This window comes from Canis lupus, chromosome 13 (genome assembly GCF_003254725.2).
Source record: "Canis lupus dingo isolate Sandy chromosome 13, ASM325472v2, whole genome shotgun sequence".
NCBI classification, from domain to species: Eukaryota; Metazoa; Chordata; class Mammalia; order Carnivora; family Canidae; genus Canis; species Canis lupus.
Window position 1 is genome coordinate 4,922,083 of NC_064255.1, and position 144,179 is coordinate 5,066,261.

The 144,179-nt window shown below is 39.9% G+C and overlaps 3 protein-coding genes and 1 pseudogene across 5 annotated transcripts; 2 read left to right on the top strand and 2 right to left on the bottom strand.

The window, feature by feature from the left end:
- Positions 1-24,314: 24,314 nt before the first annotated feature.
- On the top strand, positions 24,315-35,014 carry CTHRC1 (collagen triple helix repeat containing 1). The gene is made up of 4 exons (XM_025450915.3): positions 24,315-24,502; positions 28,976-29,197; positions 31,157-31,373; positions 34,474-35,014. Exons 1-4 carry the CDS (start codon positions 24,341-24,343, stop codon positions 34,614-34,616), a joined length of 744 nt encoding a protein of 247 aa, XP_025306700.2. The 5' UTR covers positions 24,315-24,340; the 3' UTR covers positions 34,617-35,014.
- A 7,316-nt stretch (positions 35,015-42,330) lies between these two features.
- SLC25A32 (solute carrier family 25 member 32) lies at positions 42,331-58,503 on the bottom strand. 2 transcript variants are annotated; one of them, XM_025450251.3, is made up of 7 exons: positions 58,156-58,503; positions 51,881-52,031; positions 49,647-49,732; positions 48,341-48,501; positions 47,874-47,987; positions 47,231-47,376; positions 42,331-46,098 (listed from the first exon to the last, which is right to left on the bottom strand). In XM_025450251.3, exons 1-7 carry the CDS (start codon positions 58,310-58,312, stop codon positions 45,963-45,965), a joined length of 951 nt encoding a protein of 316 aa, XP_025306036.1. In that variant the 5' UTR covers positions 58,313-58,503; the 3' UTR covers positions 42,331-45,962. The 2 variants fall into 2 exon arrangements, with proteins under 2 accessions (XP_025306036.1, XP_025306037.1); XM_025450252.3 differs by lacking the exon at positions 58,156-58,503 and adding an exon at positions 57,910-58,131.
- Positions 58,504-58,605: 102 nt separating this feature from the next.
- DCAF13 (DDB1 and CUL4 associated factor 13) lies at positions 58,606-84,118 on the top strand. Of its 2 annotated transcripts, none has more exons than XM_025450248.3 (11): positions 58,606-58,908; positions 62,283-62,482; positions 63,065-63,172; positions 65,583-65,672; positions 67,151-67,306; positions 71,441-71,518; positions 73,572-73,654; positions 75,347-75,511; positions 81,230-81,365; positions 82,524-82,687; positions 83,483-84,118. In XM_025450248.3, exons 1-11 carry the CDS (start codon positions 58,839-58,841, stop codon positions 83,568-83,570), a joined length of 1,338 nt encoding a protein of 445 aa, XP_025306033.1. In that variant the 5' UTR covers positions 58,606-58,838; the 3' UTR covers positions 83,571-84,118. The 2 variants fall into 2 exon arrangements, with proteins under 2 accessions (XP_025306033.1, XP_025306034.1); XM_025450249.3 differs by lacking the exon at positions 58,606-58,908 and adding an exon at positions 61,161-61,254.
- Positions 84,119-94,778: 10,660 nt separating this feature from the next.
- On the bottom strand, positions 94,779-95,374 carry LOC112662010 (MICOS complex subunit MIC26-like; annotated as a pseudogene).
- Positions 95,375-144,179: the final 48,805 nt, after the last annotated feature.

The following is a 144,179-nucleotide window of genomic DNA, read 5'->3' on the forward strand; positions in this document are numbered from 1 at the left end:
TACAAATATTTCCTACTTATTGGGTTCACATATACTGGGTTTTGACATCCTGAAGTGCAAAGAGTCTGTTAAAGTCAACATTTAGTACCTGGGTTTATAAATCTATGTATGATTACATTTAGAAAATGGTGAGAGAAGAGGCACAAAATCAACAAGGATTAAGAAAAGTTTTTCCTAAACCCCCCAAAAATAAAATACCTTAGTATTCTCTCCATCTCACTTTCCAAGATGCCAATGAAAGTAAAACTGACAAGTTTGTGGGTTTATTTTCTTGGGGCCCTGTTACAGGATCTAATTAGAAAATGTATTAAGTCTGAATATATAGATTTTAGACTTTATCTGGAAAAATTCACCAGTAAAAAGTCATAAACTCCCCTAGTGGTTTTTGTCCTTCTGACAGCGGGTCCAGGAGCCCCCATGAAAACTTTCATAAAACAGAAACCTTCAGAGCCGGTAAACAAAGTTAACCACTGGCAAAACCCTTGCTGGCTCCTCCAGGCCGTCTCTCAGCGCAGGCTCTAAGCAAAGGAGAATGGCATGCTGTGTTTCGAGAGCTGACCTTGTTGGCAGGCTGTGGGCAAATAAGTACAGTCAAACAACAGGAGGACTGTGTTTCCTCGACTGACAGTCATCACTGCCTCTTTGTCACCAGTCCTCAGACTCCGAGCAGGGCTTTCCAGGCCTGCTGTGCAGACACTGAGAATTTCAACTGCTTTCTTGATGAAGCAAAGACCAGGAGAGAGGGGCGTCCGACACGTCCAAAATCGGGGGAGGGAGCCTCGAGGACTTCAGAGGCAGGGCACGGTCTGGCTACCCTGGACACCCTGAAGAGATCTGAACAGTATAAACACCTGTTCTCTCCACTCTCCAAGGGTGCAGAGCAATGGGGGAGAATGAATCTATGAGGAGGAGAATGAACCCAGGTGTGAAAGAGGCAAGAACACATAAGAATTAGCAGTTAAGAGGAAGAACTCTAAATGCACGGACATGGGGCACCTGGGTGGCTCAGTGGTTTAGCGCCGGCCTTCAGCCCAGGGCGTGACCCTGGGGACCCGGGATCGAGTTCTGCATTGGGCTCCCTGCGTGGAGCCTGCTTCTCCCTCAGCCTGTGTCTCAGCCTCTCTCTGTGTGTCTCTATGAATAAATAAATAAAATCTTATAAACAAATGCGCGGATGTGGAAGCCTTCCAAGGTGTTGTTATGCACCAAAAAGCGAATTGCAAAACTATACTTACTAATACTGTGTATATAAAAAAAACCTCACCCCGTAGAACAGCACACCATGTTTTCTATCGTTACATATCGATGTGTCTCAATGCATAATGATACCATGCATGTAAGTCATCTTTCACCACAGAATACCCCATATACATTACAAATATGCATGTGTAAGTGCATGAGAAGGCTCCAGAAAATGTGGTAACATGCATGATGTCTGGGGAAGGGATCAGCATTGTAGACAATAATCAAAGCAGACTTGAACCTGGTCTGTAGTGTTTAAATTTTTATAAAGAGAACCTATTAATATGTGGTGTAAATATAATTGGTCTTTCTAAGAAAATTTACTGAGCACGAGTCAAGCTAATGGTGACTCAGGGGGTCCAGCCCATCTGCCTGCAGGGGTCTGAGCCTGCAGGTGGTCGAGGCCCCCTCCCTGCTGTGAGCCCGCCCCCCAGAGCTGGGAGGGGCCGCCTACCCCACTGAGCCCTGGGGAAGGCCACCAGTTCTTCTAGTTCCAGCTTCCTCTGGTTCCTCCCTGCTGTGCTTCTCGCGGTCCCCCAAACCACTTTTTCTTCGGTTGGCAATCCCACAAGTGTTTTGAGAACCTCTGTGCCTCCTTCTGTCTCTTGCATCTCTTCCCCAGACTCTACTCCTCTCCCCACAAATAAAGCTGAGACCTGCTTGCTTGATCCCAGCCCTGGGAGACACAGGAGGCCGGAGGACCAGCCCCCCAGGATGTGATACTGGGCGGGGGACACGAGGGAAGGCCGAAGACAGCAGAAAACCCACGATGGCAAATTCTCCACCACCCCCCCCACCGCCACGCCAGCCCTCGGCTCCCCCAGCACCCACAGACCACCACCGCCACGAGTGCCCCCAGCAGGGGTGACTCAGCACTGCAGTCTCCATACTCACCAACCTCAAAAGTAAATGCAAGTTCTGAGGTCTGAAGCTCCGGAGAATCGAAGGCTACGGCGTGGGTGGCTTTGGGCAGAAGGCGGGCCCCTGTCCTTCCCTGGCGACTCACACACGTCCCTGGGCGCGATGCAGCTGGCCCATAGCCACCGTGAGGCGCCGAGGTGTCCGCGGGACCACCATGGCCCTCAGCAGCTCCCAACTGGCTGGTAGTCCAGACTCGGGCAGAACTGTGAGGGGATTAGTGTCTTGTCTGTACCTGCCTGCTGCCTGAAAGATTAGCTCCTGCTTTTAGAGAATGCCCTAGTCCTTTCCCTCCAGAGCAAGTGAGTCAACTTTTCCTCTTAATGTGTTTGCCAGAGCAAAAATAAGGTTCCTACCCACTTGATACCTAAGCCAGAGATCCATGATCTTTAATCTAGAGGATAAAATACTGTCTACATCAACCCAAGATAAGGCCCAGCCTTGTCCTGGGAGACTACCCCATCTCTCGGAGCAGTCCCAAGAGGAAAGGAACCACAGTGGGGGCTGGAATTCCTGAGATCTAAACTGTGAATATTTCAAGGTTTTAGAGAAGCAGAATCTCCACAAGGGCATTGTTTAGGGACAAAGGAGTTGTAACTGGCTAAGCCGGGGGACTAGGTGGGGAAAGGGCCAGAAGTAGCCAGCTCACCCCTGGTTGCCCTTGGATCGTTGAAAAGACCTAGAGATATCTACGTGTTCCCAGTAATAACAACAACTGATATCTGTCAGGTTCTGTCCCGGCTGCTAAGTGGGGAACAAGGGACAAGCCCCCTGCATTCGCAGAGTTTATATTCCAGGGGATGTCAGTGAGCAAGTAAGTAAATATACAAACAAGATAAATTCAGATAGGGATTAGCATTATACCAGAATATTATTCAATGATATTAATTGAAGCATCATTTAAAACTGAAACTTCAGTGGGCACCTGGGTGGCGCCATCGGTTAAGTATCTGGCTCTTGGTTTCGGCTCAGGTCATGGTCTCAGGGTGGTGAGATCGAGCCCCAAGAGGAAAGCTTTGCACTCAGCAGAAAGCCTGCTTGAGATTCTTGCTCTCCTCTCCCTGTGCCCTTCCCCCTTCTCTCTCTCTCTCTCTCTCTCTCAAATAAATGAATGAAACCTAAAAAAATAAAAAATAAAACTGAAACTTCTATCTATAAATATGCAACTGGTTATATAACATTCCATTCATTAGAAATGCTGTGAAAATGTTATGAAGGAAGAGGAGGAACTATAAATGTTCATAGTGAAAGATGTCCAGGAAGCATCATTAGTGAAAAAAGCAAGTTATGATAAGAAGTATTCCAATGTGCATGTTTTTTTCAACGCCATCAAGCAGTTGACTCCATTCTGACACTATCTACCTGGAGATCCCACTGTAGGGGTTCAGTCCTAGAAGATTGTCCCCCACTTCAGATGCCAATTGCAAGTCCAGGTTGTCATCAGGGTTTCTGACCCATCACTATAGTTGCTGGTTCTCACAACTATCTCTATGGATTCAATTCATTTGCTAGAGTGCTCACAGAAGTCCGAGAAACACATCCTTATACTAGTTTATGATAAAGGATAGTATAAGGGATACAGGTGAACAGCCAGATGAAGAATGTACGTAGGGCAAGGTTTGGGGAAATAGGCATAAAGCTTCCATGGTCTCTGAGCAACCACTCAGCACCTCTACCAGTTCACCAACCTGGAAGCTCTCCAAATCCCATCTTTTTTGGGTTTTTATGGAGGCTTCATTACAATGATTGATTAAATCATTGGCCATTGGTGACAGATTCAACCTCCAGCCTCTCTCCTCTCCTTGGAGGTCACAGCATAGAACTGAAAAGGCCAGCCCTCTAATCACATGGCTGGTTCCCCAGCAACCAGTATCCATCCTTAGGTATTTTCCAAAAATCATCTCATGAACATAAACTCGGGTGTGGTTGAAAGGGGTTTGTTATGAATATCAAGACATATTTAATACTCTTATCACTTCAGAAATTCCAAGGGTTTTAGAAGCTCTGTGCCAGAAATGGGGACAAAGACCAAATATATATTTCTTATTATGTCATAATACCACATATGTATGCAATAATCCTATTTAACTTATATTCAAATACTGTCTTATGAAAAAAATAAAAATAAACAAATACTGTCTTATGTATCTGTTTATTTTTTTTTAAGATTTTATTTATTTATTCATGAGAGACACAGAGAGAGAGGCAGAGGGAGAAGCAGGCTCCATGCGGGGAGCCCGACGTGGGACTCGATCCCAGGACCCCAGGATCATGCCCTGGGCTGAAGGCGGCGCTAAACCGCTGAGCCACCCGGGCTGCCCATGTATATGTTTAATGACTAGAAACATGCACTAAGCTATGGACAATAGTTCTTTTAAAGGAGTGAGATCATGGTGAGGGTTAATAGCAAGGAAACCTTTCAGGTTTATATACTTCTATATTGTTTGATTTCAAAATGAGCATATGCTACCACCTGCCTCCAAAACTGGGTGCCATGAGCATGCTCAAAGTGGTAAGAAAGAACAACCTGTTTTGCAAACTTCTATTATTTATATCATACTTCAGCTAAATAAAGGCATATTGCAGTTCAAGATGTACATCAATATGAAGATAAGCAGCTTTATGAATTTTGTTATTACCAATATTATCTTAGAATTTTCTAAATTATTGCTCACCAGATAAATATTTCCTATTATCTCAATTCTGTAAAAGACATAATATGCTTGTTCTTACATGCATAAAAATATCTACATGACATGTAAAATTTCATTCATTCCATAAGTGATATTAATGCGTAAAATACATAGTTGGTTTTACCTCCTCCGTGTAACTTGTTTTGGACCTTAGCTTTGATGAAGGATACGTGTCTCTGGATAAGATCTTGGAAATATTTAACACGTTTAGTCCCATACTGACTTCTAAGTTAAATATTTCAAGATGGCTTTGGTCAGCCAAGCCTGACTGCTGGTATGCAGACATGAGCAAATCACTAAGAAAAACAATTAAAACCCTTACTTTGGATATGCAGCTTGGAAACCAGCATATCTGTAGAACATATTAACAATGACTCATAACCACATGAGTTAAATATACTGAGAAATTAAATGTTTAGCTCATAGTTCTGGATGAGCTGAGGTCTAGGATTACCATAACTCTAACAGAAAATTGAAATTGAATTAGATATACTGGACTTGACTCCTAACTTCAAAGCCAAAAGTTTGCTAATAATGCCTGTTGGGCTTAGAGAGGTGGGGGCGGGGGGGACCTCCCTCTCCTTCTGCCTTCTGTTTTCCAGGACTCTGTCAGGCGGGAGGGGAAAAATATCTTTGTAGTTGCCCATGGGATAACTTGAATTCTTGCTTCTGATGCAAAGTTCAAGAAAAACAGGAGTCTGGTGACAAGTTAAAAGGGGAGGGGAATCTGCACTTTCTTGCCTTCTGAGGTAATCCCCAGGAATCTCAGGGTAATCCCACTGGAGTTTGGGTCCCCTCCACCTGTGGAAACAGCAGGGAGTGCTCACTGGCACACTGTCATCTTCGCTCAGCACATTCCTGGCCTGGGGGTCATCCCTCTGCGGGGGAACACCTCAGAGCGCCAGGCCCTCTCGGCCAAACCCTGCTGTCTAGAAAGGAGCTGATTTATTTGCTCACGCTAAACTGTAAATGCTGATGGGGCATAATCTTCCCAGATAAATGGGTAAACAAATTTTGTTCAGTGATAAAAAGAAACAAACTAGTGATACTTGTAATAACTAATGGATCCAAAAGCAAGCTCAGCAAAGGAAGCCAGACACAAATAAGTACCTAAAGAGCGCATAGTCTTGAAGTGGGTGATGAGGCTAGGTTTACTCAGGGGTCAGAAGGCTGTATAGACACGTCTAGCATTTCTCCATAGAAGATGTGGGTGTTTGTCAGCTGCTCAACTTCATCCAAAGCTCTAAGGAAAAAGAACCAACCAACCATCTTTAACATCCTGTTCTACAGGGGCACCTGGGTGGCTCAGTGGTTGAGCCTCTACTTTTGGCTCAGGGTGTGATCCCTGGGTCCTGGGAATGAGTCCCGCATCAGGCTCCCCACAGGGATTCTGCTTCTCCTTCTACCTGTGTCTCTGTCTCTCTGTTTTTCTCTCATGAATAAATAAATAAAATCATTTAAAAAAGCCATCCTGTTCTACATCTCTATGTCCTCAACCAGAAGCTGATGGTGACCAACTTGACATTCATTTCCCCATCCTTTTTCATTACAGAACCCCAATTTACTCAAGTAGCAATTCTCTCCTACATGGAATTTCTTCTTAATTTGCTATTATGGTTCTCTCCTCCTGATTAAGAAGTATTTTAGGATTGGGTACCTGACCCCCTTCTGACTATTGGGATGTGAGAGGGCAGGGGGGCTACAGGGAACGATTCTCTTCCTCTTAACAAGGAGATATCACAAGAGCTGGTCCTCTTCTTTACTAGACATTGCTGCAACCAGCAAGGGACACCTGGACCAATTGTCTCCCCAGGGGAGATGATTACATAGGGATAAAGCCCAAATCCTAAGACTAGCAGAACATAAACATTGAAGACATCTGAATCCTTGATGATGTGGTTGAGTCACTGAATTCACCAACTCTGGAGCAGCCCTCCCTCTGGATTTCATGTTAAATGAGAAAATAAATTTCCTTATTTAAACCACACCGAGTTGAATTTTCTGTTACTTGCTGCTGAAAGCATCTTAACTGTACAATAGTCAACTCCTTGGGGGTGATACATAGCCACCAGTACAGAGTGTGTGTCACATAGAAGACACCCAGTAAATGGTTGTTGAAATAATATTGAAATGTGTATCTCAGACCCTTCAATGACCTCGAGTTGCATTATTCCATCCAAACGAGCCTAAATTTGAGCTTCTTTTTTTTTTTTAAAGATTTTTATTTATTTATTCATGAGAGACACACAGAGAGAGGCAGAGACACAGGCAGAGGAAGAAGCAGGCTCCTCTCAGGGAGCCCGATAAGAGACTCGATCTGAGGACCTGGGGATCACGACCTGAGCCAAAGACAGATGTTCAACTGCTGAGCCACTCAGGTGCCCCAAATTTGGGCTTCTTTATACTGCAAGATGAATAGCAAAGTAAGAGAACATTGTAGGATGCATGTGGAGAGAGTACATCTGGGAATCACTACTGGTCAAGAGTTAGCAGGGAATACAGCAGTAACCATCTGGCTGGAAAAATGTGATTTATGCCTACAGGGACTTCAACCTTCAGTACAAAATCCTTGAAAATTCTGCTATAAATATAGGGGAATGATGGCAGCACAGGGTAATAAGTGATAAGCTGAAAGCTTTTCCCAACCTGAGGTCTGATAAAGACAAATGGAATAGATACTGAGCCTCTAGAACAAAAGGCTTAAAGTTATGCCCTGAGTTCCTGTACTCTTTTGTACTTGAGAAATGTCACCTGCAGATCTGCTGTGCATATTGCCACAGCCAAAATGCTTTTCACAATGGGGATAATAGCAATTCTAGGGAGACTTTGTTCAAACAATGAAACAGAGCCATGACTTTATGGGGACCTTCATCAACACTGGACTATTCCACCCAAACATACTCATCTTTTTTTTTTTTTCATACTCATCTTTTTAAAGACTTTATTTTTAGAGCAGTTTTAAGTTCATAGCAAAACTGAATGGAAGGTACAGAGCTTTTCCATATACCTCATATCCTACACATGCACAGCGCCCCCTCCCAGTATTGCTGTCACTCACTAGAGTGGTACAAGTGTTACAGTTGATGAACTACATTGACATATCATTGTCACCCAAAGTCTATATTTCATATTATGGTTTATTCTTGGTGTTGTACATTCTATGGATTGACAAATGTATAATGACATGTATCCACCATTAGTTTCATACAGAATAGTTTTGCGGCCCTGAAAACTGTGTTTTGCCCATTCACCGCCCCCCCCATCCACTGCCCGTGGCAACCAGTGATCTTCTTACTGTCTCCATAGTTTTGCCTTTTCCAGAATGTCATATAGCTAGAATCATACTATAATATGTGGCCTTTATGATTGGCTTCTTTCACTTAGTAATATGCCTTTAATTTTCATCTGTGTCTTTCCATGGCTTGAGCTCATTTCTTTTTAACACTGAATAATATCCCATTATCTTGACGAACCACAACTTATCTATCCATCCACCTACTAAAGGGTGTTACTTGGTTACTTCCAAGTTTTGTCAATTTTGAATAAAGATGCTATAAACAGGTTTTTTGTGGACATAAATTTTCAACTCATGTAAATACCAAAGAGTATATACTACCTGGATCATATGATAAAAGTATGTTTAGTTTTTTTAAGAAATGGCCAACTATCTTCCAAAGTATCTGTACCATTGGCCCTCCCACCAACAATGAATGAGAGTCCCTGTTGCTCTACATCCTCATCAGCATTTGGTGGTGTCAGTATTCTGGATTTTGGCCATTCTAATCAGTGTGCTGTGGCATTTCAGTGTTGTTTTAATTTGTAATTCTCTAATACATATGATCTGGAGCACCTTTTCATATGCTTATTTGCTATCTGTATATCTTCAGGTCTTTGGCTTATTTTTTTTTTTAAAGATTTTATTTATTTATTCGTGAGACACAGAGAGAGGCAGAGACATAGGCAGAGGGAGAAGCAGGCTCCATGCAGGGAACTTGATGTGGGACTCGATCCCCAGACTCCAGGATCACGCCCTCACCCGAAGGCAGACACTTAACCACTGAACCACCCAGGCGTCCCTTTGGCCCATTTTTTAATCTAGTTGTTTTCTAATTGTTGAGCCAAATTTTAACTTCATTTTTGTGGCAGATTTAAAAGAGATTGGTACCTTTCCCAACCGGATTCTATCCATCTGTTCTCTGAAGCTCATAGGAAGGCAAGCCTGGAATTTCAGTTCAATGCAATGTGCATTATTTAACATCATTATGTTATGTGCCCACACATTGTTTTAAGTATTATGGAAGATACAAAGAAATGTCAAATACAGTCCCTGCCATCTTGGCACTCTTTGGAGAAACCAAAAATATGGCAATGAAAACAAATGAATTGCTAAATGGGTAGTCTCCTCTCCAAATACCTCTGGAGAAACTCTTTTATCTAATTAAAATCCAAATTTTGTAAATACATGTATTTAAAAGTTATTTTATGAAAGGTGGCAATCAATTGGGCAGGTATTTTACTGAGAACCATTAATCCATAAGCTTATAAACTCCATATATATTTTACTTTTACTGGCGCACTAAAGTACAGCAGGCAGAATAGAAGAGGGAATGGAATAATCATCTTATACTTCTTTTAAATAAATCAATTGGTGAAATAAATCAAATGAAGAAATTTATCACAAGCATTCTGACTTTTTTCTTTAGCGTGGAAATAAAGACCACACCAGTAGAAATAAAGCCGGTGTGGAAACAACCAATCAGTGTGCTGAAGTGCAGTAACAATCATCATAACAGAGATATGGGAGCAATCATTAATAGCAAGTTGGGAACAGATGCCTTATAATTCAGTTTCTGCCAATGGACCGATCCTTCAGGAACCTGAAGACTCTAACGACTCTAGGAAAGAAGAGAAGCATTATGAGAGAGCCTACATTTCATATGAGACATTATCAAGAGATAACACAAGGCCTATGGCAAAATGACTGACCAGAAAACCTGGCTTCTTGAGAGCTCCCAGACTTACACAAGGCTCCTCAGTAAATGGGGCCCTATGGATGATCACACCAGGAAGGGGGAAAAAAAAAAGGCACATTCCATGAGATTAGATGCCTGGGGAGGTAGGAAGCAAACATTACAGGCAAGACTCTGAGTGAGCCAGTAATCTGTGTAAACTCCTTGGTCTGTATAAAACACTCATGAAAATGGATCCTCTCAGGGACATTCTGCTGTAACCACACTGTGATGGGGCTACTTCCCTAAAAAATAGAGCTGGGTTCTGACGTAGGAAAGACATTAGGGTTCAAAGTTGAGGGCCAAGAAAGAATTCTTGAGACGTCTTTGGTGCAAAAAGGAGGTTTATTAAAACACGGGGACAGGACCCATGGTCAGAAAAAGCAGCACTGGGGGCATGAGGAGTGGCCCATTATGTACTTTCAAGTTGGGAAGGGGTTAGGGAGAGCCTAAACCTCTCAGGTATTTTGGAAACAAGGTTTCCAGGACCCTAAGGGGGCTAGCCATTGTTGGGGAAAGGTCATTTTTTACTGTTTAGTACAAAAAGTCTTGAGACTCTTTAGAGGTGTATCAGTGGGTCGTATGTGTGCTCAAAGGATGATTGCCAACATGTATCTTGGGGGGCGGGTAGAGATAAAGGAAATTTCTAAAGGAATTTTTATATGTTAGAGTAGACTTCCAGGATTCCTGGGGGTCGGACTAAGGTTGCCTTTTGCCCTTAGCAAAATACTAACATCGAGGCAGCTAAGTCCCTAGAGGAATGTCATTGACTATTTCAAGGACTTGTCAATGGGCTGTAGGTAGTAAGGGAATATAATAATTTCTCTTCTGCCTTTGTTTCCCACAGGTTCTCTGATTAGCCTTGTGTACTAGAAAAACTACTGGTGCAATAAGAGAGTGGTTAAAATCTATAAATGGAAATTTTTGACATGTCCTTTGAACTTAGAGGCTTACTTTCCCCAGTGCTTTGTCCTAAGCCTGTTTCCTGGAGGTCTCCCATTTCCATTTCCAGAAAGTACCCAGAGCTGAAATAACTGACGGTAGGGTGCATAAACAAACTAAGGGCTTTCTTGTGGGGGGCAAGGGTGGGGAAATGTTAGTAAGATTATCAGTATGAGGAAGACTATTCTGGCAGATGCTCTCAGCTGTCTACCCAAGAGTTAGTCACTACGCCTGCCACTCGCCCTTCTTTGCTAATAGAACCCAAATGTTGTTCACCGTCCTCCAAGCAGCCACGTCTTTCAGGGAAGGCATAGCCTAGTCCTAGCCTCGTGAGGCAAATGTCTCTTGCCAAGTGATTTGTTTTAGGCAACAGGCATCTGCAACAATCCTGGCCAATGAGGCAGGAGGGAAACATGCCAGAAGGACTCTGGAAAGAATTTTCTCACTCTTGAAAAGGGACACACCATAGGGTCATTTCATGTCTCTGCCTCTGGAAGAATGCTAATATATACTTATCTTTTTATTCATTTAGTGGTTATTTATTGCCCAGCATGTGTCCTGAAATGCAAAGTCTACCTGTACTTGAACAGGAAAGGGATGGCTTTAAAATTATAGGTGAGTCTCAATAAATAAATAAATAAATAAATAAATAAATAAATAAATAAATAAATAAAATAAGTTGATAGGCAAGTTTCAAAGGTATATCCCTTTCTTTCTTTTTTCCAAATATTTTATTTACTTATTCATGAGAGACCCACAGACAGAGAGGCAGAGACACAGGCAGAGAGAGAAGCAGGCTCCACGCAGGGAGCCCAATGTGGGACTTGATCCCTGGTCTCCAGGATCACGCCCTGGGCCGAAGGTGGCGCTAAACCACTGAGCCATCCAGGTGTCCCTCAAAGGCATATTCCAATAAAGTCCTGCATTTAAAAAATAGAGTGTAAATGTAAGGGGATTAGCAAACCAGAAGAACTAAGGGCTAGTTTTCCAGCTAAGCAGTTCTGACGGCCTAGCTTCACGGAGAGGCCAGGGAGAAGGAAACGCTTGCTATGGGCAAAGGTTAAAGGCAAGGAGATAGAAAGGAGAAGAACAGTACCAGGATTCCAAGAAAATTAACAAACTCCAAAGCCCAAGAGACCCCCAAAGAGTCATAAGAGGATATAGTGCCAAAGTCCTGGGCTGAAGAGTAGAACCCACAGCCCAGAATCTGGAAGCCCAATGCATGCTCGAACAGGATGAAACTTCTAATCTTATACTAAGGGTGTTTGCTCTCTGCCATGATTTTAATTTCCCCATTGCACAGGCACATGTGCGTTCATCCGTGTGCATGTAGTCAGAGGAGGATTGAATCCAACCCAGCTGGCTGGACTCTGATTATAGCACAGACCATGGTTCTGCTCATTGCAGGGCCTCACTTGGATTTCCTCCTATTTCTCTAGCTGCTTCTTTGGGGCTCTTTCCTTCTGCCCATCCCATAAATCATGTGTTCTCAAAGTGTGGTCCTGGGACTCTTGGGGGTGCTTGAGACACTTTCAGTGAAAACGTGACATTGAAACTATTTTCATAATAATAAGATGTTATTTTTCACTCTCATTCTGTCTGTCATGTGGGCACAGAGGATTTTTCCAAAGACCACGTGATGTGTGATATGGCCAGAAATTGAATACAGAAGTAAATATGAGCATCTAGGTGCAAAAAAGATTTACAAAAAATGAAAAATAATGCCCTTCTCCTTGTTAATTTTTTGTTTCAGAAAATATAGCTATTTTTCATTAAAATGTTATTTATTCTAACATATAAGGAGGCTTATTATAGCTCTTTTAAAATGAATTTGTAAAAACATTTTTTTGGATTTCCCTTTCAATTTTTTTAAATATTTATTTATTTATTCATGAGAGACACAGAGAGACAGGCAGAGACATAGGCAGGGGGAGAAGCAGGCTCCTTGTGGGGAGCTTGATATGAGACTTGATCCCAGGACCCCAGGATCACGCCCTGAACCAAAGGCAGACTCTTAACCACTGAGCCACTCAGGTGCCCCTCCATTTCAATTTTTAATGCATGCCACCTGGACCAGCAGCCACTGCTGAGCTTGTTAGAAATTCAGATACTCAGGCCCCTCCCCAGACTCAGAAGGTGTGGAGGTAGGTTCAGCAACTAGGGTTTGACAAGCTCTAGGTGATGTTCATGATCACTGAAGCTTGAGAGCCACTGCCCTAATACATCTACCCGCCACCATCCCTCCAAAGTTCGTAGAAAGCATGTGCTTGAACCTTCAGAATGCAAGGGTTGAGAGGTGGTGGCTTCACTTCTAGATTATGGACCTGTGTTAGTCTGTGAGGGCTACCATAACAAGGTATCCGGGCTGGGGGGCTTAAACAACACACATTTATTTTCTCACAGTCCTGAAGGATAAAAGTCTGAGATGGAGGTGTCAGCAGGTTTGGTTTCTTCTGAGCTCTCTCTCCTTGGCTCGAAAATGGCCTTCTCTCTGTGGGTGCACATGGTCTTTCTTCTGAGTGACCTGAAAATGGTTTCTTTGGCTGCACTTACATTGCACTTGGCGGCATCCCAATCTGTGAATTGTCACCCAAGCTAGAGATCCTGGCAAGGAAGGAGATCACTGTGGTCTTCTCACTCTCTCAAACCACTCCCCAGAACTGATCAATCACTAAATTCTCTGATTGCATCTTCTAGATTTCTCTCATTGTCATTATCGCCTCCTCACCAACCCAGCTATCTCTCACCTACACCAGTGGGCATCAGCTTTTTTCTTCTGAGAAAAATACACTCATGCATAGTCACAGCGGATCTGCTCAGGATGCTCCTATGGCTATGGGCATGCAGTATAGACAAAACGGGCTTCAGATCTGGATGATTTCATGGACCCTCACAGAGCTGGTTCTCAGCTTGATCAGGACACAGTACCGTAGGTGACAGCTACTGGCCTGACTGATCTTCCTGATACCACCCGGCTCCTTCAGGTCCAGCCCCTACATGCTGCCCAGAGTCTGCCTAACAACCTGACCAGGCCAGTCCTGATTACAAACCATCTGAGGCTTCTTACCAGCTACAGAACAAAGCCCAATCACCTTTGCAAAGGACTACAGAGCTCACCATGCTCTAAGCCCTGCTGGCCTCCCTGGCTCATCCCTGGACATTCCCTGCCTTAAACCATAAGCTCTGGCAACCCCAAGTCTGTAGTTTCCTGAATTGGGGGCTATTCCTTACCTCTGTGCCAGTCCTCATCCTGCCACCCTGACCAAAAGCTCTTTCTTTCATTACCCTCCATGCCTTACTCTCAAATAGCCAGATATCAATCACCTCCCCCAGGAAGCCTTAGATGGCAGTGCCTTTTCCTCTTCCCTCGCTCTATCTCAAGCAACCTGTACTCGGGCCTACTATGGTGTTCACCATCTTGTTCTGCATTCGTATGTTTAGAAATCTGTTTTTAGAAATCTGTCTTTCTCATCAGACTCAGAGCTCTTTTTTTCTTATTTTTATTCCCAGTGTCTAGCACAGGATCCTAATTCATAGTAGGTGCTCCATAAATGTTACATAAGTGAATGAATGACTTCCAGGAATTATGGAGCTAACTCAAGCAGCAGAGTTGACCCAAAGTGAAGGAGGGAGTTGCCACAGTTGCAGGGCAAGGCAGGGTCTGGGTGGACTCTCTTTGAAATTAAAAGTCCAGAGATAAAGTTGAGAGGAAAATGCTGTGCCTGAGCCTTGCTTTATAAAGCTTGGGGTCTGTCTCCCCCGCCCCCCCACCTCCAGCAGTGTCACTCTTACTGGCTGTGCCTCAAGACGGGGAGTAAGTATCCAATTTCCGTCACCAAGACACTGCCTATTAAAATCAGCTCAGGGAGTTAGACATTGCCAATTCATATCCTATTTCTGGATGTAGTAATCATTGTCTTCTAGAATCAGCCAACGGCCGTGCAAACTCCCCTCAAGTAGAAGGCTTGGGGAGGTTCCACCGCCCATTCCAGCAGCACCCCTGCCCCTACCCGCTTGCTGCTGGGGCGACTGGTCTGTTATTACAGAGCAAACATTCTCCTCAGTGATCGCCTCCACCCTGCCCTTCCTGGGATGCCACAGATAACCTCCCAGAAGTTTATATCGTCCTCCGGAGCACAGTAGACCAAGGCTCCTCTCTCCCCTTTGTGACAGCCCTTGTTTCCTCCTCGCCACCCTGCTCCAACTTCCCAACTGTTCCTTCTCTGAGATGACTTCTGAGCTCCCTCCCAAGCAGGCTCACTCTGCCAGGAAACATCCCTGTGCTGTATTTGTCCACATTTCTCTTAAAACCTGGGGGCCTGTGTGGCTCAGTCATTTAAGCATATGACTCTTGATTTTGGCTCAGGTCACGATCTCAGGATCCTGAGATGGAGCCCCTGAGTCAGGCTCTGTGCTCAGCAGAGAGTCTGCTTGAGATTCTCTCTCTCTCTCTCTGCCTCTCCCCCCATCACCTGTATGTTCTCTTTCTTTCTTTTTTTTTTAAATTTTAAAAATTTTTTTATTTATTTATGATAGTCACACACACACACACAGAGAGAGAGAGAGAGAGGCAGAGACACAGGCAGAGGGAGAAGCAGGCTCCATGCACCGGGAGCCTGACGCGGGATTCGATCCCGGGTCTCCAGGATCGCGCCCCGGGCCAAAGGCAGGCGCCAAATCGCTGCGCCACCCAGGGATCCTGTATGTTCTCTTTCTCTCTCTCTCTCTAATGAATAAATGTTTAAAACAAACAAACATGCTGCCTGGTACAGAGCACCACACTCCAGCAGGGTTCTTAAACCTTGCAGGACAGTTTATGTCTGTCAGTGCTTTTATTTCTTAACGTGGCTACGATATCACTAAGATTATCTTGGTTTTTTTCGTGGTAAATACGAAGCAATATAATTATCGTCAAAGAAGAAATGCAGGACTTTGCCTTTGTCCACGTGCATGAATATGGGCAGGAAGGTGTGTGACTAGAGATAGCTCCAGAATGTACTATTGCAATGGTACCTTGACATGTCATCAGACAGTTATGAGTTACCAAGAAGCAGAAGTCCTGGGGGCATTGTAAGCAGATGCTGAGGATGTGGCCTGGCTTTTAGAAGATTTCTACCTAAATAAAAGGGGGCATGAATGCAAATTTCCTCTCATGCCCAAGGGAGTAATCACCTTAAAAATTAGTAAGTACTGGGGATGTAATGTACAGCATGATGACTATAGTTAATAATAATGTATTGCATATTCGAAACCTTCTAAGAGAGTAGACCTAAAAAGTTGTGATTATAGGAGAAGAATTTGTAACTATGTGTGATGATGGATGCTAACTAGCTTCATTGTGGTGATGATTTTGCAATATATACAAGCATGGGATCATTTTGTTGCACATCTCACACTGATTTAATGTTATTTGTTAATATAACCTCAGTAACAAAAAATGAGGGCCCATGGCAAGGACTCCAGTTAGCTGATGAGATTTCACAACAAAACCATGAGGGAATCAAGTTCTAGGTTATCTCTTATCACCCCTGGTGTGGGAGTCGCATCCAACTACATTGTGCCACATTTAACTGGTGAATTTAAGATCCGGAAAGAAAATTTGCATATGGTTGGTGGTCAGTGGATGTTTATATCTGTCTAATGGATAAGGGAGAATTTTTATGGTCACTCATTCAATTTCAGGTGACTTTCTTCTGTATAATAATTCTTTGGTTTCCATTTAGCAAGTGGCTAATGCAATTTTCCTTATTGTCCCCCCACCCCCGAGGCCTATCCACCCTGATCTTTTCCTCAGAAACTGAAGCCAAGCAGATCTTTCCCATCTGGCATTGGTGCAAGAAGCTTGACTATCTCTTTCAGCTTTGGGTCATCTATAAATAGCAAAGCATACTTTCTACAGAATCCATAAATAAATGAGGAGGTCAACAGTCCATAAAGATAGGAATCATTTAATTAGCCAGAGTTAGAAGGAAAAGGGGTGACAGGACATTTCTGTTAATGTTGATAAATTTGTAAGACTGATAAGTCTGATAACAATGCCAAAGTATCTGATAATATTGTTAAAGGGCTATTTTCAAATCATGGTAAGGAACATGAGATGGGAATTTGCCTAAACCAATTTTAACTTAAAATTAGTTTTAATTTTCTACATATGGTGGTTAGCAAACGGTACAATGGTAACTTCCATGCCATAATAAATACTGAATTATTCCATTCACCCTTATTTTTTCTTTGGGCAGTTACCCATTTCTTGTTTTATATCCAAACCTCTTGATCTTCTCCTCCTGACACCGGTCAATTCCCATGTTGTCACTGTTTAGCACTCCCTATTGGACAGTTTGGGAAGAAGTAAAACTGTATTCAGCTTGTTTGTCATTTGCTAAAAGCTCTGATAGGTGAGGGAGAGGATAAATATTGTGCGCTTGTTTCCATTTCCATTCCAAAGGTCTGATTTTATATCAACAGAGCAATAACCAGAAACCGTGGTTTAGCTGATGGAGTTGGAGATCCATGCAGCGAAATGGGAGACCTGGATGCATTTTGTAAACCTAAATGTTTTAAGATGTAATTCCGAATATCCTGCTTACTTTGGCTTTCTTTTATCATAAAACAGGCGACTCTTTGTGCCTTGAAAGAGACACACAGGCTGCAAAGAGTCATCTGAACTGCCCAGAGATGTCTTTAATCTTGACCATTCTCAAACACAGATCTCCATGGTGAACCATTTTCTAAGGAATTCTTACAATGCAGAGTCTGTTCAGAGGATGCTGATTTCAAAACCTCTGTACACAGGGCATAATGAAGAGAGGCAGAAAGTGAACAGCTTCGGGTAACTTAAGAAAAGGAAGAAAATTCAACAGGAAATGAAAGACTACCCAAGTTGAAAGCATGTCGCATGCGATGATTCAGAATAAATGAAATGTAACTCTTCCAGGTTTCACACAGACCACCAGGGCTTGCCCTCAAGCACTGCAAAGCAAGCCAGCTTCCAGTTGTATAAATGTGCACAAATGAAAAAGGATACATGAGGAATGTACTTACCATAATCACAGGCAAGGGACTTACACTTATCTTTCATGAACAATTTAGGTTCTTCAATTTTCCATCAACTATAAAAATCCCAATCTCTCATGCGCTGGTAAAAGTGCTATGTACTTACTGTTTATTAGTGCCAGATGTGGATGGATTAACGGTTTAATACCAATCCAAACAGTCTAGTAATCTAGGTATTTCGGATTGCAGATGAAACCCCGCAGTGTTGGGTTTTAGAGCTGCCTCTGTGTATACACGTAAGCATGAACCAGTGGAGGGAGGAATTCAGTACCTCCTCCAGGACCGGTCCACATTGTTTGCCCTAAGATCACTCTTCAAACTTCCCCAGCTCAGCTCTGTATCTCAGGAGGCTGGCCTCTGCAGGCTCCTGTTTCTGGGGCCCTCCAGCCAGGTTCAATCAATCAGAGATTGGAGAGGAGGAAGAAGGTAATGGCAGAGTTTTGTTCATCTTCCTTCTCTGGCAGTGGCTCCATCTCTTTCATGATTTCCAGCTTCCTATGGATAAACCCAACCTGAGTCCAGCTTTGACCGCTCACCTTAGGTCTGTCCACTTAAGGATGGTGGCCATTCACCTTAGGTCTCTCCACTTAAGGGTGGTAGCAGCTTATGGCCATGACCAATTTTGAGTTCCTTCACTGTCCCCTGTTCTAGCCTTTGTAGTCAATTTCTTGCGTTAAATTCCTTTTGTTTTACGTATTCAGAGTGGTTTCTGCTTCCTAACTGGATCCTGAATGATACAACTGATGTATGGGTTAAATGTCTTCTATTGAACCATGGCTTCCTTTAATTTTAAATGGAATCCCCAACTTTTATAATAAGAATAATAATAGCTAACACATGGAGAGCACTCTATAACTACAAGTTTAAAGCACTTAGTAAGTTCCTACACAGAGAATAGCTATGGCTTCTACCTCCAGCTTCTAGTAGCAGCTGATAAATCCCTTCTGGTTGAAATATTCAGCACAGTTTATGTTACTCTAACTAGACCTTGACTGATACGTCGGCTCTTCTACCTTAATTCCAATAAGTGGCCCCTCAATTATTTTTTTTAAAGATTTTATTTATTTATTCGAGAGAGAGAGAGAGAGAGAGAGGCAGAGACACAGGCAGAGGGAAAAGCAGGCTCCTTGCAAGGAGTCTGATGTGGGACTGGATCCTGGATCCCAGGATCACGCCTCGAGCCAAAGGCAGATAGATGCTCAACTGCGGAGCCACCCAGGTGTCCTGGCCCTTCGATTCTTTAAAAAATGGTACTCTCAGCCCATTTATTTCTTTTTTTAAATTTATTTTTATTTTTTATTTTTTGAGCCCATTTATTTCTATATTTATTTCAACTGTACTACATTTATGAGTTCTTATTTATATTGCTAGCTTTCCCCCCCTATTTTGCTCTCTCTCTCTTCTTTTTTTAGAAAATAATAATAACAGGGGCACTTGGGTGGCTCGGTCAGTTAAGCATCTGACTCATGGTCTCAGCTCAGGTCTTGATCTCAGGGTCATGAGTTCAAGCCCCATGTTGGGCTCCATGCTGAGTGTGGAGTCTAACAAGCACAAGCTGTCAAATAATTACACAAATACTGTTTACTAAGATAGAGATGCTGCTGAAAGGGAATTTTGACCAGAAGGCTGTGATTATGTGATACTTTGAAATGTTCATTGTCAATATGTATGGAAGAATCATGTGGCAAACAAAGGGTGACTGATAGATAAAGCATCGCCTAACAATTGAAAAGTTGAGGACTTCCCATCTTGCTTTCCTGCAAGGGAAATGCAGAATTCTGTTGGCTGACTCCTGCCACTAGTGTGATTACAATATTTTTATTAACCATCTTGGTATTTTTGCTACCTGCAAGAACTTTTTATGTTATAAAACATCATTTTTTATGCTATAAGGAAATAAGTGATGATGATCAAAAGCTCCCAGCCTTGGCCATTGATACATGGGGTTGACAGATTTCTAAGACAGCCCCCTAAGATTTCTGCCCTGTGATTTATAATCGCTTCACCTTGAATATGAGAACTGTGAAGATGGTAGCTGTCACCCCCATAATTATGTTATATTATATGGCAGAAGGGATTTTACAGGTGTAATTAGGTCCCCTAATCAGTTGACTTTTACTTACCCTGGATGGGCTTAACTTAATCATATCTGACCTTGAAAGGTACAATACCCTTCCCACAACAGATTCAAAGGGTTACAGGGAGGACCTACAGAAGGGGCCACATGAGAGTAAAGACAGGAGAGAGGCCTCTGGTAGCTGAGAACAGTCCTCAGGCAACAAACAGCAAAAAAGCAAGGACCTTAATCCTACAACCACAAGGAAATTAATTCTGCCAACAACCTAAGGAAGATTGGAAGTGCATCTTTCCCTAGTCAAGCTTCCTGAGGAGGATTCACCTGGTTGACTCTTTGACTTCAGCTTCATGTGACACTAATCTGAGCTGGACTCCTGACCCACAAAACTGGGAGGTAATAAATTCGTGTTGTATTATGTCACTAAGTTTGTGGTAATTTGTTACACAGTAATAGAAAAGTAATATAGTCAATGGGGTGTGTGTGCAGATTCCATTTGCAATAGCAGCAAAATACATCATAGACACAATAAGAAATACATAAAGAAAATTGTAAAATATAAATCATAAAAGAGAATTTGGAAAACTGGGGAGATATATTATGTCCCTAACGGGAAGATCAAATGTTTTAAGGATGTAGACCTTAGGTAGTATCCAAAATCTATAAAGAACTTATCAAACTCAACAGTCAAAGAACAAATAATCCAGTCAAGAAATGGGCAGAAGACATGGACAAACATTTCTCCGAAGAAGACATAGACATGGCCAACAAGCACATGAGAAAATGCTCTGCATCACTTGCTGTCAGGGAAATACAAATCGAAATCACAATGAGATACCACCTCACACCAGTGAGAATGGGGAAAATTAACAAGACAGGAAACAACAGGTGTTGGTGAGGATGTGGAGAAGGAGGAATCCTTGTATACTGTTGATGGGAATACAAGCTGGTGCAGCCACTCTGGAAAACAGTATGGAGGTTCCTCAAAAAATTAAAAATAGAGCTACCCGACGACCCAGCAATTGCACCAAAGATACGAATGTAGTGACCTGAAGGGGCACCCACTGTTTATAGCAGCAATGTCCACAATTGCCAAACTATGGAAAGAGCCCAAATGTCCATGGACAGACGAATGGATAAAGAAGATGTGATATATATATATATATATGATGGAATACTACTCAGCCATCAAAAAATGAAATCTTGCCATTTGCAATGACATGGGTGAGGATATTATGAGGATATTATGCTAAGCGAAATAAATCAATCAGAGAAAGACAATTATCATAGGATCTACTCATATGAGGAATTTAAGAAACAAAACAAGATCATAGGAAAAAGAGAGGAAAAAATAAAACAACAGGAAATCAGGAGGACAAACCCTAAGAGACTCTTTTTTTTTTTTTAAAGATTTTATTTATTTATTCATGAGAGACACAGAGAGAAGGCAGAGATACAGGTAGAGGGAGAAGCAGACTCCGTGCAGGGAGCCCGATGTGGAACTCGATCCTGGAACTCTGGGATCACACCCTGAGCCAAAGGCAGAGGCTCAACCTCTGAGCCTCCCAGGCATCCCAAGAGAATCCTAATCATAGGAAACAAACTGAAGGTCATTGGAGGGGAGGGGAGTGGGGGGGATGGGAAAACTGGGTGATGGGCATTAAGGAGGGCATGTGATGTAAGGAGCACTGGGTGTTATATAAGACTGATGAATCATTCACCTCTATCTCTGAAACCAATAATACATTATATGTTAATCAATTGAATTTAAATAAGAATTTAAATAAAAATTTTTTAAATGCAAAAAACAGGGAAGATGTGAGGAAAGCTAAAAAAAAGATTCTTTCTCTCCCTCTCCCTCTGTCTCTCCCTCTTTCCCAGTGCACACATGCACACACTCTGAAAAAAAAAAAAAGTTAATTTAAAAAGATGGCCAAAAAAAAAAAAAGAAAAGAAATGCATGAATAGTCCAATAGGAAGAAAAAGTAAAATATTTGAACACAAATTATGCAGAACATTTGGAAAGCTTTGGGAAAGGTCATTCTGGAAATAATAAGTTCTAGAGAGGTAGAAAAATAACTTTGCAAACCCACAGAGGCATAGAAGTAAGCACAGAAACAGTGAAGTTAATCAAAACCCTTAGTGGGAATAGATGTGTGATAATTTTAAGAGCTGAGAGACAGGGTATGTGTAAGGCGCTTATACATTATTATAGATTATCTTTGAAATATAGATAGTGTCTGTTAACTTACAGTATAATTTGATTAGTTCTGGGAATGTGTAGTTTAAAAATGTATTGATGTTATGGTGACAGACAGTAGCTACACTTGTGGCGAGGGCAGCAAAACGTATAGAGTCCTTGAACCACTATGTCATCCCCCTGAAATTAATGTAACATTGTGTGCAAATTATACCAATTAAAAAATTTTTTTGAAGCAAAAGATATGAAAAATAAAAGCACATGGATGTTAATACGAGATTAGCTGTTTGCCAAAACTCCAACCTGGACCCCAAATTTACACAGAGAAGGACCATTTGAAGTCCCTGGGCAGAAACAACAGCAGAAGCTGCCATTGGTCCTCTCAGGCCGAGCCCTCCTCTCCTCTCCAGCCTGTTGACTGCTGCCACCACAGTGGTTTGTTCACCCAAAGGCACCAGCTGGGACCTTCTTTGGCTCTACACAGGGCGGTGTCAGGGGTGAGTGACCTGTGTAGCTATGCTGAAAAGAGCCCCACACTTGGTATAGAGTTCTGTTAACACTGTCTTGGCGTTCAATAATTTTTTTTTTTTTTAACAAAGGACCCTGCATTTACATTTTGCACTGAGCCCTGCAAATCATGTAGCCAGTCCTGACTTTAGAACCCATGGGATTATCTTCTTCTGACCAACAGGAATGAAATTTACTTGTGGTTAGACAATGGCCCAGGAGTGAGCACTCCTCCAATGCCCTGACAGGCTCCCCTCCCAGACTCTTCCTTTTCTCTAATATCCATCAGTTGGGTCTACCACAACTTCCAGGAAACCGGACGGGTCTCTAAAGAGAACCTTGCTGAGGTGAATTTGACCTCAGCAGCATTGCCATTCTGTCAACAACCTCCACCTTGTTACAGGTGTGGCAAACAGCTCTCCTGCCAAATTCCAGCCGGTGTTGTAAAAAGGACCCTACCTGGTGAGTGGCCTGGGTCCCCAGAGGACATTTTTTTCCAGAACAGACAGAGGGGGACAGAGGAGGTTAGAAAAAGATAATATTGGTCAGAAGACAAGAATGACTACTCAACAGTGAATTTCTACCATTGAATGTCGCTGAATCTCCCTGAACCTCAGTTTCCTCATCTGTGAATGGGGCAACCAGGGGAGGTATCAATTCCCAGAGGATTGCCCAGAAGACCGAGAGTTTGTATAAAAGACTTCATAGGGCTCCTGATGCTTAGTGAGCGTGGGGCTTATGAAACATCAGTTCTTTTTAAATTTTTAGTGTATTTTTAAAAATGTTTATTGAAGTATAGTTAACATACAATGTTATATGAGTTTAGGTGCGCAACATAGTGAATCAACAACTGTACATGAATCAGTGCTCAGGACAATAAGGATAATCACCATCTGTCACCATACAACTTCGTTATTACAATAGTGTGACCGATGCGTTCCCTACGATGTACTTTGCACCTCGCGGACTCCTTCTGTGACTGTGACTCTCCGGGTCGCCGTCGTCTCTCACCCGTCCCCCGCTCACCTCCTCGTCGGCAACCACCGGTTTGTTCTCTGTATTTAACAGTCTGGTTTTTTGGCCTATGAAGCATGGGTTCTGAATCATTCGGGTCATGGGCCCCTGGGAGAACTTGCAGGGTTCCTAGGGTGCCTCCCCCCGCCCCCCCCCCCCCCCAGGGTCATCTCCGAAAAAGAGCTCGCCTGCAGGGCCCGCTGAGGCCTGCGAGCGCTCCTGGGCCCCCAGAGGGGCTCGTGCCCCCCACCGCTCAGGGGCGGTGCTGTCTCCAGCCCCCACCCCGCCCCGGCCTCCACCTGCGGCCTCCTGCGGCCTCCTGCGGCCGCCACCCCGGCCCCCCTCCCCTCCCCTCCCCCTCCGCGGGCCGCTCTCCGCCAGGGTCCCCGCGGCGCCCGAGGGCGGGCCCGGCTGTCGGCCCGCCCAGTGTGGGCCCGGGCGGGGGGGGGGGGTCCCGCCTCTTACGGGATGGAAACTCCGGTGTCCAGAGGGGCGGGCGCGCGGCGAAAGGGGCATTGGTGCAGCCTGCGGCGGCCTCGCAGCGCGCCGGGGCCCGGCTCTGACCGCGTCGCGGCTCCGCGGCCGCTCGCCCGCCCCGCGCCCCCCGCGCCCCCGCGCCCCCCGCGCCCCCCGCGCCCCCCGCGCCCCCGCGCCCCCAGGGCCCCCCGCGCCCCCAGGGCCCCGCGCCATGCGCCCCCAGGGCCCCGCCGCCGCCTCCCCGCCGCGGCTCCAAGGCCTCCTGCTGCTCCTGCTGCTCCTGCTGCTGCAGCTGCGCGCGCCGTCGAGCGCCTCCGAGACCCCCAAGGGGAAGCAAAAGGCGCTGCTGCGGCAGAGGGAGGTGGTGGACCTGGTGAGTCCGGCGGGGCTCCAGCTGTCGGGGTGGGGGCGGTCGGCACGGCCGCGAGTGTGGGTGGGTGCGCGGGCCCGGGGTGCCCCGCTCGGTCCGGGGCCGCGTGCGCCGTGGGGCCCGGGAGTGCGAGCGGCGGGGCCGTGGCGGGGCGGGGGCGCGACGCCCCAAAATGCAGGGAGCCGCCCGGTAAGTTCTGGCCTCTGAGGGCCTCCCCCACCCCAGGAGGATGCCGAGGGCTCCCGAGGCAGCGGGGGTCGACCGAGAAGCTCCGGGAGGTGAGAGGGTGGGCCTGGGAGCGGCTGGGACACCCGGCCTCGCCGATGCGGTCCTGGGTGGGCCTGGGCCCGGGCCAGAGCCCGGCGACGTGTCCCGGGTTGGCGCTGGTGGCCACGTCTGCTGCGGGAGCGAATAACAACCCTCAGGAAGCATCCGTCCAGCTCTTTGTAACTTGAAGACTCTGAGTCATGTTGGGTCATCCTCCTAGGAAGTGTGGGCTGCAATTTACTTTGTTGGACGACCACAGCTCAGGACAGGGATGGTTCAGAGGGATTAAGGCCAGAAGGGAAAAGTGAAGGGACCCGGCACCAACCCTCGAAGGACCCGTTCCATTGTCCGTTTAGGCAGACGGGCGGGCAGTCAGCTCTCCCAGATACCCTGGGTCCTCAGCCTGTGGCCACCAAGCAAGAGCATCACAGTGGAGCTAAGGAGGAAGACAGTTTTCAGGAGAACAAATAAATAGCCCAAGTGCTTTCTGAGGGGCTAATCCACGCGAAAGTCTTTTTGCTTAAAGCTCTTACCCTTCAAAAGTCAACAAACCCAGTGGAGGGCAGAGCAGTCCTCCGCCCTGTGTCAAGAGCTGTCCTTTCACAGCTACCATATTCCTTGCACATAATAAATTTCAGTCTTTAAATCAATCTTACTTGCAGACAAATATGGTTTGCAGACATTGCAGTACATAAGGGGGGGCATTGTTTTGATAAAAAAAACGGTTTCAAATTTGTCAAGCTGCCACTATAAACTAAGCAAATAAACCAAATTCCCTGGCAGCTAGTTCTATGCCAGATTCAAAAGCTCTGGAAAAAAATTCCTGCCATTGCACACTCACTTTTTGGTGATGTGCTATGTAATTCTGCCCCACAAAGCAGACAATGTATTTAGGGCTACAGTTCTATTTTAAGTGTCTAGATTATTTAAAACTGCACCAAATGTCTGTGGTTCATGTGCAGTTTGCATTTTATGAATTTGTAATTATGATACACAAAATACCCCTTTTCTCCATAAAGCTAGCAATTTTTTCTTTTCCTCCATGGATTTACAGTACCTGCGGTTTCCCACAACTCTTGCCCAACTTGGAAAAGCTTAGTGTGCTGCCAAGCTCAGGTGCATCCTGTAGATTGGATTTGGTTTTGCTGGAGGAAAAAAAAATGTTCATGCGGTCATTGAGAAGGTCTCAACAGATTCTATAAAGCACCTTCTTTGTACAGGTTCTTTCAAAGCGTTCCTTTCAAGCTTCCAGCGAGCTCTGCCCCCTGGTGGCCAATGGAAGAAACAGGGGGTTCATTCTACAGACCTTTCTAGAACCCCTGCCCAGCGCTAAGCGCATGCTGGGGTAGCATTTTAAAGCGAAAGAAGACAGATGTAATACCCATGGACCCAAATTCAATAAAATTATATGGCCACTGAAATGCAGTCTTTAGATAAAAAAACTGAATAAGAATTCTCAGTCTCGGCACTATGACATTTGGGGCTAGATAATTTTTTGTTATGGGAACTGTCCTGTGCATTGTAGGATGTTTAGCAGCACCTATACCCATACCCATGAGATGCTGGCAGTAACCTCTCCCCTCAGCTTGTGACAACCAAAAATGCCTCCAGACATTTGCTAAGTGTACCCTAGAGGACAAAACTGTCCCTGATTGAGAGCTGATATGTAAGAAAATAAAACTTTGTGTAGCATCTTGCCCCAACAGGAATAATAGTGAAAAAAAAAAAATCAGAAGAAGTCTTATTGTTTTTCCCTTCCCACTTGAAATCTATGTTCACATATTACATGTGTCTGCTATTAAGAGTAAGTATAAAATAAACCAAGCTGTTTTAGAATATTTTATATTTCAGTATATCTTAAAATTTTTGTTAAAATACTTTCCTTACAATTTCTTTGGCAATAGATAAATAGTGCCTTTTCTTACATCAGGAAAATGGCAGTGGCCAAAGTCATGACAAAGATCATTTATCAAAACAAAGATGAGATTGGTGATGTGAGAAGAAACTGATTGGGAAACACTATATACATGAGGATCCTTCCTAGGCAGTGGCATTACTGGACTTTATAATATGAACATGTCTAATTCCAGAAGTTATTTTAATATATAAGGAATCTTGGGGTTTTTTTTGTTGTTCTCAGTGGACAGTATCTTTATACAGAATGATAGTACAATTTACACAAATAAGGGAAAGTTAAAGTAAAAATTTAAGTGGATTACATTTGGGGTTTGGGAGTCCTAATAAATGGATCAATTCCAGAAGAGACATGGGAATTAGACAGATGGAGATAAAATATTACCTTTACCACTTACCCAGCTATATTGGTGCATGTGGCTTATGTGTGCTGGCTGGCAGGTTTGCTAATGCTATCTTTCCCGGGTCTAGGTCCACCCAAGGGAGTGGACACACTTGCCCAGTGTCACTGCCTCACATGGTCTTGGGGAATAGTAAGAATCATCATGGCTGACATATGCAGTGTCTACTGTGTGCCCCACACTGCTCTAAGCACATTTTTATACATTGTCTCAGTTAAGTCTCACATGAACCCTACAAGGTAAGAATCTTTATTATTTGCCCTATTTTACAGGGAAGGAGACAAGTAGTGAAATGTTGAGTAAGTTGCCCTATCTTGCATAGCTAATAAACAGGGGAGCCAGGATTAAAATCCAGAGACTCTGGCTCAAGAATCCACACTCTTAATTTCTGCCTGATATTCTTGCTGCCTACCCACCAAGCAAACTGGGCGGGGTGGGGGTAGGGGGGCAGAATCCGGGCACTTAAGAGGTTTGCTAGATTACTGCCACACTATGAAAGACCAGTGGTCACCTGCAGCAGGCCACTCACTCTTGAGAAGTGAGGTTGGAGGTCAGAAATTTTACCCTAGGGGATCCCTGAGTGGCTCAGCAGTTTAGCGCCTGCCTTTGGCCCAGGACGTGATCCTGGAGTCCCGGGATCGAGTCCTACGTCGGGCTCCCGGCATGGAGCCTGCTTCTCCCTCCTCCTGTGTCTTTGCCTCTCTCTCTCTCTCTCATAAATAAATAAACAAATAAATAAATAAATAAATAAATAAATAAATCTTAAAAAAAAAAAGAAATTTTACCCTAGGGACCCTTCCTTCACATAAAAATAGAAAGAAGCAGGAGATGTGCAATCTGAATCAAAGATACTGCTGGTATAAGATAATTATTAACCAATATTTTTATTTTTATTTTTTTAAGATTTTTATTTATTTATTCATGAGAGACACAGAGAGAGAGGCAGAGACACAGGCAGAGGGAGAAGCAGGCTCCATGCAGGGAGCCTGATGTGGGACTTGATCCCGGGACTCCAGGATCACGCCGTGGGCCAGAGGCAGGCGCTAAACCACTGAGCCACCCAGGGATCCCCAACCAAGATTTTTAAAATAATTGTATTTCTAGGACTATGTCTGAGGGAAATGACTCAAAAGAAGAAAAAAGCCATATGGATGACAATTTTCATTACAATAGTACTAATGATAGAAAAAAATAGAAATAACCTAAGTATCCCAAAATAGTGCAATGCTGGCATAAAATTTTTAAATTATCATTCTGAAATCCCAGTCCTTTACAGCATATAGGGTTAGAAGAAAAAAATAGTATATCTAATTATGTTCACCCTGGAATATAGCAATTTAAAAATTATGTATGCTTTTAAATAAGCAGCAGAAAAAAGCAGGCAAATGAAAATTTTTTGTCTTCTTTGATTTCTGTGTGTGTGTGTGTGCAGTCTGCAATAAAAAGAATGGAAAGAAATCTCAATATTTTAGAAATAACTTTAAAATCAATTCTCTAAAAAAAAATCAATTCTCTATAATAACTCATCTAGAGTATAAACCAGGGGTATGAAGAGATTCTTGACTCCAACGACTCAAAATAAATACAATTCTATGGGCCCCTGGGTGGCTCACCTGGTTAAGCAATGAACTCTTAGTTTGGGCTCAGGTCATGATCTTAGGGTCCTAAGATCGAGCCCCTCATTAAGCCCCTGGTTGAGCCTGTTGACCTCAATGGAATGCCCACATTGGGCTCCACAATTAGGAGGGAGTCTGCTTGTCTCCCCCTCTCTCTGCCCTCCCCCTGCTCTCAAATAAATAAGATAAATCTTTAAAAAAGAATGCAGTTCTAATCAGAATGAGTCTTTGAATCTTGAGTGGTGAGGGTTTGTCCCTTTTCCTTTTTTCTGCTCTAGTATAATGGAATGTGCTTACAAGGACCTGCAGGGGTGCCTGGGAGAGATGGAAGCCCTGGGGCCAATGGCATTCCTGGTACCCCTGGGATCCCAGGTCGAGATGGATTCAAAGGAGAAAAGGGGGAATGCTTGAGGGAAAGTTTTGAAGAGTCCTGGACACCTAACTACAAGCAGTGTTCATGGAGTTCACTCAATTATGGCATAGATCTTGGAAAAATTGCGGTAAGTAAAGTTTGAATTATTTTAAAGTTGAAGCAAAACTTAAGAGTTTTCATAGTTGAGAGTGAGTTTAAGATTTTATTTTATTTAAAAAAAAGATTTTATTTTATTTTTGCTAGAAAACTTTTTACAAAATTAAGGAGTAGGGATGCCGTGGCTAAGTTAGAATTAATGAATTAAAAAGATAATATTTCAGAGTTAATTTTAAGAAGGTATTTCTAAGACAAATCACCACTAATAATATCTAAAATAACTTACTCCTTTTTTAAAAATGCAAATAAAAAGGGAGAGTGTAAGTGTCTGTGTTGGACAGTAAACAACTTTCCAATCTTGTTCTAAAGTGAACTTAAATTTAAATTAGTATAAGAAATTCTGCTATGGCTCTAAACATAAGGATGGGAAGAAATTTCCAAGAAACTAACAATGTGATAGGAATTGCCTCGAAGTGAGAAGTTCATGCTTAAAAATGCTAAGTTTGAGAGAAGTGGAATGGACCAGAGTTGTACTACAGTGAGCATTTAAAATTTTTCTGCAACATTTAAGGGGAGAAAGTCCTCAAAAGAGCCTGTCTAGCAATAAATTTTGGTTAATGGTTCAGTCACTTGAGTGTTTACTTCAAAAGTAACTGGCTACTGGGATGGCACAGAGTTTAAGAAGCTGGTGCTATTCCTAAGCCACTTTCTTTTTCTTTCTTTCTTCTTTCTTTCTTTTTTTTTTTTTTTTGACAACCAACTTTGTACATGGTTCTGTGTATATATTATCATTATTCAATGTTATTCCTTGATATTAAGCACTCCCACCACCAGGCAAATGCAAGTACAAGAGATTTTATTTTCACAAAACTCCGAGATGCCCTCATCTCAGCTCTTTACTGTCTGCTCAATTATCTATAAAAATATTTGAGGGATGCCCGGGTGGCTCAGCGGTTGGGCACCTGCCTTCGGCCCGGGGCGTGATCCTGGAGACCCGGGATCGAGTCCCATGTCGGGCTCCCTACATGGAGCCTGCTTCTCCCTCTGCCTGTGTCTCTGCCTCTTTCTCTTCCCATGTGTCTCATGAATAAATCTTTAAATATATATATAAATGTTTGAGACTGTCTTGTTTGAATTTTGTGTGCTAGGATTTCCATAGAGCTTCCAGAGTTTTGATGACTGTGACCATTTTTATTTTCATATGTGATTTCTTAGAAAGCATTTTGTTAGAATGTTGCCTGATTCTTTACACATCTGACATTGATAGACTGGTTACTTATTTATATAGCTAATCAAAAGTTGCTGAGTTGTCTCTAAAACTATCCCTATGGACTGAATTATTATGTTTTTAGGTTTCTTTTAGAAGCAGTCAGAATGAGTTTGAGAGCTTTCTGAAAGTAAAAGATAGTAGACTGTGAGCCAGTAGACAGAAGTTTTGCCAAGAGAAATGAGAGAAAAAAACTAGGGCCTTCTAATTGTTTCATATAGGTAAAGACAAAAACCTCCACCTATGCTTTACCCCTGGTACTGTTTGCTGTTGCTCATGAAGAAATGGGTCAAGAATAAATATATAGAGACAGTGCTAGTCTAGAATATAAGTTCCATGAGGGCAGAGATTCTGTTTCATTTACTGTTGTAACTGTAGCATCCAGTACATAGGGCTCAGGAAATATTTTTGGAATGAAAAAAAAAATAGAGATATTGATTTGGTTTAAAAGATTGAAGAAGACTAGCTGTTTTGAGTAAAACTAAAATATACCATTAGTCCATGGTGTGAAGAATTCCAAGAATGCCATAATTTGATTTTCTTAGCGTTCCTAATATCAGAGTCTCTTATCTACCTTGCAGAGAATCTCTCTCCTTCTGTAAAAGTTAAGCTTTTTAAAATGTAGTTTGAAGAAAAGGAAAGTTAAAAAAATTCACAATACAACTTGAAAGCATCTTTTAAATGAAAAGTGAAAAGCTAATCCTATTTCTGTGTTTGTGATAGGAGTGTACATTTACCAAGATGCGCTCAAACAGTGCCCTGAGAGTTTTGTTCAGTGGCTCACTTCGGTTAAAATGCAGAAATGCATGCTGTCAGCGTTGGTATTTCACGTTCAATGGAGCTGAATGTTCAGGACCTCTTCCCATTGAAGCCATAATTTATTTGGACCAAGGAAGCCCTGAACTCAATTCAACAATTAATATTCATCGCACTTCTTCTGGTATGTAGAACAATGACTGCAGGATGTGCCTTATGTCTTTAGAGACCAAAAGTTGGTTTTGAACCCACTATCATGTTGGCTCACCAGCCTGTGACAAAAAGAGACCTAGAGCAAGTTTTCAGTATCTTAATCTTCATCCTGGTGCATTTCAGAATTCCCTGAGATGGATCTTTAAAAAAATACGCAGATGCCAGGGTCCCATCTCTGACCAAATGAATCGGAATCTCTGGGGATAAGACCATATTTTTTAAAAGATCCCCAAGGTTGGAAATCACTGAGTTAGATGAAACAGCAAAACAGCCCATTATGCCATAGAGCAGGTTTTCTTTTCTTTCTTTTCTTTTTTTTTAAAAAGCAGGTTTTCAACCCTGGCTACACATGAGGCTCAACTAGGAAACTTAAAAAAAATCCCCGTACCTGGGTACCCCTTTCCAGGGAGTAGAACTTAATGGGTCTAGATACAGCCAAGGCAGTGGGATTTCAGAATTGCTTCTAGTTAGTCTAATGCTCAGCCAAGGTTGAGATCCACTAGCTATTATTGATAAGGAGATTATTTCTCTGCCTTGTCCTTTAAAAGGATAGATATTGTCTGCTGAATTTGTAAAAGGGAACATTTCTATGTTGCATTCTCTGTTTCTAGTATAAGAGAAAAGACATTTAAACCAGTGGTCACTTAAGCTGTGGAAAATAAATTATTGGTTTGTTTCACTCTAAGATTCATTAAAGAAAGTTTGGAAGTCTACCCCCCCCCCCCAAAAAAAAAAAGGAAAAGGGATATCAGTTAATGTCATCACCCAGAGACACCACTGTCAGTACTTGGCTGCCAACCATTTTGGCTTCTTGAGTCACAGCAGGTAACACACCATGATCATCTATGCTGGAAGAATCACAAGACATATATATCACTAGCTTCGTTTCCCTGATTTCTTGCAGGGATTTCTCACTAACCTCGTACTTAAAAATGGCAGAGAGAAGAGAAGAGATCCCTCCACTGTTAACCAGAGGAAATTATATTTCAGCATGCTTGGGGATCCAAGTCAGATAGATTACTGAGCCCCAAAACTAATATAGCACATTTATTCCTGAGAAGTCAAGAGCATCTCTTCTTCATTCTTCCTCAAATCCCCAGAGGATCCTTGAGATACAAAAAAGATGTTGTAACCCCCTCTCTCAGCGCATAGAGAAGGTCCAGGGAAATCAAGTGAGTTGTGCTGGAGAGTAGAATCAGTGTTCAGGACAGAAACCACTCCTTGTCTTCCCTCTTCTCTCCCCAACCCTCTCTTTGATCAGGTTAAAAAGCTTGATCACTAGGTCCTGGGATACTTGTACTGGAAAGGATGATAGGTTTTCCACCTAAGAAGCAGTCTTTCTAGTAAAGTAAACCTAGACATAAAATGAAAATTCTACCAGGAAGTGATGTATGTTTGGTATATATAGGTACATACTGAACACCATATACTATATGGTGTATGTGTGATAGATATAGTTGGTATAAGCAACTTACCTTCTATTGTATTACCTACCTTTAAGGTGTTTGTGCTAATATCATATAATATGAGCCCAGGAACTGTGACCTATACATGTATATACTTAATAAATTATTTAACCTGTCATTTCCCGTGGTGTAGAGACTCATTTGGTATGACCACTTGGGTGGAATGTCAGAAGTAATTTGTTATTTATGACAGTTTTTGTAGTAAGGTGGTAGAAGGTTACTTCTGTAATAAAATCACTTTCCCTTGCACACTGATACTCTTTCTTGAGAGAAAGGAGACACACTCATACTTAGCACATCGAGAGGACTTAAAGCCTCGGACAATGCCCATGGGAGTTCAAAAAACATTTGAATTTCACCTTGTTACCTGGGTCTATGAGGAAAACAGGTCTAGAAACCCCTCATCCCACATGTTTTAGGTGCTTCATAAGTTGTGATACTATATTATTATAGCAAAAATGTTCATTCATTCAAAAAACGTTATATTGGTTATATATGGTTCATGACCATGAAGTGACCATTTGACTCTCCTGTGAGACTGAGGACCCAAATTTGTCTTCTGTCCTGTAGTGTGAGTTGAACAAGCTTCTAGACCATGGATATGCAGAACTTGGGAGAACATGAGTATTTCTGGGCATTTTCTCTCAGCATGGCCCTAGATTATGGGATTGTGGCCACACTACTTCATTCTCCCATGTGTGAAAGGGGCCTGAACCATAGTCAAGTCCCTGGATTCTGAAGAAGATTGCTTCAGATCTACGTCTGTGAGGCTCAGCTGGAATGTACCAACCTACCAAATGGGAAACTTGACCAGTCACATGATGGCATCCCTATACTGCTTTATAGGTCAGGACTCATTTTCTGAAAGAATCTGGCACCCTTAAACAGACATGTATCTTTTTGTCTGTTAAAATGACCATTAGGGGAATTTTAAAAAGTATTACTATAGAAGGACCTTGGTAAGATGGAATGCAAGTTGTATATTAGTAGGTGAATGTCCAGAGAACCTGAGAAAAGTTGTATATTTATAAAGCATAAGAACACAGAGGAAAAGCAAGGTCGTTTCTTTTTCACTGTGAGGAAATTCCGTGTAAAATGAGATTCCCAGATTGAAGGACTGGTATAATTATTCTAGAACGTCTTTTACTGTTACAAAGGCCCTTTCTTCTACCCATCAGGTGTATAGGTAAGTGTTGGAAAAGCTTTTTTTTTTTTTTAAAAAAAAAAGATCTGCATATCAAAGAAAGTCTTGGCTTTGAAAAGTGTGGGCTTCCTTTGTTTAGTCAAATAAATTGCTTTTTTTTTCCAGTCACCTAAACAGTAACTTTGGGTAACTAAACAGATTCAGGTTTTATGGCTGAAACCTGTAAGAAAACCGCCTGTTCAGCTTTTATCATCGGATGGATAATATACATTTTTTAAAAATATTTCTGTGGTAAGAAAAAGAGAACTTCTCTTTATGAAGTCCTTAGTAAGTATTAGGATTTTTAATTCACTGTGCATTAAATAGATTTGTTACCTAACTTGCTTAAGTCATAAAATTTAGATGAGGATTTTTGTTTTTTTGTTCTAAAGAAAGGTGTAACTTTCATCTCTCTTCTGCAGTGGAAGGACTTTGTGAAGGCATTGGAGCCGGCTTAGTGGATGTTGCTATCTGGGTTGGGACTTGTTCCGATTATCCGAAGGGAGACGCCTCTACTGGATGGAATTCAGTATCTCGCATCATTATTGAAGAACTACCAAAATAAATTCTTTCATTTTCATTCCCTACCTCTTTTTTATTAAGCCTTTGAATGGTTCATCGTAGTGGCATTTTATATAATTTTTATGTATACATCTGAATAAAAAACAAAGCTAAATGTGTTTCAGACCAAAGTGTGATTTCACACTGTTTGAAAATCCAGTATTTTTCATTTTCCTTCAGTCAAAAAAATGATTTCAGGATTTTGTAGTTGATTAGAACACCTTCTTTGTATTCCCCATTCCCTGAACCTATAATTCGGAATGTCTTTGTGTGGTCTTGAACTTTTCCTATTCTCTTAGGATAGGACTTTTAAAACATAAAGGCTACCAGCCTTTGTACAAGTTGTAAATGTTTGGAACGGTTTTATATCTGTGAAATAAAACTTAATTTCAAACAACCTCAGTATGCTAACCTAATTGCCACTAAAATTAGAGTTCCTAGTACTTCATATCTGAAAAGTTGGGTTCATTTAATAATCATATATTGAATTTTAGTGAGTGTATAGTACTGTTTGTTCCATACTTTGAGGAATATAAAGAAAAAGGGGTATTTCCATGTCAGGAATTACATTAGCAGTTTAGGATTTTTATCTTAAAGAATAAAAAGATGTGAATTCTGTCCTCAATTGCTTACCATTTGGTAGAGAGGATACAATATATACAAAAATAACAATAAATCAAAGATCATATGTTAATTGACGTGACAGTTGTTGAAGTGGTGGTATAATCGAAAGAGTGTTCCGTTACTTCTGGCTGAAGGGATCAGAAAGAATTCAGGATGAAGGAAGTACAGGTCTCAGACTGATAAAGTTAAGTGAATCCTGGACTTGAATTGGAAGTATCAGTATGAAGTACTTTATCTTAAATAAGGCTGTGAAACAATAACAACAAAATCTCCTCGTTTTGGGCTTGTGAACAATGACCTAGAAATGATGACCAGTTGAGTAACATCCTGATTGTGATCTCCACATTCCATTTCCCCCTAAAAGGAACTAAGCCTCCTTGAAGAAATGGGTGATTTCAGTTCTGGGGCAGGAAATGTACAGTAGGAGTCTGGAACATCTTGGCATACTGGAAAACAAGGCAGCTATGAAAGACAACTGAAAAGGATCCAAGAGCCAACTTGAATTGCTTCCCACTGGCAAAGATGGTACAATGTAAGCATCAATAAAAATAATAACCGCAACAGTTTGCAACACATCAAATGTGTTTCAATGCAGGAATTCATAATGATACTAACATAAAATTCATTGGTCAACTTGGAGGATGCCAGCAAACCAACTTGTTACTTTGAAACTTGGTAAATAGAAAAAAACAAGCATTTATTCTGCTTTCTCAATATGAACCATATTTCTGGGTGACCAAATTGTTGATGAAGGGAAATTTCTCCTTATAGAAATGTGTTTTTTAGTGTGTATTGGTATAGATAACAAATGAAGAGTGATAGAATATCAAATTTTCAACCCCTCACAAATTAAGAGATCTAGCAATAATCATCAGGGAGGGAGTAGACTGTATGTCTTAATAAAAGTACATAACACCACCCAAGAAGTACTTTTGTCAAGAAACCATCACACTTGGATTTGATATAGCTTCCAGATATAACCCTTAAATTTCAGGAAATACAGGGGATAGAAGAACATGTTAATTGACATGGACGAATCATAATCAGCAAATCTAGACTGGGAAAGTTGAAAGACAACTTGGTTTCTTCCACAAATAAATTGCAAGAAAAGAAAAAACCATGGATTAAAAGAACTTGAACTTTATTTGGATGCTTGAAATAGTTGACATTTGAACATTAACTGGATATTTAGTATCAAATAATCACTTATTTTTTAGGTTTTTGATAATGGTATTGTTATTTTTTTAACTCTTTTTTTGGGAAGATTTTATTTTCAAGGGACACCCGGGTGGCTCAGTCAGTTAAGTGTCTGCTTTCAGCTCAGGTCATAATCCTGGGATTCTAGGATCAAGCCCCATGTAGGGCTCTCTGCTCAGCATGGTGCTTGATTCTCCCTCTCCCTCTGCCCCTCATGCCCTGCTCATGCTCTCTCACTCACTCACTATTTCAAATAAATAAAATCTTTTTAAAAAAATAAAGATTTTATTTTTAAGTAATCTCTACACTCAACATTGGGCTCAAATTCACAAACCTGAGATGAAGAGTCACATGGTCCACTGACTGAGCCAGCCAGGCACCCCATAGTGTGGTTATTTTTAAATAATGCTTATCTTTTAGAGGTACTGCAATATTTAAAGTAAAGTGATATGATGTCTGGAATTTGCTTCAGAATAATGTGGAAAAGAAAAGTGGGTGAGAAGGAATCTAGATGAAATAATGTTGAGAAGTTAACCAAGATGGGTAAAAATTGAGATTTTGGGTGGGGATGAGAACATTAGTTCAGACCTCTTTGAATGGGCACAGAATGTGAAGATATTTGTGTTCCATATTAATGCCTACCGAAGAACATCCATTGCAAAGGCAGCTCTTAAAATTGAGATGAACAAAATAACACACTGTTGCTGTCAGCTTCTTTCCTCAGCCACGCCAGTGATAGTTCAATGGACCCATGAGCAAAGAGGCCATGGTGACAATGCACAGGAGGCTGTTCAACAACATGGGATTTCCCTTAAAAGGCTGGCCTGGCTAGAGTTACTGCTGAGTATAGAGACCAGCTTTGAGTATGTAACATTGGTACCATTCCCTGAGAGGACTAGCCAGACACGCAGTGGACCTCTTCTACCATGGAGGGGTAGAGATTCATTCTCACGGAAACAGACATATATTCTGGATATAGATTTGCCCTCCATGCCCATAATACTTCTGCCAGCACTACCATCCACGGACTCACACAATGCCTTATCCAGTGTCCTGGCATTCTACTCACCAGTGCTTCAGATCCAGAAACCTCATTTTACAACGGAGAAATGCAGCAATGGGGCTCACCCTATGGACTTAATTGGTCTTGCAATATACCCTATCACCTGAGACTGGCTGGTCTAAGTGAAAGGTGAAATGGCTTACTCGGGACGCATATGTGGTCTTACACCAGTTGGTAGACAACATCCTAGAACAGGGTTTGGTCCTATGGGGAGTAGTATGTGCTTGGATCAGAAAGCATGATATGCTGTTACCTCTCTTGTAGCCAGAATACAAGCAGTGGAAGTGAGTCGCTTCTCTTACTATTATTCCTAATAACTCATTTATAGACTTTTTGCTTCTTATCCTGGCAACTTTGAACTGCTGGTTTGGAGATCTTGGTATCCAAGAGGGGAATGCTTCCACCAGGAGACACAAAAATAGTTCCACTGAATTAGAATATGAGACTATTCGTTTTCTACTGAAAACTGCATAACTAATTTAATAGATTAAGACAACACACATTTATTAATCTCATGGCTTCTATGGGTCAAGGGTCTAGGTACAGGTTAGTTGAGTCTTCTGCTCAGGTTTTCACCAGGCTGAAATCAAAGTATTGGCTCAATTATCTAACATTCAGGATTTTCTTCTCAATTTATATGATTGTTAGCAGAATACAATTCCTAGCAGCTGTGTTAAAAACCTTCTTTTCCAGCAGCTGGGTGGCTCAGTGGTTTAGCACCGCCTTTGGCCCAGGGTGTGATCCTGGAGACCTGGGATCAAGTCCCACATCGGGCTCCCTGCATGGAGCCTGCTTCTTCCTCTGCCTGTCTCTCTGCCTCCCTCTCTCTCTCTTTCTCTTCTCTCTGTGTTTCTCATGAATATGTAAATAAAATCTTAAACAAACAAACAAAACCTTGTTTTCTTGCTGTCAGCTGAGGACTGCTTTTACCTCCCAGAGGTCACTCCCAGGTGCTTGTTATGTGGCTCCTCCTCTTACAACATGGCTGTTTTTTTTCCAGACCAGCAAGAGAATTCTTCTGCTTTTAAGGCTTGCCTGAGGGCAGCCCGGGTGGCTCAGCAGTTTAGTGCCGCCTTCAGCCCAGGGCGTGATCCTAGAGACCCAAGATGAAGTCCCATGTCTTCATCCCTGCATGGGGCCCTCCCTGCATGGGGCCTGCTTCTCCCTCTGCCTGTGTCTCTGCCTCTCTCTGTGTCTCTCATGAATAAGTAAATAAGATCTTTCAAAGAAAAAAGAAAGGTAAGGCTTACTTGATTAGGTAGGTTGGGCTCACTCAGGATAATCTCTCCTTTTGGATTATAGCCAAACTGATAAGGGACCTTAATTACACTTGCAAAATTCCATCTGTCATATAACATAATCATGGAATTGATAACCAACTTATTTACAGGCCCCAACATTGCTCAAACAAAACTAGATTATTTACATCAGGAGGCAGGGATCATGGAATCTGTGTTAGAAGCCAACCTACTGTAGACTGCCCCCTGGCCATTTTGCACTCTTTATACCACTGAACCAACAGGTGAAAAACAGGAGGTTCATCTATTGGTTTTACTGACGGATCCTAATTACCAAGGGCAATTGGTTGCTGCTATGATGGAAGCAAGGAAGACCATGTTTGGAACCCAGAAAAATTTCTGAGGTTCTTGTTAGTACTTCCATGCCAAAGATGAACGGAGAACTACTTGAACCAGAGAAGGAAGAGTGATTAAGGATCCCAACCTTTTGGGAAGAAGGATTTGGATCTGCTTCACCAGGTAAAGAACCCAGAACTGTGGGTTTTGGCTGTGGGCAAGGAAAATGTGGAATGGGTAGTTAAATGTGGAATGGGAAGCTGTAGATATCACCTATGAACTTGTGAACAATGACAGAAAACCAGGACCTTGGTGGCCTTGGATATTTTGTTATATGCCCGTTTATACATGGTAACCCTTTTCTTCCTTTCTCTCCTTCCCATTTTAATGTTATATGAAAGTTAGCGGAGGTAAACTTTACAGGTTTTTAGTTAACAAAATACTGAGACCATGACTGAATTGGAGGAGTAATTAATATAGCCAGCAATGGATTCAATGACCGTTGGGCTTTGTGTTTTCTCATTTGGGTGAAGGGCAGGCACTTTCCTTATCAGGATAGCTGTATCAAACTAGGCTAACATACAGATTATGTATGTTATTTTGCTTTGTTGTGCTGGAACTGGAATGTGCATAGAAGGTTGCAAATGAAGCTAAGTACTCCAGATGGTCAATTAAACTACTCATCAGTTTGTTTCTGAACTCTAAATTCATTCTTCAGTACCTACACTGTGGTCATGAACTGCACTCTAAGTACTTCTCCTTTAGAATAGCCTATTAACTAGAGAATACTGGAGGGATATTGCAGAAGGAGCTGGTCTTCCTGGTTTCAGGGTGGTTTCTCTTGCTCCTACCAGTGGTGTGTGTGTGTCTGTGTGTGTGTGTATTTGGTGGTACTGTGCTCCAGTTGCACACCCAAAATGCAGTCCTTTACCTAGAACTTGCAGCTCCAGCCCGGGAGGTCTGTTTCTTTCTGCAGGGGAGAGGGATGCCACATAGTCCCGGCCTCTACTGTCTAGAGCACCCGATTCCCCAGTATGCCCACCCACAGGTCTTGGCTTGCTTGCACCTTTCCAGTGTGGGCCAAGTCTACCCTGCCTTTGCAACTGCAAAAATGTCCCATCATCCTCAGCAAGCTGCTCAACTAGCTTTGGCTTGCTGGTGTCCTAAAGGATCTGTTCCTGTTTTTCACCTAATTCTATACCAACTCTGGACTAGGAAACCCAGCAGCCTTTCTCATCATCCGGTGATCTGCAATGGTCCCAAGAGGTCTGAATGCCAGACGGGGACACTCTTCCAAGCTCATTCATCCTTGGCTACTCTTTCTCAGCTTCAGGGTACTGTTTAGTTCGCGTAATATATTTATCATAGCTTAGCAATTCCTTAATCTTCTCCTGGTTAAATCTGCTGTGCGTTCTATGCCCTGGTTGGACTTAGATTGATGTGTGATTAGTTGATTGGACAAGGAAGTGAGCGTGAGTGGTGCTCTCTCTCTCTCTTTGGGAACAAGCTGCTCACAGCATGAGTTCAGTCCCATATCTCCTTGCTGTGTTTTACAGGGACAGGCTCCAAGAGTCTTGGTCCAGTGCTCTCTGTGGCTGGATGGGTATTTCTGTATGACTCTGAGGCTTGGAAGGAAGCCCTCTTTTACACAGATATAATTTCAGCCTTACTATTATACGAAGAATATTTCATGCTTCACTTGTCAGTTAATGAGTTAGGTTTTTTTTAAAGGATTTATTTATTTGAGAGAGAGTGAGCTTGCTAACAGGGGAAGGGACAGAAGAAGACAAGCAGACTCCCCGCTAAGCTGGGAGCCTACCACTGGCTCAATCCCAGGACCCTAAGAGCATGACCTGGGCTGAAATCAAGAGTCAGATGTTCAAATGACTGAGCCACCTAAGCACCCCCCTATTTATAAAATAGTTTAAAGCCTGGGTGAGAAAGAAGTTAATGTGAATCTCTTAACAAAAAGCATCTTGGTGCTTTTTGACATGTTGAGTGTAAACTGGTTTTATCACTTGCTAGCCTTGAGTAGAACATGCCTAACATCACAATTAACATATACTGAAGTTAATTTTAAATATTTTATCTATTTATTTATGAGAGACAAAGAGAGGCAGAGACACAGGCAGAGGGAGAAGCAGGCTCCCTGTAGGGAGCCGGATGCAGGACTCGATCCCAGGACTCCGGGATCACCACCTGAGCCAAAGGCAGATGCTCAAACACTGAGCCACCCAGGCGTCCCAACCTAACTGAAATTTAATATAAACACACAATTTTGTGATATTTGATGTCAGAAAATATTTTGGGGACAACTTTCAAATTATCCAACACTTCTCCCACAGCAGATTTTAGTTATTTTTCTGAGTGTACTGGTCAGTTTTTCTCTTTGATGCTTTTCATGGTGAGTTGAATAAGCTCTTTAATTTTTTGGTAAATATTAAATAACTTAATGTTTTTCAGCAAAGGTAAAAACATTTTCAAGAACCCATACAACATACGGAAGGGTCACAAAGTGCTCCTTTTTCCTAAAGGTAAACATCAATTTCCAAACCAACAAGAGTTCAACATCATGACAGTTGATAGGAAAATGACACATGGACTTTAGGGTCTGTATCACAGATTCTGTGTCATCGGGGAAGCTTTCAGTTGTATCGAGTAACAGAAAGATCCAACTGAGAGTGGATTAAAAAATAAAGTTATTGGTTCACTCAATTGAAAACTATAGAGGTACATAGAGCTGGGGGTCAGAATTGATCCAGAATCTCATATAACATGATTTAGGTTGGTTTTGAGGAGCTCTGTGAATTACACAAATCCTAATTGGTGAAACAGCGAGGAGAGGATCTATATCAGGATACACAGAAAAAAAAGTCTTTTTAAGAGTCACTCTGACTGGGTCAGCTTAGGCAACTGTGTCAATTCCAAACATTCATTACTAACAGAGATGGCACATTTACATCGGCTCTGTTAAGTAGGGCCCCCTTCTGGGGCAGGTGAGGCCAATTCCATCTAAACCACAAGTGTGAGACTGGAGGAAGGAGGGAGGTTCTGAAAAGAAATTCCAGCTACTAATCTCAGAAGAGAAATAGATGCCAAGCAGCCAGTAACGGGTATTCACTATGAGTAAGTACTTCCAGAGTCTATTTCTTATTCCCTCACTTGGAAAGAAATTGGAAGACTTCACTCAAAGTAACCCAAAATTTCACATACCTCCTGCATGTTAAATAATACATGTTTAGAAAGGAATAAAGGTGAAATAAATCATTTCAAGGTATTTTATTTCTGTAATTTTACAATCACTAAAGAGGCCTTGTTATTAAAGTGGTAATAATACTCTGTCTGGAGGTTTTTTGTTCAGTAACCTGTCCATATTTAAAAGAGAGACCTTACTCTGAGGACTCCTGGACTCATACTTTTTAGTCACTAATCCTTTTCTAGTATGGCCTTTAAACAACATGGCTTTTTAAAACTCCCTTGGGACAAAAGCACATACTGAAACAGAATAACCTTCTTTTCACAAGGCATGGTACTCAACATCATTTTGGTTCACGTTATACCATACATATGTTCTGAGGCTAAGCTCCGGCAAGTTTTGTTTTGGCCTAGATCTTAATCTTTGAGCATTTTTACAATCGTGTTCTGGTTTTCCCTCGGACAGCCTCCCCAACTTGCACCCCTTCCCAGATCCTAGTACTTTTTTTCAAGCTAAAGTTCTCTCTCTGCCTTTCCTTTATCTGCTGAAATCCAAGAAGAGCCTAGACTGAAATGAATACTTGTCGTTTGCCCCACCTGCTTAGCTGCTTGCAATCTGTCTTTGGCCTCTAGAATTTGAATCTGCTTAAACTTATCAGTGACATCCATCTTCATCTTACTGAAATATTTACACAGTTGATAACCCCGTCCCTTTGAGTTTGCTCGCCTTATCTGATTGGTCTGCTTCCGTCACCCACCCCCAAGATGTAACCGTGTCTCTCGGTTCTGTTAATGACTCTCACTTCTCTTTTACTCATCAAATAAAACCCAAATACATTTAGTAAGACTCAGCATTCTCATGTTCTGGTCCCAATCTTTCAGCCTTCTCTTCTATTTCTTCATTACCACATGGACAACACATTGTTCAAGACATGTCACCTGTGCTTTTTTTCATGGTTCCCTTTGAAATCTCTACCATCAAGGCCAAGCTTCAAGTTTCCCTTCCATGAACTCTCTTCTAGTTCCCCCCAAGCTATAAACCATCTCCAGCTCTATCAATCAGGTCCATGCTACCATCAGCTCTTGATTAGATATCTGTGGAAGCTTCCTAACTAGTAACCCTGTTGTATCCTGCTTCTTCATACAATCACTAGAATGATCTCTCCTGCAATCTAAACCCCTGACCATGGCCTGTAAGACCTGGCCCAGGGACAGTGCTAAGCACTTTAGATGGATCGATCCATTTAATCTCATCAACAGTCTTATGAACTACATACTTTTAATATCCTCATTTGCAGATGCTGTTGGTAACCCACCAAATCCCTTTTTACAAGGCTGGTACACCCATAACCCAGCTGCTAACAGCAGTCACCTCCACCTAGCCTTCCCTCCTTCCAACCACAACAGGTGGTCAGTGACCACTTGACGTGAGAATACAGTAACCCAGCCACTCACCTCAGGGCAGGACAATCTCTGTGGTCCAATTCATACTGCAGAGTGTCCTGTAGGGTCAGGCTGCAGGTGAACATCTAAAACTTCTTCCCATTTTCTTAACTCCGTTACAGATGCTCCTAAGAGCACTCCCTCAATAATCACTTGTCCAAGCATCCTCATCCACAAAGGAATAAATCTAAGACATTTTACATATGAGAAAATTTGGCTGGAGGCCAGGCAGTAAACAGGAAAGCTGAAATTTGAAGTGAATCCTGCATTCTTTCCTACCATACTAAAGGGCTATTTCTCCAACCTCCTCTCCCTGGCCACTCTGTCCTTACCCATCTCCTCTAAATTAATTCCGGCCTCAGTGCCTTTGTACTTCATATTCTCTGCCTAGAATGTGTTTCCTCTATCTCATTGCAGCTTGTTCCTCACTTCTTTCAAAATGTTTCAAATACTACCTCTTCAAAGAGATCTTTCCTGATCCTAAGCATCCTAAGATAGTAACACTATTTCCAATTCTGCTTTAGTTCTATTTATAGCATTTAATATCTGAGAATGTATTATGCACAATTTGTTTTCTGTCACTCCCACTAAAATGAAAATCCCCCGAGGGCAGGAATGTTGTCTGGCTTATTTCCTGCTCTATCTTCAGTGATGGCACAGAGCAAGAGCTCATCAGAATTTGTTGTTGACTTAGTGGAATGAGTTCTCTTTTCTCAGGACTCTTACAGAGCTTTGTAGAAATCTGCTTGCCTGTTAGTCTAGAACTGTTACTCTTTAATGCTTATTTATTTAATTCTGCAAGTTTGTATGCTCTTAGAAGACAGGAATTATGTTTTATTAATTTGGGGGTACACAGGAGGCATTCAAACAATGGCACTACCTCTAAAACTCGAAACAGCAGCTGTAGCCAGTCTTCCATATAGGGACTAACATCAGGATTTCATATGAATTATAGTAAATCCAGAAGTATGAAAAAATACATCACATTTAATTTATAAAGTATTCCTGTGCATGTTACAACAAATTAAATACAATTAGATACTTGTTTCATATTTTTAAAATGCCATTTGCAAAATATAAAAAATAGACCTATTTTCAAAGAACCATTTAAAAATGGTTTTGAAAACCACAATGTTTTTTATTTACAACAGACAGATGGAAGTGCAACAGCATTCATAAAGGCTTATGATAAATAAAAATATAATTCTGATGTCCTTTTGGGGCAGTCTTTTATAGGTATTTATATGACTCAAGTAAAAATCAATAACGTCCATTAATAGAATTCCATCTGAATATGAGCAACCAATGTATATTAATCATTTATTTGAGATCTGGACCCATATATCTGATGGCTGACTTAGGAAGTTACTCATTTCCCCCCAGTTTCTCAACTAACAGATCCCAATCATTACAGTATTTGTATGAAGTGATCTATTACTGATTTATAGCCAGTTAGTGATTGTAGCCAAATATGTTAACCAAGACTGATACAGCTGGATCCCAATTCAGATTTTATAAGTTTAAGAGACACTAAGTATCTATGTCAAAAAATAGTCACTGAATCCACAATTATATTTTAAATTATGGAAGAGCCCCCAGGGGAAAAGATTAATTGCAGAATAACAACAAATATCAGTTACTTTTCAAATTAAGAGAAGCATATCACTTTTCAAATTTCCCTAGTGAGCACATTCCAATTGAATTGAAACTAAAGCACATTTATATATAGGGCTTTTTTCTCACCAAAATTTCCCAATTCAAAAATGGTCTGGATTTAAGCAACACTTTGCCCAGAAAATCCTTAAAGTTTAATTTATCCTTGAAACAGCAATGATAAAATTCTTTTCAGAAGCCATTACTTGCTATTTTGCACGAGACTGATTCTAAACCCAATCCAGGCAAATGAGTTTAGAAAAAAGCAGCATATTCAGCTAATCCATTTAGCAAATGCTGTTATCAGCTCCTACTTGAAGAGTGAAGTACAGAAATTTGTGAAACTCTCCACTTGATGTCAGTTTTACTATTGTGTTGATGGGAGCCATTTCTGGCAGAGGTAGCCAAGTCCCACACATACAGGGAAGGCAAAAAGCAGAAAAACATTGCAAGTTCTTAGCAGTTCTCTGACTACTAATGATTGTAGATCAATTTTCATTGTGAGCCATGTTGCTGCGCTGTCTTCTTCTGATGTTTACATCTCAGACACAAAGGAAGAGTTGCTGCTTAAGCAGATGTATTGGAATTAACTTCTTTTAGCTTACTTTTTTTTTTCTCTAAGGTCTAGTAGAAAATGTGAGACGTTCTCATATACCACAAAAGTAATACAGCAAGCTGGTGTCACTCTAATCAAATTGGGAGCAATTCCTTTGTAAAATCCACCGATGCCTTCTTTCCTTTAGAGGGAAAAATAGATATATGTTTAATTTCCTACATAGCTAGCCTGAAGATACAAAAGTTTTAATTGGCATAGGGCATGGAACCAGCATTCAAGCCTCCCTGTGATTTGCATCCATGTTTTTGACATGCTGAAATGTAGTTTACGAGCCATTTGTAGGAGCTCACATTCCTTCTGTGACTGACTAGAGAAGAGAGGGCAGGGGCACTCCAGAACTGAAGAGTGCTGTGATGACATCTTTCAAATGTCTCTAAATGTACAAACGTATAGGAGCATGAACTGATCTAATGTAGGCATTAAAAATCTTACAGCTTACATAAATGCCAGAAGATACTAAATCTAGCACACACAAAAATAATTTTATTTCCTTAATGCCCAAAATGGGAATATGGCCTTGGAACTTGTCACCTGGGTTCACAATAAATAATTACTGTACTCAATGTAAACATCCTAAACATTCTGCTTTACCCTTTTAGAATTACAGAGAAATTAAGGATGTCTATCTATAACAGTCTGTAAGTTATAGGTAGTTGAAGAGGGAGCATCTCTTCCATACATGGCAACAAGTGATTGTGCAAGTAGCAGTTTAATTATACTAGAGTTTTTATGACTTCGTATATTCAATCCCATTCAACTATCTTGTGACACCTAAATTTTGGAATATTAATTTGTTGAAACAGAGGTTTTTTTGTTTTTGTTTTTTTTTGAGACAGTACGAGCAAGTGGCGGGGGTAGGAGAGAAGGAGAGAGAGAGAACTGCAAGCAGGCTCCACGCCCAGTGTAGCGCCTGATGCAGGGCTTGATCTCACAACCTGGGGATCATGACGACCTGAGCCAAAACCAAGAGTCAGATGTTTAACTGCCTGAGCCACCCAGGCACCCTAATCTCATTTGATTTTTATGACAACCTTGTTAGCCTAGATTTTCTAATTTTATAAATGAAGGAATCAAGCCTCAGAGATTAAGTCTGTAGTTCTATATGTAGTAAATGAGAAATGGAAAAGCAGGGGCCACCAGCCATGTTTTCACCACAGCATTCTGGCCTTTGCTATACAACTAATGGCAACTGCACAGTTTGAGATATGGAAGGTACCTCCTAAGAGCCATTTTGGTATAACACATTTTCTCACCTCCATGTCTTTGTGATTACATCCAATACGCCCTCGTAAAACATGTGTTGATCCTGAAGACGAGCTCTCACAACTTGATATGGGTACGTTGCTGCTACAGCAAATATTTTGGATAGTGCTGCAACAGATATATATTCAATTGTGCTCTAAAATGACAACACAAACATTTTTCTTTAGACAAGATTTCCTTAAAATTATAGAAGTAAACATTGTAGAGGAAAAACATTTAAGTGGAGCTGTAAGTGAAAAATTAACATAAGCTATGTGCAATTAAGGGGTTTTATTCTTAACATATACGTCATTTGCCTATAAAATATTTAACTCTAAATTAAATTAGTGGCAGTCATCATCATAGCAACATTACCAAAGTAAATGTGACAAAATTTCCATCTATTAAATGCCCATAAATGTAAATGATATCTTTTTTTTTTTTTTTTTTTTGATATTTTACCTACTTATTCAGGAGAGACACAGAAAGAGGCAGAGACACAGGCAGAGGGAGAAGCAGGCTCCATCCAGGAAGCCCGATGTGGGACTTGATCCCGGGACTCCAGGGTCACGCCCCGGGCCGAAGGCAGGTGCTAAACCGCTGAGCCACCCGGGCTGCCCCTTTTTTTTTTTTTTTTTTAAAGAACCATCTTACCAACTGGGCTTCTGGTAATCTGTTGATATGTTGGTTGTATTTCAACTTCAACAATTCATACGCCATAAATTGAAGGGCACCATGTGATGTTCCAAATAGTCCAGGAATAAATCCCTAAAGGGGAACAATTAAAAAAAAAAAAAAAAAAACTAAGCCAATTCCTGAAGGACCACAGTTTCCAGGGAGGGGAGTAAGGAATGGGTGACCTCGATGTGTGACTTAGAGAAACAGTTACAAAATTTTAGGCCTTCTCACACCCACCAGTGTCATGATGATGTACCTTAAGGTAATGAGGATACACAGATTAAAGCACAATTTCCATATTATAAACCAGGACTTCAGTTTTCATAAACTTGCTTCTTGCCTGAGTCTGGTTTTTTAGGACCAACTACAGGTCATTCAGAATTCAGACAATAGAGCCAAGGGAAGTTACAATGGTTATTCAAAATATATTGATAATTCATTACCTTATACAATCCACGCACACCTTCATACTTATATATTTTCAGAAGTGTATCAAACATTCCTTTATATTGTCGTTGTGAGGAGTTAACAACACCATTATACTGTAACATAAGGCGAGTTTTTGTTACCCATAATGGGTTTGTAATGCAGAGGGTCATGGCTCCTAAAATCAAATTTAAATAAGATTACTCAGCATATAGGTACTTTGTCACTTATGACAATCCAGATTAAGAACAGTCCATTAATATAAACTATGGGGTTGCTCAGCGGCTGTACCTACAACAGTGAGATATAGTCTCTGAGGAAGTCTTAGTTTAAAAAGTAGCCACAGTCTTTGGTGGACATAAAAAGTTCCTCCCTTGGTTAGTGGCAGGTAAATTAAAAGGGGGATGGACATGTGAAACACTTCCCTTGAGGCATGAGGACAGCAAGGATGTCCTGGCTCCTAAACAATAAGGCTTGGTGTAGAGAACACATGGAAGTCCTAGGAAGCTGACTCTGATTAGGAGACATAAATATTCAGGAGTGGGAAAGAGTATAGCCCAGAGGGGTTGAAAATCAGTGGAAAAGGATCAGGAATCCAACACCTCAATAATTTCTACCTGTGCATGTATATATCTACCCCAATTCTCAAATCCATTCAAAGTAGTCAATACATCTCAAAAATTAAAGAACTACATAATAATATTTTATATTCTTTACAGAAAATAATTTTATTTTATTTTTTGAGAATAATAATTTTAGATATAAAAAATTTAATCTGGTTAAGTTTCTCATTTGCTGAATTTCCGAAGTAGTCCTTTATTCAACAAACATTTGTTAAGTCCTACTGTAATTCAGCTCTGTGCTAGCAGCTAGGTATTCAAAAATGATCAGGTTCTTTAAAGACAAAAACTATCAGTAAACAAAGTGTTAAAGTAAGAGTTATAAATATTTATGGGTCCTGCTCTGCTTTTCTCTTTGGAATATTATACATACATGAGGCAATTAAACAAGGCTACTAAGCTAATGTGAAAACTAAAATTACACTTTAATTCAAGAAAACACCATACCAAATCATCTTCAACTAGCAGGAATTCATAACTTTTCTAAATTTTACTTCATGATAATTAAAATTCTTGAAACCTGTCCAGAGTAACCAATAATAATAGTTGCTTTCTAAGAAGTTCCATGTGGTAACTGGTTACATAAGCATACTTATTGCCATAAACGCTACTGTTCAATGGGGGGTGGGGGGTAGGAAACAAAAAACAAAAAAGTGAAAATCAAGTTGGAAGTTGCTATTTTAAATGTCACATACTGCCTTACCAGCTTCAGCAGCAGAGATGAGGTATTCTGTTGCCTCTAAACGTTCTGTTCTTCCTTCTGTCTTATATGATTTGATGGCATTGTAACTGAAAGAATTAAACATAAACAGTTTGATAAATATTTGAATAGGTGTCATAAAGCAGTAAAGTCTGTTTTAAAATGTGCGTGACTTAACAGCAGTACCCCAAAAGTAAAAGTCCATGCATACAGCAACCTCAGGAAATTTCAAAAATGGATTTGCTGGAAATGGTTACTGTAAGAGTTTACCATCCCTCCCCCCAAATGTATATGGCTACCGCTACATATGCAGAATATTTTAATCAGTTAATAAAAACAACAGGAAAACGGGGAGGGGGAGGGCTATAGCAGTGGTGCAGCAATTGGGCAGACAAGGCAAAAGGACAAAAGAGGGCCCCTAACAAAGAAGTGCTGAACACCATGTTCAGTAGTGTGTTTGGCAATCCTGCTAGATAAAACACTCAGTGGGTCCTTCCCAGCAGACTCACAAGGACCATGGGCAGCACACATGTAAGCTTAATAAAAACAAAACAGATGGTGTCATAAGAGATTGAGAAGCTATGGCAGAGATCACAGAAGGCTTGTGTGGGAGGTGGCACTGGTGGTACAGTTTCAGTGAGGAAACAGATGCGCATGAGCAAAGGTTATAATAAGGGTGGTGGGGAAAGACAGGAAAAACTGAGCCACACTTGAGTGGCAGACTGACGTTTCAGCTTTATTTGGCAGAAAATCAGCTACTCAACGTTTCTCAGCAGATGAGTCGGATCAATCTATTTTCTCTAACTCCAATTTCCATTTTCCTCTTGGAAGAAGAGTTCAGCTACATAAATCCTTCTAAACTTTACCAATACTATTATTTTACAAGAAAGTCTCATCACATAAACCTTACATTCATATGGATGTTCTTAGAAATTCTCTTTAGAGAACCTACACAACTCAAAATCTGTAATAGAATAAACTTTATACCTATAGTTTCACCAATCTAAGTGGGTCTTAGAACTAAAAAGAGGAAAAATACATTTTTTAACAATATTAAGGTTGAGTTTGTTTTGCATTCACTTAAAAAATATTTGAAGATTGTGGTTTGGGGGTGCCTGGGTGGCTCAGTGTCTAATTCTTGGTTTTGGCTCAGATCATGATCTCAGGGTCATGAGATAGAGCCGCCATGTTGCAAGTCAGGCTCTGCACTGCATGTGGAACCTGTTTAAGATTCTCCCTCTCCCTCTGTCCCCCACCTCCCACCAAAAATGAGAAAAGACTGTGGTTTGGATACTGCCATAAAATTATGGGAGACAGGGCAGCCCGGGTGGCTCAGCGGTTTAGCGCCGCCTTCAGCCCAGGCCGTGATCCTGGAGACCCAGGGTCGAATCCCACGTCAGGCTCCCTGCATGGAGCCTGCTTCTCCCTCTGCCTATGTCTCTGCCTCTCTCTCTGTTTCTCATGAATGAATAAATAAATAAAATCTTTAAAAAAAATTATGGGAGATAAAGTGAAATCTTTTCACAAAAGAGAAAAAGGCAAATACAGCAGGTGTTGATGTTCTTCTAAAAACACCATCTATTAAGACAAGGACAAGCCTCCCCATTCCTGAATTCAGTTTCAAATACCAGGGCAGCATATGTTCCTCCACGGCAGTGCTTTGCTCATGCACACTCATGCACAGTCTGTCACAGGCGCTTTCTGTGCTTCTTCAATGGACATGCAATAGCAGTTATTTCACACAGTGAGGATACCTCACAGGTGAGGGAGGAAGGAAACAAATGAGCTAGGAAGATGATGGGGCAGGTCAAATAAGAGGCAAGAAGGGATGTGCCTCAAGCTCTTTTAGCCATGCACTGCCTTTCATTGTTCCCAAGAGGGAGCTCCCATGGTGTGTGTTCTTATGAGGACTCCAGAACCTGTCCTTGTTGGCTTTCCAACTTCATTACAAGTTAGAAGTATTTTAGTAAGGCATCTTCCTGGATTCACCTCAGAGAAGTGGCTTCTGTAAGAGCATTTCTCCAACTCATCCTTTCACTTTCTTCCTATTAAGAACTTTCTTCCAGACCAAATGCCTCTGATAACAGTTGATAGAGAATGAAAGTACTCTTTCTGACCCTTCCTATTCATAGAAACTGATTAAATGATTCCTCTTGCCTCATCAACTGAAATGTAAAAATCACTAAAATTAAAAACTCCTTTAAAATAATACTGTAAAATTTCCCAGATCTACTCACAAGAAAAAGTAGAGTCCCCAGGATAAACCTGCACCCCACACATTTGGGGTTACTCCTTGGTAAAGTCCCCGCAGTCCATCAAGTTTCCAAATGGTAGTTAAGCAATGCAGAATTCCTTTATATTTTGGTCTCAGTTCCAATCCGTCACTCACTGCAGTAAAGGCACAAAATTAGGTGAGAGGAATGTTGTAGCTCTGAATCACATATAAACATAGACACCACATAATTATATTAAGACTCTGGGAAGGCAGAAACTACTACTACTTCACTGCAATATTTCTATTCCTCTTAGTGCTTTTTTTTCTAAGATTTTATTTATTTATTCATGAGAGACAGAGAGAGAGAGAGAGAGAGGCAGAGACACAGGCAGAGGGAGAAGCAGGCTCCATGCAGGCAGCCCAACGCGGGACTCGATCCCGGGTCTCCAGGATCATGCCCTGGGCCAAAGGCGGTGCTAAACCACTGAGCCACCCGGGCTGCCCTCCTCTTAGTGCTTTGTACACTGTAGGCTCTCAATATATATTTGCTGAATACTGTGTTTCCTTTCCAGATCCACTGTCCATCCCTCTCTACCGTGTTCTGCCTAGCAGCCTGTCCTTGTCTTCTAGTTTCTAGTTGAGTTGGGCTAGTGGGGAGGTGTGGCAAGAGGTCGGAGGGATGGAAGAGAGTGGAAGCAGGTATTTACTTTCACCTGCCTTCCTATGGGGATGCCTCAGGCAAGCTGAACTTTTTTTACTACGGACAGTCCAGCTCCTCTCAAGGTGGCGCTCTCTTAATGACCTTCACGTCTTGACATCTGGCCCTGCAGGTGGCAACAGCCCAAACTGCTTCTAGCAGTAGAATACTGCAATTTTCCTTGTGGTTTTGCTATAATCACTTATCTTTGTAATCAGTCCTTTTAAGCATCTCCTCATGCCCCAAATTATCTTATTTTGAATGTGCCTTATTTCTTACAGGGAAATGGAATGAAAGAATGTCAAATTTATAATCTAGTTTTTTTTTATTGGTATTTTACTACATATAGTGTTGTATACTGCTTTTTTCTTCACTCAAAAGTATATTGTGAAAATTCCTCTTTATTATAGACTTGTTATTTGTTAAGTAGACTTCCAAACAATTTTTAAAAATATGGTTTCCCTTTCATAGATCTCATCATTTGTACAATCATCCCCCTAGTCGATAAGTTGTTCTCATCTTTTTTGCTATTATTAAAGTCTCTAAAGAATATTCTGTACAACATACAAATTTCTATATTCTTAGAATTAACTATTAGAATGGGGATTAGTATGGGTCAAAGGTTATAATACACACTGAAACTGCCCTCTAGAAAAGTGTACACAAATTATAATCCTCTAGCCATATAAACACATGTCCAGGTCATTGTCCCGTTTGTCACTACTTCACTGTACCTAATGGAGCCTGGCAAAAAAATCACTGTTTACCATTGCCAGGAAAAGGGAGAAAAGTCAATGTCTTTCATCATTAACCTAACAATCAGGAAATGAGATTAAAGTACGTGAGGCTTTGTCAGAAGACCTGGGTTTGAGATCTAATTTCCCTAATTAGCTACATGATCTTAACTTTTCTGAGCTTTAGCATCCTCATTTTAAAATGGGGATAAATGTCAACAACCTGTAAGATAGATTTTGAGCTTTAGCATTCTCATTTTAAAATGGGGATATATGTCACCTACCTTACAGGTTATTGTGGAGTTTATACAACATAACAAGTTTAAAAGCAAGTAACAGAGGAACTGGCTCTCAAGAAATATTTTGCTGTGTATTTCATAATCTTTCTGATGCTTCCCTTGAATTTCAAGTCTTTTATTCTCCTAATAGATTTTTTCTAAATACCCTTCGGTTTTCCTTTCAATAGTAAGCTCACAACACAATTTCTCTCGAGGTAAAAAACAAAACTACAGAAACACCATCTTTACTTTTCATGGGTATGAACCAATGATTTTTTTTTTCCAATGATTTTTTTAAATTGTTTTGACAAGTCACTTAATTATAGAAGTAGAGTATTATCTCAGTAACAGGCAACAATATTCTATACCCTCTACTTCCCTTATACTATAATCTTGTCTACACTATATAGTTAAGATCAAATCTTTAAATCTGAAAAATATTCATTTGTACACATTATTTTATTAAAAAAATTTAAAAACTATTTATTTACTCCTTGTCATTGCCAGGCAAAGGGAGACTATAAACATAAGTAGGACACAAATCCTGACCCTGAGGAAGCTATAATCTTCAAGACAAAACACCAGCAATCATGTTGCAAAGTTATGAGCACTATGGTAAATGAAGTGCTAAAAGGATTACAAAAGAAACAAATGTTCTGCATAGAAGGAAATGGGGAGATGCAATAGAGTAACAGGGAACGGGACAGAGAAGATGCTAGGGTAGAGCCTTGACTATTGATTAGAAATTTGTCTTTGGCGGGACACCTGGGTTGGCGGGACACCTGGGTGGCTCAGTGGTTGAGCGTCTGCCTTTGGTGATCCTAGCATCCCAGGATCAAATCCCCGCATCCGGCTCCCTGCAGGGAGCCTGCTTCTCCCTCTGCCTATGTCTCTGCCTCTCTCTGTGTGTCTTTCATGAATGAATAAATAAAATCTTTAAAAAAAAAGAAAGAAATTTGCCTTTTGGGAAAGGAAAGAAAGGTCTGTCTCTAGACAAGTACAACAGCTGGTATAAAAAACATGCAAACGTCACAATGTCGGGCCCCATTTGGGAGAACATTAGGGATTTAGTATAAAGCATATAGCTGATGGAGGAAGGGATGGTAGGAAATTAGGCTAGAATGTAGGGCAAAAGCCTGTGATGGTGTGCAGTGTGTCCCTCCCTTCCAATCCACTGCAATGTGATTGGAGTCTCCACCCATTACTGCAAATGCTCTGAAGATCTTGCAGTGCACTCTGGGAATCCCCTCTTTCTCACCAACCATTTAGCAGCACCTAAGACTATCTACTTCCTAAACACTCTTAAAAAAAAAAAAAAAGAAAAATTTTATTTATTTGACACAGAGTGCACAAGCAGGGGGGGGGGGTGCAGAGGAAAAGGGAGAAGCAGGTTCCCCACTGAGCAGGCAGCCCAATGTAGGGCTGGATCCCAGGACCCCGGACTGGATCATGGCCTGAGCTGAAGGCAGACGCTTACCTGACTGAGGCACCCAGACGCCCCTAAACACTCTTCTTTGGGCTAATTTTACACCATACTCTCTTCATTTTCCCCTTTCTTCTCTGGCTATTAAATTTCCTTTGCAGCCCCCCTTCACTCCAACACTTAATTACGTGACCCTGAGTCAGTTACTTGATTACTCTGTGGCTGAGTTATCTCATCCACAAAATGTGAAAAAAAAAAGCCAGAACCTAACTCTAAAAATTACCAAGGACTAAATGAATGAATACATACCCAGTCCTTAAAATCATGTATGGCACACAGCAAGCATTCAATAAGTATTAGTTTATTTAAACTACAGGGTCTTGCAATACTACACTACATACACAAAACTGGACTATGTGCTATTCTTGTTACTTGAGTCTACATTTTGGTTCTTCAAGTTACAGATTACGAGGCTTCCAGATTATTTTAGAAAATTACTGTTTACACCTCATTCTTTGTTGAGGGTCTCTCTCTCTCATCAGTCTCATGGCCCCAAGATCAAGAGTCACCTGCTCCTCCAACTGAGCCAGCCAGGTGCCTCTCTCTCTCATCATTCTTGGATGATTTAAAATTGTATCTTAAAGTTAGAAGGGTCCTCAACAATCACCTCATCTGACCAACCTTTCCATTCAATGCAGGAATATCTTCTAACTTGTGTCATGCAGCCCTGAACCACTTCCACATAGCCCCAGTTTCATTTCTGAGCACCACCACTTGGGACAGGCCACAATCTGCTTCCCTGTCATTTCCATCCAGCCTCTACCTGGTCTTTAGATCAACCCATAATAAGATAGCTCCCTTTCACACATGGCAGTTCTTCAAGTATCTTAAGTTATCTGTCCCTGCCCTCTATCCACCTCAAGTCAAACTAGTTCTTCCAGTCATTTCTCACAAGTGATTTCTAATCTTTCTCCCATTCTGGACACTTCTGAGTTCCAATTTGCACCTAACTCACTGAAATATTCCAGGTTTAGTTTAATGGTACATCCAAGACTAATAATACCCCTGCCGCTAGATAATTACAACTTCATCACTAGGGCCTAAGGTTTATGAAGGCATAGAAACTATAGCATTAATGCTGATGGCCAACTATTTTGATTTCAGTTATTTATCTTCCTAAATTTTCCTCTATCACCATTTCACAGCCACACTTTCTTATTACTAAGTCCTGCTTTGATTCCTAGATCTTTTAATTTTGTCTTCCTATCCAGTCTCAAACATCTTACCTATTACTTTGGCTGCACTGGTCTCCTAAGACTCTCCCCCATTTCATCAAGATTACCAACCTTCTCAGGAACCAAAAATTTCCTTTCTTCAGGCACAATCTGCTTCACAGCACTGTCTTAAAGTCACCAAACCAATACTATTTCTCAATGATCATCTCAACTGTCACCTCTTCTCCTAAACAAAATATTAGAGGCACCAAGTCATACAGGCCTGTGTCTGCAGCCAAATCCAAAATTCCTTTCTTCATGTTCAAACCACTGTATACTAGGGATTCCTAGAATGATGAGTGGTTAAGAGCCAAAGGGTTCCAGAATTAGACTGCCTGGGTTCAAATCCCACATCTGTGCTGTTATAAATTGCGACAAGAGCAAGTTGGTCAACTTCTATTATTGTCGTTTGTATGATGGAGATAACAAATTCACAGGGTTGTTCAGAGTAGTAAATGAGATAGATAATGCATGTAAAACTCTTAGTTCATTGCCTTGCTCTTAGTAAATGTTCAATGTTACTTGTCATACTTTTTATTTGTGCATGTGTCACAAACTCCACGGAAACTATATGCCTTTTTAGGTTTTCTTCTAGGTATATCCTACATAGTTTTCACTGATTTTCTTCCATAGAATAGCTTCTTGTCTTCCTTCCAGCTGTCAAAATATCAGTCCTTCTTTGGGGAACCTCAAGATCTAATGGAACCTTACAGATAAACATACATACAGCCATCAGCAACCTAGAATTTTCTTGATAGTCTATCTCTACTCATATTTTGATATTTGGATTTATTCCATTTTGCCCTTGATTTTATGTTGTCTAGATTTTATGTGACTAATATTCAAGTCTACAATTAGACCATAAGTCCCTCGAGGACAGAACTTTGTTTAGGAGCTTCTGTATCCTATACAAGCAGGCTACAAATATTAGAGAACGATATATATTAGGTATGTAGAATCAATCTGACTCTTGAAGATGAACCACTTCTGCAGATCTAACTCTCAAGGCAGAACTCGTGGTAGCAAGAAAACCAAATGTCAGGGGCGCCTGGGTGGCTCGGCTGGTCAAGCCCCTGCCTTCCCGTGGAGTCATAATCCCAGAGGAGCCCCGCATCCAAGAAGACTGCTTCCCCCTCACCCCCCTTCCTGCTGTTCCCCCTGCTTGGGCTCTCTCCGCCAATTAAATAAATAAAATCTTTATATAGGAAAACTGAATGCCAGAAAATAGTTTCCCAGCAAAGTTATCAAGACCTTCTTTGAAACTATCTTTTCCAGAATTTACTGTTGAATTCGTCTTCTAAAGTGCTTTGTAAATTTCACTTAACTCACTACACTTAATAAACGTAAATTCTAAAAAATAGTATTTGGGTTAGAACCCAAATACTCCCTATTCCTTCATAGGGCCCTGTATCACACTCTGAATCCTACCGCACCCCTATTCCCGACCACCCGCTGAGGATTATGCCCTACCCCTACCCCAAGCACTTTTCCTCAGCTCCGCTGCCAAGCACGTGGCTACCTAAGTCTCAAAGTACCTCCAAGGGTGAATGATTAGCACGTGCGACGGCTAACCCCGAAAAGGTGCCAATGCCCTTCTCCCTTTACAAATCCAGCGTTGAGCCCCGCATCCCACGCCAATACGAACTTTTCTCAGCCTTCTCTATCCCTCTTCTCTATCTTGGGGAACCGGGACGAGGGCGGCCAGATCCCTTTCCCAGGCTCCCCCTTCCTCGAATCTAGTTCCAGGTGAGGCCGGATAAGCAGCATTTTCTTCAACGCTCGCCTCCTAGTATGCGAGGCGAGCGGAGAGCCAGGCCTCCTCCGGCGTCTTGATGACCCGGTTCGCGGCACCGGCAAGGGGCAGGGGCGTCGGGGCGGGGCGGGCTCTTACCGGCGAAGCGGATCTTCACGAGGTCGAGCGGGTGCAGCGCGAGGTTGGACAGCACCCCGCCGCTCACGCCCGCCACCAGGTTCTCGTACCGGACGTGGCGGAATATCGAGCTCCACGCCGACGACCCTGACGCCGCCGACTGGCCCTGGCCCGTCATAGTCCCAGGGCCCGCTGCTACCACGCCCAGGGCCGCGGAGGCGGTACGAGATGCAGCGGCCGCCACCGTGGCGACCGTCGCCGCCCGGGAGCGGGAACCGTGCGGGGCGACCCTACTTCCGGGGCCAGCGCCAGGACGCGGTAACCAAGCGGAGAGACCGCGGCGCCGCGCGGGCGTGAGAGGGGCAGGGCAGCACGTCACGCCGGAGGAGAGCGCGAGAGAGGCGGGGCGCCGGCCTCCGCCGAGGCCCCGCCCCGCCCGCCCGCCCCGCCCCGCCCCCAGCTGCCGCCGTTTCGGGCCGAGGGCGGCGAACCCGAGCGCTCCGCTGGAGAACCGCCTCGGGCCAACCTTCGTCGGCAGAACTACGGAGCGCGGCGCGGTCCCGCAGAGGCGGCGACTTCCACACCGCGGAAGTCACATGACAGGAAGTCGTCCAGAAGAGGCGGAAGCGGCGTGTGCCTGCGGTGGCGGGGGCGCCCGATCGCGGAGGTAAAGTTTGGGGAGTCGGGGACGCCCAGCAGCCAAAATGAAGGTGAAGATGCTGAGCCGGAACCCGGACAACTATGTCCGCGAAACCAAGCTGGACTTACAACGAGGTGAGACAAGTTATTAGGGAGTCCGCCAGCCCGGGGTCTGGCCCCGGCTTCCACGGAGCAAGGCTGAGGGAACGCTGGTGCCCCGGTCTCGTTCTTTCCCTGTTCCTTTAACCAAGGCAGACTTTGTGCAGGTAAGGACGTTGCGGGACTGGTAGCAGATGACTTCTCTTCAAGGCCCTTTTTGAAGAGCTGTTTCCTAGCGGTAAGTGGGAAAGCGGGTTATATTTGGAATACTTCTGCCTCCCCCCTTTCAGCCACTGCTCTCCGCCTTTGCTTAGATTCCAGCTGTTGAGAAGCGGAACTTGGAAGCCAAGCGCGTGAATTCAGGGATTTGACATTTAGGCATCTTTAAACCTCGCTAACGTTTGGCCACTTGACTTCTCAAAATTACGTACTTCAAACTGTGGGAAGAGAAAAAGTTGAAACTTAAGGTCATCAGTTTTCTAAAGTCTCGTGGGGAAGGAAGTCTGATGGGGAAATGGCTAAAATGAAATTAATAACTCTTATTTATTGGTCTTATTTACTGGTCTGTTCCCCCATTAACATCCTGACTGCTATGACCGTTTATAGCTCATAATGTCAAAATGACAAGGGACTAATCATGTCTGAAGAGAATAACAGAGGCCTTAAAGCGGGAATAAAGATAAAGCATAAAATAAAGGCCATGTCTTCGGAGTTTGAGTAAGGGGGATAGAAGACGAGGCTCCGTGGATATTTCTGTATTGTGCTTGAGCAGTGGAGGTTATCCATGTTTGTGTGAGTAACGCTGAGAGGTAAATATGTGGTCTCTGAAGATGTTTACAGGTTAAGTAACAAGATAGCAATGTTTCTAAAATGCAAATTAGGTTATCTCATTTGGACTTGACATCATCCTACTCCTTGAACCTCTGGTCCCATCTTCCTCTCTAGTTTCACTAGTCACTACTCCTTGCAAGTAGCTTACCTTTCCCCTTGGAGATCTGAGTGCATTTTAGACATCTCTGTTTCAGATGTTCTGTGGCACACACCCTTATTCAATTTAGCTCCTTCCTCTGAACAATAATCTTTCCATACTTATCCCCTGTAGTTATCCCCCAGCCCATTTAAAGCACTCTTCTTCTGTGCTTTGATCACATTTTTTTTTAAAGATTTTATTTATTTATTCATGAGAGACACAGAGAGGCAGAGACACAGGCAGAGGGAGAAGCAGGCTCCATGCAGGGAGCCCTGACGCGGGACTCAGTCCCGGGTCTCCAGGATCACACCCTGGGCCGAAGGCAGGCGCTAAACCGTGAGCCACCCAGGGATCCCCTGATCACATTTTTGTACTAATGTCAAGAGTAGCATGTTGTCTCATGATGATTATTTTGGTTATCAGTCTTTTCCATCAGACTAAGCTTGCATAGAAGGGAAGAATCATATTTCTATATCCACTGTATCTAGACCCCACCTGGCACATAAAGTGGTTGCTTTATAAACATCTGAACAAAGGAGTGAATGAGTGACTGGCTGATGTACACTCTTCCATGTTAGGAAATTATTAGCCATCTGATGTTAAGGAGTATCTTATTTTCTATATCCTCCTATTTCTTTATACTTTCTGGAAGGCCTGGGTGGCTCAGCTGTTGAGCATCTGCCTTCGGCTCAGGGCGTGATCCTGAGGTCCCGGGATGGAGTCCCACATTGGGCTCCCTGCATGGAGCCTGCTTCTCCCTCTGCCTGTGTCTGTGCCTCTCTCTCTCTGTGTCTCTCATGAATTAATAAATAAAATCTTTAAAAATAAGAATAACAATTTCTGATGGTCTTTTTAAAAGGATTTTGAGAGAGAGAATGCCCATATGTGCAGGGTGGCACATGAGTGGGGGAGGGGCGGAGGGAGAGGGAGAAGCAGACTCTCAGTGGAGCAGGGAGCCCACCACAGGGCTCAATCCCAGGACCCTTAGATCATGACCTGCACTAAAGGCAGATGTTTAGCTGACTAAGTCACCCAGGCGCCCCTGATGGAAGTTTTAATAGCAAAATCAAAAACAAGTATGGTAGCTCCGTAAAACATAAATCAAGGTAGACATTTGTTATCTTTTTTTTTTAAGATTTATTTATTTGAGAGAGAGAGAGAATCTCAAGCAGACTCCCCTCTGAGCCCAGAGCACATTGTGGGATTCAGTGCCAGGACCCCAAGATCAAGACCTGAGGCAAAATCAAGAGTCAGCTGTTTAACCAACTGAGCCATCCAGGCACCGCATTTATTACCTTTTTTGATTCTTTGATCCTTGTTCAGGTGTTATTTCCTTATAAATTTTGATTGAATGTTGGATATAGTACCATTAACAGGGAGTCACAGAAAAAAGACAGCAAGTGAAGATGTGGGTAAAAAAATGCATTTGCTTTTAAGTATTAAGTGTTTTTTAGACCTGTGGACTTAGAATTATTTCTAAGCACAACTATTAACTGAGCCAATATGTTTGGCAGCATAGCATAATAGCGAAGAACATGGATTCTGAAGTCAGACTGCTTTGGTTTGAATTGTGACTTCATAACTTTATAGGCAAGTTACCTTCCTGTGCCTCATTTTCCCTATCTATAAAATGAGAAATAGTAATAGAATTTACCCCATAGGGTGCTGTGGAGATTAAATGAGTTAATATTCAGTATTTGGAACAGTGTCTGGCACATGGTAAGCTGTTTTTTAAATAAGCAAACAAATGTGTGAAATGCTCAATAAATAGTAACTATAATCATAATCACAACACTGTATGCCTGTCAGTACAGTGATTAGCACTGGAGATTGAGAGTGTTCCCTGCCCCAGAAAGAGCTTAGAGTTCAGCTGGGCAAACATTTGTTATACATATTTGTTTTGTATCAGGCACTGTGCTAGGCCTAAGGAGTAAAGTGAGGAATATAGTGGAAGCCCTGCCTATGAAAGCTTTTCAACCCAGTTAAAGAACGTAGTAAGACATGTAAAGGGAGAAGCCGAAGGTTATGTATAGGATCTGATTTTGCAAGATGTATGCATTCCATGATTTTTCTGGAAGTTTTGGAATGGTTTCTTTCTTTTCTTTTTTTTTTTTTTTTTAAGATTTTATTTTATTTTTTTTCATGAGAGAGAGAGAGAGAGAGAGAGAGAGGCAGAGACAGAGGGAGAAGCAGGCAAGGAGCCTGATGTGAGACTTGATCCCGGATCCCAGGATCATGCCCTGAGCCGAAGGCAGATGCTCAACTGCTGAGCCACCCAGGCGTCCCTGGACAGGTTTCTGAGTAAACAATACTTTTGTATTTTTCAGTGCTAGGCATATAACAAAGGCCTATTAAATAACCAATTGAATAATTAAGCTGGGGAAAAACAAGAAATACTAAAAATGAATTATTTCATTAAGAGAAGTCATTTTTATTTCAGTTCCAAGAAACTACGATCCTACCTTACATCCTTTTGAGGTCCCACGAGAGTATGTAAGAGCTTTAAATGCTACCAAACTGGAACGGGTATTTGCAAAACCATTTCTTGCTTCCCTGGATGGTCACCGAGATGGAGTCAATTGCTTGGCAAAGCATCCAAAGAGCCTGGCTACTGTCCTTTCTGGGGCATGTGATGGAGAGGCAAGTGTCATTCTAAACATTGCTATTTTAGAATAAAAAAAGTTGTGTTACAAGTATTCTTTAGTTTTGTGTTATGTGGATTTTAATTTGTTTGATTTCATTTTTCTAAGTCCTGTTTTCTATTAATTCTCAAGAATGAATTCTGTTTGAATTACAAACTACAGTAGTTTCTCATCTGAGCCTCAGAAATTAGAAACGTAGCAGCTGAAGGCTCAAGCATGTTGTTTACAGTAGTAAAGGTATTTGTGAGGTTGGGTTTTTTTTATTCCCCCTCCCCCCCCCACACACAAAGGATGTTATTAATGATTCAACACTTATTTCCACTCTGGCAAGAAAAGAAAGCTTTAAAACACTTTAAACTAGAATCAACAGAGTACTTAACAGATTGTATTTTCTGCTTGTTGATATACTTATCCATATGCACTGCAGTATTTTAAACTAGAGGATTTTGTTTTTAGCAGTCTGGTAGGGTGACTCATAGCTTTTTCAGTGTGAATTTATTTTTCTTGGAATGTAGTACTCCTGTGCCTGAACATTTTATGTTTATATTTTACTAAAATTTCCTGACATGCTTTATCATAGGTTAGAATTTGGAATTTGACTAAACGAAAATGTATCCGCACAATACAAGCACATGAAGGTTTTGTACGAGGAATATGTACTCGATTTTGTGGGACTTCTTTTTTTACTGTAAGTATAATGCAATTAAGTCATTAACTCCTTCCAGCCTATATGAGGCTGAACTAATGTTTTCTGAATTCATTTATTTGTTCCAAGAGCCTTTTAGAGTTTCACAACCCTGAATACCTTCTTAAAGCCTTGAAAAGTCCTAGTTTTCTTTATATACTCCAGTCTTCTTCATAGTTCTTGATTTTTTTTAAAGAAATAATTGCTTAACATGTTATCAAACTAATATTTTATAAGACATTGAGAAGTGGATTAATGCAAAGCAAGGCTAGAAAGGTAGTTTGGTTTACTCTGGAAGATTTTTAAGTGTATGTTTCAATGGCATTAAGTACTTTCACATTATTTTGTGACTATCACCACTTTTTCATCTTTCCAAACTGAAACTCTGTGCCCATTAAAAAATAACTCCTTATTTCCTTCTGCTGTCAAAATCCAAAATAGGCTACTTTGCAGAGATTTCAGGTGTTTTTCACTAATGGGGTTTATACAGGCTTCATGATCCTGTATCCAGTAGGTTGAAGAAGGAATTGGAGAGGAATTTGGAGCAGACTGATGATAACTACACTTTCAACTGGTTATTCTTTTGGATATATTAATTAGTTTACTATCCCAGCCAGAGGATTACTGGCTGTTTTTTTTTTTTTTTTTAATGCTTAAAATGAATAAAGACTGAAAAATATTTCGTATTCACTTTTCTTCGGATAAGACACATGAAAATACTTGTTGGCAGAATTTCAGTTTCAAAAAACGTTCAATATAGAATGTTGCAAAAGATAAATCTTTATTACCTAAATTTCATAATATCTACTATATCCCAGTTTGTGGCACCAGCATATCTTTATTCAGCTTACTCAGCTTTAAGATAAGCAATTCTGGCCAGGCACATATTGCTTGGTCTCTCATTTCTACAAAATATTAAACTTTTCTCTGGACTGGTGATCTGCCTTGACTCAATAGACTGTGTAGGAGAGCTTAGTCAATTATAAGGGAATTCAGTCTTGAGCTTGCAGACACTATAAGAAACTTGATAGAAAAAGCAGTCTTTGGGGTGGGCATTCTCAATGACAATTTATCCTGTCTTCTATAAATACTAAAATTCCATTGGGTCAAGGCTAGCAAAGATCTTGGTACCTAATTACATCTTACTAACTCTCAGTGATAGATTTCCAAAATTGAGTTTTTGGTATGTTGCCAGTAGTTCAGATTCAGGTTGTTAATAAAATATAGCCCTGTTAAATACCTTTTTCCTATTAGAAGGATGTTTTTAAGGATTCTGTTAATATTCTCAACAAAAAAAATTCCTGTCTGACCTTGATACCAAAACCTTTCTCCTAATTACTTACCTGTTCTAATATCATGGGCACTATGACTTGTTTTGCAAGAAGGGTTTCATTTTTGAATTTGCTATAAGGAAAGCTGAATTTATACTCCTCTCGTAGATAAATATATAGCTTTGTTAATATTTTTATTTAGAAAATGGATGTAGATCATATATAACATAAATGTAAAAAAACTAGAAAGTTAATGTATCCTGTATTTCTACTTTCAGTTAAAACTAGTGGTTTGGTGTAGATACACAATTGTTCACACCCCGATTATGATTATTTCATGTTTTTGGCCCCAAATTAAGTTATATTGTGCATTCTGTTTTGCACCTTATTTCAGCGATATCTTGAATGGATCTACCACGTGCCTAAGTCTAAATTACCACTGTTTGTTACCTTGCCTTGATTTGGGCTCAAGTCCCAACAGTCCTCCCCACCATGGCCTTATCACCATCTGTGCAACTGTCAACAAAGTGAAAAGGCAAATGATGTCTTTACAACATTATGAAAATAGTTTTGACTTCATGGATCCCTGAAAAATTCTCAGGATCCTTCAGAGGTCTGCATTTCACAATTTGAAAACCACTGATTTAATAGTTTTTGGAGTCTTACATCAATGTGAAGAAGGACTTTACCCATGCCAAGATTATAAAAATGACTTCCCTTTAATTTTTTACATTTAAAATTATACAGAATTTTATATTTATGTCAGGTATCAAATTGGCTCAAACTTTTTAAATGACTAACTTGGTATCATAATACCATTTTATTATTATCCATTTTTCTCCCTAATTTGAAATGCCATCCTTACTAGAGTATGCAATTTTTTGCCATATTTATAACCTAACTTTGTTTCTACTCTTCTTTTTCTCTACTCACACTGTCTTACTTTAAATTTTATGTACTTGGTGTATTTGTCACAAATATTTACTATAACATGGTGGGACATAAATGCATCAATAAACACAGTACTAGGAGGATATGGGATGTGTATTTTTTAAACTAGAGAAGTTTATAGTTTGATGTATATGTTAGCAGATTTATAGTTTATAACAGTTCATTATCATTTTAATAATAAATGTTTTGAGGTTGGTGATGACAAAACTGTGAAGCAGTGGAAAATGGATGGACCAGGCTATGGAGAAGAGGAGGAACCATTGCATACAATACTAGGAAAGGTACAAAATAAATTGACCTATACTTTGTTAAAATTCTTCCAGAATTTAATTTAAAAAGAAGAAGAAGAAGAAGAAGTGAGACCTCAGGCTGCAGTAATTGACCTATTTTAAGCAATATTTAATGCATTTAAGGTCTTTTGCAGTTAAAGAATTTGAAGGGGTCTATGGTGTTCATTGTATTGGGTTCAGTTTCTGTGTTTAGCTGGAGGATGCAATGAAACATTTCCTGTGGCAAGTCCATGGGAGGAAATCTATAAGAAAAATAATGCTTCAACTTCTCTCTGATTTATATTATCATAGATGGAGAGCCTGTATGGCTCAGTCAGTTAAGCATCCGCCTTCTGATCAGGTCGTGATCCCAGGGTCCTGGGAGCCTATTTCACCCTCTGTCTCTGCCTTGCTCTCTCCCTCTCTGTTTCACATGAATAAATAAATAAGTAAAATCTTTACAAATATATATATATTATCATAGATCTTACACAAAACTCAGAATTTCTTACTTGAAAGGACCCCTGAGGAATAAAGAGGTATTATGATGTTTTTTGTATAAATCTCATTTACATTTCTTAGAACATTATTCTGCAAATCAGATGATATGGTTTAGTTATAGCTTAAGATCATACATCCTACCCACGTTTTATAAAATCTTTAAAAACAATGTCTTTTCTCTAGGAACTCCAAATGTTACTGCAATATTTCATCTTACCCCTGTATCTGCGGTAATAGGAATTAATTCTTGCTGTGGAAAAATTTGTCAGACTTGCCTTCATGAATAGAAAATAATTGGAAGCCTGCAGATGCTCTTAAAAGCCGAAATTATTGGCTAAATATTTCCCTTTAATTTGCTTTGCAAACATTTTTTTACCACATGGTTAAAGACAGATTTTAATCTGGCCTTGAATAGATCAATCACATCTTTTAAGTGGATAATACCAAATGTATCAGATTTTATTGATTTTAGCAGTATTAGCATCCACCATTGCCAGGTTTATTTCTCCCTCTTAATTTTAATGCAGTTTTTGGTTTCTGTGTTTCTGTCCTGGGAATCAGTACCTTATATGTTAAATATGGAACTAAGTGTTTTAGACCTTACCTTTGCATTTCATTAATTGGTTGCAAGATCCTTCAATACCCAGTGATGATTTAGGAATTACTTCAGTGATGTATTCAAACTTAATTAAATACAGCCAATGAGGGATCCCCGGGTAGCTCAGCGGTTTAGCGCCACCTTTAGCCCAGAGCCTCATCCTGGAGACCTGGGATCGAGTCCCACGTTGGGCTCCCTGCATGGAGCCTGCTTCTCCCTCTGCCTGTGTCTCTGCCTCTCTCTCTCTCTCTGTGTCTCCCATGCATAAATAATTAAAATATTTTTTTTAAAAAGAATAAATAAAAAATGAGTGTGGATAAATATATTTAACATATGTAAATTTGAAATATTAATGATAGACTCATTTATAACAACATTTTTGCTCTTAAAGACAGTGTATACAGGAATTGATCATCACTGGAAAGAAGCTGTTTTTGCCACATGTGGACAGCAAGTAGACATTTGGGATGAGCAAAGAACAAGTCCTATATGTTCAATGACCTGGGGATTCGACAGTATAAGTAGTGTTAAATTTAATCCAATTGAGGTAATGCTGCTTTTTGAAATACTTCTGTTTACTGTTTATTTAATAATTTCAGCTCTGCTTAGGAAACTTTTAAGCGTATGATAAAGAATTTCATTTAAATGTTAATGAGCTTTTGGCATCTGGTTAGTTTTCCAGATTATATCTGAGTTGTTACACCTTTGGTCAGATCTCATTGTATTTGCCCATGTTTAGTTCCAGATACTAGTGTTATGCACCATTAGAGGAAGGTGTGTGCATGTGCTCATAGGAGTAGAATTCAAGCAAATAGTGTACTGTGAAACTTCAGTTTTACTCATCCCTTCAATGCTCATGTTCCATAGAGTACATCATGGTATTTTTTGGAAAATACTCATTTCTTAACTCTTCAAGGTCAGAAGAGGCATTGAGCATTGTTTTCTCTAATTATTTGTAAGTGATAAAGGCATAATGATTTATAATATGTATGTTTGCTACTATACTGCATAACGATAATTATATTTTTCTTTGCTCAGAAGTCTGATATGGTGATTTCTAAGACCTTCCAGGTCTAAGGGAAGAGTTGGAGGTTAAACTCTTTATTCTGAATTTAGGAAAGGAGGCTGCCCTAAAGGCTAAGCTAGCCCTTGAACTTAAGACCTTTCCCTGAGCTATTTCTGAATACATAACAATAGGTGAATTCACTGTCCAAAAGACTCAGTAGAGATGCTTTTTCCAGAAGGAAGAAAAGGAAATTGCTGCATGTATAATCCTCAAAGTTATCAATAGATTATCATGTTAGATAGTATAAGAGAATATCCTGGAATGTAAGTTTTATACTCTCAGAGACCTAAGCTGGTAAAAGGGACAAAAAGGATAAGTCAAAGTAGCAGGGTATAAAATTGTTTGCATGCAGTATTGGAACATGGGGTGTAATAGTTTGATGTGACTTTGGCCTTGTAGTTGTAGTGCTACTGAGAAGTCACATGGTCCAAGGACACTCTTCCTACCCCCAGCATATAACCACCTGCACACTTGTGGGAGGGGTTACAAGTTTAGAGCAGGAGGTGGCAAATTGTGGTTTGTGAGCCCATTGCCTGTTCGTATAAATTTTTACGAGATCACAGCCGTGCCCTTTTGTTGATATATTGTTTGTAGCTGTCTTTGTACTATGATAGCAGAATGGCTCACAAAGTCTAAAATATTTACTCTTTGGTCCTTCACAGAAAATGTTTGCTGACCCCTGATCTAGAGTATCTCTCTGTACTGTATCTTCCTCACTCCCTCCTCCATCGCCTTTTGGTTGTAGAAGTGAGATATGGCATGAGGGGGCAAGCCAGCTTTGCAGAGCCAGGCCAAGGTGACCGTAGGCAGAAGCAGGCTACAAACACAGGCAATTTGTAGGAACATTTTGTGTCCTACTTGGTGTGGAGCTAAACTGGAACTGTACTTTCTGCCAGTATACCTTGGCATTGACCTTATACAAGTCACAGTTCTCTGTGTTTGCATCTTTATTTTTAAAATGAGAGTAATTTTCTCTTCCTGTGTACTTTTGTAGGTTTGTCATGAGGTAAAACATGATAAATTATGTGAATATTTTTTAAAGATGCTATCCAAATTTAGTAGGATGTTATTACTATTAAAAAATTAAACAGAACAGAGAGATATTGATATCTACTTTTCTGAGGGATAAACAGTGTCTTGCTTCTCTATTTTGGTGAACACCTCTGTGAGAAGAGTTGATGGTTAACTCCAAAATCATAATTAGTTATTAGTGATGACCTAGTGACCATGTTTTTCAAACCTGCCTGTATAACAATTATATTTATTCATCTGTGTGGGTTTTTTTTTTTTTAATTACCCTTATGAACTGAGTGGTGAAAGCAAGTGGTGTGTGTGTCCCTTATCCTATATTAAACTTAATGGGAAGGGCATGCTGCTGTGAATAAATGGAGTATATTTGTCTCCTCTAATCATTAATAATTAATTTTCTGATAAAATATTGAAGCATAGAATTTTGATAAAGCCAAAAGTTTTATGCTGAGCATCGCCACATTTTGTAGTGTAAAAATTGGCTTTTCAGTCTAGGTAGAATTTTTTGCTTTGCTCAGATTAAAGTCTATTTTTAGAAATGGAATCTAGTCAGACCTTGCGGTGGCATAATGAAAAACCAAGAAATATTGAGAGGAGTCACTAACTAGGGGACAGTCTCAGAGGAAGTGATTTAAACAAGGTTTTGGAAAGGACTGAGAAGAGCTCATGAATGTAGCATTAGCTTTATGATGTTTTATTTGAACTGCGTACACACTGACTGTAGGAGTTAGCTGGCCATACAGCTCTGTAGTAGAGAACTCTTCTTCCTGCACTTGCAGGAGATAGGCCGAAGCCAGGAGTTGTGTGTGTCAGGAACCATGAGTGAGGAGGCATGGTGGAACTCAGGCTCTGCTGGTAGGTAGAGGGCTTGTTCTCATGTGAAGCCAAGGGTTAGTAATATCAACCTCTTGGACACTATAACTGACTTATAAGTAAATTAAATACTTATGTTGGGGGCAGAAAGGATGTTCTCTGGCCATTTGCCTTAGCAGCACAGGGCCAACTCCCATCAAACTACTGCACCCCATGTTCCATACAAACAATTTTATACCCTGCTACTTTGACTTAACCTTTTACCCCTTTTATCAACTTGGGTCTCTGAGAGCGTAAAGCTTACGTTCCAGGATGTTATACCATCTAACATGATGATCTCATGGTAACTTTGAAGATTAGTTTATACATGCAGCAATTAAAAAGGTGGGCAAAGAATAGGCTTAGTTTATACAGAGTTAATGAACATGAGGAAATGTTTACTACAAAGCAATAGTTTATATGTGTAGGAAATATTGCTATATCGATAAGAACTCTTTATGCCACAACTTAATGCTTCCCAGTTGCAGTAAAATTGACATATTTCCACTAGTGTATATCGATTCAGCTCTTTGGAAAACCATTACTTCTAAATATCAAAAGCCATAAAATTGTTCATACTTTTGACTCAGTAATCCACTACTGAAATTTTATCCATAGAAAAAGAGAGTTGGGCAGCCCGGGTGGCTCAGCGTTTTAGCGCTGCCTTCAGCCCAGGGTGTGATCCTGGAGACCCAGGATCAAGTCCCATGTCGGGCTCCATGCATGGAGCCTGCTTCTCCCTCTGCCTGTGTCTCTGCCTCTCTCTCTCTGTGTCTCTCATGAATAAATAAATAAAATATTAAAAAGAAAAAGAGTTGAATTTATGAAAATGTTTATTGAAGTGTTATTGGTAATACTGAAAAATAGGGAATAGGTTTAAGAACACAATTATCGGGATCCCTGGGTGGCGCAGCGGTTTGGCGCCTGCCTTTGGCCCAGGGCGTGATCCTGGAGACCCGGGATCAAATCCCACGTCGGGCTCCCGGTGCATGGAGCCTGTTTCTCCCTCTGCCTGTGTCTCTGCCTCTCTCTCTCTCTCTCTCTTTCTCTGTGTGACTATCATAAAAAAAAAAAAATAAGAACACAATTATCTGAACACTTCCATCATTGTCATGTAAAATACACTTGTGGGGGGCAGCCAGGGTTTAGCGCCTGCCTTTGGCCTAGGGCGTAATTCTGGGGTCCCGGGATCGAGTCCTGCATCAGGCTCCCTGCATGGAGCCTGCTTCTCTCTCAGCCTGTCTCTGTGCCTTTCTCTCTCTGTGTCCTTCATGAATAAATAAATAAAATCTTTAAAACAAAAAAAAGTTTAAAAATAAAAATAAAATACACTTGTGGGCATTTAGCAATGCAAATAGTTGACTGGGGTTGCTGAGATTATGACTGATTCATTGTTCTCTTAAAAACAGACTTTAAGGGACGCTCGGGTGGCTCAGTGATTAAGCATCTACCTGTGGCTCAAGTCATGATCCTGGGGTCCTGGGATAGAGTTCTACATCACGCTTCCACAGGGAGCCTGCTTCTCCCTCTGCCTATGTCTCTGCTTCTTTCTCTATGTCTCTCATGAATAAAAAAATAAAAATAAAAAATAAATCTTTTTTTTTAAAAAAAGGACTTTAATATTATAACTTTGTATCTTAAACATAAACATTAAGGATAATTGAATCATTCGTTCTTTGAATGGACATGGTTTGTTGCCAAGCCTGGCTTTTAACTGGTGATTGTTATTTTTAGACATTTCTCTTGGGAAGTTGTGCTTCTGACAGAAATATAGTACTATATGATATGAGGCAAGCTACTCCCCTGAAAAAGGTGAGTTTCAGTTTGTTTTCTTTGTACAATGAGTGACAAAATATGGAGCAAATGTTTTTTTTCAGAATTAAAAATTGTTTTCATAGGTTTGTTTTTAGAAGCCAAAGTAATTATAATGGCATTCTTCAGCTCCCTTTTGCTTTTTCGAGACCCTTAAATTTTTACTAGGTACTGTATCCTAGTTAACTTTGTATCTTCCATAATGCTAGTAAATTTTAGGCATTAAATTGGTACTTACTGAGTTCAGAGTTCTTAAGTATCGCATCCCATTACTTCACACCCCATGGTTATCATGACACATACAGTATTCTGTTCCATAATGTTTTATAATGAATTCACATAACCAGCTTTATTTGTTTAATTACACACTGATGGATACTAGCTGACATTTTGTTTAGATAAGCACTACCTTGTTCAAGGGGACAGATTTCCCAGCAGTTTTCAGGCAGTCATTCCAGGACTTAGACTGAAGCTGACACAACCTTAAGCTGACTCTCAAGATGGACACACATGTTGTCAGTAAAGAGGAGTGCCATGATAAGTGGAAGGGTATAAAGTTGATTTCAAGTGCTTGAACTCCGAGTGCAGAAGGCCCTGGACACCATTCATGCGCTATGAGTCCATTGTGATAGCCCACATGTGTTTTAATGTTTTGGTTGTTCCTAAACCATTTTTACTACATGTAATAAATTCATAAATATTAGAAGTAAAGTATATTCATTGAAGTTTGAACTACATAAAAATGATAATCTTTCCAAAGTAGACTTTAATCACTTCACTCATTCATATGGTCTAGTGGGCAGATCTTGTATGAACTTGGGTGTTAGGTCTTAAGCAGGTAACTTAATCTGTGTTTCTGCTGTAAAATATTAATAATTACTTTCTAGCACACTGGTAAGAATAAAACATGGTATTTTATATTTTACCATTTAGCAGAATGCTAAGATGGAATCTAGTTTAATTAGTAGTTTCCTCCCCCTATGCCCTTCCATCTTCTGTTTTTAATGATGTTCCATTATTTTTAGTTGAAGAAAAGAACCATGGCCTGGCTTTGAAGGCCCGCCAAATCTGGTCCCAATTTGCATTCCGTTGATTTATTTGTTTCAGTCAGTAAGACAGCATTTAAATAGGGTTTGTCACAGGCAGGTCATCCTAATGGAGGCAGAGATGCTATTTTCTGTTTTTTCTTTATTCTATATATGAGACTATCATTGTTCCTTCTATCTTTTCTCTCCTATACTTACTAGTTCTCAATGGGAAGTGTAGTTTTAGAAATATAGGGGAGGGGATTTTAGAGATTCTCCTTTAGTGGACATGTGCCTGAAAGGCTAACCATCTACAGTAGGCAGTTACACACAGCAGAAGATTATCCTGCTTACAATGCCAGTAGCATTCTTGCTGAAAAACACTGTAACATACTGGCCCCTCACAGGTCAGCTCAGATTATTCTTGTCTTTTTAAAACCTTTCTTCTCCCCTCTAACCCTAAGATCACTATTAGTTTTGCCCCCTATTTGATACTTCATCATTTACGGTTTCTTTATATTTTTCCTTTTCCTACATAGATTTCATTTTTTCTAACTAAACTATAAGTTATTCAGGTTGAGGAACCATTTATTAAGCATTTTTATATTTTCAGTATTTACTACTTACTTAGCCTGTGTACTCTGGAAACAATTACTGATTGATTTCTTTTCTTGTTGCACCTAGCTGAGTACCATGCACACAATAAGTGTTTACTAAATATTTGCTTAAATCAGTGTTAAAAAAGGAAAGGAGGGATCCCTGGGTGGCCCAGCGGTTTGGCGCCTGCCTTTGGCCCAGGGCGCGATCCTGGAGACCTGGGATCGAATCCCACGTCAGGCTCCCGGTGCATGGAGCTTGCTTCTCCCTCTGCCTGTGTCTCTGCCTCTCTCTCTCTCTCCCTGTGTGACTATCATAAATAAATAAAAATTAAAAAATAAAAAAAAGGAAAGGAAATGAAGTGGGAGACTTATCCATTTGAGAGGGAATTGATTTCATGGTAATGGGTTAGTGTATTCTTCCTTTCTCAGGTCATCTTAGATATGAGAACAAATACAATATGTTGGAACCCTATGGAAGCTTTCATTTTTACTGCAGCAAATGAAGATTACAAGTAAGTTTTCTTCTTTTTAAAACATATTTATTTCTATGTGAAGTGTCTCAGTTGTATAAATCTTACTAATATATTTTCCTCAGTAGTAGTCCTTCAAATAGAAGGTGGAAAATTGTCACTTTTTTTGCTAAAATAAATATATTTCCCAAATTGGAGAAGAGCTTCTTAGAAAAATATTCTCAAAGTGATATAGACCAGGGACAGTAAACTACAACACATGGACCAAATCCTGTTTGCTGCCTATTTTTATAAGTAGTTTTATTGTATTTGTATAATTGTTTTTATATATGTGCATATATATATAAAATATAACATATATATGCAGTGTATGTAGAATATATATACAATATCATTTGTATGTGGTATAACATAGTTTTCTGATTTTAGTACACCCTTTGTCTTTTTCTTTTTTTTAAAGATTTTATTCATTTGACAGCACAAGCGGTGGAGGAGCAGCAGGCAGAGAGAGAAGCAGGTTTCCCACTGAGCAAGGAGCCCAGTGCAGGGCTCGATCCTAGGATCCTGGGACCATGACTGGAGCTGAAGGCATACACTTAACCAACTGAGCCACCCGGTCACCCCTTAGTATAAAAAGCCATAGTCACTCTTATATATCACTGACAGGAGTGGAACTTTGTTGGAAATGACCTGTCAATTTAAAAACCTTTTTAAAAGTACTGGGACGCCTTGGTGGCTCAGCAGTTAAGCATCTGTCTTTGGCTCAGGGTGTGATCCTGAGGTTCCAGGATCAAGTCCCGCATTGGGCTCCCTGTGAGGAGCCTGTTTCTTCCTCTGTCTCTGCCTCTCTCTGTGTCTCTCATGAATAAATAAATAAAATCTTTAAAAAATCCTTAAAAGTGCTCATGCTTTTGGACTTAGTAATTTAACTATAGGAATTTGTTCAAATTTTATTGAGTCTGTCCTGTTCAGTTAAAGATTGAATTTCAGGGACGCCTGGGTGGCTCAGCAGTTGAGCGTCTGTCTTTGGCTCAGGGCATGAGCCTGGGGTTCCAGGATCAAGTCTGCATTGGGCTCCCCGTGAGGAGCCTGTTTCTTCCTCTGTCTATGTCTCTCTCTCTCTCTGTCTCTCACGAATAGATAAATTAAATCTTTAAAAAAAAAAAAAAAGATTGAATTTCAAAATTCAAATACTGGAATTTAAGAATTATTTAATATTGAAAGTTGGAAATTTTTTGTTAATTATAAATAAATGTATTTAAATAAATTTTAAAATAATTTATAAGCTATTTCAACTCATTTATACAACCTAAAATGTCAGAATACAAAGCTTTAATACAGTATTACCAATTTCGTTAGAAGTATGTATGTATTAACATAGTGAAAAGATAAGTAATTATACTGCACTAACTGATGTTCTCTGGATGGTGGAATTAAAGATAAGTTTTGTGCTCTGTACTTCTTTGAAAGTTTCACATTTTCTACAATGAGATTTATGTTTATGAGGATGAGAATATATAAGTATAATCTTAAGGAATAACAAAAACTGATAATATTTTTCCCTGTCCCTTAGCTGCTATGTGAAAAAGCTATATATTTAGTTATGCATTATTTATTTAAAGATTTACATTTTCCCAGTGTCTCTTATTTTTTTTTTTTTTTCCCAGTGTCTCTTAGTACTACACATGCTTCTTTATAGAAATTTGTATGGAATAATTAAAAATTCTTTTACAGCTTATATACTTTTGATATGCGTGCACTGGATACTCCCGTAATGGTACATATGGATCATGTATCTGCGGTGCTTGATGTGGATTATTCTCCCACTGGGAAAGAGTTTGTGTCAGCTAGTTTTGATAAATCTATTCGTATCTTTCCTGTGGACAAAAGTAGAAGCAGGTATGTGACAACCAATAAACCATTTGTTCTTGTTTGTTGTTTTCTTGTCTTGAGTGTCATTGACCTTTTTTTGAAAGGTAATTTGGTTATGTATATGTGGTGCAACTCACATCCAGGTATTGTTACTTAAGATACCAACTTCCACTGTGTCATCCATGGGCAAAACAGTTTCTTTCACTGAATAGGATATTAACTTTATGTCATTTCTTGATATGAAATCTTAGTGTTTGCCTTAAGGCAAAAGCCTTTGTTTCAGAATTGTTTTTAAGTGTTTTATAGTACACTTTTTTTAAGAAATTTTTTTGAGCACTTATAGGTTTACAATGAAATTGAGAGATAGGTACAGAGATTTTTTTTTTTCTGGTAGGATTTTATTTATTTATTAGAGCACGAGAGAGCACAAGCAGGGGGTGTACAACAGAGGGAGAGGGAGAAGCAGGTTCCCTGTGAGGCCTGATCCCGGGACCCTGGGATCATGACCTGAGCTGAAGGCAGCCACATTGACACATCTTAATCACCTTAAATCCATAATTCACTCTATGTGAACATCCTGTGGGTTTGAGCAAATGTATAAGGACATATTTTCATCATGATAATATATAGTATTTTAATTGCTTTAAAATATAATAAACTTTAAATTTTTAAAAAATTTGTTAAGAGCTTAGAGAAGTTTTCCCTCATAGTTTAAGAGCAATTAATAACAATACCTTTGTTGGGCAGCCCCGGTGGCGCAGTGGTTTAGCTCTGCCTGCAGCCTAGGGTGTGATCCTAGAGACCCGGGATCGAGTCCCACATCAGGCTCTCTGCATGGCGCCTGCTTCTCCCTCTGCCTGTGTCTCTGACTCTCTCTCTCTCTCTCTGTCTCTATGAATAAATAAATTTAAAAAAAATCTTTTAAAAAAATACCTTTGTTTTTTTCTTATTCAAATTCAGCTTATACACACTAAAGCAAAAAAAAAAAAGAAAAAAAAGTTTAAATTGTCAAGACCATTCTTCCTTCATTCCACTTTGTTAGGTATATGCCCTGGAATGACCTAGGTGGGAGATATACTCAGCTGTCCTATACTCCACTTGTCTCTTGTTCTATAAACACATCGAGTGTAATTAAAATGTTAGGTTGCGTGTTATATTTTTTTTTTTGGTTGCGTGTTATTTTATACAGCTTGGCCCCTTATGACATACTGCATGTTATTGAATGTAGTATATATTTATATATCTATACTGTATTATATATTGCTGCATTGAGTTAGTTTATAGAAGGTTATTTTAAGGTTTTAAGGGTAGCTTTGACTGTGCTTGGTTTTTTGCTTTATGCATTGACTTTAAAACCTAACTCCTGGGATCCCTGGGTGGCACAGCGGTTTGGCGCCTGCCTTTGGCCCAGGGCGTGATCCTGGAGACCTAGGATCGAATCCCACATCAGGCTCCCGGTGCATGGAGCCTGCTTCTCCCTCTGCCTGTGTCTCTGCCTCTCTCTCTCTCTCTGTGACTATCATAAATAAATAAAAAAAAATTAAAAAAAATAAAATAAAACCTAACTCCTGTGTAACATAATAGCTGCTTATATAGTGGAGTATGGTTTACAGAGCACTTCGATGCACATTCTTTTTGTTCATTAGTAATGCTTTATATGTGTTCCTGGAAGCATATTCAAAGCAAAACCAAGTAAGTTGGAAAAAATTTCCCCATAAAAAATAATGGTAATTAGGGTACCCAGCTGACTCACTCGGTAGAGTATGTAACCCTTGATATCAGGGTCATGAGTTGTTCAGGTCCATGTTGGATATAGAGATTACTTAAATGATAATTAAAGTATAATAGTGGTGTTGCTCACACTTGAAGATATGATTACCTCTATTTTAATACAATGATAGTATTGACATTGAAATTTTATTTTTTTGACATTAAAATTTTTAAAGAATAATCTAAATATTCAATCTAAAGTACCATATTAATATATATACACAATATATGCATGCATATACATAAATGCATATACTTGATTGAGTGTCCTACTCTTGCTTATTGGAATTAAAGCTCAGTGGGAAGAAGATGGACTTCTTGAAAGATAACAGAATGATTGGAGGTAGGAAGGGAAAGGAAAGAAAGTGAATGGAATCTGGGAGAGGAAAGAACACAATATATGTAATGAGTGTGGAAAGTGATGATCTGTGCTAGAGGACAGCAATGCAGAGCTGGTAAAGCAGTGTGTACCCAGATTCATAAAGACTGGTGGTAGCAAAGTTGTTCTGGGATCCTTCCTTTACTTAAAAAAAAAAAAAGTCTAGAGAACATTCACTTTGGTATTATAACTACAACAGGCTAGAGAAATCTCACCATTTTAGTGCAATGATGAGAATTTTGGTCACTACTTTTATTGATAACTAGCCTAGCTTCTACAATGGTGAAGTTTTTTGTGTCTTTTGAAAGAGTGATATTCATTTTTCAAAGGCATATCGTGTCCTTCTTCTCACTCACCATTGTTCTGTTCTAACAGGGTCAGAACTAGGGTGCATCTAAGTGAGGTACCTTGGGTGCAGAATTCAAGGAGTTACTCATTGTTGTCAGGGTCGTGCAGGTGCCAGCCCTGTGTTTTCACCTCAGTTTCTTCACCCTCATCCCAGCCCTGTTTCAGGAACAAAAGATCTTTCAAACAGTGCCTCTGAGAGTCAAGCAACTCATCCATACCTTTTCTGTCATAGCCAACCTGCTTGTTTAACTCTTTTGTGTTTTTACTTGTGGTAGTTGCATCTTTCTGCTCTGTAATTTGAGGGAGTCCTACTGAATCCTAACCCTTCTTGTATCATTTTTTATCAGCATATCATTGTCATCATTGTTGTATTTCTGAGTTAAAAAGTGCTTGAATCAACAGCATACTGACTGGAGTATTCTGAGGACTTTGATCTTCACTCCATCCTCCATGTAGAACTCCTGGTATTGGTTCACATATGGCTTGTTGGCCTCTTTTACAACTTACTTGATATTCTCCAAACTGTCATGGTTTGTTGGGATTATTCAGTCAGGCTCACAGCAGGGCTGATAGTTTACATTTCTTCTAGCATCCCTGGAAGATACTAAGAATCAGGGGAATGTGGCCCTCCATTATTTTCTTTGCATCAGAATTTCCAAATACTTTTCTAACATGATGCATAAGCAGACACAAAGAATGGGAAAAGAACAAAGAAAGAGTTAAGAGAATTAAGAGAGTTTGGGCACCTATGATCTCAAGGGCCCTGCAGCTGAGTTCAAGCTGAATTATTACAAAGCTATTGTGGGTATCCAAGTATAGGTCTATTTTCAAAAGCTCAAGTAATTCCAAAGTTGTATGAAGTAAGGAGTTCGAGATCCCTGGGTGGCGCAGTGGTTTGGCGCCTGCCTTTGGCCCAGGGCGCGATCCTGGAGACCCGGGATCGAATCCCACATCGGGCTCCCGGTGCATGGAGCCTGCTTCTCCCTCTGCCTGTGTCTCTGCCTCTCTTTCTCTCTGTAACTATCATAAATAAATAAAAATTAAAAAAATAAAAAAAATAAAAAAATAAATAAAAACTTGGCTTCCTTAAAAAAAAAAAAAAAGAAGTAAGGAGTTCTTATGCCCCATTTCCAGGGAGTGGTCTCCTGATGTCATTTAGAGATTTTGTAATCACAGTAGTGATATATTGCCACTTGTTAGGTTTAGATATAAGTGGTACTTCCTTTCATCTTTGCCTTCATCTACTTAAAAGGTAGTTCTAGTTTGTTCTGTGGTCTGCTCTAGTTCATTGCAAAGATCAAATAGCACAGCCAGTGCTTTGAATAATCTTTATTTTTTTAAATATTCTTTGAAAGATTTTAAAATAGTAAAATTTAGTTTTAAAGTAAATTTTTAATAGATAATTAAAAATTACAGGTAAGTTAGTATTTGAAATTAGACTTCTGGGATTTCATTCAATATTTACTAATAAGCAAACAGGTAAATTACTTGCATTCACATGGAATAATTTGTACAGTAAAGAGTTTAAGTTTTTAAAATGTATTTATCTTTTTTTTTTAAGATTTTATTTATTCATTCATAATAGACACACAGAGAGAGAGAGAGAGAGGCAGAGACACAGGCAGAGGGAGAAGCAGGCTCCATGCAGGGAGCCTGACATGGGACTTGATCCTGGGTCTCCAGGATCACAGCCTGGGCTGAAGGCAGGTGCTAAACCGCTGAGCCACCAGGGCTGCCCTGTATTTATCTTCTAATAGTATAACTTTTAGTGAGCTTTGTAAACCTTTAGCATGCACAAACCTCTAGAAGTTAAGAACCCTGCATAGTTTACCATTAAGGAGGATCAATTTTTTTTTTAATTTTTTTTTTGAAATTTTATTTATGATAGTCACAGAGAGAGAGAGAGGCAGAGACACAGGCAGAGGGAGAAACAGGCTCCCTATGGGGAGCCTTATGTGGGATTCGATCCCAGGACCCTGGGATCACAACCTGAGCCGAAGGCAGACGCTCAACCACTGAACCACCCAGGCGTCCCCAAGTTTTTATTTTAATAGAGTGTTCTTTCTAATCCCATCCTTCCCCTTTTAGAAATAAATTATTTTAGGGTTTCTCTACATGTTCATTCAAGAGCTTAAAACATATCAGAGTGTAAAAGGCTAGTTTTGTGAGTGTATCTCTCATATTTTTTAAAAAGTCTGAGTTCTCTTTGGTCTGATCATTATATATGGATTTTCTTTTCATGTGCAGAGTGTGCTGAGCTTGTTTCCTTTCTCTCTAGTCTGCATTTTGAATTCTCTAACCCAGATGTGGAAAATTCATTTCTCCAAAAGTCCTTATTTTTCCTGACCTTGTCTTTTACTTGTTTTTTAATGCTCTTCTTAACACTTCCCAATATAGTGTCTTCTGTGAATTCACTTAGCATGTTTCACAGCCTTTGCAAATAGGTATGATATTTTACATCTCCATTTATTAAATGATTCTTAACTCATCAGACACTTCTATAGCCCTCCCTTTCAGTTCACACATGTAAATCATCAACTCTCACTTTAATTCAGTAAGCTTTTTAAACAGTTTGACCAAAACAAAAATCAGACTTTAGGATCAACATATCAAATTGTGCTCTTTGAATGCCATTACCTTTATTTTATTTTCCAGTAAAATGAAAAGAAAAATGTGATTGTTGACCTGAATTGATTTGGAGGGAGGAATAGTCTTATCTCTTATTGTTAAAAAAAATTACTCTAGCTTCAACATGTTCTATATGCCTTCAGTAATTTTGTGAACTTTCCTGGGCATCTAGTTTTACTTTGTTTGTATTTATTTTTCTTACTGGATTGTAATTTCTCTGAGAACAGGAATGTTTTTTTAACTCCCCAGGACTTAGCATGGAACCTTGTTAGTTTGGTTCAGTAAAATATGTTAAATTAATTTGAATTTCCCCTTTCTACTCTCTTCAGACTCAGAAATGCTATCCTGATACTTGATAGGCAATGGTTAAAATCTGCATCAAGGGGATCCCTGGGTGGCTCAGCGGTTTAGCGCCTGCCTCTGGCCCAGGGCGTGATCCTGGAGTCCCAGGATCGAGTCCTGCATCAGGCTCCTTGCATGGAGTCTGCTTCTCCCTCTGCTTCTCTCTCTCTCTGTGTGTGTCTCTCATGAATAAATAAATGAAATCTTTTTTAAAAATTAATAAATAAAAATAAAATCTGCATCAAAATCCTAATTTTAACTTAATTCCTCTTCTGTAGGGAGGTCTATCACACAAAGAGAATGCAACATGTTATCTGTGTGAAATGGACTTCTGACAGCAAATATATTATGTGTGGATCTGATGAAATGAACATTCGTCTATGGAAAGCTAATGCTTCTGAAAAATTGGGTGTGGTAAGAGAACCCATTTTCCTTCATTGTCATTAAACTAGTTTCTAATTTAGTAGGTATCATTGTATTGTAAAGAATTTATTTGAAGTATTTTAAGTATTTTGATCAAACGCATAGCTGTGATAAAGAAGTAAATTAGCAACAAAACACAGGGTTGTATTAAGATTTACTTTTTTTCATGTCACAGACACCTTCAGAGGCCTTTGTTAATTCAAATGTTTGATAATATTCAAAACTTCTTGATTCTTTGTGTTTTCCTTGAATTAAGAAGAGAAGGTGTAGAGACTGGAAGGCTAGAACTGAGAATACCTGTTTCTTCTATTAAAGGAATAGTAATTAGGCACATCAAAGGCTACAAGTGCCTGTGAGGTCTTTTAATATCAAAAACAGCGAAACACCAACTTCAAAAATAATACAGAGAGCTTCAGACTATAAAGAAGATTCAGTGAAGATATAATAAATGTTACCATTGGCTGGATACCTCAGGGTTGGGGGTTATGGTTGGTTTTTGTTTCGTTTTTGATGTTTTCCTAAATCATCAAATGTGATGTGTTTCATATCAAACATGAGTGTTTATATCAGCAACAAATACTGAGTTTAAAAAGGAAAGGTTAAGTGTGAGTTATTTTCTACTTAGCCCCAGTAGGAAAAATCAGAACATGATAAACAGTAATTAAAGATAATTTTATTTTGGTTTTAATGATTGGTAAGTATTATTATGTTATGCCTAGGTTTCAAGTCATCATTGTAAGTTCCTCTAAATCATGTCATCCTTCACTTAAACTTGTTAAGCAAAACCTTGTCATTACAGAATTGAAGCTTTTTGTTTTCTGGTTCAGTAGTGATTTTTACAGAAAAATGTTGAGGGATTAATTTAGTTTTTTTCTATGTTATTTATGCCCAGAAGAAGGTCCGATTCAGTGGTACACATAGCCCTACTCCCTCAGCACTGATATTTTAACTTGGTGGCATCTGTCTACATTGGAAGGCATACAGTCTAAAAGGAAGTTCAGTGTTTGCAGAGATAGGACTCACAGAATTGGCAATTTTGGTTAATGTCCTAGAGGTTTAGTTTTGGGGGAAAAGGGTACTTCCTAGCTTTGTTACATGAAGAAAAACAACAAACCATTCATTGAAATTTAAAAAAATGCATTTTTCCAGCTTACATCACGAGAAAAAGCAGCCAAAGATTATAACCAGAAGTTGAAGGAGAAATTTCAACATCATCCTCACATAAAACGCATTGCTCGTCACCGGCACCTACCAAAATCCATCTACAGCCAGATCCAGGAACAGCGCATCATGAAGGAAGCTCGCCGACGAAAGTATGATTTGGGACATTTGATTCTCTCTCAGTACCTTTTTCTAACTTCCTCTCTCAGCTCACCGGAAATAAACAAAAACCTGCCTTTTAAGGGAATAGTTTATGCGCCATTATACAGTAGAGATGTTTTTGAATACTTCCCTAAAAGGGAAGCAGTGACTATCTGAGAATTTCCATTGCCTGTTTTTTTGATATCAAAATTTAAAAACTGTTGAAAATAATGTTTTAAAAGATGATTTGTAATTAAGCTCGAATTAAGAGGTATATTTTCCAAGTTAAAGAATGCAAAGAACTCATAACATCCATTTCTTGAATAAAAATGTTTCTAATATGCTTCATCATAGAAGTTCAGATCTAAAGCAGAGCTCCCGGGCAGCCCCGGTGGCTCAACAGTTTAGCGCCACCTTCGGCCCAGGGCCTGATCCAGTACCACGTCGGGCTCCCTGCGTGGAGCCTGCTTCTCCCTCTGCCTGTGTCTCTGCCTCTCTCTATCTGTCTCTTAAAAAAAAAAAAGAAAAAAGAAAAAGGCATTAAAGCAGAGCTCTCACCACCATTTTCCCGGTAGAGTGTTCTCCTCTTTGGAAAAGGACACTGTTAGGTTGATGAGAGAAGGAGCAATTAAATAACAAAAGTTAATTTCTAGCTACTTTTTGCCCAATCTCCTTGTGAAACTTTTTTTTTCAATAAGGTATCTTGTAGTGAAAGAAAAGACTTTGATTTTTCTGAGAAAGTTTTCTTTAGTTAAGGTGATTTCTCATAAACTTGCTCATATTTTGTATATTTTGTTTATTTCTAGGGAGGTGAATCGTCTCAAACACAGCAAGCCCGGATCTGTGTCGATTGTCCCAGAGAAGAAGAAACACATAGTGGCAGTTGTGAAATAATACTTGGTATCCCTACCAATCCTGATGTCTAATCATTTGTTACCTATTGATATGCAGACTCTGCAAATAAAGTACTGGTTCTAGAATAATAACACACGGTTTAGTTACAGGTAGAGCACTATGTACCGTGAGAAATGGTCCTGAAAGGTGGCCTGGTTGTTAAGACTGTCCAACATTTTAACCCTGATCTGCTTTCTTATTTCACTCAAGAATACAGTATTTGCAAACTAACTGTTTATTACTGTTAGAAATTGCAGATATACTTCCTCTTTGACCTGTTATGGTAGATATACTATACATTTGAATTTATGTTTAAGACCAAACCTCTCGTTTGTTACCTTTAATACTACATTGGGTAACTATTGCAGTGATTCTTCCTGATGATACATAACATGTGGAAGAATTATGTCAGAACTTTCTCAATTCAGTTTTCTGTGCTTTATTTTTATTTGGCTTTTTGAGAGTTTAAAGATGATCAGTCTGCATTTATATAACTTTTATAAGAATTATAATTTATGGTTTAAAATAATAAAACATACTTTTCTCTACATTGTGACTTTGATCCATTTCTGCTAAATAATTTTTCTTCAATCACACTAAATCATAAATAGTTCTTGTGTGATTTATGTTAGTTTTTTTTTTTTAATTGTAGTTTAGTAAACTCTATTATGAGTATATATGGCCCACATTTTAGGAAATTTTAAGTAGAGATTTTTAGGGGGACCTGGGTGGCTCAACTGGTTCAGCACCCAACTCTTGCTTGCAGCTCATGTCTTGATCTCAGGGTCACAGGTTCAAACCCCATGTTGAGCTCCATGCTGTGTTTGGAGCCTGCTTAAAAACAAAACAAAACAAAACAAAACTGAATTAGTTTTTAAAAACACAAAAATAGGGCAGCCCTGGTGGCTTAGCAGTTTAGCACCACCTTCAGCCCGGGGTGTTATCCTGGAGACCCAGCATCAGGTCCCACGTTGGGCTCCCTGCATGGGGCCTGCTTCTCCCTCTGCCTGTGTGTCTCTGCCTCTCTCTCTCTCTCTCTGTCTCTCATGAATAAATAAAATCTTTAAAAATAATAATAATTAATAAATAAAAACACAAAAATATATTGTAAGATACATATAATTGTAGTAAAAATGTAAAGAAATGAACAGGGATGATAAAGATCAAAATCTGGAGAGTGGGAGGAAGATACAGCCAGAGTGGGCTACATAAGAAACTTCAACTCTTACTGATGTTCTTTTGTTAAGCCATCTGATCATTGTATTGTTTACGCTTTCTTGGATATCTTGGGTATTTCACCATATTTTTCTTAAGGCTGAGAAGAGATCAGCCATCTTCCTTTTAAGCCATATGATCTATTATAAGCCTTACTTACTTGATTTGCAAGATGAAGCAAGTTATCTTTTGCACCTATACTGCTGTCAGCTTTGGTGTTAGTTTGAGTCCTTCAAAAAGAAAATACCTAGATGGGATTAGATGTGCAAGAGATTTATTGGCAGGAAACTGTCTGAAAGGGTAAAGAGGTGGGAGCAGGAGTATAAAAGGAGAGCCTTCTGTCTGGACTATAGACTTGGCACCTGTGACAGGAGAGCAGGAAGAAAGGACTGAGGAGAAGGAGCCTCAAGCTGCCCTACGGTTCTGAGAAAGGTTGAGCCAGGTTGATGGAACCAAAGTTTCTTGTCAAAAGAGTCCCATATTCAAGAATGGGCTGGCACTAGTACCCCTCGCTGTGCTCAGCCAGTGGTGAGAAGCAGCTGTGGGGAAGCATGACCTTTCAGCGAATGCAGTAATGGCAGGTAGGTCCTCTCAGCCAGAACTGTCAGCTGTACTTTCTGCAGCCAGTTCTTGAAGGAATTCTAACCAGAACATTTCTATAGCTGCACCCTTTATGCCACACAGATCCACTTCTCACGGGTTTGGGGAGCATCGCCTCCATGATTTCCATGCACCTCTTGTAGAAGAGGGATTTTGGTTGGATGGTTAGTAGCCCATCTCTGAAGGGCCACAACTAGCACTCATTTTCTGTCTTCTGTCGTCCTTTTCAAAGTTTCCTCATCCACATCTATCACCTTAGCAAGTTTTGGTGACTTACCTAATAGTGTGACCCAAACCTTCCTTCCTGAGGGGTCCTAACCTTTGGTGATCATGACCTTCTCAGACAGGGGTTGCTACACATAATCCATTAACAGTTGCAGTGGAACAAGGGAGTATCAGCAGGCACCAAAGGGATTGCCTGTATTTTGCATGTATTTTTTCTTAGCTCTACCTAACTGCCTCGGGTCAAAGTCAGCGCTCTTGCCAGGAGACTGACCGCTCTTTTAGCCTGCTGGTCCCTGGTCATAAGTCCAGAGTACCTTGGTGATGGTCATAAGAGTGCAGTAGGGCTTTTGCTGTGTTCCCTAGCAAGAGTGTGCCCCTTTGGCAACCAGTTCTCCCAAACCTGCAGAGCCCAGAGTTTTAGTAATGGGGAACAGTAGGTCACTAGAACTGGTGGAGCCATTCCTTTTCTCTCTTGGTCCTCGGACACAAAGGTTTGTGGTTTGATGGATTTAATGCATTCAGAAAGATAGTACCCCATCCTTTTACCATATGTATCTGAGCTGGTGCCTACATTATGTCATTAGCAGGCCATGCCAGTAATCTGTGAGATTGCATGTTTCTGCATGGTGTATGTGCTATGACCAGTGGGGTCCTTTGGTTGGGCCTAGTCTCTTACATCCTTTGCTTTGAAGTAGGTTCCCTAGATGAGTGCTGTGTTCAGTGGGATTCATGCCTGTGAATTAGGCATTCTGTTAACACACAGATAGTGGTGCTGGCTGAAACTTTGTGACTGAATCTGGGGATACTGGCATAGGTATCTATGAATTGCTGAAAATGAATTGCTGGCCCTTCTAGCATCAGAGGGATCCAGTCTAGTCATGTTGACACCAAATGGTCTTTTGTTCTCCTCAAGGAATGAATAGTGCCATATCAACACAGCATTGGTCTCTATCACTAAGAGTTTGGACAGTCAGATATACAATAGCTGGATCAGCTTTGAAAAATGGGAGTTTATTTGTTGAGCTCATTCATAGCTTCTATCATAGCCTTTATCTCTGCCCCTTGTGCCTCTTCAGATTGGCTAATGTCAACTAATAGAGTTAATTGGTGGTTCAGTGCCTCTAACATGGTGGATTTTTTTGGTGGACATTAACATGTTATACAAAATATTTACTCTTAACTCCCTCATCCATCCACTCTACACCTCCTTGTCGGATATTCTAGCTCTCTTCCTTTCATACCCTGACCATCGACCACTGCCCAGGAATCCCATCTAAGGCTGCTTCTACATAAAATGATAACCAGCTACATTGGTCATAGATCTACCCATTGGAAGACTTTCCCTCACCACTGTCTTTAAGGCCATCCTTTTCTCTGCTTTTAATGCAGCCATGGTCCATTTGTGCCTTGTGCCCACATACTGAGCCTAGCCAGCCCCTCAGTAAACAGCTTGGGCGTTATCCACCTCCTTCAGCTGGTGCAACCCCGTGGCTGTTGGTCCATATGGCAGGAATGACACTGATGCAACTGGTGGGTGATGTGGAGGTCTGTGCTTCCTGCTCATACAGCTTACTGTGTCCTCTAGTCCTGCTTGGGCTCTATCTCAGGTATACCATTCTTGTCTTCTGATGGACTGCTGCTGAATTCATACAACATTGTATTTCCGTGGTTCTAACTAAATTCAGCTCAAAATGGTTATTTGATGCTCATTATCAATCATTCTGTGTCTACCAGAGCTGTTACATTCCAGAAGCCACTTTTCAAAAGACACAATCCTCCACTGCAGATAGCATGGCCTTGCTCTGGAATCCGTCTTGTAATTCTTCCCCTGGGGCTTACCATAAGATCCACACTGTATCTTTTTCCACCAGTGATGTTTCCTATACTGTAAGGTCTACTGGATCTTGTGGCCCAAGCATCAAGGCTCTTGTACCATAGCCTAGACCTGATAGAAAACTCTTTCCTGACCTGGGCTCCACTCAAGCCTCGTAGCCTTCTAAATTATCCACCAGATGAGCCAAAGCAGTAGGTATTCTTAGGTGTGAAATGTGTTGCCTACAGAACTCAAATGCTCCCAGGCACAATGCTTCCTTTGAATGCAGCAATTACACTTTGGAAGAGATCTTGTGGTATGTCCCTGATCACTGGACCCCTAAAAAGTCACTAATGTGGCAGATTGCTGAACCTTGATAGGATTAATTTCTCACCCTTTTGACCACAAATATCTTACCAAGGCTGTTAGCATATCAGCCATCTCTTGCTTGTCCTAACCTGTCAGCAGGAAGTCGTCAATGTAATACATAAATGCTCTGTGGGATGTCCAGTCAGCTTCGATCTCTGGACTAGAGAGAGTACAGGAGACTTAATAGCTCAAGAGCAAAATTAAGTGAATATTGTTCATTCCATGTGAGCAAGAACTTTCTGATCCTGTTTTCTAGCTGGAATAGAAACAATAGCTGCCCTATCATCTGCCTGAGGCTACCAACATATCTGCTCTGGCAACAGTACTGCGCCTAGTATAGCAACTGGAATCAACACTCCTACTTTCGACTGCTCATTCTCCACAGTCCATCTGGTTCGTGAAGAGGTCAGACTGGCAAATTAAATGGAGATATGAGATAGACCGTACCTGTCCTTTCCTCCCCACCCACGCCTGATATTTTTTAGGTCCTTAACGGTGACACTAATCTCCCCTCTCCTACCCACTCCCAGTGCTATATTGGTTTTCATCTACTGTCTTGGTTGGAGGGATGAGGTGGGATTTAAGAGTATTTTCACTTGTTCTTCCTGTCACAGCTCTTATATCCTCATATCAAGGACCCAATGTATTAGTTATTCCAACGATATCATTTCCAATTATATACTTGGGAACTGAGGAAACAATTGGGTAGGTCCACAGACTCAGTAGACCTACTATAAGTTAGACTTTAGATCTCCATTTATAAGATTCCTGTAAGTTGTCATTCTAACGGTCATAATGACTCCCCAGGTCTTGGGAATAAAATGTCAACTCAGGACCTGGGCCCAATATCTGGATAGGCCTCTTTCTCTAGTGCACAGGTGCAATAAGTAAACGGCCATAGGTCCTTTTGAGAAACGGTTATATACTTGTGGTTTTGCCAGGTCCCTCTCCCTAAGGACCCAACTACCCCTTCAATCAGCGATTCCAGCTCAAGTCTGGTAACTGAGCAAGAGATTGTGCCTTTTTACTATGATTACACTCAGCCTCCTCCATTCTTGTATTTTTTTGGCTTAAGATGTCAGAGTACCATCAATGGATATCCATCTGTTTTCCTCAAGGACACCATGCTTTAATGATTTCCCAAACTCCCTGCAGATTAAGGCTATTTGGTGGCCCCTGCAGCCTTGCTGGTCATTATTACCTCCTGGCTTCTAATGGTTAAGCACCACCACTTAACCTCTCTTACTGGTGCGTGTTAGGGGGCAAGAGCATGATCATGGAATATAATGAGCTCAGCTCTCTGACTGCTTTCCCTACCATCAGCTCTGGGCTGTAAAGGTAAATTATCACTGAACTTTTCAGTGATGTTAGAGCTCCTTTGACCAGCACATTCCTATTGACCTTGGTGAATGCTGTGTTTCCTAGACTTTCCTATGCACAAAATCTGGTGGTCTCTGCTTTACATAATATAGCCATTCATCATGCCAACTTCCCTCAGCTCTTTATTTCTTCCTCTACAGGCTGCCAGGCAATAAAGTGTTTCCATTTTGCTCGACATTGGCCATCACTTTCTCCAGGCTTCTAGGAGCCATCCTATTAGTGAGTGGCCCCCTTTCCCTAGGGTCCTTGACAGGGTGGCAAATCCCATGACAAAAGAAATGATCCTTCCCTTTTCAGTGTTATGCCCCTCCCCACTAGAAATTCAATCTCAGCAGTACTCCCTTGGCACCTGCCAGTATACACCAATTATTGCAGCTCTTTTGGTGTATAATCTATTTATTTTCTTGTCAGGCTCAACATATTCCTAACCAGGAAATGCTGGAATTTAACTCTAGTTATTGGCTCAGCAGTCCACAGTATGGACAGGGAGTGCTCCATACCTGTTGCCTTGCAGGGAAGAAGCCTGCATGGTACTTTCCCATACAGTTCTCTGTATTTCTATGCCAACTCTTACTAGGAAGGGGTGGACCACTTCTCCAAGCTCTAGGGGTTCCGGGAAATTTGCAGTGCCCACATCATCAAAATATCCTTGGAGTTCCTCACCTCATATGTTTTCCCTACCAGAGCCCTGTCCTTAGCAAAACAGACTACACTGACTGAGCATTTAAATGTCAGGAGCTGTGCAGCTCTCATGATCAGATTCTATGCTCCTCAGCTTTGTGGGCACCTTCACTGCAGGAGGGAAGGGCTGCCTTGTAAACTAGCAGAGTCCCGTCTCTGATTCTCACATTGAGACTTTCATTAATGGTCCTCAGTTTCTTCTTTATTCCTCTGCCAGGCACCAGTACAACTTAATAACCAGCAATTCTGATGTCCTTGGAGATGTTGTGCCTTCATCCCTTTCAAATGCTTGAATCATTACACCTACAAGGGTAGTTCCTCCCAACAGGACATTTTCCTAGGTCATCACACTGAAATCTTTAGCAGTTTGGCCACTCAGAATGGGGCCATTTTTATCAGTCAGGCAGTGAGTGAGCCTGTCTCCAAACTCCATCTTACCTATTATTTTTTTGCACTACTCTTAGTACCAGGTTCTATTCAGGTTTTCTGAGAAACAGATGCCAAGATAGGGTGAGGCAAAGCAAGAGATTTATTTTCTGTGGAAGGTTAAAGGGCAGGGAGCCAAAAAAATAAAAAGACAGCAGAAGTACACAAGGACAGCCCTCTGTATATATTGTAGGTTTGATACCTGTGACAAGGGAGCCTTAGTTCTAAGTAAGCTTTAGCCAAGCCAATGGGGAGTCCTTGAGCCAAAGTTGCCTGTTAGAGAATTCCTTAATCCTTCAGGGATGGGTCAGAGCTAAGACCCCTACTGTGCTCAGTCTTTGGCTGGGAACAGCTGAAGAACGTGTAGCCTTGGCAGGAGCCTGGTGGTGGACCTGGGGCTGCAGCTGGGGTTCTTAGTAGACTGTGTTCCTCATTTCCGTGGCTGCCATAACTACCTGCTTCCATACACATTGTCATTATGAATTAGTATCTGTGTATATTTCTACATATAGATAATTTAATAAATACACAGTAATGTTATTTATCTTGAATTTAATGTAAGTGAAAGTATAATTCATTTGCAAGTGCTACTTAAATATTGGTCCTAAATGATATTATAATCATGGAATTGGAAGTGACCATGGCAGAGAAAGAAGCCAAGCTCAACATTTAGCTCTTGGCACATAGTGGGTGCTCATTAAATGTTTGTTGACATAAAATAAAACCCAGACTTGCCTTCCTGGTGGAATATTTGCTGATGATTTTAGTTATATATTTTCATGACTTCACACTTTTCTCCTAATTCCTTTGTCCTCCATAAGCCTCAGAATGCAGCATGTCTCTACTTAAGGAGAGTGCCTTTTAAAAATATATTTCGTCCTGAAACACTAAAAAGTATATTGTTCACATGAATGAATAAAAACATATAACTCAATTTTGGGTAGTGCTAACATCAAAAAATTTATTTGATAAAATAAAAAGCTGATTAAATTCAAGGCATTGAACTCTGCGGTGTAACTGCTTACATTCACCTTTATGAAAATGTGCAAGCTATTTTTGTCATTCAGACCACACCTCAATCTGAATCAACTAATTAAAATTATTGATTTAAATCATGAAAATATATCCATGCACAAAAATATAGTCAAATATTTAAAGTTAGGCCAAATGAATATTACAAAATACCTTTCTGATTTTATTGTTTTGTTGAAGGGTAATCACTAACTGAAACAGGACCGAACCATGATTCTTAAGGGATGGGGGATAAGAGTGCATATATCAAATCATGCTGTTAGGGATCCCTGGGTGGATCAGCGGTTTAGCGCCTGCCTTTGGCCCAGGGCGAGGTTCTGGAGACCCGGGATCGAATCCCACGTCGGGCTCCTGGTGCATGGAGCCTGCTCCTCCCTCTGCCTGTGTCTCTGCCTCTCTCTATCTGTGTGTGACTATCATAAATAAATTTTTAAAAATTAAAAAAAAATCATGCTGTTAAGAAACAAAGCCCCAGGGGCGCCTGGGTGGTTCAGTCAGTTAAACGTCCAACTCTTGGTTTTGACTTGAGTCCTGGAATCAAGCCTGACGTTGGGCTCTGCACTCTGCGTGGAGTCTATCTGGGATTCTCCTTCTTCCTCTGCTCCTCCCCTTGCTTGTGCACTTTTTCTCTGAAATAAATAAATGAATGGAATTTTTGGAATTTTTTTAAAAAGAAAGAAAAAGCTCCTGTTTCCCCCTTCGCTTGATTTCTTTTTGTTTTTTCTTCAATTTTATAAGACACAAAGGAGGACCACAGATTTTTCTACTTAATGAAGAGGATGGACAGGGGTTTTCAAAGACAGAAAAACATTATTTCAGGGTTCTGGCCTATCCACAAACCATCTGACCACTTTTGAAATTTAGATATTTGCCCTCATCATTTTCTTTTTCTTTTTTAAAGATTTTATTTATTCATTCATTAGACACACACAGAGAGAGACAGAGACAGACAGAGAGAGAGAGAGGCAGAGACACAGGCAGAGGGAGAAGCAGGCTCCATGCAGGGAGCCCGACGTAGGACTCGATCCCGGGTCTCCAGGATCAGGCCCTGGGCTGAAGGCGGCGCTAAACCGCTAGCCACTCAGGGATCCCCACCCTCATCCTTTTTCATTTTTACATGAAAAGAGTGCAGAGGGAAAAAAAAAAGAGTGCAGAGGGGAGTGATGGTCACAGAGCTTACTGTCACTTATGGCAACTGAGTGCTCAAAGATACTGATGATATGAATGTATAGGATAAACCATTTTTTGAGTAGTTATTAACATGTGACATTAGTTTCAGATGTACAACATATGATTCAATATTTGTGTATTCTATGAAATGATCACAGGCATAATCATAGTTCTTTTTCTTGAATGAGAAGTTTTAAGATCCAATCTTTTAGCAACTTTAAAATACACAGTACACAGTATTATTAACTACAGTCACTATGCTGTACATTGCATCCCCAAGGACTTATTATTTTATAACTGGAAGTTTGTACCTTTTGACCACCTTCACCCATTTTGCTCACCTACCATTCCCCCAACCCTGCCTCTGGCAACCAACAATCTGTTGTCTGTGAGTTCATTTTTTGTTTTGTTTTTGTTTTAGTTTCCACATATAAGTGAGATCATATATTTTTTTTTCTCTGTCTGATTTATTTCACTTAATATAATTCCCCTGTAGTATAAGCCCTGACGTTTGGCACTTTTTTTGTAGTACAAGTGCCTCACTTCAGCTCTGATTGCTGAGGCATCTACTTCAAAGAGGCATCTACTTCAAAGATGGCTATCTTGAATAAACACTTGTCAGCCAAAGAACTAAATAAAGAGTCAGACCCAAACCCCCCTCCAATCTCCTTTATTTTAGAGATATTGGTTGGTTTTGATAAGTGACCACTTGAGCCACTTGCTTTTTTTCTCTTTCTACACTTTATATACCCTCTCTTCTGCTTAAATAATTTGCCAATAAAAAGTGAGCCTGAACCCTGGGCCTTCATCCTCAACCCTAATGAAATCAGAACCCTAGGGCCATGCATGCCCTCTATTTCTCTCTACCCACAACCTCCCTGTGTAGCCACAGATATGTCATGTAATTTCTAGGTACTATTAGTAATTAACCTTGTTTCTTTCAAAGTTTCCTGATGGTTATTGCTGAGGGCATCTTGCAATCATAATCATAGTAAGAACCACAAGGGCTGGTTCAGGTGCCACATTGGTTACGGATAGGCTGGGACTGGCACACAGCATGCCCTCAAGGTCCATCATTTTGATGTAGATTTCCTTCCTTTTTTTATTGCTGAATAGTATTATACTATGTATATGTATGTGGTTTTTTTTCATTCTTTCATCTGATAGTGGTAATAAAGTTGCTTCCGTGTCTTGGCTATTGTGAATAATGCTGCAGTGAATGTGGGAGAGCAGATAGCAATTTGAGATCCTGATTTCAGGGTATATATATATATATATATATATATATATATCCAGAAATGGAATTGCTGGATCATATGGGAGTTCTATTTTTAATTTTTGGTGGAACCTCCATATGGTTTTCTATAATGGCCGTACCAATTTACATACCCAGCAGAGGTTACAAGGGTTCCCCTTTTCTCTACATCCTTGCCAACACTCGTGTTCGTCCTTCCTTCCTTCCTTCTTAATAGCCATCCTGGGACACCTGAGTGGCTCAGTGGTTGAGCATCTGCCTTTGGCTCAGGTCATGATCCTAGGGTCCTGGGCTAGAGTCCTACATCAGGCTCCCCCCAAGGAGCCTGCTTCTCCCTCTGCCTGTGTCTCTGGTCTCTCATAGAAAATAAATAAAATCTTTTAAAAACAATAATAGCCATCCTAAAAGATGTGAAGTGATATCTCATTGTAGCTTTGATTTGCATTTCCCTATGATTGGTGATTTGAGTGCCTTTTCATGTACCTGTTGACCATCATTGTCTTCTTTGGAAAAACGTATATTCAGATTCTTTGCCCATTTTTTTTTTCAAAGATTTATTTATTTATTTGAGGGGAGGGGGGCAGAGGGAGAGAGAATCCTGAAGCACACTTTTCACTGAGCTCAGAGCCTGACCCCAGGAAATCCCAGGACCCTGAGATCACTACCTGATCTCAAGAGTTGACCACCTGACAAAGCCACCCAGACGCCCCCGCCCATTTTTTAATTGGATTGTTTTTTGCTATTCAGTTATATGAATTTTTTTTAATTTGGAATTTTAATTATGTACATAAATAGCAACATGAGAACGGAGAATGAGGAGTTCTAATGCTGGACATTATCTCTAGGTGAAAGGATTTCTGATTAGTCCACTTGTAGTATGGCATCACCCAAGATAACAAAGAAGCCTAGTATAGTTTTTCCTGAAGAAGAAAGCCAATTTACTACATTCAGTACTGACTTCTCTGCCATTCTTCTGTAGAAAATGCATGGAGTTTCCAATGTTTACCTATAACTGATTAAAATGGGCAGAGCATGGAGCGTTCTACTTATTTCCAGGTGAATTCTTCACATTTCCTGGCTTTTGAAAGTTCTCCTGCCACAAATCTTCTACGACTATGTATCCTCATAAACCCCAGTCATATAATTTTTCCCCACTGACCTGGACAAATACGATGGCTTGTTGTGGATAATAAAGAGAGGCAGCTAGTCCCATGAACCCAGGTGGATACACCAGCTTCTTTATTTTTGAATCTCTACCCAAAAAGAGTCCAAAAATGTCAGCAAAACCAATAACACCAAGTCTTGGAAAAAATCCAGGAGGTGCATTTTGGAGATATTCATAGCTGTCTAACCCCCATTGGACCAAGCTCTGCATCTTAGGCTTCATTTGTGAGTACATTTCCTGACATCAACTTGTATATGGTTTGCAATAATGTCAGAGATGTGAAATGCTTTCTTCAAGTTGGGTCCTTGGCTCCTCCACATATTTAGATTGACCTCGGGAACTGAGTAGGGTGAAAGCTCATTAACCTTCACAGGAGTTCTGTGAGGTGAGTCCCTTTTAGGTGATGCATATACTTTGAAGGTGAGCTGACTCAGGCTGGCTGGCCCCCCAGACCTCAGAATTACCTTGAACATGTTGCTGGCAGAGGTGGCTCCAGTGGGCTATAGGAGGTTTTTAGATATTAATCTATTATCATATATATGATTTGCAAATATTTCATCTCATTCAGTAGGTTGCCTTTTCATTTTGTTGATGGTTTCCTTAGCATTGCAGTAGCTTGATGTAGTCCTACTTACTTATTTTTGCTTTTGGTGTCAGATACAAAAGGTCATCACCAAGACCAATGGCAATGAGCTTACTACCTGTTTTCTTGTAGGAGTTTTATGGTTTCTGCTCTTACATTTAAGTCTTTATGTATTTTGAGTTAGTTATTGTGTTTGATTTAAAATAGTGGTTTATTTTCATTCTTTTGCATGTGGCTGTCCAGCTCTCTCAACACCATTTATTGAAGATACAGTGCTTTCTTCACTGTATATTCTTGGTTTCTTTGTCATCAGTACTTGACTGTATACATGTGGGTTTATTTCTGAGTTCTCTGTTCTGTTTCACTGATCTATGCATCTGTTTTTATGTCAATATTGCACTATAATTACTATAATAGTTTGAAATCAGGAAGTATGATGCCTCTAGTTTCATCCTTCTTTCTCAAGATTACTTTTGCGATTGTGGTTTTTTTGTTGTCCCATACAAATTTGAGAATTATTTATTCTAGCTCTGTGAAAAATGTCATTGGAAGTTTAATGGAGATTGCATTGAATTTATAGATTGCTCTGAGAAGTATGGACATTTTAGCAATATTGGTTCTTCCAATCCATGAGCACAGCATATCTTCCCATTCATTTGTGTCATCTTTAAATTCTTTCATCAAGGTCTTAGAGTTTTCAGTGTACAGGTCTTCCACCTCCATGGTTAAGTTTATTCCTAGGTATTTTATTCTTTTTGATGTAATTGTAAATGAGATTATTTTCTTAATTTCTCTTTCTAATAGTTTATTTTTAGTGTATAGAAACCTAGTAGATTTTTATATTGATTTTGTGTCTTGCAGCTTTACTGAATTTGTTTATTCTAATAGTTTTTTTTTTTTGTGGAGTTTTTATAATACCATGTCACATAGGCTTTTTAAAAAAGGAATATAAAATGATGTTTAAAAAGCCCCCAAACACTTGGTACATATTGCAAATATTCAGAAAGGGGAATGACTTTTTTTTAAAAAGGGCAGCCGCGGTGTGGGGGTGGTGCTCAGGGGTTTAGCGCCGCCTTCAGCCCAGGACACATCCTGGTGTGATCCTGGAGACCAGGAATCGAGTCCCACATCCCGCGCATCCCACTTCCGGCGTCGGGATCCCTGCGTGGAGCCTGCTTCTCCCTCTGCTTGTGTCTCTGACTCTCTCTGTGTGTCTCTCATGAATAAATAAATGAAATCTTTAAAAATAAAATGAGTCTTAATCTTCTGTCATTGAAGTTTAGGAGTTTAGTAAAAAGCTTACTTTTTTTCTTAAAAATGTTTATAAGAGTCTGGATTTCTAGCTACCAGTTACCTTGGAGCAGGACTTTTTATTTTTAGCCCTCTGGTTCTCAACTGGGGCCAGTTTTGAACCTTCGGAGACATTTGACAATGTCTGAGACTTTTTTTTATTGTTACACCTGATGGGGAAAGGGTTGTTGCTAGCCTCTAGTAGGTAGAAGCCAGGGAAGGATGCATTAGACAACACCCCCACAACAAAGAATTATCTGGTACAAAATATCAATAGTGCCATTGTTGAGAAACCTTACTGCTGGTCAAATTTAGCCAAGCAACTACAGAAATAACAACAGGGATCCTTCCTTCCTTTTTTTTTTTTTTTTAAAGATTTTATTTATTTATTCATGAGAGACAGAGAGGGGCAGAGACACAGGCAGAGAGAGAAGCAGGCTCCATGCAGGGAGCCAGACACGGGACTGGATCCCTGGACTCCAGGATCACACACCCGGCCAAAGGCAGGCACCAAACCGCTGAGCCACCCAGGGATCCCCGGGATCCTTCCTTTTTAAAATCAAAATTCAAAACTGCAAATTTTAAGCAGTTTACAATTCATTAAGAAAAACAAAAAAAACACCAGATAGGAAAGCTGTTTCATTATCTAGCAATATCTCACACTTACAGGCAATAAGAAAGGGCCTAGCAGGAAAGCACATACTTCCCTTACAGAGTCCCCTGAGTAATCAATTCCGGTCACCCGAGGCCAGCATTCACTGATTTACAAAGTTGAGTAGAATGGAAGTTTTTTTTTTTTTTTTCTTTCTCCTTCATCATTTGACTGTGATCTTCCTCTTGCTGTTTTTCCTGCTCATGTTTTGGCTGATCTGAAGCCTGATTTGCACCTTAGCCTAATGAATGTCAATGTATATTGACACTTAAAAAAATGAAACAGCCATAGTATGGTGTTTGCCTGGCATCTTGTCAGGGCATTGGGTACTACTGACTTGAAAGGAAGTACACCTGCTGAGTCACTGGTATTATCTCCTGCTACACCCTGTAGTTTCCATAGTGATGTTTCAGTGAATTGCACTCAACAGAACCTGACTGGAGAAAGGCATGAGCAATTTCCTGTAATTCGAGCTTCTTTTAATCTAGAAATGGGAATGTGATTTTAAGCATTTTTGAATTTAACTTTATCAGTCAAAATCTTTTGGAATAAAATGCAGAGATGTTTTAAGAAGTAAGTTTGTTAGGGCAAAACCCTGACAGGAAAGGAAGGAAATAAGGATGGAGGTGATGTGAAAGAGTTGCTTAAGGAGGTAGAGAAATGCTAGTGAATGCGTAAGATTGATAGTAACCTTCAGGAAAGAAAAGTCACATCAAATGCCCTGTTATTAAGTCTTGCCACTTGGTCACTGCTATAGGCCTTATCCTTGATGGAACCAGAGAAAGCAGACTGTTATTCAACCAATTTTTTAATGATCCCTACTCATCATAGTATTTAAGCAAAAAGAAAGGGGGTTTCCTGGTTGGCTACGTGAATAGAGCATGAGACTCTTGATTGCAGGGTTGTAAGTTTGAGCCCCATGTTGGGTGTAGAGATTACTTAAAATCTTAAAAAAAAAAAAAAAAAAAGAGAAGGGAATACACCTGAAACTAATGTAACAGTATGTTAAGTAAACTGGAACTAAAATAAAAATTAAAAATCTAAAAAAAAAAGAAAAAAGGAAGGGAAAGAGCAATTGATGTCCCCCTACTTGCTACCCATTTAGTGATGTGGACATGATGGGGTAACAGGGCTAGCTGAGGACAGGGCATGAGCCTGGGGCAGCACATTGACAAATCCTTTTTTTTTTTTTAAGATTTATTTATTTATTCATGAGAAACACAGAGAGAAGCAGAGACACAGGCAGAGGGAGAAGCAGGCTCCATGTAGGGAGCCCAATGTGGGACTCGATCCCAAGTCTCCAGGATGAGGCTCCGGGCTAAAGGTGGCGCTAAACCGCTGAGCCACCCGGGCTGCCCTTATTTGTTTATTCTTATAGATTTTACTTATTTATTCATGAAAGACACACACACACACACACACACACACACACACACACACACAGAAGCAGACACAGGCAGAGGGAGAAGCAAGCTCCATGCAGGGAGCCCGATGTGGGATTCGATCCAGGGACTCCAGGATCACGCCCTGGGCCAAAGGCAGGTGCCAAACCGCTGAGCCACCCAGGGATCCCCTTGACAAGTTCTTGAAACAGGCAAAGGGACATTCCTCTATGGACGCAACTGCCTCAATGTTCATACTTTGCTAAGGGCAAAAGGTAATCATAGCCAGACCCCCAGGAGCCTGTAAGTCTACTTTGACATATAAAAATTCCTTTAGAAATTTCCCTTTATTTCTGAACCCCCAAGATACGTGTTGGTAACCATCCCCCAAGCACATGGCCTACCGATACACATCTGAAGTGTCTCATGACTCAGGTTTTATTAGATGGTAATAAGTGACCTTTTCCCAACCATAGCTAGCCCCCTCAAGGTCCTGGAAACCTTGCTTCCAAAATTCCTTAGAGCGTACGCTATCCCCAGACCCTTCCCAACTCCAAGGTATATAATCAGCCACCCCTCACTGGCCCGGGGCAGCAGCTCTTCCTGCCCAGGGGTCCTGTCCCCAGGCTTTAATAAAACCACCATTTTGCACCAAAGATGTCTTAAGAATTCTTTCTTGGTCATTGGCTCCAGACCTCACCTATATTCCAAAACTTCATCAGACATAGAACCATCTTTCTCTTCCTTCCTTCCTTCCTTCCTTCCTTCCTTCCTTCCTTCCTTCCTTCCTTCTTTCATTCCTTCTTCCTCCATCTCCTCCACCTTCATCTTCTACATTTTTACAATTGCAGAATAGATTAGGGAGATTTTTAAGAATTGATGTGTCATCTCAATACTAGAGAGGCTTAAGGACTTGTGGTGGGAAAAAAGAGATACTCAAGAGATCAGGTATCTTAAGTCTTTTTGAACATCCATGGTGAGCTTGGATGTTTAAGCAGTGAATCCGAAATTGGTTGCAACCCAATGAACACTGGTGATTTATTGGGGCCCCATAATAAAAGGTACTAAATAAGCATTTGTTATTTGGTGGAGGAGTTTTTAAAACATACGGATCAGTGTTTTCCAGTTTTTTAGTATTATGACACATAATAGAGCTAATGGTGCATACATTTTTAAGTAAACATAAGATTGCTTTGAACCCTTCTTTCAAAGTTATTAAGTAGCTAGCATTAAGTCAGGGCTAAGAACTCTTTCACTGAATGAATGATTTATTGAATGAGCACTCTTTCAATTAGTTAACATTTGAATCCCAGCTATGAGTCTGTGTCTTAAGTCAGCTTTATGCCTGGGTCTCTTCATAGGTAGTGAATCGGCAGTGAAGGTAATATCTAAAAATGAACTCATTATTTTGCTCCAACTGCCAGATTTCATCTCTTTCTGCATTACCTATTTCTGAATGGCATGTCACCCACAAAGATACCCAGACAGAAACCTGGGTATAAGGAAGCAAATTTTATTAATAATAGTGTTAATAACAATAGCTGCTAATGTTTATCGAACAGTCATAATACTGCAAATGCTTTACATGCACTTAATTTAAACTAATTTACTCTTAATTCTCTTAAGAACCTCAAAAGGTTCTATTACAATGCAACCTTTATAAGCCCTATTATAATCCATATTTAGTCTCTGTGCTCCACACTCAATCTATAAAAGATACTGAAAGGAGCTCAGTCTCAAAGGAGATAGACAAGTAATTGAAAACAAGTCATTGCAGTCCACTGTAATGCCTCAGCAGGCTCCTGTAGCAGCGCCCCTGAGGAAAACCCTAGCTTCCTGCTGGGAAAGGAAGAAGCCCTCCAGAGGTGAATGATGTTTACCAAATGCCAGCTAGTTCTATATTGTATGGCCCAGTAGAAATATAGCAGGGCTGTTTTCAAAATAAATCTGTGATATCTCATTCAGGTACATCACTATTAATGAAAGAATCTGTTGCAGCAGTGCTATGTTATCAGGAATTGATTACCTTATGTCTAATGATATATAAGGTTTGGGCTCATATTCTCCAGAGAGATAAGAGAGTTATGGGAAAGAAGTCTTACTGGGTACAAGAGATGAATGGATCAGAAAATACAAAAACATATTTAAGGCTCTAGGACAAGGGGCAGAAAGAGTGACAAAGATGAAGGTTGGTATGAGAATTGGAGGCACCCGGGCAGAACAGCGTGTGCTACAGATCCTGGTAGACAGGCCCATCATGAGATCAGCCAACAGCAACAGAAAATAAGCTTCCAGCAAGTACACACACATGTGCCTATGTCTGCACCAACATAATGAAAAGGGAAGATATCGCTTCTGATCTTTACCCCCATAATTCACCCAACCAAATGAGGACATTAGATATACCTTTAGGGCCCCTTTATTTATTTTTTAAAAGATTTTATTTATTTATTTGTGAGAGACATGGAGAGAGCGAGAAAGGGAGGGGCAGAGACACAGGCAGAGGGAGAAGCAGGCTCCATGCAGGGAGCCCAATGTGGGACTCAATCCCGGGTCTCCAGGATCATGCCCTGGGCTGAAGGCAGTGCTAAACCACCGACCCACTCAGGCTGTTAGGGCCCCTTTAAAAATAGGCCTGAATGATTTTGTGACTCCCTCTCTCCTGCCCCCACTAAATAAAATATCTCTTTACTGCAACTAAACACAAAGATTAATATATAATGATTGGTTGAGTTAATACATTGATTTAAACACACTATAGCTTTGTTGTAGATTGGGGATCATTTTGTTGCGAGGAACAATACTTTCCTCAAGGCAATTCAAGAAATACGTGGGGAGGAATCTCATGGGAACGCAGGGACAAGAACCCCAATACCACCACTGAGCCAGACATTCAGGGTCCTGGAGCTGGGCATTAGAGAGCCACAAGGAAATGAGACTCCTTCTGCATCTGCTCTGTGTGTTCTCTACCAACTGACCTCTCTCCCTTGTTCATAATTTCTATTCTTCCATAACTTCGGCTCTTCCTGTACCCAAACAGCTGCCCCAGCCTGACTAGATATGACATTTCAGTTCCAGTGCCCCATCATTTGGCTACTTACCTCTAGGTCTTTCAGTTTCAGTTTCCCAGAGAGGAAAAACCTTTAGTTGGGAATCAGCTACTTGAGGGCAGGATCCTTTGTGTCAGTTACTTGGAGACCCTGGTTAATAGGTCTGCCCTTGACCTCTTGCATAGCATGAGCTAGAGGTGGGAGTTTCAAAATGAGTCAGTACTAAGCCACTAAACTGTTTAGTACATTTCAGTTAATGATCAAAAGGAATAGGAACATCCTATCAGTATTTTGATATGGGCAGGGAATTGAAACAGGGACTCGGGAGTCCAAAGTGGGGGATAGGTCACTCCGAGTTGATAAAAGAGAGGAGGCTGATTTCAGCCTTAACTCACTTGGACTGTCTCTGTTTTCCTAGCTGCTCAACACTTGTCTCCTGATGGTCACTTCCAAATATGTGAGAGCAGGCCTCTGCTGCTCCTGGGAAGTATAGGGGGGCTTGGAATTCTGTTACTGTCCCTATACCCTCAGTGTGTCCTTGGATCTGGGTGTAGACCCCAATTGCCATCCTTTCTCCATATGGCTCCACCCTGAATCCCTGGGGTGAGTAGTGCCATGGAACCTTAACTAGCTTCTACGGAAGTGGCTTCCCCATTGCTGGGTCCTCTTGCCCTGTGCACTGCCTACTGGCATATTGGAGGATGGTAAGTTCTTCCGTCCCTAAGCTTCAGCACTCAGAAACCCTCCCTCCATGCCCTGGTCAACCACTGATAAGCCCCAGAATTTGGCCAAGCTCATAAAACAGGCATGACCAGCACCTGCAGCCCCCATTGTGCCAAGCCTGAGATGCTCTCTTGCTGCTGAGGTCCCAGCATGCCTTGTACCTGAGAAGAACACAAACTTTGCAGACTTCATAATTACCTCAAAGGGAATTTTATCTTCACCTTAGCAGGGATAAAATAGAGGCTATGTACAGAGGTGTTGCTGTCCTGTTAACACGTTCAGGAAGCCTTGCTTTGCATGCTTTTTGAAGCTTCTTATTGGCTTTAACACCTTAACTTCCTCTTGAAGAAACTTATTTCCCCAAAGATTCCTTAATCAAAACATCACAACGTTAGATTTGTGAGAAAGTTCCCTTAAGCAATTAGAATTGGTAGGGAATAGAAGTACAAATATTGAATTTGGTATGATAGTAATACATGCTCCTCAAAGCTATTGTTCTCAATATTTGTAATTTTAGTTTAAAAATTCATTTGAACTTAACATGTGTTATAACAATACATAGAATTCCAAATATAAAGATTTCAAGCTCAAATATAACAAGTAACTAGAACAAATATATTTGGGTCTAGTTTCAATTCTATAAGGAAATAGGTCAGAAAATTAATTTATAAAAAGCAATCTTGTTAATTAGATTCTTTCCAGGTGAAATGTGAAGCTTTGAATAGCATTATCCATTCCGATTTATAATTAATGAACTCAATTTCTGTTGTAACGAAATTTCCTATTCATCCATCAGGGTGAATCACTATCATTCATTTTATGAGGAAAAAATGTGAACTATTTCCTAGAGGAAATATTATTTTAAAATAATTTTACAGGGACACCTGGGTGGCTCAGTGGTTGAGCATCTGCCTTCAGATCAGGGCCTGATCCTGGGTCTGGGAATCGAGTCCCACATCAGGCTCCCTGTGAGGAGCCTGCTTCTCCCTCTATGTCTCTATCTCTCTCTGTGTGTCTCTCGTGAATAAATAAAAATGAAATCTTAAAAAAAAAAATTTTACCAATCATGTTTTGCCTAAATTGGAGTAAATCAAGTAGAAGAAATTAATTACTCCAAATCTGTTTGTATTACATAATAACCAATTGTGATTCTTGGAAGTGATAGAGACAGACACTCCCTCTCCCTAGTCCCTCATGCACAAAGCCAATTAGATGCTTCTTCCCAGTGTTTTGAATCTGGGGTAAGTGACACTACCATGTGGGGATAGTTCTGAACTGACAAATGGAGGGGCGCCTAGTAGCAGTGGAGGGCAGTGGTGGCGGTTGTGTCCACTGAGACACCCCAAACAGACCATTCCTTCCATGGGACTTTGGCCTGCTTCCAGTTCCGTAACCTTCCCCAACTCCTATCAAATTTCCAGCCTTGGACTCCAGCCGTCATATCCAATCTGGGATCTCTCCTATACCTTTCCAACAAATTCCTTTTCTGCTGAAGTTAGCAATAGTCTGCTTCTATTTTCAAGAACAAGTGTATAGCTCTTGGCCAACTAATTCATTAGGAAATTACCTTTTGGTAGTTGTATTAGAAAAGAGTCTGATTTATTAGCTTTTCTTAAATAAAATTTGCCTTTCTGAGAATTATTTTCCTTTTAAAAAAAACTGTTGAGTGGAAATCCTACAAAGAATAGTAAATCCTATATAATCTATTAATCTGAGTATCTTGCATATGAACTGCTGCCTCTTCTGGTTTTGATGGGGACATTTTTCCTCCTATTGGAACCACACATTTTCCTCTCTCTCTTCCTTATAATCCTGTCTTGCTCTTCTCAAGATTATTTTTTCCCCCGATCTCTCAATCCCTGTCCTACTCCACATTCCTGCCACTGATTTACTGCTTATATCCAGTTTTTCACGAAAGAGGGTCTCCATAAAGAGAAGGAACACAAAGGAAGGGAAAACTATGGTCAGCATCTGGGAAGGGGAGAAGAGGCAAGAAGGAAAGCTTATTACATTTTTACTGTAGTAAACTTCACTCTTCTACATTCCCTGCAGTTTCTACCTTCCATTCTTGTGATAGAAAAATGAGAAAGGGGTCAAGGTAGAAGAGGAAAGAAAACCTCGTCACTACTTCCCATCTTCAGCCTTTTACTTCCAACTGGACTGCAAGGGACTTTGTGTTGTTTATTGTTGACTTCTCAGCGCATAAACTGGTCTATGAAATCATAGATACTTGATTGAATTTGTTGAATAAATGTGGTGAATCTCTTCAATATGATTTATATAGAATCTTAGTCTAATTATATTAAGGCTTAAAATAAATACTTATGAGCTAGTTTGGGAACTTAGCCATAATTTGTAACTTGTTGTATTAGTAATTATATTGCAATAGTCATAGAATGGTCAGGGTGCCTGGGTGGTTCAATCAGTTAAGTGCCTGCCTTCAACTCAGGTCATGATCCTGGGGTCCCAGGATTGAGCCCTGTGTTGGGCTCCTTGCTCACTGGGGAGCCTGCTTTTCCCTCTCCTTCTGCCCCTCCTCCTGCTCGTGCTCTCTTTCTCTCTCTTTCAAATAAATTTTAAAAAATCTTTTTAAAAAGTCATATAATGCTCTTATAAATACGCTTTTTAAAAATCAATTTCAGGTAGGTTAGGGATTCTCCTTCCAGTGGAAGAGATCTAATGTCAGCAATGATGACTTAATAAGTGCAAGAGTCTTCTGCCCAAAGTTGATTTGAGTTAATAAAGAAAATATTAGTGATGCTAATATATGAATTGACTAGTAACTGCTCTCCATTTTAAAATGTTTGCTCAAATTCTGTCTTCAGCAATAAATCTGTACCAGATAGCTAAAGGAAATTCATAAAAAAATAAAAATAAAAGCAAATTGTTTTTGAAAATGCCAAAGAAGCTTCAGGAGCCTCCCCAGCTGGAAGACTGCCTATACCCACTAACACTTCTCCTCCTCCTGTCATCCTAGGCATCAATACCTGTTTTCTCTTTCAGCTGCCATACCACCATCTTATATCCCACCCCTTGGCTCCTTCCACCTGCCCCGCAACATGCTAGCATTACTCCATTAATTCATTTGATAATTTTTCAGGCACTAGACTTCTACCTTTGGATGTCCTTGACTCTATTCTTTCTTTCCATCAGTCATCAAGTCCTACATATTTCCATTTATCTTTGAATCTTCCATCTCTTCTTCATCCCTGCTGCCAACACCCTAATCTAGCCCACCATCAAACCTTGCTTAGACCATGGCAATGGCCTCTTTTCTTTCCCATTTTTCATTCCCAAGTTTTTATTTAAATTCCAGTTAGTTAACATATTGTGTAATATTAGTTTCAGGAGTTGAATTCAATGATTTGTCACTTATAAGACCCAGTGCCCTCCTCAATACCCATCACCCATTCAACCCATCTCCCCATCCACATCCCCTTCAGCAACACTCAGTCTGTTCTCTATAGTTAAGAGTCTGTTTTATGGTTTGCCTTTCCCTTTTCTACCTCTATGTTCATTTGTTTCATTTCTTCAATGCCATATTTCTTAAATGACACATAAATTCCAAATACCATGTAAAAGCGAAATCATGTGGTATTTGTTTTTCTCTATTTCTGTTAGCATAATACACTCTACCTCCATCCATGCTGTTGCAAAAGGCAAGATTTCATTCTTTGTTATCACTGGATAATATTTCACTATATATATATATATATATATATATATATATATATATATATATATATATATATATCACTTCTCTATCCATTCATCAGTTATTGGACATTTGAGGTCTTTTCATAATTTGGCTATTGTTGATAATGCTGCTGTAAACATAGGGGTACATGTATCCTTTCCAATCAGTATTTTTGTATCCTTTGGGTAAATACCTAGTAATACAATCGCTGCACCATAGGGTACTTCTATTTTTAACTTTTTGAGGAACCTCTTACTGTCTTCCAGATTGGCTGTACCAGATTGTATTCCCACTAACAGTATAAGAGGGTTTTCCATTCTCAACATCCTCACCAACAACTGTTGTTTCCTATGTCGTTAATTTTAGCCATTCTGACAGGTGTGAGTGATATCTCATTGTAGTTTTGATTTGTATTTCCCTAATGATGACTTGTTAAGCATCTTTTCATGTGTCTATTAGCCATCTGGATGTCTTCTTCGGAAAAATGTCTATTCATGTCTCCTGCCCATTTCTTTTTAAAAAAAAAAGATTTTATTTATTTATTCATGAGAGACACAGAAAGAGACAGAGAGGCAGAGGGAGAAGCAGGCTCCATGCAGGGAGCCGGACGTGGGACTCCATCCCGGGTCTCCAGGATCACACCCTGGGCTGCAGGCGGCGCTAAACCACTGAGCCACTGGAGCTGCCCTCCTGCCTATTTCTTAACTAGATTATTTGTTTTTTGGGTGTTGAGTTTGGAAGTTCTTTATGGATTTTGGATACTAATCCTTTACCAGATATGCCATTTGCAAATATCTTCTCCCATTCTGAAGGCTGCCTTTTAGTTTTGTTGATTATTTCCTTCGCTATGCAGAAGCTTTTTATCTTGATGAAGTCTCAATTGTCCATTTTTGCCTCTGTTTTCCTTCTCTTAGGAGACATATCTAGTAGGAAGTTGCTACAACTGATGTCAAAGAGGTTGCTGCCTATCTATGTTCTCCTCTAGGATGTGAATGGTTTTCTGTTTCATGTTTAGGCCTTTCATTCATTTTGAATTTATTTTGGTGTATGGTGTAAGAAAGTGGTCCAGTTTCATTCTTTTTACACGTTGCTGTCCAGTTTTCCTAACACCATTTGTTGAAGAGACTGTCTTTTTTCCATTGTCTACTCTTCCTTGCTTTGTCAAAGATTAGTTGACCATAGAGTTGAGGGTCCATTTTTGTTTTTCTCTTCTGTTCCATTGATCTCTGTGTCTGTTTTTTTTTTTTTTTTCCGTATCATTATTTTTAATGTCCAATGTTTATAATATGAGGGCCGGGGCTTTCTCCTCAACTCAAGTTTATAAATTTTCAATTGGCTTGTGAGGCCAATAGGGATACTTCTTCTTGTCTAATTTGGTTTCTGGGAAGACTTCATTCAGGTCCTCAATGGTCATCTGATCAAATGGAATTATGTTCTTCATCTTCTCCAGCTCTTTTTCATATTCTTCAATCCTGGCCTTTGAGAGGGACAAAAACTCAGCACAGCTTTTCACATCTTCTTTTTCCTCAGCATCCACCTGGACAGTGTATTTATCCTCTGGCACAGGAACCTTCAGGGCATTAAACTTCTTCTCAAAGTCATCTACCAAGCCAGCCTTTGCCACATTGGCCTTGTAGTAAGCCCAGTCGATAGCAGGTGGTTTCTCAGGAAGAGTAGCCAACCTGGAGGTAAGCATCTCATTCCAGGATTTCAGGGAGTTGGCAATGGCCTTCTGGTTTCGGGGTATGATCTCCCCAAAAGCTACCCAGTCAATGGTTTTTAGAGCAAGTTTTCGCCCAGCCATCTTGAGATCCTTCACCGACCCCGGCGGCCCACAGTCCACAGCCTCTGTGTCTGTTTTTGTACTAGTACCATACTGTCTTGAATACAGATTTGCAATATAACTTCAAGTCAAGAATTGTGTTGCCTCCAGCTTTACTTTCCTTTTTCAAGGTTACTTTGACTATGTGGAGTCTTTTGTGGTTCCATGCAAATTTTTGGATTGTTTGTTCTAGCTCTGTGAAAAATGCTGGTGACATTTTGATAGGGATTGCATTAAATATGTAGATTGCTTTGGGTAGTATAGACATTTTACCAATATTTATTCTTCCATGAGCATGGAATGTCTTCCCATTTTTTTGTATCATCTTCAATTTCTTTCATCAGTGTTTTATAGTTTTCAGAGTACAGATCCTTTACCTCTTTGGTTAGGTTTATTCCTAGGTATCTTGTGGTTCTTGATGCAATTGTAAATGAGATGGATTCCTTGGTTTCTCTTTCTGCTGCCTCAGTATTAGTGTGTAGAAATGCAAGCCATGGGATCCCTGGGTGGCGCAGCGGTTTGGCGCCTGCCTTTGGCCCAGGGCGCGATCCTGGAGACTCGGGATCGAATCCCACATCGGGCTTCCGGTGCATGGAGCCTGCTTCTCCCTCTGCCTATGTCTCTGCCTCTCTCTCTTTCTCTCTCTGTGACTATCATAAATAAATAAAAATTAAAAAAAAAAAAAAAAAAAGAAATGCAAGCCATTTCTGTATGTTGATCCTGCAGCTTTACTGAATTTGTGTATCACTGTTAGTTTTTTGGTGGAGTCATTTGGATTTTCTATATAGAGTATAACGTCATCTGTGAATAGTGAAAGTTTGACTTCTTCCTTGCAGATATGAATGCCTTTTATTTCTTTGTGTTGCCTGATTGCTGAGGCTAGGACTTCCAGTACTGTGTTAAATAACAGCAGTGATAATGGATATCCCTGTCTTGTTCCTGACCATAGAAGAAAAGCTCTCGATTTTTCCCCATTCAGGATTATATTAGCTGTGGGTCTTTTGTTATATGGGCTTTATGATGTTGACATATGTTCCCTCTATCCCTACTTTGTTGAGGGTTTTTATGAAGAATGGATGCTGTACTTTGTGAGATGCTTTTTCTACATCTGTTGAGAGGATCATATAGTTTTTATTCTTTCTTTTCTTAATATGGTGTATCATGTTAACTGATTTGTGAATATTGAACTACCTTGTAAACCAGGAATAAATCCCATTTGATCATGGTGAATGATTCTTTTAATGTACTAATGGACTCAATTTGCTACTATTTTGTTGAGAATTTGCATCCATGTTCATCAGGTATATTGGTCTATATTTTTCCTTTTAAGTGGGGTCTTTGGTTTTGGAATCAAGGTAATGCTGGCTTTGTAGAATGAGTTTGGAAGTTTTTCTTCCATTTCTATTTTTTTGGGAACAGTTTGAGAAGAATACATATCAAGTCTTCTTTACTTAAAAAAAAGATTTTATATATTTATTTGAGAGAGAGAGAGACAGAGAGTGTGTGTGTGAGAGAGAGAGCACACATGGGGCGGGGGGGGGGGAGGGCAGAAGGAGAGGAAGAAGCAGACTCCTTGCTGAGCAGAGAGCCAGACACAGGGCTCCATCCCAGGACCTTTGGATCATGACCTGCATCAAAGGTAGATACTTAACCAACTGAACCACCCAGGTACTCCTCTTCTTTAAATATTTGGTAGAATTCCCCTGGGAAACCATCTGGCCCTGGACTTTTGTTTGTTGGGAGATCTTTGGTTACTGATTCAATTTCTTTGCTGTTTATTAGTCTGTTCAAGTTTTCTATTTCTTCCTGTTTCAGTTTTGGTTGTTTTTATGTTTTTAGGAATTCATCCATTTCTTCCAGACTGTCCAATATGGTGGTATATCATTTTTCATAATATTCTCTTATAATTGTATTTGATGGGAGTTCTCTTTGCCTCTGGATTTGAATGTCTGTTTCCTTCCTCAGATTAGGGAAGTTTTCAGCTATAATTTCCTCCAGTAAACCTTCCACGCATTATTCCCTCTCTTCTTCTGGGACTCCTATGATATGAGCTGGTACCAGTGTGTCCCACAAGGGCAGTTGAATGGAAGCACAGGGGTATGGAGTTTGGAGTAAAGTTCAGCAAAGAGCCAGTGTCCAGGTTCACTGCCCTCAGCCTGTGTCTCTGCGCCTGTGCTGGAGGGTGAGGGATGGTAATGGCACCCGCTGGCTCTTTTGTCCCTGGAGAGGCAATGCCATCATTCCCAGATGTACTCCAAGAGGGGGGAACCATATTTCCCAGTGCATCCCAGGGGATCCTTAGATCCTGCTGTCCACTACCAGGTTATCCACCCTCCTTTGCCACAGGAGTACTGCAGCTCCCGGTGGGCTCTACTCCAACCATGCTTGCAGACCTCTAAAATGCCAGCTTCTAAAACCAGTCCTGCTGGTTGTAAAAACTCATGAAAATCAACCCCTCTCATTTTTCCAGTCATTGTCTTTGGGGAAGTGTTTTCCTTATGTGATCCCTTGTGCATTTCTCTGTGTCTGTCTGTCTGTCTCTTTTTCTCCCCCCTTTTCTCCGTTTGCTCTCCCCCTGAAGCACCCACATTCCTTTTCTCCCTGAATCACGTCTCTGCAACTCCTACCTTCCAAGATGTGGCTTCTTCTCTCCTTCTCATTGTGCACTTTGTTCTGTCACTCCTCAGATCAATTTCTTGGGTATTCAGAATGATTTGATACTTATCTAGCTATGTTTGAGGGATGAGCCAAGCCTAGGGTCCTCCTACTACTCAGTCATCCTAGCTCCTCCCCTAATAGATCTTTTTACATACATTTCTCCCCTTTTTAATTTGTACTCTACTCTTGGCAAAGTAATCATTTCAAAAAGCAGATTCACCACAATGACTATCCTGTGTTTAAAAGCCTTTCAGTAGCCTACTCCTGCCACAGAATTAAGTCCAAAGTCTCAACATGGCTTACAGGGCTTGACTCTCTTGATCAATATCACATTTCTTTCTGATGCCACACTCCTCTCCCATCTCTGTGTTCAGCCAACTGGGCTTCTCTCAGTTCTTTGATTACACTGTGCTTTCTTCTGCCCCAGGACTTCCACAGATTGTTCCTTCTGCTCTGGGGAACTTGTCCCAAATTCTTTAGGTGACCTCAAACATCATTTCCTCAGAGAACACTTCCCTGTCCCCATAGGGCAAGTAAATCCCTTGTGAGTCATGGACCATGTCTTTTTTTATCCTTATGTGTATTCCCAACTCCCTGACCTCTCTGATTTATTATATCCTCCAAAACTCTCCTCTTTCCTATACTTTAAGGAGTAGATGTTATTTCTGTCTCTCTTTTCTCATTTTGAACTCTCTTAGAGGAATATATCCTTCATTTAACATCATACAGGCCTGGGAGTCCATGAGAGAGGACTCTAATCAAACTATTTCAATAAGCAATTTTAGAGATAAAGAATGGTAGATTAGTTAAGTCCCTCATATTAGACCACTTGGGTTCAAATCCTGATTTTGTCAACAACAAGGAATCTAACTTTAGGGAAATGACTCAACCTCTAGCCTTGACTGAGTTTTCTCATCTGTGGGAATAGATGAGAAGTGGTGGTAATACTTATGTTATAGGGTTGTTGGGAGAATTAAATGAATTAATATGTGTCAAGCACTTAGAACAGTGCCTGGAATATAACATATGTTATGCAAGTATTAGCTATTTTCATTTTTTGAACATGGACTCTAAGCTACATTAGACTAGCAAAGGTAACCCTGTAAGGATAGGGCTTGTGTTTATCTTCTTTATTTTGGTATTCTCAATGATTAGCACTTTATCTTAGCATTAATTAGTTGTACATCAAATACTTCTAACATGAAATAAAAGATAACTGAATGAGTGGTCGTCATTTGTTAAACATCATCATAATCGAGAATAGCAGAGAAGGGATCTTTTTTTTTTAAAAGTAAGCTCTATGACTAATCAGGGGCTGGAACTCATGACCCTGAGATCAAGAGTCACAGGCTCTACTGACTGAGCCAGTTAGGAGCCCCAGAAGAGACCTAACTTTTATTGAGCAATTTCCACAAACTTCCTCTCTTTATCTGAAAATGATGGTAATATCTTTCTCACAAGACTGTTGTGAGATTTGAGTGACAATAAATTATATAAAATGTTTATCCCAGTTCCCAGCACACTGAACTCACCAATTACGGGCTACTGAGCTTGGAAGCTAGTAGGTCTAGTAGGTCTCTTTCTTTCTCTGGGTTCCAGCATTAGGCTCTCAGTTCTGCCTCCTTGTCTGTCTGACTTTATTAAGGCATTTCCAACAAGGTGAACTTCTATCTTCTCAACTTCTGCTCGCTGTTATAAAATCTCTATGAAAGCCCAGCAGACTCCTCTGCCTTCAATATTTGCCAACACTTCCTCTGTTCAGGACTTACTCCATTCTTACGGAAATTGAAAAGATAAATAGAAATGATTAGAATGTACTTTCCAAATATAAAACATTGTACGATAGGAGTTTGCCAAAGGGGATTAATAGAACCATATATCTGTAGAACTTTATGAAGACTCTGTGTATCTCTCAGCCTTAATGTCTAAGATTGTGGATATGATAGAAACCTGTAAATAACTTGGAAAAGCAAATTTATTAAAGTCTAGGACAACTGCATTATCCTGCTGTACACAGTGTGTTCTTTCTTCAGATGCTGCAATAAATGAAAAAAAAAAAAAGGTTGCCATAGAGATAGTTAAACTATGCCCTTTGGCTAGCAGATTAGAAGTCCATTTCAACCTCGGAGAAGAGAATGCATTTTGCCTCTAAGTGATATTTACAAATTACTTCTATCACAGTTGCAGCCCAAATTATTAAAGTTCAAATGTTAAACCTCTAAACATTGCAGCTTATAAATTTAGACTTTTGTTCTTTTGATAAAACTTATTTTAACATTTATGTGCAAACCTTAAAAACTGCTATCTTTTTGCCTTGCAAAATGTATGTTTAAAGTTCTTTCCCTCAGATATTATAAGAAAGATCTTCCCTGAAATCTATTCTATCATACAGTTGGCTTTATTTCCTTTGAAGCTCATATTTTATTTTTGAATCATTTCTTAGAGGCAATATGTAGTATTGCAAAGGATGGACCAGCACAGGAAATGCTTATGAAATGTGGAAAACTCATTTAATAATAACTCATAGTAATCAGTTAGCAGAAAGATTTGTGGATGGTAATATTCAGATCCTTATGTAGTCATTTAATCTGTTCTTCAAAATTCAGAACGTAATTACAAATCCACAGCCAGGAAAATCTGCCAGTTGATGCAAGCATTTGCTGCAGGAAGAAAATTTGTCAAGGTTAAGCTTATTTTGCCTGGTTGGGTAAGATAGGTTCTGTGGATAACAAAGAAGAGGCTGGATTTTTTTTTCTGTGAAATTGAATGAATTTTATGTCACATAAATCTGACCACTGTTCCCTGAAATATTGATGTATAAATTCATTTTTCAGATCTGGTAACTTAAAAGAGATTTGTATTCCCTAGGAAAACAATAATTTCCCTCTTTTCCTGGGCATTGGGCATTCAATCGCGACCTTCCTTTGCTCATGCCAACATTTAGGTAATTGTTTTCTTACCTTATGCTGGTGGCAACTATTTATATCATTGTGTGTGTGTGTGTGTGTGTGTGTGTGTGTGTGAAATATATGTGTTTAATTGGGCATTTAAAGGGAGGATGGGTGGCTCAGAGGCTTAAGCGCCTGCCTTTGGCTCAGGTCACGACCTCCAGCTCCTGGGATCAAACCACATGGGGTTCCAGGCTCAGCAGGGAGTCTGCTTCTTCCTCGTCCTGTGCCTCTCTCCTGCCTCATGCTCTCTCTCTCTCTGTCTCTGTATCAGTCTGTCTCAAATGAATAAATAAAATCTAAAAAAAAAAATAATAATAATAAAGGGAGGAAGAATAGTAGAAAAAAAGTACCTTGTCAAATATCCTGAAATTCAAACCAAGAACCTTAAAGTTCTAAGTCTGGATGAGTAATGATCACATAGCTTGTTTCCCATCTTTCCCTCATCCCCCATGCCCAGATGTCCTTCTCTTAGATGTAGTAAAACCAAATGAGTCAATATGCACAAAGATCTGTTATTTCCTAAAGGCCACAAATCATTTAAAGTAGAATATCAGTTTTCTTTTTTTTCTGAGATGAAGTAAAAAGTTAAGAAACTACATACTTTATAGGTTAAGTGAGTTGAAATAGGAGTCATGCATTGTTCAGATTCTTCTTCATTATGCACAAAATAAGTTATTTTATTTCATCACTTAAGAATCTCTTTAGGGACACTGGGTGGCTCAGCGGTTGAGGATCGGCCTTCGGCTCATGATGAGACCCCGGAATCCTGAGATGGAGTCCCACATCTGGCTCCCTGCAGGGAGCCTGCTTCTCCCTCTGCCAATGTCTCTGCCTCTGTCTGTGTGTGTGTGTGTCTCTCATGAATAAATAAGTAAAATCTTTAAAAAAAAATAATCTCTTTAATGTTTGTACAAGGAAACACATAGCAAAGAGTAAAATTTGACTAGCCCAAAACACCTTCCCCTCCTTCTTCCCCATTCCCAGTTTTCCACTAGAGAAGCTAGAACTGCTAGCTTTCTAGAAAGAAATACTTTCTTTATACCTCCCGATGGCTGAGGTGGCCATGTGAATCTGCCCTGGCCATTATGGCATAAACAGAAGTGTCCTGTGAGATTTCTGGGAAAGATTTTCTTTTTTAGTAAAGGGATAGATGATTGGTGTTACCTTTTCTTCCTCCACCTCACTAACTTCTTCATGCCTTAATGTGAAAGTGAAGTCTGGTGCTGTAGTGGCCATATTGTGACCGTAAGTCCAAGGTATGAGGCTAAAGGGGATGGAACGGAAGATAGAAAGGGCCAGAGTCTTTGAGGGGCATCATTCAGAAAAGAGATACAACCTCCTGTCTCCTGTCTTCTGATTATAATGAGACAAATCCTTACTGACTCAAGCCACTGTTAGTTTGACTTTTTGAATACTTACAATCAAGGAAACATCCTAACTGATAACAAGGTTTGGTTGAGTTTCGGTCTGAGAACCACCCAAACCCTAAAGGATGTTAATACTTTCCATTTTCTCTCTTGTCTATTTTCGGTGACATTGTCTTATCTGTATTAATCATTATAAGCTGTTTTCAATTCAGTAAGTAAGCTGGACCTTTCCAAGGGGATAGTTTGGTGTTATGCAAACATTTGCATTATATCAAGATATGTATGTAACACAGTTCAAGAATCGTCCTTAGGGTGGTAACTTTTAACTAGTTTGGTAAATGAGGCCAATTACAGACCAGGAAGGAGAAAATTTAAGTTTATCTTCTTGTATCGGAGGTGCAGATGGCTCAAATTAAGCATTTTCTGTGCAAGTTTATGGAATGAAACTGACTTCTGTAAGGTAGAAAGCATGTGTTCTCTGTAAGTATTCTTAGTTTTTCTACCCCAATTTTGTATCTCTGGGAATCAGACATGCTCTCTTGGCAGACTCATCTGTTTTTAGTGGAAAGATGTACAGCACTTCCAAAGTACTTCTCCTGTCGACCCTCCCGGTTCTAATTAGTACTCCACAGAGTGACAGATGTACTTCTGTAATTTCTAAGCTGCCAGCTGCAGTGCTATGTATCTATCAGCGTTATCATTTGACACTATCAAGTTCCCCATGATCTCCCAGGTACTTCAGATAGCCAGTCGTGTTCAAGTTAATGTCACTTGTTCTGAACCAATTCTCCAACAGTTATGGGGAAAAAAGCCAAATAATTTATACTGCTATTCAACAGATATTAGCTAAACTTTGAGTGTACACATTCATAAAAAAAGGATTCTTTTGAAAAGATAGCCTTTTATGATTCTTTGGAAAATTATTTCAATTCAATGAGCTATGTACATCTTCAAACATCTTGGGTATAAATAACAATGTTGCATTCGGTTGATTCTGGCTCCAAATTTGCATGTCAGATCATTCAATAACAAACATCAACTGCTTTTGTTTTTTAAAGATTTTATTTATTTATTTGAGATAGGGTGAGAGAGAGGGAGAACAATCTTGGAGGGGTTGCAGAGGGAGGTGGAGAAGCAGACTCCCTGCTGAGCAGAGAGGCTGATGATGCAGGGCTAGATCCCAGGACCTAAGCCGAAGGCAGATGCTTAACTGACTTAGCCACCCAGGTGCCCTATTGACTGCTTTTTGTTATAAATTGAGGTTAAATTCACATAACATAAAATTAACCAGTTTAAAGTATATAATTCAATGGCATTTAGTGCATTTACAATGTTGTACAATCGCCACCTCTATCAAGTTCCAAATATTTTTATCACCCCAAAAGAAAACCCCATACCCATTAAGCAGTCACTCACCATTGTCTCCCTCCAGCCTGGAACAACCACCAACCTGTGTTTTATTATGGATTTATCTATTCTGGATGTTTCATATTAATGGGGTCATACAATATGTGACCTCTTGTGTCTGGCTTCTTTCATTTAGCATGATGTTTTTTTTTTTTTTTTTTTTTTTTTTTTTTTTTTTTTTTTTTTTTTTAGCATGATGTTTTTGCATCCACACCATAGCATTTATCAGTACTTTCTTTCTTTCTATGGTTGAATAATACTCCATTGTATTGATATACCACATTTATTTATTTATTTATTTATTTATTTATGAACATTTGTGTTCATCATATCTTTGGGCTATTGGGAGTAGTGTTGCTATAGAAATTTATGCACAAGTATTTGTTTGAGTACCTTTTTAAAATTCTGTTGGCTATGTATCTTTGAGTAGAATTGCTGGGTCAGATGGTAATTTTATGTTTAGCATTTTGAAGAAGCACTGCACTGTTTTCCACAGCAGCTGCACCATTATACATACCCACCAGCAAGATACAGGAGTTCCAGTGTGTTCCCATCCTTACCAACACTTGTTTTCCTTTTGTTTTTTTATTATGGCCATCTTAGTGGGTATGAAGTGGCATCTCATTGTTGTTTTGACTTGCATTTCTCTAATGATCAATGATGTTGAACATCTTTTCATTTGCTCATTGGCCATTTGCATATCTTCTTTAGAGAAATGTCTTTACAAGTTCTTTGCCCATTTTTAAATTGGGTTGTTTGTCTTCAGTGTTGTCTACAAGAATTCTTTATATAGTCATAACTTGATATATTGAAGTGCGTGTGGTGGTTCTAGGTAGTATGGATATGTGATTTGCAAATATTCTCTTCAGTCGTGTGGGTGAAAGTTTTGAAATAATATCCTTTGATGCATAAAAGTTTTTAATTTTGATGAAGTCCAGTTTATTTTTCCTTTTGTTGCTCGTGTTTTTGGTGTCATATCTAAGAATCCACTGCCAAAGCCAAAGTCATGAAGATTTAACACACTGTGTTTTCTTCTGAGAGTTTTATAGCATCAAATGCTTTTGTGAAGTTAGCACAGCGTGACTGCTGAAAACAAAAGTAGAAAGAAATAAAGTTTATGTACTAACCTGCTCCAGAGTAGAGCTTATCTAATGCTGAAGACTTTTTGTTTTCAGTGCTGTATAATTAGAAGTTGGTCCTGATTCTGCTACCTAGACGTCACATTGTCCTCTTAGCATCTCATTAACAGAGATTGTTAACTGATGAGCTAAGTGAGAAAAAGACAACTTAATACGAAAATCAACATAGCCCTTGGAAGACAGGCAGGTGGTTCTGTGACACAATGCCAAGCTTCTTACCAAATGAAGGCTTACAGCACAAACCAATCTTTGCTGCGTTTCAAAATATTTTAGCTACCACATAAATTAATTTCACATCTTAAGCAGATCCATCAGTTAATACCTTTCATTGACTAGCAGGGGAGAGCCCCACCAATAAGATGTTAGACATAGTCTGGAAATGAGTAGAATGACCTCATAATGCTATCCAAAGCAGGGCCAGCCTTTGGAAAACTGGACTAGAGATTACGTTCATACATATTGTACCTACTAAGGTTTCAAAGACCGTAGGACAGCCTTCTGGCCAGCCTACAACCCAAATGTGAATGATTTTCTTGGTTAGTCTCCATAGATGTTTAGCTTTGCAGGTTGAGAAATTATTATTTTTTTACTTATTAAGAAATTGTTCAAGTTTAGGAGGAATTCATTTCATTCTAACAATTCACAAGAGGTTGCTTTATCAGTTAAGATGCCAGTTTCAGGATTTACAGAAATTTTATCTGCCCAGAGGACAACATTGGCTATTCGCTTAACCTCTCTATCTTCGTGGTAAATCCATTAGGAGAATAAATTGTTGATGCTGCATTTTGGTAGAAATACAGTAAAAGTGCATGTGATGGTTCCAGGTAGTATGGATCTTCACCTACCCTTCTCCTCTCAGAGTAGGAGGGTACTTACATATAAATATTAGCTGATTTTTCCCAAAGAGGTTCTGTCTTTTAAGAGGTACACTGCTAATTCCCATGTGCAGCTTTTCTCTTTGGTGGGTTGTAGCCTGGACAGAAGCATATTCAGGGTATCCAGAAACATCACTCTATCTACATATCTCTACCTACAGTTCCTGCCATACTAGGGGAGATCTTGCTTTTCCATTATAATCTCAAGCCCAGAGTCTAAGGCCAAATTATACTTTGAGTAATTCAGGCGTTTAATAACTTAAAAATTAACCTCTGAGCCACCCCAAGTGGGAAGGAGTTAATGGTGTTTTGTTTTCTCTTGTTTTTTTTTTTTTTTAAGATTTTATTTAATTATTTGAGTCAGAGAGAGAGCATGAGAAAGAGCATGAGCGGAAGGTAGGGGCAGAGAGAGAAGGAGAATCAGGCTTCCCACTGAGCAGGGAGCCCAGTTCGGGGACCCTGGGATTATGACTTGAGCCCAAGGCAGATGCTTACCCGACTGAGCCACCCAGGCACCCCTCTCTTGCTTTTTTCTTTCAAAAAACAAGCAGGAGCCTGAAAAAAAAAAAAAAAGTAAGTGCATTTAACACTTCCTTTCTCACACAGACCAGAACATACTGTGGAGAAGTAATATATATCTTAGGGTTTCTCAGAATGGATTTGTGTATTACCAGTAGTGCAGAGGTTGATTTCAGCTGTTACCCAGATGGAAAACTTTTATTTTGAAGGTTATGTTATTTATGTTAATGTGTGTTACAGAAATATCTAGCTAGCTTATCAAACTCATGATGTCATGGATAACATTGCTTAGGGTGAAATTAAAGTATGAAAAATACTGTTAATTAACTGTTTTAAAGAACTCCATGAGTTGTTTTAAAGAATCACATTGAAGTGTATAGGTGGTATGAAAATATAGCAAAGATGATAAGGTGAGTAACCAAAGAGCAAATTTTGGGAAACACCCAATTTATTCATCTTAAGTGGCAGTTTTAGCAGCTTTTATGCAGTATGTCCTGATAGCTGATTTAATAAATCCCACTAATCACATTCTATTCCCTATCTCCTACTTTGACTGGTTATAAATGCTTACCCCTCAATTGCTTGACATTACAAAGTATCAGCTTCATTTGAGGAAGAAAAGTGCTTACTATGCATTTTGGTAGAAATACAGTAAAAATGGACGTTTCTCCCAATTTCCCTCTTCAACATGCATTCCGATTCAGCATTTATCTGTAAAGGCACTGCCTTGTGAGTATGCCTCATTCTGACTTCCTCTTATCAGTAAGTCAGCCTTGCCCTTCTCTTAGTCTTTCTTTCTCTTCCCTCACCCCTGAGTTGTATTTCTCTTGAAACTTCCATTTAGCAATTTATTTTCCTATCTGGCACTAAATGTACACTATTTTCCTCACCCATGACATTCCTATCCACTCCTCTTCCTAGTTCTTTCTCCCTGCTGCAATGCTTGGGGAAAATAATGACAATAAAAATAGTTAGATGTAATTACTGGCTATTTTTATAAAATTAAGTGTAGCTTGCCCCTGCTCTATTCTAGGTATACTCTAACTAAATAATTGACATTGGCCCTCTGAAGTCAAAGTGCCCTTCCATCTGGGGAGGCTGGTAAACCTAGTATCAGCTTGCTCTCCTGCCTTCCTTTTCTTAGGTCTAAAGCCAATTTCTAATACTCCTTCTGTTATGACAGCACAACAAAAATCTGAGGCATTTGGCATTATCACTGAAGAGGCTACAGTTTGTTTTTTTGGTAGCATTTTTTATTTTATTTTATTTTATTTATTTTATTTTATTTTTTGGTTTTTTGTTTTTGAGAAACCCAGTGACTCTCATACTGGACTAAGAGACAATGGCTCTATTTTGGACCTGTTTATAAACGACTTAAAGTGAGTCATTTCTGCAGATGCAGTCTTATTCAATTTTCATTAGTTCTTATTCAATTCTTTGACCTCATCCCCAAATTTTGGAGCTCTATCCTATTTGGAACCTTAATGAATTACTGCACTGTTCCATGCAATGTTTCAGCATCTCTGCATCCAGGCCCTGTTCTATGACCTGTGACACGGCCTTCCTGTTTCAGTCAGGTGCCCAGATGTAAAGTGATCTTGCTAACAAGGTTTTCACTGATTTAAAGTTGTGATTAAAAAAGGGAACCCAGGGCACCTGGCTGGCTGTGACTCTTGATATTGCGGTTGTAAGTTTGAGCCCCACATTGGGTGTAGAGATTTATTAAAAAAAAACAAAATCTTTAAAAATAAATAAACAAATAAGAAAGATAATGTTTCCCCCAATGAATGTGTGGATTTAAGAGTATAGTCCTCTGTCCACATGGAGGTAAGAATAATTGAAACATAAATGGGTTTTATGTTGTCTCAAGAGGGAAAGGATGAAGTCTCTGGAAGTTCTGAAAGTATAACTATGAGAGAAGCAGATGGACGAAATGAAGTGTAGAAGTTATTTAACGAGACACCTGGGGAAAGTTCCAGAAAAATGGAAAACTAGAGCAGGGATAGAAGGTTGGAAGGATGCTAGCAGAGTCCAGTGGGAGAAGTACATTAGCTTTATAGAGATAAGTATCCAGAAAAGGCTTGGAAAGAGGAAGCAGTGGCTTAAATCACTTCCTCTGGACAGACCAAGTCATCTTGAGATGAGAAATTTGATGAAGAGAGTTAGGATGGAATCCTAAGTCAACTGCTCAAGCAGTATCTGGAGGTTGCAAAGAGAAAGTGGTGTTTAGCTCGGACCAAGGAGAGTGCGTGATGGCCAGAACTCAGCTTCATGACCACCTGATCTGACAGTAAATTTTGAGTACAATCTGTTAAAATTGGGTTTAATGATTTAAAAATCATCAAACTGGGCAGCCCCGGTGGCTCAGCGGTTTACGGCGCCTTCAGCCCGGGGCATGATCCTGGAGACTCGGGATCGAGTCCCCCGTCAAGCTCCCTGCATGGAGCCTGCTTCTCACTCTACCTGTGTCTCTGCCTCTCTCTCTGTGTATCTGTCATGAATAAATAAATAAAATCTTTAAAAAAATCATCAAACTGTTTTAAGAAGACAGACTGAATTCCTCTTACTTGGGTAATTTGTATCAGAACAAAGCCTCGTTGAAAGCTAAGTGACTATATGGACTGAGATGACAAGACCCAGAAGGGAGAAGAAACCAGAAACAAACATACAAATAAATCAGGAAAGGAAAAAGCCACAGTCCACATGGCAAGTGGTAACGGGGAAACTTAACCAGTCATGAACTTCTAGGAAGATTTTCTTGGAGACTACCTTTGTCCCAAGGTAAAAGCAGGATTATTTAGGGGTATGAGATCTTTCTAGTACCTTTCAAATCCTGCCATGTCTAGTTCTGAATATGAACTGAGGTGGGTCAGAATGTGCTTTAAATACATAAATATATATGTTATTAAATACTTATATATATTCACACTAAAATCCAATTTTTTTTAAATCCAATTATAACTGAAGCGTAAGTAAAATATTTTTAGATTTATTTTCCTTCAAACCAAGTTTTCCTTATGTCAGAAGTGAAACCAAAGAACCACATGGCAAAATTCTGTATTCTCTTTTTTTCTATCACAATCACTCTATTCTTCCCTATAGATGGAGGTTTGTGTTATCATTTAGGTTTGGCAAGCCATGGTGAGTTTTTGATTGCCTCTGATGCAAGGTACTTTAAAATTCTTTTGTTTTGGATACAATAAAACTCCAAACACATTTCTTTTAAAGCTCTTCCCCTCTAAAGATCAGTTCTATGTTAAAATAGTTTTGTTGTTGTTGTTGGCTTGTTTTTAAAACAAAGCTGCTAATTGAATCTGGTGGCTATCACAGGCAGCACAAAATCTGGATTCTGGGATATGGAAAAGAGTTGGAGGTTTACTGAAATGAAATGACTTGGTGGTAGAATCAGACATCTGGGTGAAAAAAGGAAAACAGGGCATATGACACTGTGCTATCTCAGAAATGGGAGACCCATATCAAGTGTCAGTAATAGATGGCACCTTGCTCACCGACAGCCATCAACCAGGTAAGACAAACCTGGGGATACTATCCTGGGTTTCTGGTTAGTGCCCTACCCCCATGCAGTGCAGTAGGATAACACTCGGGGGCATTTGAACAAGGGGAGAAAAAATGATCTATATTGCAGGTAATAAGATTAGAATTTCCTCAACATACACTTAGCACTGGAAATGTAGGCAGAATTTGGCATTTACGCCTATAAGCCTGAGGGAGCAGGGGCGTGGGTATGGGTAATGGATAAGGCCTTTTTTTTTTTTTTTTGAGAAGGAAGCAATCTTGTAAACAGCTGTCAAATGTTGTCTTCATTCTGTACCATTTCTCGGTCTTGATTTCACATGGCTCCCTCTACATCTTCCCATCATAGTGCTAACAACTGCCAGGTCTCATGTAAGGAAATGGTGGAGCCACACTATGGTTGATACCTAAAACCCTCAGTCTCCAAGTCAAATGAAATGAGAATTCATGTCTCCCTCCTGCCTCTTCTATCTTCCTTCCCAAACAAGCTCATATGTGCACATGGTATTCAGGTTATTTATAGTTCTCTGTGGCTTTTGTTTCCAGCAAGATGTCTCTGATGTTCATCTCTAAACGTGCCCTGTCTCTGGAATGGCCCTATTCAGACACCATATTCTTTCCACTACACATCTACTAAGGACCTATTGTGAACGCTCTGGATATTCATGAAGAAGAGCCTGTACGTGGTTGTGATCTCTCCTTGTGTTTCCATTTTGCAAGGATTCTAAACACTCTCACCAGACTCTCATTCTAGCAATTCATTTAAAAAGTAGTTGTAGGGCAGCCCCAGTGGCCCAGTGGTTTAGCACTGCCTTCAGTCTGGGGTGTGATCCTGGGGACCTGGGATCGAGTCCCACGTCGGGCTCCCTGCATGGAGCCTGCTTCTCCCTCTGCCTGTGTCTCTGCCTCTCTCTCTCAATCTGTGTCTGTCATGAATAAATAAATAAAATCTTAAAAAAAAAAAGTTGTATTCCGAGGCATCTGGCTGGCTTAGTCAGTGGGGTACGTGACTTTTGATCTCGGGGTCATGAGTTGGAGCCCTACATTGGGCATGGAGTCTACTAAAAAAAAAAATTAGTTGTATTATCTTCTTACCTGTTTGTATGGCATCTGGAGTTTCTTCTTCCAATGCTCTGCCACAAGTGAGCCAATATTCTCAACCTATCTGTCCTTGGAAATTTCTATCTTTCCTTGTATTTCAATGTACTTTGTTGCCCAATGATATCAGCTCTTTGATAGATTTAAGAAAACGTATGATTGGCATATCTGGGTGACTCAGTTGGTTAAGCGTCTACCTTTGGCTCAAGGAACCTAAGATGGAGCCCCACAAAGGGCTCCCTGCTCAGCGGGGAGTCTGCTGCTTTTCCCTCTGGCTGCCGTTGCCCCTGCTTGTGCTCTCTCTCTGTCCAATAAATAAATAAAATCTTAAAAAAAGAAAAGATATGATTATATTGATTATTTTGCTTTTTCTCTTTTATTATTAGGGTGGAAACTATTATTGTCAACTCCCTATATCCTAGATAAAACTGGAATTGTGTTTACTTTGATTTATATTTGATTTGGGTTTATGGCAGGATAAATATGCAGATATTTCTAAGAAGTAGTAACAAATGTGAGACAAAGACATGAAAATTCAGGTGTTATCTGTAGATGTGATCATGGAAGCTGATAGGATATGATATTTTAGGGGAAATATAAACTGGTAAAAAGCTGATGGTTGGAGACAATGAAATCACTGAAATTACAGTAAAAAGGATAATATTGTGTATATGTCTGTGCTTGATGGGAAGTGGATGGTTAAACAAAATAATTAAACTTTTTCTGTAGTCTATCATTCCAGTTTTTAATCTGATTTCCTGCAATCTGTGCCTTTTAGTAAGGAGACCTGTTTCTAGAAAATCATCCGAAAGTTTTTCTTCTCTTCTTTCCCAACTAGTCAATATTGATACATTCTGGCTTTATCAGGAAAGAAAGTAATCACTATTTCTTTTATTTTTTTTTCCTTCAGATTCCTTTAATTATTTAAAGTGCTGCTGCTCCAAATAGCTAAAGACTAATTAAAAAAAAAAAAAAAAAACAACACCACACAACAAATGGTGATTCATTCATTTCCTTCACTGGAGCCACATCTCAGCCCAAGGGCTCAGGATGGCAGCAGCATGAGGTTAATTCTGGAATCACAGGCTGCTCGCTTGAGAACTGCTTCACTGATCATCTCTTCTGGGTGGGGAGCTCCCACTGATTACATAAACAGAATGACAGATGAGAATTAGGCTTTCTCTTTGGGAGGTGGGTATTTTGAGCAAAATTAAGGCTGGTATAGGTAGGGTGGATTCAGTTGAAATGAACCCCACTCTGACAAAGCCCTTAAAATATACACACATACACATATGCTAGATAACAAAGGCAGTATCCACCCTCAGGAACAAGGTAGTTCTTTTCCGGCAATAGCAGCATGGCGTGATAATTAAAGTAATTAAGGCTATGGACTCTGAGCTTAAATCCCAGCTGCATCACCCACTAGCTGTGCAACCTTGAAAAGTGATTTGATCTCCCCAGGTTTTGGTTTCCTCTACTGTTATATAGGGGTTCACTGTCACAGCTAACATTTGTCAAGTATATGCTATGCACAGAGTATTTTTCACTTATTTTCTGAGTGCACAAAATTCTTCATTTAGAACAATAATGTACATGTACATATTTATTTTTGGTATGACAAACTGAAAGAAGAGTTAGCAGAAAATGTTCAAACTTCAGAACAAAATGGGATGGAAAACACAGAAAACAGGGTAAAAGATAAATGGGATGCCATGACATGTAGCTGGGGAGTCCCAGGAAAAGAGAGAGAATGGGGAGAGGCTTATTATTTGCCAGACAGTGTTAAGTGCTTTATAGATATAATGCATTTAATCCTCATAAAAACTCTGAGGTGTAGGTACTGTTCTTGCCACATTCATTGTACTGCTGAGGAATCCCAGGCACTGGTAGGTTAGGTTGCTCAGGGCCACATAGCACATAGGTGGTGGAGGTGGGGTGTGAATCCAGTCGGGCTTCACAGTTCACGTTCTACACTAGTCCTATTCTGATAACTGTATATTAACTCATAAAATGCTCACCAAGAGGTGCCTGGGTGGCTCAGTCAGTTAAGCATCTGCCTTTGGCTCAGACTTCAGATTAGAAATCACGCCTGTGATCTACTCCTATTTAGAAGGATACATTAAATTTTTCTGTGCCTCTTCCAAACAAAAAATACACTGTATATGCATCAAGGAAGAAGAATATGTAAGACCTAAACATCCTCTAAATCTCCTTTGTTTATAAGTTCTGCTTGCCTGGTATTCTGAGATATATATTTTCTACTCCATGACTCTTTTTTTTTTTTTTTTTAAGGTTTTATTTATTTACTCTTGAGAGACACAGAGAGAGAGAGAGGCAGAGACACAGGCAGTGGGAGAAGAAGGCTCCATGCAGGGAGCCCGACGTGGGACTCCATCCTGGTCTCCAGCATCATGCACTGGACTGAAGGTGGTGCTAAACCGCTGAGCCACCCATGCTGCCTTCCATGACTCTTTTTGCTTTTAAAATAAATTTTTATTTCTATCTAAGTAATTTTATTTTATTTTTAAAGGATTTATTTATTTATTTATTTATTTATTTATTTATTTATTTATGAGACACACACACACAGAGGCAGAGACACAGGCAGTGGGAGAAGCAGGCTCATGCAGGGAGCTGGATGTGGGACTCGATCCTGGGACTCCAGGATCATGCCTTGGGCGTAAGGCAGGCGCTAAACCACTGAGCCACCCAGGGATCCTCGTATCGAACTCATTTTAGAAAGCAAAATAGTACTGAATTAGTAGGAGAGAGGCTAGGGTATTATAACAAAGATACCCCCAAAATACAGTGGCTCAATATTAGCCATTGTATTTGATGGCCCAGCAATCCTTGATTTCTTCAGATGGCTCCTAGCAAAACTTGGTGTTCCTTGACTTGTCACTACATCACTCCAGTCTCTGCCTCTATCCTCTCATGACCTTCTCTCTCTCTGTGTGTGTTTGTGTGTCCTCTCCTCTTATAAAGACACTGATAATTGGATGTGGATAACAAATCCAGTATGATGTCTTTTTAACTTACTTACATTTGCAAAAACCCTATTTCCAAATAAGGTAATATTCTAAGGTTCTGGGTGGACATGCAATTTTGGAGGACATTTTTTAATCAACTACAACAGGGTTTTTTTTTTTTTAAGATTTTATTTATTTATTCATGAGAGACACAGAGAGAGGCAGAGACACAGGCAGAAGGAGGAGCAGGCTCCATGCGATGAGCCCGATGCAGAAATCGATCTTGGGATTCCAGGATCCCGCCCTGGGCTAAAGGCAGGCACTCAACCGCTGAGCCACCCAGGCGTCCCTTAGTTTCTTATTTTAGTCCTTTGTCTTCCTTCCTTATTCCTAAGCCTGGGAATGTAGTCCAGAGCCTCTTTGTTTTGGGGTGCTGATGTATCTATGGTGTCTTGACAGAAGTTTTTGGGTACATAGTTGGGTAGAGGGTGGTGTGGGTGGATGTGGAGTCACAGATTTTATGAGGTTGAGAATGGAACCTAGAGAGTTTAATCATTTTCTGCCCAGATTTTTCAAACAATCCCTCTTCTAGCCCCAAACCTCATCTCTGTCATTTGCTTTATCTTGAGCCTTCAAGTTGAAGCCTTTCAATGGTTTTAGGGTTAATTGTGCTTCATTTTCTTTTACTATCCTCCTTCCCTGCCTACTCCAGCCCCAGGAAGCGCTTCATGTTTTGGCCTAATCTACTTTGCTAAATCTGTTGCCACTACTCCACACTTTATCATGGATAGGCAGATGTTAAAAGATATGAAAAAAATTGAGTTCCTTATAGGCACATGAGAATCACATAAGATATTGTGTCTGAAAGCATACTCAGCATAGTAATTGTCATATAGTAAGAATATGAAAATATTACTTGAATCTGAATTTCCTATGAAAGGATTGTCTTTTACAGAGCAAATGATTATGCCCTAATTTTTCTGTTAATCTGGATGTTCACAGGTTGAATTGACATCAAGCAGGCTAAAAATTTAATGTCCCCCCTCTTTCACTTAGAAATAATCTCTTATGAAAAAAAGATGTTTTACTATGTTTTAAGGAATCTTCATTTTTGAATAGGGCCAAATAATTTTACATTAATTTGTTTCTTAAAAATGCTTGTTTTTTCTTAAAAATTTAAAAAAAAAATATTTTATATATTTATTTGAGAAAGAACACAAGCAGGAAGGAGGGGCAGAGCAAGAGGGAGAAGCAGGCCCCTCCTCCCTGATGAGCTCAGGACCCTGAGATCATGACCTGAGCCCTCCGCAGACACTTAACCAACTGAGCCAGCCAGGTGCCCTGTTTTTTCTTTTAAAAATATATACATATTTTTAATTGAAGTATAATTAACAAAATGTTATATTGATTTCAGGTGTATAATCTAATGACTGAATAATTCTTTTTTTCTTTTTTTTTTAGATTTTATTTAAGAGAGATATAGAGACATAGATAGGGAGAGAGCTTGAATGGAGAGGAGAAAGGAGTGGGTTCCCCCCCTGAATAGGAGCCTGATGCAGGGCTTGATCCCAGGACCTCCAAGATCGTGAAAGCAGATGCTTAACCAACTGAGCCACCCAGGCGCCCCTGATTCAACAATTCTATATACTCAGTGCTCATAACATTAAGTGTATGCTTAATCCCCTTTATTTTATCCAACCTTCCCACCAACCTTCCCTCTAGAAAACACCAGTTGTTTTTGGTATTTAAGTCTGTTTTTCTGTTTTTGTTTATTAAGTTCTACGTGGGGCACCAGGGTGCCTCAGTCAGTTAAGTATTAATCTCACAACCCTGTGATTATGAACTGAGCTGAAATCAAGAGTCTGATGCTCAGTGCAGAGTCTGCTTGGGATTCTCTCTCTGCCCTCAGCCCCTCCCCCCATTCATATGTGTGCTCTTCTAAATAAATAAATAAAATCTTTAAAAAAGAGAGATTTAAAAAATTCTACAAATGAATGAAATCATATGCTATTTTCTTTCCTTTTTTAAAAAAATTATTTATTTGACAGAGAGAAAGAACAAGAGCCTGCACAAGCAGGGGGGAGTGGTAGGCAGAGGGAAGAGAAGCAGGCTTCCTGATGAGCAAGGAGCCCAATGTAGGACTCGCTCCCAGGACCCTAGAATCATGACGTGAGCTGAATGCAAACATTTAATCGACTGAGCCACCCAGGTGCCCTAGCATATGGTATTTTCTTTCTCTGGCTTATTTCACTCATCATTATATCCTCTAGGTCCATCCATATTGTTGCAAAGGGCAGGATCTCATTCTCTTTTATGGCTGAGTAATATTCCAGTATATATATATTCCCACATATATGTATGTGTGTGTATATATATGTGTGTGTGTGTGTTTCACTTCTTTATCCATTTATCTATGGACACTTGGGACTTGGGTTGCTTCCATATCTTGGCTATTGTATATAATGCTGCAGTAAGCACAGAGGTATAAATACCTGTACAAATTAGTATTTTTGTATTCTTTGGGTAAATACCAGTACTTAAATTACTGGATCATATGGAATTTCCATCTTTAATTTTTTGAGGAGCCTCTATACTGTCTTCCACAGTGATTGCACCAGTTTGCATTCCCACCAACAGTGCATGAGTTTCCATTTTCTCCACATCTTCATCAACACCTGTTTCTCGTGTTTTTTTATTTTAGCTATTCTGACAGGTGTGAGGTGATATCTCACTGTATTTTTTTTTAAGGTTGTATTTATTTAAGTAACTGCTACATCCACATAGGACCTGAACTCATGACTCTGAGATCAAGAGTCATATTCCTCCAACTCAGCCAGCTAAGCACCCCTCATTGTTGTTTTGGTTTGCATTTCCCTGATGATTAGTGATGTGGAGCATCTTTTCATGTGTCTGTTGGCCATCTGGATGTCTTCTTTGGAGAAGTGTCTGTTCATGTCTTCTGCCCATTTTTTAATTGGATTGTTTGTGTGTGTGTGTGTGTGTGTGTGTGTGTGTGTGTGTCTTGACTTGGTTATAAGTTCTTTACGTATCTTGGATACTAATCCCTTGTTGGATATACCATTTGCAAATATCTTCTTCCAGTCATTAGGATGTCTTTTAGTTTAGTTGATTGTTTCCTTTGCTGTGTCGAAGCTTTTTTATTTTGATGTAGTACCAATAGTTTATTTTTGCTTTTGTTTCTTTTGCTTTAGGAGACATAGCTAGAAAAATGTTGCTATGGCCACTTCCTATGTTTTCTTCTAGGAGTTTTTTATGGTTTGTAGTTTCATATTTAGGTCTTTAATCCAATTTGAGTTTATTTTTGTGTATGGTGTAAAAAAGTGGTCCAGTTAATGAAAGTTTTGCATGTAAATGTCCAATTTTACCAAAACTATTTGTTGAAGAGACTATTGTTTCCCCATTGCATATTCTTGTCTCCTTTGTCATAGGCTAATTGACCATATAATTCTGGGTTTATTTCTGGGCTCTCTATTCTGTTCTATTGATTTGTGGGTCTGTTTTTGTGCCAGTACCATACTGTTTTGATTACTACAACTTTATATTATATCTTGAAATCTGGGCTTGTGATACCACCATCATTCTTCTTTCTCAAGATTGCTTTGACTATTCAGGATATTTTGTGTTCTATACAAATTTTAGGACTGTTTGTTCTAGTTCTGTGAAAAACTGCTGTCCGTATCAACACAGGATTGCTTTAAATCTGTAGATTGCTTTGGTAGTACGAAGAATTTAACAATATTGGTTTTTCCAATCCATGAGCATGGAATATTTTTCCATTTGTGTTGTCTTCAATTTCTATCATCAGTGCTTTATAGTTTTCAGAGTACAAGTCTTTCACCATCTTGGTTAAATTCATTCCTAGGATAAATGCTTATTTTTAACGTAACTTTTGATAAATACAAAGATTTGGAAACATATGTTGCCTGAAAATTTTTGTATGAAAATATAGTGTTAAAAATTGTTCAGTATATTTAAGGTTCATAAGGAATCAACAAATTTATATTCATATATAATATGGTTATATAAAGTATGCTAATATTTTGAATTCAATAACATTTTAATAAAAAATGTATTTTAAAGTGAATTAATTAAAACCTGAGAAGATATTGTTTAAGAAAGAAGTATACTAATAACAATTAGTGTAGTCATTTGAAATTTTTTCATTAACCTCTCAGCTTTACCTTTAATAACTCATTGGTATGTTATTAGTGGAAAAATTGCTTCATCTAAATTACAAATCCATTTTGTCTTTAGGAAAACATTAGTTATTTGGACGCTTCTCTTTCTTCCTTTTTACATTAGACTTAAACATTTCTTTTTTTTAATATTTTATTTATTTATTCATGAGAGACACACACAGAGAGAGGCAGAGACACAGGCAGAGGAAGAAGCAGCCTCCATGGGGGGAGCCTGACGTGGGACTTGATCCTGGGTCTCCAGGGTCAGGCCGGGGACTGAAGGCAGCGCTAAACCGCTGAGCCACCCCAGCTGCCCAGATTTAAACATTTCTATTTGCAATCTTTCTTTAAAAAAGTTTTAGAGGAAATATTTGACTTTTCAAGTATAATTCATTTCAGTTTCACTCCTTCACTCTGCTTAGGCCAGATAATACTTTTATTCAACCATATGATATAAATTTCTCTCAAACAAATTTGAGCTATTATGGTTCATTAACCCTATATATTGAGGTTTTGAGTTTCACATGACAACAGCAAGAATAGACTTCAACAGTTGTAGAGGAACAGCTTCATATTGGCACTTGACCTTGTATCAACACAGGTCATGTTAAACAAGACTGAACAGCAGCTGATTTGTCAGAATGCTTATGATTTTCCCAGAACATGGGAGCATGGGAGGCTTATAAGTTGTTGCTACAAGGTCATTCCCACTTGCCTCCATAACTACCAGGGAGGGGGTCATGAAACAGTTTCTCATCACCTCCTGGGTTCTGATGGGATATGAGGCTTTCTAACTTGTCCCATGCCCTCCTTAGGGCACAGCTGCAGCCTATAAAACTATTTGGCTGCAGCATGACATCAGCTTTTCAGCAACAGGTGTCCCATCATTCATGTGATAGTCATCAGGCCTCTTATGTTTTAGTATTGCCATATCCAAGTGGCCACAGGATTAGCACTTAGGATATTCTTTCTTTTGCTGTCTATGTTGGTAGTAAACTCTCTGATCTAGGAAAGGGCTTGTTGTTTCTTTTCTGTCAATTCTGTTAGTCATACCTTACTTCGTACTTGACAATAGCAAAATAGCTAATAACAAAGTTGGCCTATGTGTGTGTGTGTGTCTTAAATACATCAGGAAAAGATGGATTTTTGTGGAAACTAGCTATTTAGAAAAAATCTGTATCTGTACTTTATTTCTTACAATGTCCCTCTCCTCAATTCAGAGAGAGAAATATTTAGTAAAAAAAAAAAAAAAAAAGAAATGAAACCATGAAAATGCCAGTGAAAACACGAATACATTTTCGAAAATAATTTTAGAGATGAGAAACTGGAGATACATTCATTGCCTATCAGTAGGGGTTTGGTTACATAAACTATGGTGCTCTGACATAAACAGAATACTAAGTAAAACATTAAGATGTAAATCTGCAATACTCATGTGGAAAGGGTTGCTAGATATATTTTTAAAATAAAATGCAGGAGCAGCCCGGGTGGCTCAGTGGTTTAGCGTTGCTTTCAGCCCAGGGTGTGATCCTGGATACCTGGGATCGAGTCCCATGTCGGGTTCCCTGCATGGAGCCTGCTTCTCCCTCTGCCTGTGTCTGTGCTTCTCTCTCTCTCTGTGTGTCTTCATGAATAAATAAATAAAATCTTTAAAAAAAAATGGAAATTGGCAGAACAGTGTTATATTATTTCATGTCTTAATTACATATTGTATATACATAGCAAACTTATGCATGATTTTGGAAGAAACTGTTAACAATGGTAACCTCTGTAGAGCGGAACTAGGGATAGGGTGGCTGGCCTTTTATTTTTTCCGTATTTTTAAAGATTACATATATGATTATTATGTATTTATTCCAAGTGCTAAATTTTTTTTGTTTAAATGTACAACTGGTTATTATGTATACTCCAACACTAATGTGAACACTTCTTTATCCCCACCTCCATTAACCATTAACACTCGGAGGTAAAATTAATGCATTATTTTTAGAGTAGATATTCTAAAATAACACCTTCTAGGGTTGCCACAGGTAAAGTCTATAAACTTTAAGCCTAACTTGTTCAATTTCATTTTTAATACTAGTAAATCTCAACCTGGTTAGCTGCTGAAAAAAAGGAAAACTTTTCTTAAAAAGTGGGGTTTTTTTTTTTTTTTGCTAAGGTTATAGTTTATTTTATTTTTTTAAATTTTTATTTATTTATGATAGTCACAGAGAGAGAGAGAGAGAAAGAGAGAGGCAGAGACATAGGAGAAGCAGGCTCCATGCACCGGGAACCCGATGTGGGATTTGATCCCAGGTCTCAAGGATCGGGCCCTGGGCCAAAGGCAGGCACTAAACCGCTGTGCCACCTAGGGATCCCTATTTTTAAAAACTATTTAATAGGACCTGCAAAACTTACACCACACAAACACTATATAAATTTCTAAATTTGCACAAATTCCTAAAGATTTTTCCTAAGTCATTATCTTCAAATTTAAATTTCACTTTTTTCTGAGAGTCAAACCACTAAGAATAAACAAAGGTTCAGCTCATTTTATATACTGTTGGAGGAAAAAAGGAATTAAAAACATGGCCCATGTCCTCAAGTAGCTTACGATCTTCCTAGTAAAGCATTAAAAAAAAGTTATTCTCTGCATTAAATCTAAGGACAAAATGATTTTCAGAAACAGGGGCATATGTGTTTAGGAGCTAAAGTAACTAGAAAAGGCCTCAGGCAGTGGGACTGGAACTGAACTGTGGAAATGAGACAGTTTAGAGGAGAGGGAAGTAGCAAGGTTATTTCAGCAATACACTGGCTCTTGTACAGGCTCTGAAGCAAGAATGTGCTTGGCATTGTAGGGAAGTGCCCAGGTAGATGTCCCTGTCTAAAATGAGAGTATGTAATGGGAAATAAATTTTATACAAGTATGGTGGGGTTGGATTATGGAAGGCTCTCATTTCTCGGAAATGAGAAGCTTTTTCTCACAAGAAGAAGCTTGACCTTGATACTCTAGGCAATGTAGGTTTTTAAAAAAGATTTATTTATTTATTTATTTAAGATAGAGAGAGAGAGAGAGAATGGGCATGGGAGAGGGGCAGCAGGTGAGAGAGACTTTTAAGCAGACCCTGCGCTGAGCACAGAGGCCCGAGGCAGGGTCATCTCACTGGAGAGACCCTGAGATCACCACCTGAGCCAAAACCAAGAGTCAGGCTTTTAATCCACTGTGCCACCCAGGTGCCCTGGCAATGTAGATTCTTGAGAGGATGAGTAGTGACATGATGAAAATAATTATTAGAAATATTTATCTGTTAGCCATATATGAGATAGACTGAAGTAAGGTGAACTGTACTGGCAATGGTAGTGGAGAAGGAAAAAGGTGAAAGTAGAGAAAATGATTAAAATAGAAGGATTTAGTAATGGTGCAGATATAGGGGACGCACTATAGGAAGGAGTCAAAAGTAGTTCACATTTTCTCTAGCCAACAAGCCTAGAAGAACTGATAAAAATGCTTTAGGGCAACTCTGTTAATTGATAGATGGAAGTAATGAAAACCATATTTTTCTTTCCTTTTTTTTAAAAAGATTTTATTGATTTATTTATTCATGAGAGATACATACAGAGAGAGAGGCGGAGACATATGCAGAGGGAGAAGCAGGCTCCATGCAGGGAGCCTGAAGTGGGACTCGATCCTGGGACCCCAGGATCATCACGCTCTGGGCCAAAAGCAGGCGTCAAACGCTGAGCCACCCAGGCATCTCAAAAACCATATTTTTCTACTCTTTATGTACCTCCCATATATAATTTCTTCCCTTCAAGTTCAGGAACATTACATATACATGAAGGTGTTCTCCCAACTATTTTTTCTGTCATTTTTTTCTTCATTATATTTATAAAGTCCCAACCCACAATTCCCCTTGATTGCAATGCTATTTATGTTTTATTTTTAAATCCACTAAACTTTCCTCTAAATCTTTATATCTTTTTTCTTATTTCTCAGTATTATTTCAACCCTGTTAAACCTCATGCTCCCAATTATCTGAATACTTTAAATCATTAGGGAGTTATCTTTGTACCAGCCCAAGATGGCAATACATGGAGTAGAAGAAGGTAATCATCAGGGACCATGAAGATCTATAATTAAATTGATGATGATGGTAATAGTCAAAGATATCCCCACATCTTCAGTCTTGTTTTTGCTGAGATTTTCCTATTTTTGCTACTTCCTTCTTTTAAGGAAACTCCATGAGTTGACATGCTTAAGAATGATCTTATAAACCTTGTAAAAATATTATATGCTATGTGACATGCAATGCCCTTTTCTTAATAATAGCTAAAACACAAAAATCTTCTGAAGTTCATCCAGTGAAAATACTGGAAGGAAAATCTCTAGAAGAAGAAGTCAAGTAAATGACCTTAACTCTTTCACCTCCATTGTCATCTTCCTTCGGGAAGATTTGTGCTGTCCTACTTTGAATTATGCTGGGTACCAAACTCTGGCCAAATGTGAACAACATATTCTTCCTTGATTCTCTTAGGATAGAAGAAATAGGTGGTCATTTTGAAAACTTCACCAAATAGTAAGACAGAGTAAAAAATTAAAGAACATTGCAAAAAAATCTAAGTTTTGATTATGAAATAATTAAAAACATATAGCAACCTTAAAGGATTAGATCCACTTTGTAAGCATGATTTCCTTCTCTTTCATCCTCCTGCCTCTATAAGACAAGGTGTCTCATTACATCACAAAAGAGCTGTTTTCCTGACATACAGACTCATTCTTGGACCAACTTTAGGGGCCTGGTTTTAATGTCTCAGACTAAACTGAGGTCTTGTGCAGTTCAGGTTTCTAGCCTGAGGTATGTGCCTTATCGATTCATAATAGATCATTGGAATTATTATAATTCACACAATGAGTTACCCAAACCTTCCTAGCTGAGGTTAACAGATTGTGCTAACTTCTCGAGCATCTGTGAGGAAATGATCTACAAGGTTACCATCATCATCATCATCCTCCTCTACTTCCTCCTCCTCCTCATCACAAAATGACCTTAATCATATCAGTATAACACATACATATTAATAAGAGAGTAGTCATCTCATAGAAACACATAGGAAATGAAGAAGGAAAGAATATGTGCAATCCTGGAGGAAAAAATTATGACCTCCTACACTGTCAGAAATGAGTTTAGTCATTTTTTCTTTTTTTCCTAAAAAATAAGGACAATTAAATTAAAAGATACATTAAAACTAAAATGAAGGTGAGCCAGAATTTGGAAATGTGAAGTAATGTTTCATCAATTTACCTAACTAGATATGTTAAAATTTTTTTCAATACTTATGTTAACAATAAAAGGTAAAACCAAAAGGAAAAAAAATCCTCATTTTAAACAAAGAAAATCATATTGCTAGGCTTACATGTATTTCTTTAGGTGTCAAGATTTTAGAGTAAAAAAATTGCCATATCAATTGTTGGCTCATTAGCAGGGCTTATTGGATTTAAATTAAATTCAATAATTATTCAGTGGGATAACAGGCACCATGCTAGAGGTTAGGTGAATAATAGTAAGAAAAAAGCATTTCACATGCCTTAAGAAGTTAAGTGGGAAGGACAGAATAGTGGGAAAGACAGAACAATTATTAGAGCCATTACCTAGGAATATATTTTTAGGGTTGAGAATGAGAAACTATAATTATTTGCATACTTATTATTTATTGAATCTGTTTTTTGAAACAAGTTTATTCCTTAAAAATTCTTCCCTCTATACTTTGCTATGTTGCTCTGGTGAGTTGAACTTTACAGTCTTCACTTCATTTAGTATTATTAGGGAGTACATTTAATGAAGAGAAGAAAAGCATTAGGTGAATGCTAATGATCTCAGTGTCTAAATTAAATATTGCATCATAACTAGACAGCTGGATTTGCTTTCTTCTTTTGAAGTGCCATGATTCAAGGAGAATTTTTCTTAATATTTCAAATCAGTCATATTTGAACTCAAAATTAAAATGCCAGCCAGCTGCAAATCTACCAGTAACAGTTGCATTATGAAGTCTTTATTATTAGAGACATACTAGATACCCAAATTTCAAGTCATAACACTTCAGTAAAACACATAATGTGTAGTTTCCATTAATAAAATAGTTTGTATAGGACAGCCCCCATGGCTCAGTGGTTTTGTGCCATCGTCAGCCCAGGGCCTGATCCTGGAGACTGGGGATCAAGTCTCACATCGGGCTCCTTGCATGGAGCCTGCTTCTCCCTCTGCCTGTGTCTCTGCCTCTCTCTCTCTGTGTGTCTCTCATGAATAAATAAGTAAAATCTTTAAAAAAATAATAAAATAAGATACTTTGTATAGAAATAGCAAAATATTTTTATACAAAATAGTGGGTCTGTCATCACTTCCTTTTGCAAAGGATGAAAACTGTCAAGGAGTCCTGTTTGCAAGAGCATTTTGGGTTCTAATAGTCAGGGAAGTAATAAAGAGGTCAAAAGAGCAGTTATGAAATAAATGAATGTATTTTCCCAGATGCCACTTGAAGGAGAACACTTTGAAAGATCCAAAGGAAATAAGAAACTTAAATTGAGATTGTCAAGGCTAAGAAAGCCGCTGGTGGAAGCATAAATATAGTCATCAAACACAGCTATTATAAAATCATGTTGGGTGGTGCCTGGATGGCACAGTCAGTTTTGGCTCAGGTTGTAATCTCAGCATTGTGAAATCAAGCCCCAGGTCAGGCTCCATGCTCAGCACTGAGTTTGCTTAAGACTTTCTTTCCCTCTCCCCCTGTCCCTGCACTCACTTGTGCACATTTTCTCTCTCTCTCTCAGAAACAAATAAATAAATCTTTAAAAAAAATCATGTTGGCTTCAAACTCATTCTGAAAGCAGAAATGGGATTCTGTGGGCTTCTGTTTTAAAAGGAGTGAAATTGACTGAGGCTTTTTTTTTTTTTAAGCCAGAGACCCATTGCTTAACTTGTTTCTGTTCCCAAAGGGCAGTTCTGAGGGCTGTGATACTCTTTTCCACCCACAACACTTCTTTTAACCACCTAGTTCCATTTTCCAAATATATAGATAGCACCGAATCCACCATAAAACTGTTTTATCCTTCACTGAGTGCTCTCTGTTTGCAGCTCAGTGCTAAATAGAAATATAAGGACCCCTGACTTCAAGGAACTTATAATTTACTTAAGGAGGTGAGAGATATACGCATAAAGACACAGTATAGGGCAAACTAGACACTATTTATAGAAACTGACATTGTCAAAGAGATGGTCTTTAATTGGACTTTAGGGATGGTGGAATGGACATTCTTGACTCTGTAACTAATATTCATTACCTGCTTTTGCATTACTAACAGCATCTAGACTTTACCTTGGATAATATCCTCTACTCTAAGCTCAAGTACTTTAAAGGAGGCTTATCCCACCTCAAGCTTCAGGAGCAATTGTGGTTGGTTTAATCCAATCATTAGCATGTTCCATTTACCCTGGTCATATCATTGTTCAGTTGGGGCTATGAGCAGGGGCCGGGAAGAGGAGGATATGACCCAATCAAGGTGAGTTTCAGGAATCTTGTTTGGAATGCTGGGAAGAATCTCTCTCTTTTTCCAACAACAAGGTGAAGCCTGGAACCATTACAGCCATTTTTCCAGATGTCAGTCAGCTTGAGGGTGAAGGAAATACAGGGAGGAGGGCACTGGCAAGAGAACTGCAAAGAAGCAGAGGTAGAGCCACTGGATCAAGACAATGTGAAACCTGTTTTACCACTAGGCCAATATATTTCCTTATTATTTAACCTAGTCTAAATTGGTCTGCTTCATGTAGCTGAAAGCCTTCTGGATTTAGATGGCTACATTTCAGGTAAGTAAAGAGGCTGCAGTGTTCTGGGTATAAGTGATACTTAAGAGATGCAAGTAAGTCAGAAACTCCTTGAAGACAGAGAATAGACTAGTATGTTTGGGGTGGAGGGTCTATAGAATATAATAGGGCAAGTGTAAGAAAAAAGTGGTTTGGAGGCAGATGTGGAAAAATTTTAAACTCAGGCTATGGATTTTGGACTTGTTTTGTAGGCAGGGTCAATTAATGAGTTTTATTGGGAAATGTCAGAATAACACTTATTGAGCACTTACAATGTGCCAGGCATTATACATGTATTACCTCATTTAATTATTAAAATATTTAATGAGATGCTATCTCTTTTCCTGTTTGACAGATGAGGAACATGCTTAGAAACATGGTTGGTAATTGGCAGAGCTGAGATTAGAATACTTGCATTCTGATGTTAGGGCTAATACCCTTAACTATTACTTTAGTGTGCCTACTCCATACAATAGTGAAAGTGGTGCTTTTATGTATTTATTTTTTGACTTTATTTATTTATGAGAAACACAGAGAGAGAGAGGCAGAGATATGGGCAGAGGGAGAAGCAGGCTCCCTGGGGGCAGCCTAATGGGGGACTCAATCCCACAGATCTGGGATCAGGACCTGAGCCAAAGGCAGATGGTCAACCACTGAGCCACCCAGGCATCTCATAAAAGTGATGCTTTTATTTTCTTTTTTAAAAAATATTTATTTATTTATTCATGGAGAGAGAGAGAGAGAGAGAGAGAGAGAGAGAGAGGCAAAGACATAGGCAGAGGGAGAAGCAGGCTCCATGCAGGAAGCCTGATCTGGAAATCCATCCCAGGACACTCAGGGATCACACCCTGAGCTGAAGGCCTATGCTCAACTGCTGAGCCACCCAAGCATCCTAAAAGTGATGCTTTTAAAAGGTTAATCGGAGGCGCTTGGGTGGCTTAGTTGGTTGGTTGAGTGTCTGCCTTCGGCTCAGGTCATGATCTTGCGGGCCTGGGATAGCCCCACATTGGGCTCCCTGCTCAGCTGGGAGCTTCCTTCTCCCTCTCCCTCTGCCTGCTGCTCCCTCTACTTGAGCTCTCTCTCTCTCTGTCAAATAAAAAAAAGTCTTTAAAAGGTTAATCTGCTAGTGGTATGTGGAATAATTTGGAAGGAAGAGTACAAGGGAGTGAAGCAAGGGAAATAGTTCTGGCACAAAGTTTTAGAAGTAAAGAGAATACAGTGATTATTTTGTCCAGTTCTACTCATTTTATAGAGGATTTTGTAAGTTCAGAGATTGTGACGCCTAAGATGACATAACTAATAAGTGGTATACTGACTCAAAGTCCAGTGATTTTTCTTCTACAACATGCCTAGGATTCTGCAATTATTTGAGTGGGATGTGATAATAACCTATGTTAGAATGGTGGTAGTGAGAAGAATTTATGGGATATCTCTGAGATACTATAAAGAAATAATAGTATGTAGGGGCTGACCAGATCTAAGCAAAACATAAGGAATAATACAGATATTTTGACATTTCTCCTCCAGAAGATCTGGGAGGAATGGTGACTACAGTGATAGAAAAACGGGAGGTAGAAAAGGAACTTTATTTTTTTTTTTTGTTGAGGAAGGGTGTAGTCGATAAATTGTGTTAGGCATATTAAGTTTGAGGTGGTAGTGGAACCTCAAGTATAAATGCTATACAGGGCAGCCCGGGTGGCTCAGTGATTTAGCGCTGCCTTTGGCCCACAGTATGATCCTAGAAACCTGGGATTGAGTCCTGCGTTGGGCTCCCTGCATGGAGCCTGCTTCTCCCTCTGCCTGTGTCTCTGCGTCTCTTTCTGTGTGTGTCTCTCATGAATAAATAAATAAAATCTTAAAAAAAAATGCTATACAGATACTTGAGTATGAAGGACTAAGATTGGAGATACAATTTTATTTACTTATATTTTTAATTTTAAGTAGAGATTACCTAAGGGTAAACGTAAGTAATGGAGCTTGAATTTACAACCTAGAGATCAAGAGTTGTACATTCTACTGACTGAGCCAGCCAGGTGCCCTTAGATATTAGTTTCATAGAGTAGTGGCTGAACCCATAATTTTCATTAAATACAAAGTAAAAGTAAACAACGTGAGGCCATTATTGTTTTTTTAAATCTCCTGCATCATCTGGGTTAATTTCAGTTACTTAAAAAAACTTTAGCAGAATAAACTTTCAGTTACTTGAAAAAAAAAAACTTTTGTAATGCTTCTGCTGTATTTGTATAAAAATCCTCCAATCAGTGGTGGAGAGAAGATAAGGAATAATATGCTTAAAGTTGTACCTTATTACGATCATCAGCTCCATACACATTTGTATATTAGAAACACTATTTATAAGGTAATTAATTCCTGTGTGCATATATTTTAACATTTGGGGGCCAAACTCCTTCTTTTTCACTTTTGGTACTGCTTCCATTTTATTAAAGATTCTCATGTATAGTTTTATTTTTATTTATTTTTTTAAAAGATTTTAAAAAATCGGGGATCCCTGGGTGGCGCAGCGGTTTGGCGCCTGCCTTTGGCCCAGGGCGCGATCCTGGAGACCCGGGATCGAATCCCACATCAGACTCCCGGTGCATGGAGCCTGCTTCTCCCTCTGCCTATGTCTCTGCCTCTCTCTCTCTCTCTCTCTCTGTGACTATCATAAATAAATAAAAAAAAAATTAAAAAAAATTAAAAAAAAAAAAAAAAAAAAAAGATTTTAAAAAATCAGCCCTGGGCTGAAGGCGGCACTAAACTGCTGCGCCACCCGGCTTTAAAATGGAGCCTTATTTATCCTTTGCTTACATATGGGGAATGTGTCTGTTACCTTTCCCATGCACTTACAAAGGAGCTCATTTTCTCAAGGGTGTTATGATCTTGAGACATCTTCTGGGATTTTCAAACCCTCGTGTTTTTTCTCAAAGGAAAATGATGTTGTGGAGCCTGCCAACATTTCCTCACCTTCAATGTGGTTTTTCAAATGTTCCCATTTCTTAATTCCTTGACTGCTGGGTAAAAAAAAATTAAAAATATTAAAAATATCCTAAAAAGGATACATTTTAAATAACTAAAAAATAAAGGCATTGGGCTGCTTTTTATGTTGATTCCCTGCAATACAGATGCTGAATTCCTTTATCATGCTACCCAATAGAAATTTCTTCGAAAATGAAAATGTTCTGTATTGGTTGGTACTCTGCAAAACGTAGCCACTAGCTAGCCACACCTAGGTATTGAGCACTTGAAATGTGACCGGTGTAACTGAAGAACTGAATTTCTAATGTTATTTGATTTTAATTAATATAATAATAAATTGATATAAGTTTAAATAGCCACATAGGGCCAGTGTGGCTATGGCTTTATGGCTAGTGGCTGCCATGTTGGACAGCATAGCTCTAGTTCAGTCTGACACTATTACAGGGTTAAATAGAATCCAATGGCCAAAGATGGCTATGGCCAAACAGTGTGTTTTTATAGTCTTTTCTTATTTTGGGGATGCAGTTCAACACTGATTTAGTGAGATTTTATACCTTTAAATCAAATTAAGTGAGACTACTAGATTCTTTTTTTTTTTTAAGATTTATTTATTTATTTATTTATTCATGAGAGACACACAGAGAGAGGCAGAGACACAGGCAAAGGGAGAAGCAGGCTCCATGCAGGCAGCCCAGTGTGGGACTCAATCATGGGACTCCAGGATCATGCCCTAGGCAAAGGCAGGCGCTAAACCTCTGAGCCACCCACGGATCCCTGAGACTACTAGATTCTTGTGTGGACTCTCTTTCTCACCTGTCACAGCTAATTGGTCATCAAGTCCTATTCATCCTACATCTTTTTTTTTTTTTTAAAGATTTTATTTATTTATTCATGAGAGACACAGAGAGGCAGAGACACAGGCAGAAGGAGAAGCAGGCTTCATGCAGGGAACCCAATGTGGGACTCGATCCAGGGACCCTGAGATCACACCCTGAGCTGAAGGCAGGCGCTAAACTGCTGAGTCACCCAGGGATACCCTTATCCTACATCTTAAAAATATTTTAAAGACACTCCCTCCTTTCCATCTCCATGGTTCAGGTTCTATGTGACCTTCATTATTTCAAATGCTTCCTTATTTTTCTCTTTATCACCACTCTTGCTTCTGTCCATTTCACTTCCTACCTGTTCAGAGAGTAACCTTTCCTAAAAACAATCTCACCATATCATTTCCCTACTTTAGAATACACTTCACACTCAAACTGTGGTCCACGGATCAGCAGTTTATGAAGCTTCACATGGAGCTCACTAGAAATGCAGAATCTCAGGCTCTACCTTAAATTAACTGAATCAGAATCTGCATTTTAATGAAATCTACAAAGCTGATTTTTATGCACAATTTTGGGAAGCACTGTTGCAGGATGAAGTCCAACTCCTTACCATATCTTAGAGGTTCTGCTTCCAGCCTCATTTGCAGCAACTGCCTCTCTCGCCTCTTAAAACCCACACTCCAAGTCATACAAAACTATCCAGTTCCATGCATTCATCTTTCTTTTTCTGTCTAAATAATTTCTCTCAAAACCCATTTGAAAATTCTTTCTATGATCACTCATAAAAGGTAGGTATATCCTCTTTTTATTCCCACATAATTATATAGATACCTCTCTTATAATATGTACTACAATGGCTTAGAAGTGTTTGTGCCTCGTACTAGACTATGAAGTTTTCGAGGCGGACATTATTCCTTATACAGCTATGTTGTTCTCAATAGTTTCTGATACATGCTTGCTGTTTGAGTGGTATGTTTCAGAAGCCTTAGATAATGGTAGTATTTTATAGGATTGTTACATTTGAAAGGTAGAAAGAATCTTACCGATCTGGTAGAAGAATTCTATTTTATAAGAGGGAAACCAAAGCTCCCAAAGTTAAATAACTTCTCCAAAATTATTGGCATGTTGACATTTTCTCTGTATATATGAGGCACCCTATAAAACATCCAGCCAATAAATAAATTTATTATTCTCTCACTGGTATTTGAATGAACTAAATTATCCTTGACTAAGATAAAGACTCTAATAAACTTGGATTATTCTTGATCTCTTCTGTTAATCTTTTCTTCACCTTTCCCTTGTGGGAAATGACAGGACTCTTCTATCTCCCTTTCAGTTTAGTGTTATATGACGCTAATCAGAAAGATAGTGAAGTAATTAGGGATGCAGTACCATCAGTACACAGCTGATAGTAAGCTTTGCTTCTCCTTTCATCAGATCTAGGATGCAGTTTCTTGAATTTCAGTGTCTGGCAGAGTAAAGGACATGGACGAAAGTATTTGGACCAGACACCATCTAGATAAGGCTAAAGTGATCCTCATAGGCAGAGGGAGGCATTTGAAGTGTACAGCAGCCAGTTCATGTTGCAGAAGATAAACCCACCCTGTGACTCTGAAAGCCACAATTTTGTTGGAAATCTTAGGTTGCAGGTTTTTCCTAAGTGATTAGACTTTGGCCAAGACTTCCACAGTCACTTCCTACATGTTTTCAAATAAACAACTA

What these genes read in the sequence shown, in the direction of transcription:
- CTHRC1 (XM_025450915.3), top strand. Translation starts at nt 24,341, where the DNA reads ATGCGCCCCCAGGGCCCCGCCGCCGCCTCCCCGCCGCGGCTCCAAGGC. An exon ending in TAGATCTTGGAAAAATTGCG is followed by an intron (nt 29,198 to 31,156) that starts GTAAGTAAAGTT and finishes TGTTTGTGATAG; the next exon opens with GAGTGTACATTTACCAAGAT. An exon ending in TATTCATCGCACTTCTTCTG is followed by an intron (nt 31,374 to 34,473) that starts GTATGTAGAACA and finishes TCTCTTCTGCAG; the next exon opens with TGGAAGGACTTTGTGAAGGC.
- SLC25A32 (XM_025450251.3), bottom strand. Translation starts at nt 58,312, where the DNA reads ATGACGGGCCAGGGCCAGTCGGCGGCGTCAGGGTCGTCGGCGTGGAGC. An exon ending in GTGTGCGTGGATTGTATAAG is followed by an intron (nt 47,988 to 48,340) that starts GTAATGAATTAT and finishes GTTCCCCTTTAG; the next exon opens with GGATTTATTCCTGGACTATT. An exon ending in GTAATCACAAAGACATGGAG is followed by an intron (nt 46,099 to 47,230) that starts GTGAGAAAATGT and finishes TTCCCTCTAAAG; the next exon opens with GAAAGAAGGCATCGGTGGAT.
- DCAF13 (XM_025450248.3), top strand. Translation starts at nt 58,839, where the DNA reads ATGAAGGTGAAGATGCTGAGCCGGAACCCGGACAACTATGTCCGCGAA. An exon ending in GTGGGACTTCTTTTTTTACT is followed by an intron (nt 63,173 to 65,582) that starts GTAAGTATAATG and finishes AAATGTTTTGAG; the next exon opens with GTTGGTGATGACAAAACTGT. An exon ending in AAGCTACTCCCCTGAAAAAG is followed by an intron (nt 71,519 to 73,571) that starts GTGAGTTTCAGT and finishes TTCCTTTCTCAG; the next exon opens with GTCATCTTAGATATGAGAAC.